Genomic DNA, 144,179 nt, shown 5'->3' with positions numbered 1-144,179 from the left:
AGCACATGAATATTAGACAATGGTAAAATGTCCATTCAAAGCATCTGAAAACCAGAGAATTTTAGAAAACTTCATGCCCTCGGGAAGACTCAGAGTATCAATCTCTACTATTGTGCTGGTATTATTATTTTTAGTGATTTATGTTGTGATTCACAGACTTGTTGAGTGAGAAGGTACCTCTCAAGTCACCAATCAATTCCTCATTTGCTGAGGACACTAATGCAGAGAGAATTCAGTTGTTTCTTTGAGGACCCATTGGTTAGTCTCAGGCTCTTTCCCTGTCTCTTCTACCTCTGTCATCATTTTGCATGTATAGTTTATTCTGAATTCTTTTGGACAAATTCCTATCTCTAATCTTAGAATTGCTGTAACTAAAGACAGTTGTAGACTTTTGTGCAAATGTTACATTTCTCTCTGGGTGGAAAACAAAAACAGTCGGTGCACAAAAATACTTGTTGAATGAATGAATGAAAATTCTCAAATCTTTTGTTTCATATCATCTTACAATCTCTTTGTTGAATTCCTAACCATTTTATAAAGTAGGAGGAGGAAATGGAGACCCTGGTGTATGATCATTTCAGCCTACATATAGTCCACATGGTTGAAACTACATGTAGTTCATGTATTGTGAAACCATGCAGTATTTCTACTTCCCAATGTTTAAAGATTATATTTAAATGAGTGTTGTTTGATTTCAAAAGAGCTGACAAAGATGTATCCAAAGCCACATGATGCTGTGACTCCTGAAGACAAGAATAAGGGCGGTCTTGTGAACTTGTGGGCTAAGCTGAGCCTGCATTCCTCTACTTAACATAATGTACCCTTAACTGTTCAAAATTACCAAAAAATCATTATTCTCATCTAATCTGGAGGAAATGGCCTTTTAACTCTCTTCATCAGCCAAGGACAAACTCATTTTTCAAAATATATCTTTTATGGCATAAGTTTCCAATCCCAAAAAACAATCAGCAAGATATCTCTTGCAGATTTGTAAAATACTTTAAAATTGGTAATTCCCTCCCATAGCACTGTCAGCTTATTTGATAGTAAAGGTGCCAAAGAAAGGTAGAGGCATATCATGGGATTTTAGGTAACTCACATTCTATTTGCTTGTCAAGTCCAGTGAGCCGTGCTGTGTCCCTAATGTACAAGTAGATGTCCGAATCTTTCTTTGGGCCAAAATAAACCAATGAATTGCATCTACAATAGCTGTTTTGTTAAAAATCAGAGTCATTTGTAAACAGAATGGTTATTTCCTTATGGCAGAGGAACAAAACCCCTTCCTAACCTATGCTCACATCTGATGTTCAGCTCTATGGGCCCAAATGCAATTCTGGAACATAAGCCATGTCAGCATTAAGTGCTGAATACAGGTTAATATATTGGGTCTTTATAACTGGACTATTAAGTCCATTAACATTTAATGAAACAATTTTAACTTTACCCACAAGAACACTCACAATGAATTTCCATCAACTCCCTAAAGGCAAAACAATGTAAGTTTGAAAGAAAAATAACTGTGGGGCTTTGCTAAGCACAGATGATTTCCATTGGACAGGTTAAGTCCTGGACTTCTGTTTCAGTGCAGTCCACATTTGATTTTTACTGCAAAGATAAACCCAAACTGGCAATTACCCTTGGGTTACCCTACCAAATAATCTCAGCATGAAAACTCTGATGTTTTTCTTACTACAATGTCACATATAGCGAATCAACTAATGTAATTTCACTAAAAGTCTTAGTAATCCATTTCAAAATTGTGCTGTGAAACATTATCTTTTAAAATATCATGTTAATTCCTTTCCCTTCATAACCATCTCCAAAATTACATTCACTTTGGTTTGAATGATTAATATCTAGAAACCAAAGTCCTTTATAGAGATCCAACTGTCACGCTGCCACAGAGAGATATATATGGAACACAAATAAAGTATTCAGTTGTGCTTTAGCCTGCTACCTACAATGCATGTATACACTAAACTTAGGTTCATTCTGAGCCTCTACTCTGAACCTTTTTATAAATATATTTTTTTCCCAAGGCCTATTTGGAAACTTCTAAGGTAGACAGAAGTGAATTTAGTCCTTTTATCAGGCTCTTTAAAAAAATAATAAACTAATCTAGTCTTCTTTTCCTAGGGTGATGCTACTACCTGGACTGTTCTATAGATTTAACAATCCGATATCCATGCTTGCCAAACTTGATCCCTTTGAAAACAGCTCTCCATCAATTAAAAAGAAAGAAAAAGCTGCAAACACCCATGACTTGTAGTCATGTTTTTGGCAAACTTATTTAATAATCTAGTGATTAAAAAATAATTCACTTTTTTAAAAACATCTGTCTTGAAAAACCTCACATGGCAGCTTCAGTGATTTGAATACCTTTGAGAAACCTGAACATCTGAAGGAGTTAGTGGAACTGACGTGGTCGAGGCACTGAACATTTGATGAGGCAATTGTAGAGGTTGTAAATGCACTGCAGTAGGAAGCAGCTTTCCCTGGACTTCAAAGCAAAAGGCAGTTAATTATCTAGCTTTCAGGAGCAGCCTGGACCTACCGTGACAGCTGTTAGGCGAGGATACACGGGCATCTCTACCACCGAACATCAGCTCGTGTCATTGTTCAGCTTGGATCTCATTGGGAAGAAATGCTTAAGGTCTCAGCTTGGCTCAATTCAAATTAGTTGAAGAGTTTTCCCAGATGGTTTCTCAGTACAAGCTTATTTCTCAGCCCAGAGCCTATGCTTCACCATCATCTCAGAGCTGCCATCGACTTGCTATTTGCATATGCTTAAGCTTCATTTTTAATGCCATACATGGGATACAACTATTTGAACTTTCTCCACCCCATCATTATTGTGAATTCAACCTGGAGGTCTTAAAACTTTGGTTAAAGAAAAAAATACTGCTTCTTTTTAATCTCTCTCTCTCTCTTTTCCATTCCTTCCCACACACTCCCCTCATTTTTTAACTGACAGACACGATTGACTGTTTCTGCTTGGTGCCTAACAGGTGGGGTGCCTTGGGGTGTTCTCCATGGCTGGCCAAGTATAGTGGATCCAACCATTATTTGCCTTGCAGGACTCCTGATGGTCTGGCTTGGCCATGCATTCCCAAAATATCCACTTCTATCTACAGCTACATCAGGCTCCAGGTCAACCATGAGAAATGCTCACAGCCACTGAGTTCACTCTTGGCCTTTCCTAATGCCACCTCCCAATCAGGGGTTGTGGTCACAGTTGTGTACTTTGCTGCATCTGGCATCTTTTTTAGATCCCAAACTCACCCTTCTTCAATAATATCAAGTGGTCCATTAGCAGAAGGGATCTACCCTCAAAGAGAGAAAACAAAAAGGAAGTAAAGAATATATTCCTTTGATTAGATCCTCTCAGAGATAGGAGGGCACAGAATTTAAAGGTGGAGGTGGGGAATGAGAGGCAGAGTTATGAGGATCAAACAGCTAATTACGAGAGTCGAAAGAAGGAAAGCTTTTCCTAAAAAAAAAAAAAGAAAAAAATGAGGAAAGTTGAAGTTCCAAACTGTTCAATATGACCTAACCTTATTATTTCATTCCTTATAGAAAAGGTCTGTATTTAATCATTCTAAGTTAGGGAAGTCTTGCTTTTAAACTTGAAAAAAAAAAAACCTTGAACAAAAATCCTTCAGCAACTGCTGACATCACATTGGCATTTGCTTCAGTTGGCCCCATACTCTTTCTTGACACGTCCAAAATCCCAATGAGGCCTCGCTGATTTCCCACAATTGGTAGCTATGTGAGTATACGCTGAATCATCTGGAGACTTCAGAAACCCAGGACTCTTCTTCCACCTCCAGGAAATAAATATCGAATGCTTTCATCTTTCTAGTGTGCAAAATGTTTTCAAGCTGCCTGTAAGATGTGTAGTACAAGTGAGTCAACAAAACTATGATACAAACATATTATCTTTAAACATGTTTCTTTGCAGTTTTCAGTTCATCTTACAGGAAGTGCTGAGCAGAAATTGGCTTTGTGTCTTAACAGCCAAATTACACAAGAGGCATGAATCTTTAATGTTCTTGGTTTCCTTTCATGACTTTGCTTTCTTCATAAAACGGTTGAAATACCTCTGAAAAGCATGCTGGATAAATTCCCAAAGTGCCAGGCTGCTGGCCAAAAATACTCAAAGGTGAGAGGCCACAGCTGCTTCTTCCTTTCTAGGGGAAAGGATACAAAGGTGCAGGTCACTGGATACTGGACAAATACATGCTTACCAAGTGTTCTGGCTTTGTCTTCTGAGGAGATTCTGGGTAGACTATGTTTCAAGCAAACTGCTTTATATGGAGAATGCAGAGTTAGCCTGACCTAGGTTTTCTAGGCTAGGTAGAAAGTGAAGTGGCTCAGCCGTGTCCAACTCTTTGCGACCCCATGGACTGTAGCCTACCAGGCTCCTCCATCCATGGGGTTTTCCAGGCAAGAGTACTGGAGTGGGTTGCCATTTCCTTCATCAATAAAGTATAAAAGCTGAGAATGGAAATATACTTTAAAAGTCATATGGTCCACAGATTTGATCCAAGAATATCTGATATAAAATTCTTATCAAGGGATCTTATATTTGAACACCATTGGAGCAGAGTATCTACTCTTTGTTAAAATAGTCTGTACACATATATACACTCAATGGAAATTCATATCAGATAAATGGATAATCTTCATAATATGTAAAAAGCTACTATACCTCACAAGAAAAATACCGATAGTCCAATAGAAAAATGGGCAGAGGATGTAGAAAGAAAAAGAAACATAAATGACTCAAATATAGAGAAGATATACTCAACCTTGCTCATAGTAAGAAAAATACAAATAAAAAATAAACTGAGATACAGCTTTTCAAGTATTTCATATATGTTATGAGTATAAATTGGTACAATTGCCTTGTGAAATACATTGTCAAGAGAATGGAAACTTAGGCCACAGACTGGGAGTATGAGTATAAATTGGTCGAATCCCAGTAGAGGGTAATTTAGTAATTAAAATAACAAATACATATATATGATTTTACTCACTATTTCAACACTATTTCAACTTTTCATTCTTCACAGTTGCAGAATGATCTCTGTGTCTGGTTAGTCGCTACAACATTTTATATACATATATATATATCGGAGAAGGCAATGGCAACCCACTCTAGTACTCTTGCCTGGAAAATCCCATGGACAGAGGAGCCTGATAGGCTGCAGTCCATGGGGTCGCGAAGAGTTGAAGATGACTGAGCGACTTCACTTTTACTTTCCACTTTCATGCATTGGAGAAGGAAATGGCAACCCACTCCAGTGTTCTTGCTTGGAGAACCCCAGGGACAGGGGAGCCTGGTGGGCTGCCGTCTATGGGGTCGCACAGAGTCAGACACGACTAAAGTGACTTAGCATATATATATATATATATATATATATATATATGAAAAATTAAGCTGCTGATCTCTTAAGTTTAAGCCCATTTTAACAACCCTGTATGTTTTCTGCTTGCCCCCTACCAACATTTTCTTGTTTGGACATATTTTATATAATTTTGTTTTGTGTACCCCTTAACTACTTATTGTGGATATAAATGATTGTACTACTTTTGTCTTTTAAGCTTTCTACCAGCTTTATATATGGTTGACATACTACTTTTACTGTACATTTGCTTTTTCCTTTTGTAATTCTCATCTTTCTAGTTGTAGCCTTTTCCTTTTTGCTTAGAGAAGACCCTTTAACATTCCTTGTAAAGCTAGTTTGGTGTGCTGAACTCTTTTAGCTTTTGTTTCTTTATGAAGCTTTTGATCTCTCCATCAACTCTGAATGAAAGCTTAAATCAGGGGTCCCCAACTCCCAGACTATGGAGTACCAGTCTGTGACCTGTTAGAAACTGGGCTGCACAGCAGGAGGTGAATGGTGGGGAAGCAAGTGAAGCTTCGTCTGTGTTTTCAGTCACTCCCCATCACTCACATTACTGTCTGAGCTCTGCCCCCAGTCAGATAAGTGAAGGCATTAGATTCTCATAGGAGCATGAACCCTACTGTGCCTGAGTCATCCTGAAACCGTTCCCCCGTTATATGTGGAAAAATTATCTTCCACGAAACCAGACCCTGGTACCCAAAAGGTTGGGGACCACTGGCTTAATGTATTCTTAGTTGTAGGATTTCCCCTTTTTTCACTTTAAATATACTATACCAGTTGCTTGGGACCTGCAGAATTTCTGCTGAAAAGTCAGCTCACAGACTTATGGGAGCTTCCTTGTATGTAATTTGTTACTTCTTCCTTGCTGCTTTTGATATTCTCTCTTTATCCTTTAATTGGGCTTCCAGGGTAGCTCAGTTGGTAAAGAATCTACCTGCAATGCAGGAGACTGGTTCAATTCCTGGGTCAGGAAGATCCGCTGGAAAAGGGATAGGCTACCCACTCCAGTATTCTTGGGCTTCCCTTGTGGCTCAACTGGTAAGGAATCTGCCTGCAATGTGGGAGACTTGGGTTCGATCCCTGGGTTGGGAAGATCCCCTGGAGAAGGGAAAATACCCACTCTAGTAATCTAGCCTGCAGAGTTCCATGGACTGTATAGGCCATGGGGTCGCAAAGAGTCTGACAAGACTGAATGACTTTCACGTTCACTTTCATCCTTTAACTGGGCTTCCCTCGTAGCTCAGTCGGTAGATAATCTGCCCGCAGTGCAGCAAACCTGGGTTCGATTCCTGAGTTGCCACTCCAGGCAACCCACTCCAGTATTCTTGCCTGGAGAATCCCATGGGTAGAGGAGCCTGGCAGTCTACAGTCTGCAGTGTTGCAAGAGTCAGACACAGTCCAGCAACTAAATCACCACCATCCTTTAGTTACAATGTATCTTGGTGCAGTTCTCTTTGGGTTGATCTTGCTTGAGACTTCCTGTGCTTCCTGGACTTGGATGTCCATGTCCTTTGCCAGGTTAGGAAACTTTTCAGCTATTATGTCTTCAAATATGTTCTCTGGCCCTTTCTCTCTCTCTTCTCTTTCAGAGATCCCTATGGTGTGAATGTTAGTGTGCTTGATATAGTCCCAGAGATCTCCTAATGTGTCCTCATTTCTCTTTACTCTTTTTCTCTTGTCGGTTCAGTTTCAGTAATTTCCACTACTCTGTCTTCCAGCTCACTGATCTGTTATTCTGTATCATCTATCCTACCATTGATTGCTTCTAGTGTATTTTTATATCAATTATTGTATTATTCAGTTCTGTTTGATACTTCTTTTACCTCTATTAAACTTTTCCCTGTGTTCATCCATTCTTTTCCTGAGTTCTTTGAGCATCTTTACAATCATTTCCTTGAACTCTTTATCAGGTAAGTTGCCTATCTCCACTTAGTTCTTCTTCTGGGGTTTTTATCTTGTTTGTTCATTTGGAATATATTCTTCTGTCACCTCATTTTGCCTAATTTGCTGTTTTTATTTCTATATATTCAGCAGGTTGGATACATTTCCCAACCTTGGAGAAGCTGCCTTTTTTAGAAGTCATCCTATGCATCCCAGAAGCACACTCCCCTCTATCACTAGACTTTAGGCGTGTCCCTTATTTAGGCTGTGAGGGTTCTTCTGTTGTGGCAAGCTGACGACTATGGGCAGTCTGGAAGTTGTGGCAGGCCCTCAGTTCAGTTGGTTGCTAAGCCCCACCCTGTATGAAGGCTGGTGGGTGTGGCTGAATCCTGAGACAAATGTAAGCCCACTGGAGAGTGGAGCTAGGTCCAGGGTCTCTGACTGCAGGGCCGTGGGGTAGGTTTTGGCCCACTGGTGGGTGGGGCTGGGGCCCAGGTGGGACTAGAACTGGTGACTACCCCCTTGTGGGTAGAGCTGAGTCCCAGGCCTTCTGACTTCAAGGTCCTAGGGGTCAGGGACTACTGCCATGTAAGACTGCAGATCAGGTGCTGGGCCCTCTGGTGGACAGGGCTGGGTCCCAGGGCAGCTGTAGGCTCAGGGGTCTTAGAGTGGCAGGCCTCGTGGTGGATGTGGGTGGGTGGTTCCTCAGCTTTACTAGTTGCCTGGTCTAAAGTGTCCCAGCACTGGTGCTGACAAGCTGGTGGGTGGGGCTGGGTCCCAGTGCTACGAAACTAGAGAGAAGATTCCAAGATGATGCTTGCCAGCACCAGTGTCCTCATGGTATAACATGCTCCCCAAAATGGCTGCCTCCACCATCTATATCCCCAGGATGAGCCCCAGCTTTTTGGTGCCTCTCCAAGAGGCTGTCCAATTTCAGCACAAGGGTCTGACCAGGCTCTTTTTATTTTTTTTTTAAATTTTATTTTTACTTTATTTTATTTTACAATACTGTATTGGTTTTGCCATACATTGACATGAATCCACCACAGGTGTATACAAGCTCCCAATCCTGAATCCCCCTCCCAACTCCCACCCCATATCATCTCTCTGGATCATCCCCATGCACCAGCCCCAAGCATCCTGTATCCTGTATCAAACATAGACTGGCACTTCATTTCTTACATGATAGTATACATGTTTCAATGCCATTCTCCCGAATCATCCCACCCTCTCCCTCTCCCTCAGAGTCCAAAAGTCTGTTCTATACATCTGTGTCTCTTTTGCTGTCTCGCATCCAGGGTCATCATTACCATCTTTCTAAATTCCATATATATGTGTCAGTATACTGTATTGGTGTTTTTCTTTCTGGCTTACTTCACTCTGTATAATCAGCTCCAGTTTCATCCATCTCATTAGAACTGATTCAAATGTATTCTTTTTAATGACTAAGTAATACTCCATTGTGTATATGTACCACAGCTTTCTTATCCATTCATCTGCTGATGGACATCTAGGTTGTTTCCATGTCCTGGCTATTATAAACAGTGCTGCGATGAAGGCTCTTTTTAAATTGCTTATTTCTACCTGGGTCCAAGTGTGACATGTGCACCCTTTAAGTGTGCAATCTATTTCCCACAGCCCTCTGGTTCTCCTGAAAATAAGTCTTGCTGGCCTTCAAAGTCAAACATTCTGGGGGCTTGTCTTTCTGGTGCGGGACCCCCAGGCTATAGGACCCAATGTGGGGCTCAGACCACTTCATCTTTGGGGAGAAACTTTGCAATTTTAATTATCCTCCCATTTGTAGGTTACCTACCAGTGGTATGGGTCTTGACAGAATCATGGCTCCACCGTCTCCTACCTATCTCATTGAGGTTCCTTCTTTATATTTTTTTTTCAACTGAGACAATTACCCAGTGGTGTATTTATTTTTAGGGCTTCCCAGGTGCCATAGTAGTAAAGAATCTACTTGCCAATGAAGGAGACTCAAGACACTCAGGTTCTAGCCCTGGGTTGGGAAGATCTCCTAGAGTAGGAAATGACAACCCACTCTGGTATTGTTGCCTGGAAAATTCCATGGACAGAGGAGCCTGGTGGGCTACAGTCCATGGAGTAGCAAAGAGATACAACTGAGCACACACACACACACACACACACACACACACACACACACACACAATTTATGTTAACCTTGAAAGCATGGACTCAATTTTCAATCTTCTTGAAACCAACAAAAGTATAAAGAAAATCCTATAAAGTCTCCATAAGAGAAAAATCAAATCTTTAATCAATGGGGATTCCTGTATTAACCTCTGCCTTCCATTTTTTCCTTATGTAAACTTCACCTTTAACATCAGCCATGTCCTGATTACTTGTCTTCCATTTAAGCCCTTAAACTTTTAAGCCTCCAGTCCAAAAGACTCTGTGAGCAGGGAATACATGGTGCTGTGTCCCAAGTATGTCAGAAACACCCAGCTGTCCTTATCAGCTGAGCATATTTCTTGGAAACTGCAGGGCCTTCTGTGCAGTGAAACATTTTTCTCCTGACCTCAAAAAGTATCTAAACACTTTTTCTAGGTAAATACTATTTCTTTCAAAACCTATTTGTCTAGGTCTGTTGGCCAAATTTTGAGAACCGGTATCTTTGGTGAAAGCCATTCTTCTGCTTGCCCCTGGGGTGGGTATTGCCTTTCTCACAGACATCCCCTTGTGAGTTTCACTTAACAGTGGTCACACACTTTTTTCATGAATTTGATTCTAGCCTAACACACCAGAATCCTAAGCAGTATCACTTCAGGGCAGGTGGCTGGGCATCTTTTGCCTCATCTCCCTTTGGGAGAACCCACTGGCTTCCAGAAAGGGCTGCCCTCAGTTGACACCAACTGAACATGCCAAACAGCTCACATGCTGATTTTCTGATATGCCTGGGGAGGTTAGATACTGTCACCCCTCCTAAACTTTGGGCCAGGCCAGAAGCCGGGTGAGTCCTAATGATGTACCATGGCAGAACAGTTTTTGGCTGTGGGATCCTGTTTGGCAAGGAGAGGTGTAGTATCAAATTTTGACACCAGCCTTTGGCTTGGTAACAGTCAAGGAAGATCCTGGGCTGCGGGAGGGATTTTCCTGATGCAAACTGGCCGCGAAAAATCTTCAGTTCAAGGTCAGTCTGTGCTGCATGGAGCCAGTTCACCCACACACCCTACAATGACTGATTGCAAGTCTTTCTGAAATACAGATGTTAGGAGACTGTGAGTCCTAAATCCTTCCCAATGAAGGTTAACATTTACTTGAGTAAATTTTTACAGCTGTTTAATTCCAAATCAAAAATTATCTTAATCATCGAACAGAACAAAATCTGAAATGTTTGGGGAAATGTTTATCTGGTCACAAAGAACTTGAAAGTCCATCAGAAGCAAAAGTGAAACCAGCCAGCTGTATAACTTTAAGAGCCATGGCATACAAACCACTACAGTATTGTAAAGTAATTAGCCTCCAGTTAAATTAATTAATTTTTTTAAAATAGGGGTATTTTCTAGCTCAAAGACCTTATTTTTCTGTACAAAATAATAGTAAGTCACTTTTTCTTGCCTTACTGGGAAAAAATTGTTTAAAATACATATTTTGGGGAAAAAACACCTTAAATAGTCCTTAAAAAGTTTTAGTATCAGGACTGAGAAAATGTCTGCTTCTACATAACTGCTACTGCTGCTAGTCCCTTCAGTCGTGTCCGACTCTGTGCGACCCCATAGACGGCAGCCATCACGCTCCCGTCCCTGGGATTCTCCAGGCAAGAACACTGGGGTGGGTTGCCATCTCCTTCTCCAATGCATGAAAGTGAAAAGTGAAAGGTGAAGTCGCTCAGTCGTGTCTGACTCTTAGCGACCCCATGGACTGCAGCCTACCAGGCTCCTCCATCCATGGGATTTTCCAGGCTTCTACATAAACACCTTTTCAATTTACAAATGACAACAATAGCACTAGGTATTCATGTTTCCAAGAATCATATGTTACTATCATTGCTCTATGTGCAAAATAGTGATACCTCAATCAATGCATCCTCTGAAAACGTGTTGCTTTTGTTTTAAAAAATCTTCAACAGTCATTTCAAGCCAAACCAAATGTACTCATATATGACAAAAATACCTCTGGACACAGAGTCTTCTTTACTGGCTCACAAAAGGCATAGACACACATTGAAAGTTAATAGTCTCTTAACCTCTCGGTTTCAACATTTTTGTTTACTAAATGGAGCTACTAGTCTTTTGCACAGGCTGCTAAAAAATTAAATGAGATCATATATGTAGGACTTCTTCTTTACTGTGCCTGATATTTATTAGCACTCAAAATAAGTGCCTTTCCTCCCTCAATCAGAATTTACTTTGCTCTCTAACTATAGGTGACATATCTGTCATCAAAAAGAATTTCAGACTCGTGGAGGTATTTCAGGATTTTAGGACTCCCCAAGAAATCATTAAGCCTTCATTCAAATGACCCTTCCCTGGAACCAGAAATATGCAACAGGATCTATTCTAGGAGCTGCCTGGGAATCATAAGGAGGGAAATCATGTATGCCCTTTAACACCTGCTTTCCCAGCCCCTTGGAGCTTCCTTTACTCTCACACCCACCCCTTCTCCTTCTCTGCCTGCCCATGGGCTGGGAGCCTCCCTCAGGCTCTTTCTTGCATCCATCCATCTTCTTTTACTTTCTACCTTTATTTTTATTCTTAGAGATCTTAGACAGCTTCTTCAAAAATCCAGTGCCCATTCATTCCTCCACTTCCTTTACATCAAAAGCACTAGCCGATGGTGCGGCGCTGTTGACGTATTGATTGTCTCCATTGGAAATGAGTATCTCTGAGGTCCTAAATTCTGAGGAATGCTTTGCTTCTGACTTACATGGCAGTGAAGCAGCACAGCTTAAGGAGACCCAGGTTTGCTACTCTCTACTAAAGTGACCCTGAACAATTTCTTCTCTTCTCCACGTCTCTGTTATGTCACTGGTCATATACATTCTGCATGAGCTAAAGAAAGTCATTTTCCTGATGGAAAAGAAAAAGACAAGACAAAAACCAGAAAATGAAACTTTTTGTTTTCAAACATTGTGCTCGATAATACATCCCTCACCCTCATCCTCACCTTAGAGGTTCAAGGTTGAGACTGAATCAGAGATACAATGAGTCTGAGGGATGAGGTATAGTTCAGTGATGTGAAGATGGCTCTGAGTTAGGTGGGGGTACTTGTTACAGCCTTTAATATTTTTAAAACTGGAAGCTTAGTGTTTTAAAAAAGAAGAATAAAACTGTTCTAGATTCCCAGAGTGGCCTTGTGAAAATGGCATGTATCCCGCTGGATTAACGATTGGCTATTTTGAGGATCAAAAGACACAATCCATGGGAGAAAACTTTCTATAATATATATTGTGACCTTGAGGTTTGGTAATGTTTTCTCTCTCCATGTTTTCTGCTCTTTGGGCAAAATCCCTGCAGTTGATAGAGCACTAAGACTTTGGATTGTAATGAACCTTGGGGTCATCTTTTCCAGTCCTTTTCAAATGAGGCCCCATGTGTACACATGCTGGACAAGTAGAAGTGAATGGTACTGCCATGCTTATAAAAAAGAAATTCTCCAGTGATACACATGGGGATTTGTGTCCCCTTTTCTCTCAGTGAACTATGAATGGACATATGATCATCTTAAGACATAACTGATTTGTATAAAAACAATAACTTCTGTTCTTCATGATAGTAGTATTTAAATTTGGCAATGACCTTTGAAAGTTAACTGCCATTCCTATAAAGTTACATGTTTCTTTATAAAATTAAATATACCATACTATACAACCCAGTAATCCCACTCCTTTGAATATTCCTGGCAGCTTTATTCATAAAACCCAAGTAGAAATAGCTCCAATGTCCACCGGCTGAATAATTACATTGTGGTATATGCACGCCAAAGAATCCTACTCAGCAATAGCAAGGAATGAATCACTGATATTCAACCACATGAATAAATCTCAAAAGCATCATGCTAAGTAAAAGAAGCCAGACACAAGAGCCTACATACTGTATGATTGCATTTCTATGAAATTCTAGAAAAAGTAAATCTATACAGACGGAAATCAGAGCTGTGTTTGGCAGGGGAGGAGAATGGAATTGACCACAAGATACAATGAGAAAGTTTTGGAGACAATTGTGGTGATAGTTATATGATCATATATTTGTTAAAACTCATTGAATTCCATCTTTTTTAAAAGTGAAACAACTGTATGTAAATTATGCCATCATAAAGCATTTTAAAGAAAAGGTAACCGCCAAAGAGATTCTCCTAATTTCAGCCTGATAATTAGCTAATTTAAATGACAATCCATCAACTAAAAGATCATAAATATGATAACTAGAAGTTGAAAGGTGAAAAATATTTGAAATATATTTGAGAAACTGGACAACCTTATCCCTCCCTTTTGACCATTATCATGTTGTTATTATATTACTGGTTAGAATAGATAATAAAACTAAGGCTGACAAATCAAGCCATTACTGTGTCTTTTTAAGATTTTAAACTAATTACAGGTTATTCCCATGTCTGGATCAGTTAAGTCTGTGTATGAAATTTTCATTTTACTGACAGATCACTGCAAAAAACTCCAGTCACCCAAACTGAGCTGAAATGTCCTCTTCCCTTCTCTACTCCCACTAGAAAACTCTGATCACTTTATTCACTAATTAATTCCACATTCTTTCCCCACTTCCAAAGGATCTCAGCAACTTCAGAAATAAATCAGGCTGGGTAATAATGGAGAAAAAAGGTTAAAGCATAAATAAATGCAGGGTGAAGAGCCAAGTAACTAATGGAAAGTTACAAATTTTGCTCTAAGCCTTTTGCTGCTGCTGCTGCCAAGTCACTTCACTCGTGTCCGACTCTGCAACCCCATAGACGGCAGCCCACCAGGCTCCTCCGTCCCTGGGATTCTCCAGGCAAGAACACTGGAGTGGGTTGCCATTTCCATCTCCAATGCATGAAAGTGAAAAATGAAAGTGAAGTCGCTCAGTTGTGTTTGACTCCTAGCGACCCCATGGACTGCAGCCAGTGGCCTAAAAAAAGAAAAAAAGAATTAATATAACTCAAAATGTCTATTAATGAAATAATAATAATGAAAAAAACTAAGTATTAAGGCATACAACACTCTTTCTGATATGAAGATCAAGGTAAAAATTTTCCCATGGAGCCTCTGAAAGGAAATTCTGTGACACCAAGAAACATCTACAAGAGCCCATAGGAGGGACCTATTAATACTGGTGGTCCAGTGGTTAATATTAATAATCTGCCTTCCAAAGCAGGGGTCGCAGGTTTGATCCCTGGTCTGGGAACTAAGATCCTACATGCCTCAGGACATCAAAGCCCACATGCAGCAACTATTGAGCACGTGTGCCCTAGGGCCCATGATTAGAAACCAGATGAAGTCACAGCAGTGAGAGGCCTGCGCACTGCAACTAGAGAAAGCCCATGTGTAGCATCAAAAATAAATAAAATTTTAAAAAAATAGAATCCATAGAATTGATGCTTTCGAACTGTGGTGTTGGAGAAGATTTTTGAGAGTCCCTTGAACAGCAAGGAGCTCAAACCAGTCAATCCTATGGGAAATCAACCCTGAATATTCATCGGAAGGACTGATGCTGAAGCTGAAGCTCCAATACTTTGGCCACCTGATGTGAAGAGTCAACTCACTGGAAAAGACCCTGAGCTGGGAAAGATTGAGGAAAGGAAGAATAGGGGACAACAGAGGATGAGATATTTGGATGGGATCATTGACTTAACGGACATGAGTTTGAGCAAGCTCCAGGAGATGGTGAACGTCAGGGAAATGTGCTGCAGTCCACAGGGTTGCAAAGAGTCAGACGTGACTAAGCAACTGAACAACAACATAGGAAAAGTCACAACAGTGAGTTTTTTTGTGACATCCTTAAAACTATGGGGAAAGTTGAGAAGATAATGCCATTCTAGGAGGGGAACATGGTAGCTGGGGCAGGGGGAAGGTAGCAGGCAAGACTTACTTTTCACCGTACACATATGTTTTTCAGTAGCACACACCTACACACATTGCCAGACAGAGATTAGTACACAGACTGGAGAGGCAAGCCACCTGGTTCAAATCCTAGCTGTACGAATTACTAGCTGCAAAATGTTGGGCAAGCTCTGTGCCTCACCTCTAAAGTAGGGAGTAGAGACTACCTCATCAGATTGCTGGGAAGATTAAATGATTTAATATGTATAAAAAGCTTAGCATCAAGTATGTGTCAGTCATTACTAACAATAAAGCCAAAGTGAAGTTTTGTCAAGGTTGTCCTGTGATGGGCCAAGATATTAGGGCATGTATGAAGTTAAATAATAATCAGATTTTAGCCAGGAATATCAATTTAGAGTATCTAGCAGATATGAAAATCAGCTGCCATGACTGTGGGATTTATATAGCTAATGAGCCTGAACTATTTGAGTTTTGTTATATGTTTTAAAAGGCAATAGAATAGTAAGCATTGCTGAAAGAAATTAAAGATTTAAGTAAATGAAAAGACATCCTACGTTCATAGATCAGAAGGCTTAATTGTTGTCAATACTCCCCAAATTGAGCCACAAATTCAATGCAAGCTTATCAATATTCCAGCTTCCTTTACTGTAGAAATTAATAAATTGATCCTAAAATTTATATGAAAATGCAAAGATTTCAGAACAACCAAAACAATCTGAAAACAGAATAAAAACAGAGAACTCACCCTTCCCAATTCTAAATGTACTACAAAGCTGCAGAAATCAAGAAACCATGGAACTAGCATTAGGATAGACATATATGTCAATGGAACTGAACTGAGTCCAGAAATAGAACTCTCACACTTACAGTCAAATCATGGCATCCGGTCCCATCACTTCATGGGAAATAGATGGGGAAACAGTGGAAACAGTGTCAGACGTTATTTTTGGGGGCTCCAAAATCACTACAGATGGTGACTGCAGCCATGAAATTAAACGACACTTACTCCTTGGAAGGAAAGTTATGACCAACCTAGATAGCATATTCAAAAGCAGAGACATTACTTGCCAACAAAGTCCATCTAATCAAGGCTATGGTTTTTCCAGTGGTCACGTATGGATGTGAGAGTTGGACTGTGAAGAAGGCTGAGCACCGAAGAATTTATGCTTTCGAACTGTGGTGTTGAAGAAGACGCTTGAGAGTCCCTTGGACTGCAAGGAGATCTAACCAGTCCATTCTAAAGGAGATCAGCCCTGGGTGTTCTTTGGGAGGAATGATGCTAAAGCTGAAATTCCAGTACTTTGGCCACCTCATGCAAAGAGTTGACTCATTGGAAAAGATTCTGATGCTGGGAGGGATTGGGGGCAGAAGGAGAAGGGGACAACAGAGGATGAGATGGCTGGATGGCATCACCAACTCGATGGACATGAGTTTGAGTGAACTCCGGGAGTTGGTACGGACAAGGAGGCCTGGCATGCTACAATTCATGGGGTCGCAAAGAGTTGGACATGACTGAGCGACTGAGCTAAACTAAACTGATTTTCAAAAGGTGCTGAGACAACTCAAAAGAGAAACAATAGTATTTTCCACAGATGGTGCTGGGCCAACTCAATGTTCATACACAGAAGAAAGAAGTTGGACCTCTACTTAAGATCACACACAAAAAATAACTCAGAATGGATTACAGACCTAAGAATTAAAACTATAAAACTCTTAAAAGAAAACTTAGGGGTAAATCTTCATGACTTTGGATTAGGCAATGGTTTCTTAGATATGACACCAACAGCAAAAACAAAAAAGAAAAATAAATAAATTTGATTATGTAGAAATGTAAAACTATTTGCTACAAAATATACTAGCAAGAAAAGTCAACCCATAGAATGGGAGGATATATTTGCAAATTATATACATGTAATATATATCTGAAAAGGACTTATATCTAGTAAAGACCTCTTTTTTCCCAGATTTTTTAATTGAAATATAATTAGTTTACAATACTGTTAGTTTCCAGTGTAGAGCAAAGTGATCCAGTTATATATATATATATCTATATATATATATATAGTATACATGTATATACATATGTGTGATTCAGTTTCCTTTTCAGATTCTTTTCCACTATAGATAATTGTAAACCATTCAGTATAGTTCCCTGTGCTATACGCTCCTGTTGTTTACCTATTTTATATACAGTAGTATGTATAAGTTGGGCTTCCCTGGTAGCTCAGCTGGTAAAGAATCCTCCTGCAAGTGGGAGACCTGCATTTGATCCCTGTGTTGGGAAGATCCCCTGGAGAAGGGAAAGGCTACCCACACCAGTATTCTGGCCTGGAGAATTCCATGGACTGTACAGTGCATGGGGTTGCAGAGTCGGACACGACTGAGTGACTTTCACAGTAGGTATAAGTTAATCCCAAACTCCTATCTTACAAAGAGCTCTTACAACTCAAAAGGGTTTCCCTGGTGGCTAAGTAGTAAAGAATCTGCCTGCGAATTCAGGAGGCTCAGGTTCGATCCCTGGGTCCGGAAGATCCCCTGGAGAAGTAAACAGCAACTGACTCCAGTATTCTTGCCTGGGAAAACCCTTGGACAGAGGAGCCTGGGGGGCTACAGTCCACAGGGTCAAAAAAGAGTTAGATGTGATTTAGTAACTAAACAAAAACAGTAACTTACAACTCAAAAATAAAAAAAACCAACTCCATTAAAGGATGGGTAAAGGGTTTGAATGGACATTTCTCCAAAGAAGATACTCAAATGGACAATACCACTCCAAACCCATCAGAATAGCCATAATAAAAAAATAAATAACAAGTATTGGCTGAAAAGTAAAGAAATTAGAACTCTCCTACTAGTGGGAAGGCAAAATGATACCTACCTATACTTTGGAAAAGTCTAGCAGTTCTTGAAATGTTAAACACAGAGTTACTAACTGATCTAGCAATTCTACTCTTGGTATATATCCAGGAGAAAGAAAAACATATATTCACACAAAAGCTGGGAAATAAATGTTCATAGGAGCATTACCCATATAGCTAAAAAACAGAAATTACTGAAATGCCCATCAACATGTTTATCCATTATATGAATAACTAAAACTGGTATATCCATATAATGAAATATTATTTGGCAATGAAAAGGAATGAAGTATTAATAATGCATGCCATAAGACTGAAGAATCACAAAAACATTTTGCTAAGTGAAGAAGCCAGTTATAAAAGACTACACATAGGCAAATCTCTGACTTCCCTGGTGGCTCAGACGGTAAAGCGTCTGCCTACAATGCGGGAGACCCAGGTTCAATCCCTGGGTCGGGAAGATCTTCTGGAGAAGGAAATGGCAACCCACTCTAGTATTCTTGCCTGCAGAATCCCATGGATGGAAAGGCCTGGTAGGCTACAGTCCATGGGGTCGCAAAGAGCTGGACACAACTGAGTGACTTCACTTCACCTCAGGCAAATCTCTACAGACAAGTCTATAGAGACAGAAGGTAGATTAGTAGTAGTTGACTGAGTGCTGAGGAAAGGGAAAAGAAAGAGGAATGATTGCAAGTGGTTATAGGTTTCTTTGGGGTGATGAAAATATTCTGTACTTAAATTGTGGTGATGTTTATACAACTCTGTGACTATACTAAAAACTAATTGTGTGCTTTTTTTGGGGGGGGGTCACACCTCATGGCACATGGGATCTTAGTTCCCAACCAGGGATGTAACCCATGCCGCCTACAGAGTCATAACCACCAAATGCCAGGGAAGCCCCTAATTGTTTACTTTAAATAGCTAGATTTCACAGTATCTGAATTATATCTCCATAAAGATATAATTATACTACTTTAATGGCAAAAGCAAAGAGGAACTAAAGAGCCTCTTGATGAGGGTAAGAGAGGAGAGTGAAAAAATCAGCTTAAAACTCAATATTTTTAAGGGGAAATGGTGGAAGTAGTGACAGATTTCCTTTCCTAGGGCTCCAAAATCACTGTGGGGTGACTGCAGCCATGAAATCAGAAGACAATTGCTTCTTGGCAGGAAAGCTATGACAAACCTAGAAAGTGTGCTAAAAAGTGAAGACATCACTTTGCTGACAAAAGTCCATATAATCAAAGCTATGGTCTTTCCAGTAGTCATGTACAGATGTAAGAGCTGGACCAAAAAGAAGGCTGAGAACCAAGAATTGATGCTTTTGAACTGTGGTCCTGGAGAAGACTGAGTCCCTTGGATAGCAAGGAGATCAAACCAATCAATCTTAAAGGAAATTGACCCTGAATATTCAACGGAAGGACTGATTGTGAAGCTCTAATATTTTGGCCACCTGATGTGAACAGCTCACTCATTAGAAAAGAACTTGATGCTGGAAAAGATTGAAGGAAGAGGGTGACAGAGGATGAGATGGTTGGATGACATCACTGATTCAATGGACAGAAAATTTGGGCAAACTATAGGAGATGGTGAAGGACAGGGAAGCCTGGTATGCTGCAATCCATGGGGTCACAGAGTCGGACATGACTTGGCAATTGAACAACGTCATGTAGCTGGTCACCAAGCTCTTGCAACTTGTGGAGTTGGAACTCCAACTCTTGAGTAAAGAAGGGACTCCTTTGGGCCTCCAAGAATAATATATGTTGAAACTAATCTTCCAGTTAGATATGAACAGTGTTGTGGTCACTGGCAACAATTCCAGGTATGGATTTTATGTATTATCAATTAAGGGAAAACTTTTAGGCTGTCAGTTACCTAGTTAGTTCCTGTGTTTGGCCAGATGCAGTATATCTATTCCATGGACTGTCTGTGGGAACTTTTTGTGTCTTAGGACAGCACATTGCCCTTTGCTCTTGATTATATTTCCAGGTCAGTTGTTCCCACCATCAATTAGCATGTGTGCTCAAGGGAATGCAAACTGATTTTGGCATTATCTTAAACAAAACATAATCAGGAAGGTAAGTATCCTGCCAAAAAAAATTACATAATGCATTCCAAGGCCAACTAAAAATTAATTTGGACCAACCATACTGAGTATATGGATTTAGCAAAAGTTTAAATGGTTAATAGTTCTGGGTACTCTTGCAGAATATAGATTTTTTTTTTAACCTTAAATCTTTTTTTAGGAATCAGAAATTCTACAAGTTTAAATTTCACAGAAAAACAATAAACAAATGAAAGTCTCAAACATCTGTCTCGGTACATGTATTAAGGTAGTATTTGCAGGTAATATCTATCTACTACCTGCAAAGTCTTATAAACCAGAATGTTTGAATACCTACTTGGTCCACAGCCTGGGACATCACCTGAGAGATCCACCCCAAACCACTGAGTCAGAATCTGCATTCAACAAAACCCCCAGGCAATTTGTGGTCACATTAAAATTTGAGACACTTTGATCTCATAATTCATGAAGCTCAATGTGGAATAGCCTCAGGAAAACTGGTCAGTGGGTCACTATTAGTAATCTCAATTAAGAGAACATGCAAAAATAGATTGTAGCAACCTCAAAACGCCCCTATTTGACTCAATGTGGTAAAAGCTGCAAAGCCTCTGTTTCTGTGACTCTGTTTCATGTAAATGTTTTTCTCATATGAAACACAGGAAAGGAGGCTATGGTGACTGCTTTTACTGAAACACCGAGGGTTGGTGGGGGTGGGGGGGGAGTGTGGAGCAGAGAGGAGCTGTTCCTAAAGAAAGCCTGCCAGTTCTAGTTGTCCACAGCTCTTCCTCTAGGCTTTGCCCTCCTGGCCCTAAAACCACAACATGTGGGAGCCCAGTATGAATACTTAGACTTCAAGCAGCAGGTGGTTGAGTGTCGTAAGGGTAGGAGGGTTCCTGGGTGAAAGAGGAAAACCTCACTCTCTCGACTCCACCTATCAGTATGGAAAAGAGCAATTCAAACCTGAAAGCACCACTCTGTTTTCCCTTTCCCGGTGCATATGTGTGCTGTTATTTCAGTCGTGTCCAACTCTTGGCAACACCGTGGACTGTAGGGTGCGAGGCTCCTCTGTCCATGGGCTATTCCAAGCAAGAATACTGGAGCGGGTTGCCAATTCCTCCTTCAAGGGATCTTCCTGGCCCAGGGATTGAACCTGAGTCTCTTAATGTCCTGCTTGGCTGGCAGGTTCTTTACCACTAGCGCCCCTTTCCTCTCTTCAGGTAGGTGCAACTCAGCTATAGCCTTTTATCTTCCTTGCGTGCTTGCTAAGTTGCTTCAGTTATGTCCAAGTCTTTGGGATCCTATGGACAGTAGCCCACCAGGCTCCTCTGCCCATGGGATTCTCCAGGTAAGAATACTGGAATGGATTGCCATTTCCTCCTCTAGGGGATCTTCCTGACCCAAGGATTGAATCCTCGTCTCTTTTATCTCCTGCATTGGCAGGAGGGTTCTTTACAACTAGCACCACCTGGGAAGTCTTATCGTCCTTAAAGAGCTCCAACTCTTCTAAACTTGTAGGCTTTGAGTAAGTGGTAACCCACTTACTGCACCTTCTCCCCTCATTTCCACTTCCTTCAAAGAAAGTTTAGAATGCCAAGTAATCAGGCGGTTTTCCGAAGTGAATGAGTGGTGTCAATTGCTATGGTCAGGATAGGGGAAAGGATTCAAGAGTCTCCCAGAGATGACATTTAAAATGCTGATTCCTGGGTTCTATTATTAAGATTCTGAATCAGGGGTCTGGGCTTAGAACCAAAAATCTGCCTTTTTAACAAGTGTCCCCAAGTGATTCTGATGTAGGTCCAGGCCTACACTTGAATAAACAGTGATATAATTAGTTTGGGCTTCCCAGGTGGTACTAATGGTAAAGGATCTGCCAATGCAGGAGACACCAGAGACTGGGGTTCGAATACTGTGTCAGGGAGATTCCCCCGGTGTAGGAAATGGCAACCTGCTCCAGTATTCTTGCTTGGAAAATTCCATGGTCAGAGAAGCCTGGTGGGCTACAGCCTACAGGGCTGCAGAGAGTTGGTTTGAGAATAGCAATACCACCTTTACAAATAAATCACCTATTCTAAAGCATCTGTTTGGTTGTCTCAACTGATGTTGTCAACTTCCCGTTTGGTTTCCATTTAGCAGATACTGAGCAACTATTGTTTGCAGCAGAGAAGGCAATGGCACCCCCACTCCACCAGTACTCTTGCCTGGAAAATCCCATGGATGGAGGAGCCTGGTAGGCTGCAGTCCATGGGGTTGCTAAGAGTCAGACACGACTGAGCAACTTCACTTTCACTTTTCACTTTCATGCATTGGAGAAGGAAATGGCAACCCGCTCCACTGTTCTTGCCTGGAGAATCCCAGGGACAGGGGAGCCTGGTGGGCTGCCGTCAATGGGGTCGCACAGAGTCGGACACGACTGAAGCGACTTAGCAGCAGCAGCATTGTTTGCAGAGAATTGTATCAATACTAGCTGCTGCTTTCCTGTGTGACTGGATGGAAGAGATGGGGAGAGAAGGGTATGATCACATTAGAGAACTATTTCTCAACTTCCCAGAAAAATGACAAACTCATCTTTTCATGATTTGTAAAACAGATTATCCTAAAAGACTGTATTACCCAACCACAGTTAGCATAGTTTACTAACCTTTTGGGCACCAGTGTACCAGAGGTGTCACGGTCTTGCTTGCAAGGTCAGTTCAGTAACAAAACTGCCATGGTTCAAACCCTGCTTTCTCCATTTACATGATACGACCATAGACAAGTGGCTTTTCTGTGACTCAGCTTCTTCATCTGTAAAGATTATAGAACCTACTGCATTGAGTTAACGTTTGACAATTCAATGAAACACTGAAATATCTAATTGGTTCAGAGGACTTCGAGAATCTAACGTACTGAAAATTTATTGGTTTTAGGTTAAGGCCACAAAACCGCTGTGAGAACACTGAGAAATGCTTCCGGAGGGTGATTTGGAATTCCAGGTGAAGAAAGTGCAGTTAAACTTTGTTTCACACAAGCAATTCAGATGAATTATTCTAACTGGAGTGATCTGGGGTTTTTGTTTTGTAAAGTTCCCCAATCCTTGGCTTCTTTGGGAGTTTGTCCCTGGGATGCCACACTCTGCCGCTAAAGTCCCCCTCCAAATCCCCAGCTCACGGTCTCAGGCAGGTGCCCCGCGGGAGCCGGACCAGGACTAGAGACGCCGCGGGAGGCGGACGCGGAGCCCAGCCCCTCCGCGGAAAGGCTGGGTGAGGACCGGGGTCCCGCAGTCCCGGGGCCGCCTCCCCGCGAGGATGCCGGCGGGCGCGGGGAGCGTGCGCGGCCACGTGACGGGCGCTATAAGAGCGCTCCGGGAGGACGCTCGTCTCCCGCCGCGCCTCCTCGCCGGCCGCGCTCGCTCCCCGCGCCCGGCGTCTCCGAGTCACGAACTTGCGGCTGCGGCGGCCGCCCGCGCCCCCGGCTGCACCATGACAGGTACGCGCCGCTCGCCGCTGCCGCAGCGCTTCTCCCCCCACACCCGGCCCTCCGCCCCGGGGGAGCTCCCGGCAGGACGAAGACCGCCGCGAAGTTGCAGGCTGGCCGCAGCCGGGCGTGCCGCTTCCTGCGTCAGCCGCTGCCCCGCCGCCCCGGGGGCCCGAGCGGCCGTCCCGACCCGGAGCGCAGCCGAGGGGCCCCCGCCGGGCAGCGCCTGGGCCCTCCGCCGAAGCCCCCATTCCTGCTTCCGTCTCCTTGCCCTTCCTCCTGCGCGCACCGTGAAGGGCGGGCGGAGCAGCTGCGGCGGGCTGCGTAGGGGCGGGGAGCCGGCTCCTCGGGGGCGCCCGGCCCGAAGCCCGGAGCGCGGCGGGGTCGCGGGGCGCCGCCCCTACAGCCCGCCGGCTGGAGCCTCTGGAAAGGGGCGGCTGCGAGGCGGGCACGCCGGCGGCCCCGGCCCGGCTCCTCGGCCGTCAGTCCCGGCGCTGGCCGCCTCGCCGAGCCTATTTTTAGGCCTTTGGGGCTGGGTTGCGGTAGGCACGAGCCCGGCGAGCGCCCCCGGGAAGCGGGACCCGCGTGGTGGAAAGGCGCCGGCCCACTTGTTGCAGGGTGTCCGGGCCACTCGGCGAGTCTGCCCCCGAGGACCGCAGACCGTGCTGTTGAGTCTAATAGTGGGGTTAGTACAGCCACTGAACTGCGGAAAGATTGCAGAAGTCACCCGGAGCTCGGCCATCTCTGGGAGGGTTTAGCCTCCTCCCCAGCTGTCATTGGTCTTTCCTCTGCTAGGTTTGCCTTGCAAACCTCAGTTCCTAAGGTTGTCCTGCCTCCCTCTTCCTTTGGGAAATCATCCATATCCTTGCTTCCTGAAAGCCTTGAATCCTACTTGCCTGTAAACTTCCTTGATCTCCTGGTGTGTGTATGTGTGTTAAGTGGCTTCAAGCATGTCCTACTCTTTGGGACCCCATAGACTGTAGTCCCTCTTGTCCAGGGGTTCTCCAGGCAAGAATACTGGGGTGGGTTGCCATACCTTCCTCCATGGTCCTGGAATCAGGACCATCTTTGAGTTGAAACATCATTCATCATGCCTCAGGTTAAGCGCCCTTGCGGTGGGCTGATTAAAATATTGCTATCTTATGACGGGTTGAAGAAAGGAGAACAGGCAGAGGTTGATGGATATGTCAAAGGATGGGGGCCCTGTTCCGAGCTTTCCTAGAGTGACTGAGAAGCAGATGACCCTGGGGGAGGGCGGGGTGCAGGTAGAAACTCTAGACCTTCTACTGCTTAACAGAGAATCCAAGGCTATATGTGAAGGTTGCCCTCAAATCTGCCGCTGGGGAGTGTGCTGGCCCACTGGACAGCCTACAATTTCCTCTTCTCACTGGAATTTGCCCTCAGGCACCACTGGAAAATGGGCAAAGTGAAGAAGAGGAAACCTAAGACAGAATCAGAGTGACTTTGTTACAGTGTCCCAGCTGCCTACTTGGGCAACAGTGACCCACGTGAACCCCAGCAGCACTGGATCCTTTGTGTTTGGATGCCCACCAACCTGTTTTAACGTTAAAACCCCTTTCGAGAGGGAATGTGTCCCAGAATCATCCTGGGAAGGACTAAAGAAACCCTAAAGGCTTGGCTGGTGGCCTTGGGAGGGTTGGGCTTGTTCAGGAGGAAGAATAATTCATATATTTGTAACTAAGTGATTATTGGAGATTGACTTTTGAATGTGCGGGTGTGTGTGTGAGAGAGGGGATTCCCTGGTGGCCAGGTGGTAAAGAATCCACCTGCCAAGCAGGAGATGTGAGTTTGATCCCTGGGTCGGGACAGTCCCTGGAGGAGAAAACGGCAACCCACTCCAGTGTTCTTGCCTAAAAAATTATGTGAACAGAGGAGTCTGGTGGGCTACAGTCCAGGGGGTCACAAAGAGTCAGATGGGACTGAGCGACAGAACAAGCATGAGTGTGAAAGAGAGGGTTGGGGGGCCCCAGGGTACTGGGTAGGATGTAGTGCTTGCTTCTCCAAGGAAAAGGAGGCAGGTTTGCTAGAGCTTGTGAGGTGGTCCCTAAATCCATTCAACACTGATGGGCCACTATTCGGATGGAAGCGTCAAGGAGGGAAGGCTTCTTGGGGGAAGTGATGTTTAAGAGAGACTCAGAGCGACTCTGGAGAGGTGGTTGGGTGACTGTGGAGTCTTTGCTCCAGGTTGAGGCAAGAGTTGAAAAAGCCTGAGGCTTGGCACATGTGAGCACCAGGATGAAGAATATGGCTTCTGCTTCAGATGCTCTCCGTTGAGGTTGTTGGCTGGATTTGTTCTTGACTGAGAATACTGTCTATGATAGGTTGTAGGACAAACAGAAAATGCACTTCTTGATCTCTTCTCTGCTACCTGGTAATTGCCCTCTGGGTGTTAAGCTACTGTGTAGTCTGAGAATTTAGCATGTCTGGACTTTAAATTAGATTTAATTTGTATAGCCTCTTGAAGGTTGCCAGTGATCTCCTGCTAAAGAATGGTACTGAGACACTCTTAAAGTGGTCACTGGGTTCTCTCTTCCATCCCCCATCCCCCCAAGAGGCTGTTCCTTTATTAATCGAGCAGGTTGATCACAGAGGAGTTGATTTTGCCCACGTATTGGTTGACCAGGGTCCTGGGGTCATGTTTTCTAGTTAGACTGATGTAATGAATACCTTCTGTTTTCCTTGTTTTAAGATCAGGCCTTTGTGACACTGACCACAAACGATTCCTATGCCAAAGGAGCCCTGGTCCTGGGCTTGTCTCTGAAACAGCACAGGACCACGAGGAAGCTGGTCGTGCTCGTCACCCCACAGGTCTCGGACTCCATGAGGTGAGGACCTTGCTGCCGGGCTGTTGGCTGGGCTCTGACATCCCCTCCCCTGTTTCTGGCATCAGTGGACCTTAAGGCCAGACCCTTTCCAGAGGTTGAGTGCTGGTGGAGAACGATGAGAGCTGCTGAGTGAAGGATTCCTGGGTCTGAAACCTCGTCCTGGCTCTTGGGAGATGTTCCAACCATGCTCCATCTGGGAGGTGGAGTTCTGGCCCTTGTGCTTACTGATCCCAACCAGGAGTTGGGCTCTCTCGTAGGCAGGTCCTCTCCGGGTGATCCAAGTGAGTGACTCAGTCCAGCCGTTCGCTCTGTGTCCTCCTGCTTCACCGGCATATCTTTCCGCCAAAGGGAGCAGGGGCTATTGTTCCTGTTTCCAACCAAGCAAACCTCCCTTGCCTTTGAAAGAAAGTAGCAGTTTTCTCCCGGAGAAGGCAGTGGCACCCAACTCCAGTACTCTTGCCTGGAAAATCACATGGATGGAGGAGCCTGGTGGGCTGTAGTCCATGGGGTCGCTAAGAGTCGGACACGGCTGAGCGACTTCACTTTCACTTTTCACTTTCTTGCATTGGAGAAGGAAATGGCAACCCACTCCAGTGTTCTTGCCTGGAGAATCCCAGGGACGGGGGAGCCTGGTAGGCTGCCGTCTATGGGGTCGCACAGAGTCGGACACGACTGAAGGGACTTAGCAGTAGCAGCAGTTTTCTCCACCACATCTGACATTAGTAACCTAATGATCTTTACTTAAAATTCAGTAGACTAGATATTTTCCAAAGGTCTTTCTGAATTAGGGGTTCTGCTAGGAGAGACCCTGAAGGGTACACACTGCTTGTTAATTGGGTTAGTTCATGTTACTTTTTTGGAATTAAATTTTGAAGTGTCTGAATCAACTGCCTTGATCCTCATGCTAACTTATTTAAGAGTATCTTGCCACACTAGCACCTCTGTATTGCGTTTATTTTTGCGTTCTTTTATCCCTTTTAGAAGTTGAAAATGCCCCTTTTGTGACTCTTTTCAAAAAATGTAAGCACATGCCAAGGACCCCTGAAAAAGAGGCATTATGTATGCATACATATATCTCACACACTAACAGTCTTGTTCCTAAAGGGTAATTTAGGAAAACCAAATTACCCCCAAACTGTCTCCTATGTGTATGTCCTAATCTGTAATCACTTTAGTGAGGATACTGTAAGAAAGTGGATGTAGTCTTGGAAACCAAGAAACCAAGACCCCTTTCCTGTGGTAAGTGGTACACCAACCATTTCTTTCAAAGAAATCAAGTTTACAGTGTGAACTGGAACATATTTTTGTACAGCTTTGGAGATTACTAGTACAATATCAGTTTTGTTCTCCATGCTTAATATTGTCATAAACTTTCAGTGATGATCTGTCTTTATCCTGTGTTTTTTCTTGTGCTGAATTTAGTGTCTCACCTAAGAAGTACACCCCCACTTCTCTCACCTCTGGCTTGCTTTCTAAAGTAAGTCTTTAGTTAATTTCGGGCAGAGAGAAGTGTTGTACCTCACAAATAAAAGTGAGTCTCTCATGCCAGGGGTGCTAAGCATATAATAAATGCTGGTTATATTCGATGCAAAAGAATGGAAACCGAGTAATTGAGTCACTCAGCTTCTTTTATGACACAGCTTCAGGCAGTTGTCAACTGCGTTAGCAAAAATTTTTAATTAATTGTAGGCTTCAGTGCAGATATTGTATGCCTTAACTCAGCATCACTTGGAAATGTATTCAGTGGTCAGCAAGAATCAGTTCTAATAAAATATTATCATTAAAGACACCGGCTGTTGAAAAGATGTCTGACCAAACATTAGCTACATTTTTACAGGCTGTTTCACAATTTGCCTGGTAGTCAGTGGTACAATAAAACATACAGAACTTCTTCTATGATAGTGTTTAAGACAAGTAGTTCATCCTCACCATAAGTCTCAGCATTTTAGTGAAGTTACCTGCACATGCAAATTAGAAGTTTGTGGTGAAGTCAATTAGGACATACTTAAGAGACTGTAACATACCAAAGTAATAGATTGCTGTAGTTGTCGATAAGCTAATAAGAATGCAGTCTTACGTTATATGGGTCACTTGTTCTGAAGAGATGCTAAGAGCTGTTTTCTGGATTTTATTTTGACAGGAAAACTTTAGAGACAGTCTTTGATGAAGTCATTGTGGTAGATGTCCTGGACAGTGGTGATTCTGCACATCTAACCTTAATGAAGAGGCCTGAGTTGGGTATCACGTTGACTAAACTCCACTGCTGGTCACTTACACAGTATTCAAAATGTGTATTCATGGATGCAGATACTCTGGTGAGTGTGACTTTGATGGCTGGAGAGATGGATATAGTAACTGAAACCAGTTAGGCATGTGAAGAATGCCGTCAGGACTTGACAGTAAAGTTCAGATAAAACCGCTGTTGTGAAAAGTGGTAGGTGTTGAAGGAGAGTAGGACCAGGCTGCCTCACAGGTGTCATCTGAAGAGTTAAAGACCAGCAACAGATTGCGTCTTGTTTGTTGGATAACTTAAGGAGAACTTAGGAAGGGTTATGCTATAGAAGAACAGTTCTGAAATGCTTTCCCTTCTCCCCAACCCCTTACCCTTGAATCAGGTCCTAGCCAATATTGACGATCTTTTTGAGAGAGAAGAATTGTCGGCGGCACCAGACCCAGGGTGGCCTGACTGCTTCAATTCTGGAGTCTTTGTTTATCAGCCTTCAGTTGAAACATACAATCAGCTGTTGCATCTTGCTTCCGAGCAAGGTAGCTTTGATGGTACGTATCTGTTTTCCTTGTATTAGATAAGCTGTGAATAACTTCTAGGGGCTGCTCTTCTCAGGGAGTTGCTACGTTTCCTTGTGTCTATACATGGGATATGACAAGCATTTTAAGTCGTGGTGTTCTGGGAAATAGTGCGTTTTGTGTGTGTGTGTATGCATCTTTTTCCTATAGGTACCTAGGCTGTTTTACAGACTTGCCATTCATTAATCTTCCTGTGTCTAAATTGGAGTATGGTTAAAGCAACCATGATTATTCAGGAATTCAAAAGACTACTAAACAAATGAAAGAGTTTAACAGCTGTCTTAAGCCTGAGTAAACTGAAGTGCAAGAACAGGAGGACCCAGAATTGTCTCTGTGGAAATCTGAGGGATAAATTTAGGCTCTCATTCTCAGAACATAGGCTCTGTGAGTAATCTTTGTCTCCAAATTTTCACTGCCTCTAAGGCAGTGCATCGGATAGAGTGGTATCTGCAAAGCTAAAGCATAGAACCTTGGCAGTCACCATCCATTTTCCATAAGGCGTATGTGTATCTATCTATAGTTGTCAATATATGTTTATATAGAAAGGTTATGACTGTGATTTAGAGCCTCAGATCCTTTTGGTTAAATTAATTAGTTAGGTATACTTCTATTTTAGGCCAGTCTCTAAAATAATAAATAATAACTCACTTTTGTTTTTAACCACACAAACCACAAAACTGGGAGTTAGTATGCAAAAGCGGCTTTTTTGAAAATAAATGTTGATGGATCCTTTGAATTAAGAAACGACCCAGTTGTATCTAGGAAGAAGGATATGTACAAGGAGACCCCCTCTCAGCAGTGACTCTCTGTCAGATTCTTAACACTGTGGCAGAAGCTAGGGCCAGGAACATGGGGATAGGCCAGAGCCCTGAGCAGACCCCAGGCCCTACTTTCCACTCCAGGAGCAGGTATGAGATTTGCAGTGAGTAGATAACACCAGCAGGAATGACCGTCCTCAACTGACATAAAGTTCAGCCCTGGATGCAGATATGGGGGTTCATCTCCATTAACTAGTTGTAAAGTTAAAAATCACAATTTCAAGTTTAAAGTTTTTGAATTAAAAGTACATCTAGAAGTTCATGGGATTGCTGAATATAAGAGATTGGAATTTAAAACATTTTTGTGTGTGTTAGTCACTCAGTCATGTCCAACTCTTTGTGACCCGAGGAACCTTAGCCTGCCAGGCTTCTCTGTCCATGGAATTCTCTAAGCAAGAACACTGGAGTGGGTAGCCATTCCTTTTTCCAGAGGATCTTCCTGATCCAGGGATTGAACCCAGGTCTCCTGCATTGCAGACAGATTCTTTACCTTCCCTGCCAGGGAAGCCCAAAACATTTTTAGTTACATATAAAATTGAAATTGGGTTTTTGTTGTTGCTGTTCACAGAAATTGAATTGTTTAGTCGTTTGAGGATTTGGAACAGCAGCTATTTGAAATGTCACTGAAAAGGAAGGAGAAATTTAAATCTCAGTCTTGTTTCACTATTTGACTAGTTTATATTCTATACCAGTAATGCTAAACCTGGGATGATTTGGCCCCACCCCCTGGGGACTTTTGGCAATGGAGACATTTTTAGTTGTCACAGTGAATGGGGAGACAGGACTGTCATCTAGTGAGTAGAAGCCAGGGATGCGGCTAAACATCCTCCAATGCACGCCCCCACACCAAAGAATCATCCTGCTCAAGAGGTCAGTAGTGCCAAGGCTGAGAAATTCTGCTCAATGCCAAGTCATTATGTGCCCTTAAAACAGTGAGCAAAAGTATCTGAGCCGTAATAAGTGGCAGCCTCCGACAGGAAGTGCATTCTTACTTAAGCAACCTTAAGTGAGAAGTAATGCGTTGAGTGCTCACTGTGGTTATGGCCAAATGTAACTTCTTCACTTCACTGACTTATTTTGTAGCTCCTGCTATTTTCCTTTCATATAAGGAATGAAAGTTATATTGGCATTTGAGTTCAAAACATGTATTTCTCTTGCACACACAAAAATAGTTACCTTTGCACAGAAGGAAGATAGAGTATTTTTAGCCAAAGTCCACTGTTTGTCTTAACCTTTGCATCAGATTGTGGCTTTCTTCACCTCCTCTCATTAAGTTTAAAGGAAGTAGCATAATCCTGCCAGAAATTTCATATAAATTCTCAGATCTAGTAAGTGAGTCGCATGCTACAGTAGATCTAGCTGCCTAAAATGCACGTGATTATAATTGCATAAAGAGAATCCACTTTATAATTCTGAAGAGTACTAGATTCTGTTGTTGCAAGATGAAAGTTTGGATGCTAAACAGTGTGCTGTGATAAACTACTGGGTTACAATTTCAGAATATAAAATGGTTTCATTAGCTGGTAGAAACCAACCTGGATCATGTATTTTTTCTGGAACCAAGAGGTACTGAAGGAATTGATGGTCCGTTGTTAAGAAGCAAGAACGTGTAAAGAGGGCTCAACTAGAAAGCACTTTCTGCTTTTTCAGCTAGAATCTGAAACCGCAGGAGATTCTCTCTGTGCCTGGGAGCACATTCATTATTCAGCAGCAGGGTTTCCAGGAGCTGGCCTTTCTGGAGGGTGCTCCATTTACTGGCTCGTTGGTGGCAAAGGATTGGAATTTTTTCTGTGGCTCGTAGAAATACCTAGTTGAAAGAGTTGAAAATTCAACTATGTAGATAGGAGCTTGTGGTTATTCTTTTTTTTAAATGTCATTTATTTATTTATATTTTTGACTGTGTTAGGCCTTCACTGCTGCGTGGGCTTCTCTCTAGTTGTGAAGAGAGGGGCCTGCTCTCTGGTTGTGGTGAGAAGATGTCTCATTGCAGTGGATTGCAGTGGCTTTTCCTATTACCGAGCACAGGCTTCAGTAGTTGTGGTTCCTGGGCTCTAGAGCACAGGCTCAGCAGTTGTGGTTCCTGGGCTTAGTTGAACCGAGGAACTGATGTCAAGCTCTCAATGCAGGCCCTGTCTTGTTTAGATGTCATGCCTCAGGCTCTGAGACGAGCACTTTCAGGCATTTCCTCTCACCTTACCATACATTTTCTAATACCCACAGATATCTCCCCCCACCCCCAGCCCCCAGGTATACTGAACAGGGGTCTTCAGTCCCAGCGTTTTTAGACTGATGCTAAAGAAAACCTGTTTGCAGATAACTATATCTCTGTCTGAATGTCTTGCAAGTTCTGCTTAATCTCCTCATACGTTCAACAAAAATTGATGGGGCCTGTTGTCCACTGACAAGCCACGTGGGCTGCTGATGGCTGAGTATTTGCAGCTGCTTCTGCAGCCCTTCTAACGGGAAAGAATGTGGCTGTCAAGGCTTCTAATCACCAGTCCTCTAATCACACTGCACCCTTGCCTCTGACCGCGAGGATATTCCTAATATGGCAAATCATGCTAGGGGCCTTGACATCTCTTTTCTTCCCCAATGTCTATAGAGTGTTGGAAATTTCAAACTAGTGACTTCACACTTAATTCATGGCTGGCGTTTAATTTCCCACAATTAAGTGTCTAACTTCCTATGTTGTTAATATTTGTGGACTGTCCTGCACTTACTTCATAACCAACATTACATGTTTTCTGAAGAGTTGTACCATAACTGTTGCAAAACACATACACAGTAACATTTTATAGACTCTGACAAGATAAGGTCAACTTCAGGACTTAACAGTGAAAAGGAAGAGAGGTGATGATTTCGTAGATACTAGTCAGCAGTTTTATCTCCACACATGAGAGTACAATAAGGCTGATTCACTTGACTCTTCATTTGATTAAATTAATCTGGATGCAAGTTGAGATTTTTATTTCCTTTCCTCCCATGACTCCAGAGTATCCTAAATTAAGGATGCCTATACAGTTGAAATGGTTGGATGGCATCACTGACGCTATGGACATTAGTTTGAGTAAGCTCCGGGAGTTGGTGATAGACAGGGAATCCTGGCGTGCTGCAGTCCATGGGGTCGCAAAGAGTTGGACACAACTGAGCAACTGAACTGAACTGATACAGTTGAAATGTTCAGTGCTTGACAGTTGCTATATATTCAATTTTGTTTCCATGTATTACCTTCAAAAACCTAAGTGAAAAATTAGAATTCATATTTTCCAATTTCAAGTATCCATCTTTTAAAAAAATGAAATTCATTAGTGTAATCTAAATACCCTAAACTTTTTTTGAAGTCATGAAATTTTGGTCTGTTGTTGAATTTTCAAAAAAAAAATAGAACAGAGTAAATTGGTGTAGAATGTTAGGTATGGTTTTCCTTCAGCAGAATCTAAAATCTGCTGTGAGTTCATTAAACTATGTGTTCCCTATGCTGATTTTAAGGGGCCACTGAGACCCTTAAACTGAAATTTTTTTCTGTGCTTGGAAATGTAAACTGGGAGACTACAACAAAGTTTTTAAATAATTTTAAAAGAATTGGTTCTAAATTCTAAATTTTAAAGTGTAAAATTGACCCCAGTGCTACCTTCTCTAACCTTTGCGATTAGTTTGGATTCAAGCTGTCCAAAACAGGAGTGAAGGAGAGAGGTATTCCCAAGTAGTACTTGTCTTCTTCAAACCAGAGATGCTCAGAAGTTCAGATGTGCCTCACCTGGTCCCCTGATGTGAAAGGTTCCACTTTGACAGGTGCTCATGGTAGGCTTTCCCCAGTTGCCCACAGACTAGGCTACTTGTGGCTATATAGGCCTTAAGCTGTGTTGTCAGTTGCTTTGAAAATTACTCTTGTTCTCTTGTGTTTATATCATTCAGTAATTAAACTTTAATTGATAGTTTGGGTACTATCTTGAATAAAGATGAAAAGCAAAAGTCATATCATGTAGCAAAATAAATGAGTACACACAATTTCTAAGAGCTATTTTTATCGCACTGTACCTACCCATGAGTATTTTTTTTTTAACTTAGCCATCTGTTTCTAGCCTTGTAACCAGCAGAGATCATGAACTCTTGAGAAATAGAGACGGAAGGAAGAACTAAAGTGTTCATGTGTACAGGCTCTTAGGGGGGTCATTTTACTTCTTCTTATTCCTTAACAGTTTTGTGAAGTAGTCATTTATTTATTCATTAATATATTAGTTCAGTAGATACTTATTGAAGGCCTGCTATATGGCTGTGCTGGGCACCAGCATGGATCCAGTTTGGACAGCTGCTTGCCAGACAGTCTGGCAAGGTCTGAAGCAGACAGTCTTTCTTGACGCTGTGGCTGGGTTGTATGAGTGTAGTTTTATGTCTTCTCTTCCAGTGGATCATCACATGCTGCAACATTCGTGAAAATATATCCTGGGAATGGTACAGGATAGAGGAAAATATTACACTGACTCTATTACAGATTAATTACTTAAAATTCATTGCCCTGACTAGAGAAAGCAGTTGATATATTCCTCATTTTAGAAATGAGGACACTTAAGTCTTCTCTCTCTGCAGCTACTGTTTTTCCCCTCTAAACCATAATGTCTAGAAATATTTTGTCTTTTGATTGATAAAATAGTGGATGTGTTTTATTAATGAGATATGGTTGATTTATAATATATGTAAGTTTCGGGTGTACAACATAGTGATTCACCATTTTTAAAGGTTACACTCCTCTCATAGTTATTACTAAATATTGGCCATCATTCCTTGTGCTGGACAGTCTATCCATGTAGCTTGTTTTATACATAGTAGTCGGTACCTCTTAACCCCCTGACCCCTATCTTGTCTCCACTTCCCTTTCCCCACTGGCAACCGTTAGTTTGTTTTCTGTGTCTATAAGTTACTTTGTCTTTTTTAATCAGCAGCACAGTTGATAGTCTCGAATTGGGTTTAGAAGTATTTTTGCAAATGATTAATTTTGTCTTCGTTTCTGTAATCCATTCTTATAGTATTGAAAAAAAATCATTTGAGCTCCTCATCTGGGGAAGATACTAAGTTCAAGGGCTAGGAATAGATAAGTAAATAATACAGTTTTTTTTTTTAACCCTACCTGTATAAAGCTTGTACACTGTATATTTTATGAGACCTTACATTTAACACCTAATTACAAATTAATTATGTAATCATGAATCTGATAAATTCAGAGTGCTAAAAGAATCTAGACTTAGGAGGAGCTGCCTTAAATTGAGAAAGTGAAATTTAAACCCCAAATAAGTGTTCCTTTGCACGTATGTAATTATTTAATAGCTTGATTATTTAAAATATTTTTTAAAGTGAGAAAAGCTGAACACGAAATGGTAAAATAAATCAATCGTTCTTGGTTTAAATGGATTGAGGCCAGCGAGATGCAGTGATGCTGAGACCAAGGCTCAAAGTACCTGGATTCCCATGAGCCACCTGAGTTAATCCGATGATCCTTAGTAAACCTGATGGAAATATCCCCAAGAGCTGGAATACTCACAAACAGTAACTTAGTATCTTTGGCATGCTCTCTGTAGACAAGAGTGATAACACCTGCTGAGCATGTTATAGGAATTCAGTGTTAAGGACTGAGTCACATTTTCATTTCAGCATTTGTCTCTCTCTCGCTTATGTTGTTCAGTCACTAAGTCGTGTCCAACTCTTTGCGACCCCGTGGACTGTTGCCTGCCAGGCTCCTCTGTCCATGAGATTTTCCAGGCAAGAATACCGGAGTGGGTTGCCATTTCCTTCTCCAGGGAATCTTCCTGACCCAGGGATCAAACCTGCATCTCGTGTGGATTCTTAACCACTGAGCCACCTGGGGAGCCCATCCCTCTCCTATAATATTAACCATATTTTGCTTTAAGTTGTTTGCTTGGTTTATGCTCTTCTATTCCCTGATTAGGCTGAAAACCATTTGAAAGCTGGAGCCGATTTTAGTCATCATTCTAGAGTACCTATATGTAATTTATATAACCTCAGACATTTTCTATAGAAATGACATTTCTGAGAGTGACATTCTCTAATATAATAAAATTTAAAAAGGGTCATTCTCTAAAAGACCCTGCTGCTGCTGCTGCTAAGTTGCTTCAGTCGTGTCCAACTCTGTGTGACCCCAGAGATGGCAGCCCACCAGGCTCCCCGGTCCCTGGATTCTCCAGGCAAGAACACTGGAGTGGGTTGCCATTTCCTTCTCCAATGCAGGAAAGTGAAAAGTGAAAGTGAAGTTGCTCAGTCGTGTCCGACTCTTCGAAACCCCATGAACTGCAGCCTACCAGGCTCCTCCATCCATGTGCTTTTCCAGGCAAGAGTACTGGAGTGGGCTAAAAGACCCTAGACCAGTGCTTCTCAGATTTTAATATGCAAACAAAGCATCTAAGGATTCAAATGAGCATTCTGATTCTGTGGGATTGGGGACTTACTATTCCACAGTTCTGTCAAACTCTCAGGTGGTGCCCCTACTTCTGGATCCTTGTGTTGAGCAACATGGTTCTAGGGTAACATTTCCTTGGGGCTGAGAAATTCAGGTTCATGTTTAAACCAAAATTCATTCTACTCTGCCCTGCTATTCTTAGTAGGCAAGCCAGCTGCCAACAAACTATGGGAAAGCACACACAATACTTAAGCACTGAATAGTGCGCACATTAGAAAACATAACAGCATGCAATTCCATTTCTGTCTCATAAAATAATGGACACAGTTTCTGATAAGTGCTGTGATATGCTCATGTTTATCAGGTTCCTGACTCTGGTCAAAAGACCTGGAAATACTGAGTGGTTGTAACGTTATCACTAGCACTTGGCCAGCCTGGGGGAAGGAAGATACAGAATTCTGATGTTTGCTTTTGTTGCAGAACAGGTGCCATGCGTCTCTTGTTCCATTTCCTTTCTGTCTGTCTCTCACCTGTGTCACCACACCCACGCTTGCTGGATCACAGCTGCTGGCATGTCTGCTAATCATGCTTGTTGGTGCTGAGCTGATTGAGATGAACAGTGTCTTAACCTGTCAAAAGAAATAAAGTTGCCTCTGGAAGCCTGACTAGAATGTACTGGACAAAAGTCCTGAGGTTTTCGTTGGGAAAATTCAGCAGCCTTCATTACATCCTTGTATGTCTTGTAGCACAGACCTGCTTAGATTTGCATTCTGCTTTAAAGTGTGCTCGAGTTTAGGGACTTCCAATGAAAGGATATTGATAGCACCAAACACAGATTTTTCTGGTGAAACTAAAACATAGTTTTGCATGATCTTGAGATGTACAATTGTATATTTGGGAGAAGATGGTTTTTGTTGTGTTGTGTTAGTCGCTCAGTCGTGCCCAACTCTTCGCGACCTCATGGACTGCAGCCCTCCAGGCCCCTCTGTCCATGAGATTTTCCAGGCAAGGATACTGGAGTGGGTTGCCAGATGACTGAATTAAAAAATTATATAAGAAGCCATAGACTTATAGGTGGTATTTAATTCTATTTTTAATCCACCACTTTTGACTAAAGGGTCACCCTTCATAGTACATAATGAAGTCAGTGGCCATGGAAGTTTCATGGTCTGTATGTTCTGTGCCCTGAGAGGTAGGGTGCTTGTTGAGGGTGTAAGGACTAACCAGTTGAATGAGTACCATTGATTCACACGTCTGCTGCCCTGCCTCTTCCACTTCTTGCTTGTTTCCTGTTCTAGCAGTGCTGCTCAGCCCTGCCATGGCACACAGCTGAGGGACTGATGGTGTTTGGAGGGTACCTGAGAGTGAGCGGAAGTGGCCTTTTGTGGCTGGAGGCAGCTGGCCAGGGGCTCTGAGGAATCAACAGAACTCTCGACTCCTGTTTCCCAGGCTCACCCTGTCAGACTGGGGAGTCCTGCTTTCTGCTTAACTCTTCTGACCTTCGTGGAATCGGATTTCTTGTCTGCATTACAGTGTCATCAGTAGTCATTTTAAGTGGAATTGCTTAATTTTAAAAGAAAAGTCTGTAAATGTGGCCGGAAAAAGCAAGTAGTAGAAAAAGATACGTAGTATGATGCCTAGTTTTATCAAGTTCAAAAACAAGTGAAAATACATGTATTGTCTGGAGATAACACACATGTGCTAAAGGAAATCAAGATAATTACAAATTTCATAATAAATAGTTCCTTCTGAAGCTGGGGGCACTGAAATTGGGTAAGGGAACCCCCCACAGATAATTTAAACAGTGTTGATAATGTATGAGTTTTTCAGTTGGATATTGGGTATATTTAGTGTTGTTGTATGCTTTATAACATACACATGTATTTTTCTTTTGATAATATATTTCATACTGAAAATAAATAAGTGAAAAATGGAAAGAAAAGGTCTTGGCACAGTTCTCATTCTTTCCCAAATTGTATTATATTAATATGCTAGAATTACCAAAATAATGTAACAATATTAAGGAAAAGTTGGAGTGAGGGAACATCGGTAACACCAATCCCCTCACACTACTACTGTTGTTGAATTTATTATCTTCTGGTAGCAATGTGTATGTTCTTGGGGCTTCCTCAGTGGTAAAGAATCTGCCTGCCAATACAGGAGACCCAGGAGATGAGGGTTCGATCCCCGGGTTGGGAAAATCCCCCAGAAAAGGAAATGGCAACCCACTCCAGTATTCTTGCCTGGAGAATTCCATGGACAGAGGAGCCTGACAGGCTACAGTCCACGGGGTCACAGAGAGTCGTACACAACTGAGCACACACACATGTGTTCTTAGTTACAATGTGTCATTGTATATTTTTATATTACACAGTATATTGATAGTCTTTATAACCACTGGTTTTAATGGCTGAATAATGTTCAGGGAGTGGTTAGTATCACAGTATACGAACCACTCTTCTATGGCAGAATATTCAAGTTGTTTGAGCTTTTCTGCCATTAATGTCCTTCTTCATGGTTCTTTTGTTCATTCTACAAATAACTTACCCATGTGTAAGGCATTCTGCTAGCTGCTAGAATTACAGTGATAAGCAGAAAGAGCCATAATCTCTGTCCTTGTGGAATCTAGAACCTAGTGACTAACAGTTCAAATGCATTTTGCATTTTAGCCACATTAATCTTTGAACTTTAAAAAAACTTTTTTGAGTGAATTGTAGATTTACATGCAGCTTAAAAAAATGTATAGAGAGACCCCATATACACTTCATTCACGCTGTTTCCCCCAATGGTAACATCTTATGTAATTCTGCAACAGGAATTGATGCATTGACACAGTCCACCAACCTTGATTCTCTGTTGAGCTACTTGTCCCTTAAGTAATGGGGGCCTGTCAGAACTTTCTGATACAGAGAGATTGCTCCATGTGAGGTCACTCCAGACAGTTGCTCAATGATGCCTTTGATCCATAGAGTTGATCGAAGGCATTTGGAAAGGATGGGACACACAGAGGATAGGTAAGGTACATTTGGACTTTAAGCCTAATGCCCTGATCTTACTACTGAGCTCTGAATATTAAATACATCTCCAGATCTTTAAAGTCTTTTTCAGAACCAAGAAAAATCAAATAATAATGACAGCCAACTTGGGTATGTTTAGAAAGGAAACTAGGTCTCAGTGCCAAGTGAACCAGGGAGGGAAGTAACTGTGCGGTTTACCAGCCTTGCACTTTGAAAGAGCAGGATTCTCCTGCCTGTCACCCTCCCTCCCTCCTAAGCACGGATACACACACCTGTGAACACCTGCACACCTGAGCTGCTGTTCTGATTCATGGGAGACTCTGGTTCTGGGTGTTTCTTAGGCTCATGAGCCTAAGGTGAGACGCACATGGGCTATGTGGTTGAATGTGTTTTGAAGTGGCTTAGTGACTGGCTACTTGTGTGTTTATGATTTAGGTCTTGTTCTTAGCTGTTGAGATTTTTATTGTTTTCTTTTAAATGAGTGGCATGGTCCTCACTATCTAAGAAAAGTGTGAGGTCCAGGAACCCCCAGGGTCTGAGCAATCATTGTGCTAAGTGTTTGTGACTGCTGTTGACATTAGCCCAGTGAGAACTGACCTGCCTGGAGGTGTGGTTGGTGGCAGAAGGGTGCACCAGGGTGACATGGCCTGCTGTCCATCACCCTTCCATCAATGCTGGGGGCTTCAGAAGCAATTCTGCTATCCCAGTTTGCTCTTTTTTGCTTTTGACTTTTTCTGTACCATTTCTCTTTCTTTAAAAAAAATTTTGCTATCTGACCTTTAAAAATATTGTTATTTATTTGTTCATTTGTTTATTTTTGGCTGTGCTGCGTCCTTTTGCTGTGTGGGCTACTCTCCAGTTGTGATGTGTGGGCTGCTCATTGTGGTGGCTTCTCTTGTTGCAGGGCGTGGGCTCTGGGGTGTTCAGACTTCAGTAGTCGTGGCTCCCAGATTCTAGAGCACAGGCTTAGTAGTTGCACAAGCTTAGTTACTCCCCAGCATATGGGATCTTCCTGGATCAGGGTTGGAACCCGTGTCCCCAGCATTGGCAGGTGGATTTTTTTTTTTTAATCACTGAGCCACCAGGGAAACCCTGTCCCATTGCTCTTTAACCTAAAGTCTGAAATCTTTAACCGAGAACAGTCTAAAGTCCAAGCCTGGGGTGGTCTAGTTGTTGCCTACCTCTTGGAGACCCACCTGGTGCCAGGTGGCCCCGCCCTCCTCTGCAGTCCACTTAGCCAGGCTGCCTTCCAGGTCTTCTTCCCATAGCTGCACGTTTTGCCCTCCTCGGGTCTGTGGTGCTGTGTGTTCTGCCCACCTTCTCTCCAGCAGCAGTTGTCAGCCCACCTGTGCATCCCTCGTACACCTGTGTATGTAGGCAGTTCTGGCCTGCATACAGCCTCCGCCTGGAGGCCTTCCGCAGCCTGTCAGCCCAAGTCTCAAGCCACTGCCACTTGCCTCATAGCACTCAGAACTTTCCTCACTGCCCTCATCCCCATTTGTGATGGTGTGGATTCTTGATTTGCTGATAGTGGTGCTTCCCACCCTACCCAGACTGTCCTAGAGATGATGGCCCTGTCTCTGCTTACAGTTGATTCTCTATTGCCTGGACTGGTGTCTGGCACATAGTAGCTTCTCAGTCAATATTTGCTCAATTAATGAATTAGCTCAGGGAGATGACTACCCTCTAAAATGTACTTCAGGAGCCTGACATAGAATTTATTATTTTAAAAATGGAATTAGTGGGAATTTCCTGGCAGTCCAGGGGGTTAGGACTCTGGGCTCTCACTTCTGAGGGCGTGGGTTCAATCCCTGGTCGGGGAACTAAAATCCCACCAGCCTTGAGGCACAGCCAGGAAAAAAAAAAAAACAGAATTAGTACCTATTTGTAAAGGTCCAATTATATATTCCTGTAAAATTATTGACCTGTCCTTGAAGTCCGTGACTGTAATTTGTTTGTTTCTTTCAGGCGGGGACCAGGGTTTACTGAACACGTTTTTTAGCAGCTGGGCAACAACAGATATCAGAAAACACCTGCCATTTATTTATAACCTAAGCAGCATTTCTATATACTCCTACCTCCCAGCATTTAAAGCGTAAGTGCAAAGGGTTTAACTGTGGTGTGGGATGGTGAGGGCACGGGGTGCGGTTCACATTTGGGGTGGGGGGTGCCTCAGTGTCATTCTTGGGGCAAAAACAGGTGGAGACTTTGAGGAAAGTCCTTTCTCTCATAAGAAACTTGGCTGTGATGGGGAGGGGCCTTGCTGGTATTCATCACTTTACGTTTGGAGGAACCCAGAGGGCACTTTGCTGTCTGTGGGAAAAGGTTCCCATTGGTTCCTGGGATGCCAGGGCCTCTGATGAATCATCTCTCTGTCATGATCCAGAACACTTGCCTTGTACAAGCTGTTGAGCCTCAGCTCTCTAAAATGAGTGTGTGAACAGCTCCCGTGGTTGTGGTGGGGATGACATAAGGTGTGTGGTGTCCTGGTCAAGGGCAGGGCCTGTGGGGCTGGCCTCCCTCTCTTCCCATCCTGGAGAAGCCACTTCCTGGATGGTTACTAGTTACTGAACTCACAGCCTAGTAGGAGTTGGGCTTGTTACTGAACACTCATCCTCGGTGTCCTCCAAAGGTTATTGTGAGCACTAAGGGAGGTGGCTCGGTCAGTCAAGAGTCTGCCTGCAATGCAGGAGACCAGGGTTTGATCCCTGGGCTGGGAGGATTCCCTGGAGAAGGAAATGGCAACCAACTACAGTATTCTTTGCCTGGGAAATCCCTTGGACAGAGGAGCATGGAAGGCTGCACAGCCCATGGGGTCACAAAGAGTCAGACATGGCTGAGCCACTAAACCTGCCTAAGGGAGGCAGTCATGTGAAGAGCTAAGGGAGGCTGGCCTCCCTTTGTTGCTGTGGTTCAGTCACCAAGTCGTGTCTGACTCTTTGTGACCTCATGGACTGCAGCACACCAGAGTTCCCTATCCCTCATCAACGCCAAGAGTTTTCCCAAGTTCATGTCCAGTGAATCAGTGATACCATCTAACCATCTCATCCTCTGTCGACCCTTCTCCTCCTGCCCTCAATCTTTCCCAGCGCCAGGGTCTTTTCCAATGAGTCAGTTCTTCACATCAGGTGGCCAAGGTACTGGAGTTTCAGCTTCAGCATCAGTCCTTCCAATGAATATTCAGGACTGATCTCCTTTAGGATGGACTAGTTGGATCTCCTTGCAGTCCAAGGGACCCCTCAAGAGTCTTCTCTAACACCACAGTTCAAAAGCATCGGTTCTTCGGCCTCCCATAGCATTTAGTAATAGCGGGTGATTTGTCCTCTATCTGGGAGGTGGTCTGGCAATGCAGGCGATCTCTCAGCCTGAGGAGCAGCATGCGTGTTCTCTTTCTGCCATTTCCCTGCAGTGTGGGGAAGGCTCTTGGCTTCAGTCCACCATATGTAAAAGGAGGAGGGAAGTAATAACCTCCCTGGTCAGGCTGTTGGGATAAAGCAGTTCATATACATAAAGTGCTCGGTGGACATTTGCTGTTTTTGCAATGTGCTCATTTCACCCTATTCCCTGTGTGTTTCTAATTCAGCAGCTAATACAGCCCAGTTAACAGTGCTTGTCTCCGAGTGAGGGCCCGGGGCCTGTCCTTTAGCCTCTGACTCATTCGTGTGCAACCAAGATGATGATTCAGGCTTCTTGAGCAGAGGCCAAGCTGTCAGGTTGATCCTGAGACAGAGCCGTGAGCAGCGACACTCTCTGCAGAGTTGGGCTACGCTCATGATCTCTATATCTCGCATGGGCATTCCTGAGTGAGCAGAAAACAAAGGGTCTTTCACTCCTTGTGATTCATTATCCAAAGTCCCCTCTAGATATCTCACCCCTAGGTATTGAGCATGCCTAGCTTTTTGAGGCAGAAATGTTTCCTTTTGTGTTCTTTTCTGGGTAAACTCTGTCAGTGTTACCAGCTAAAGATTACAAGTATTTTGTGTTCTTTCCTCCCTAACTGTTCTCTTGGAGTGTGTGTCTCTGACATATTGCAGCCTCTTCCTTCCTAGAACAAAACAGACAGCCTCTCAAACATACCAACTGTGGTCTGAGTAAAGCAAACAGAACACAATTCACTGTCAAGGGATGAAAAATAGCAGATGCATTATCTTTGCCTCTAGTCCTTGGCCTTGAGACGTGCAAGCCTGTCTTGCTTGGAAGTGTGGACTTGATTTTCTCTAGTTTTGCGTTTAGTTTCAGATATACAGCAAAGTGATTATTTTTTTCAGATTATATTCCAATAAAGGTTATTACAAGATATTGAGTATAATTCCCTGTGCTTTCCACTATATCCTTGTTGATCTTTTTGATGTATAACAGTTTGTATCTGTTCATCGTAAATTCCTAACTTGCTCCTTCCCCTCCCTTTTCCCCTTTGGTAACCATAAATTTGTTTACTATGTCTGTGAGTCTGCTTCTGTTTTGGATATAAATTCATTTGTATAATTTTTAGATTCTATGTATGAGTGATAACATAGAATATCTGTTTTTGTCTGACTTACTTCACTAAGTATAATATTTTCTCTGTGCCTGATTCTTTGTAACCCTTACTGCCTCATAACTAAAAGTGTTCCTACAAACCATGGGCACTTTGTGGTGGTTCACTCAGTCATGTCTGACTCTGCAACCCCAAGGACTGTGGCACATTGGGCTTCCCTATCCTTCACTGTCTCTCAGAGTTTGCTAAAATGCATGTCCACTGAGTCAATAATGCCATCCAACCATCTCATCCTCTGTCATCCCCTTCTCCTCTTGCCTTCTGTCTTTCCCAGCATCAGGGTCTTTTCCAGTGAGCCGGCTCTTCGAATCAGGTGGCCAAAGTATTAGAGCTTCAGCATCAGCATCAGTCCTTCCAATGAGTATTCAGGGTTGCTTTTCTTTAGGAGTGACTGGTTTGATCTTGCTCTCCAAGGGGCTCTCAAGAGTCTTCTTCAGCACTACAGTTTGAAAGCCCTCTAGAACTGAATTGCTCTATAAGAGGGCAGTTGCTTAATTTAATTGACTAGCTTCAGCTGAGCAAGCAAAGGTGAGCGTGCAAAAGAGAATCATTAGTGGTGTGAGCAGTTCTGCGCCCCTTTCCACTCAAGTCTGCTCGTCGAGCTTGTATCCTGAGATGACTGTACTGGGGAAACATGAATTTGACATCCTCCCAATTGGACTCGGTTCCCATATCATGTTGATGCAGAGTTTAAAGATTCATACTTTTCATGTAACATGGCCTTATTTCCACTATGGTTCATTCAGAGAGTCCCTCTGATTTTCATTTTCCTACCAATGTTGAACTTACTGTCCCTTTAGTGATAAGCCTGGTTTGCACAGACACTGCTTGCATTCATTTTATTTTGACAAAGAACAAGAAGCAGGTAGAGCTGAGTTAAGTTATTTGGGGAGAAAATAGACTTACTTGCTGGAATTTTGGCTGCCTCTCTCAGAATCCCAGTGGTTTTTATATCTTCTAAATGAATTTCCCAGCACAACAGTTTGGGATCTAAATTACCAAAATGGTTAGGATGGTTTCTTCTTCCTTACTCTAGAAATGAGTGCTAATTTTGGACATCTGCTTGGTGTATTGCCATAACCGTAGTGTAGATGACGCACTGGGAGGTTAGGAGCAGCCCCATCACTAGCTCACCGTCAGCTGGCGTGTGACCTGATGGGAGTTAACACTGCCTCCATGCTGCTCTCCCTGGGGGGTGTCGGCTCCACAGTTTGGTAACGAGGCTTCTCAGAGAGATGCCTTGCCTTTCCCCATTGCTAGTTATTTAGGGATGTGGAAACCAGATCACAGAACTCATTTTCCCTTCCCTTTGCCAGAAAATTCTTTAGTTTTGTTTTGCAGATATCCGTCTCCAGAGACATTTTTCCTTACGTTTTTGTTACAACTGGGAAGGGCTAAAAAGGCAGGCAGTTACATTTTCTCTTTTGTTTTAAGTTAATATAAAATTGTGGCCCAAATCTTTGAAGCTTCCCTGGTAGCTCAGTGGTAAAGAATCCGTCTGCCAATCCAGGAGATGTGGGTTTGATCCCTGGAGAAGGAAATGGCAACCTACTCTAGTATTCTTGCCTGGAAAATCCCATGGAGCCTGGTGGGCTGTGAGTCCATGGGATTGCAAAGAGTCTGATACAACTTAGCAACTAAACAACAACACAGACAGTCCTGAACTCTTGGGCTGCCATCTCTACCGGACCAAGAACCCTGTGCACAGCTGGGAACTCAGAGTGAATTCAAAGCCCCACCGCTGGGCTGAGGATGACCTTGCTGGCCTCCAGGACTGAGTGGCTCTGTGGTGTGCTGGCCTTCCCCAGGACAGCACAGGTGGTGGCAGGTGGAATGAAACTAAGGAATGGTTTAGAGGCTTCATGGAAGAAGTCAAGAATTTGGCTCACCACTCCTAGCAACTGTGTGCCTTGAGAATGCCAAGACAGTATTTAGATGCCCCAGAATCTCACCACCTTGGATATCTTACAGCAATGTAGCCTTTGCTCTTACATGAAGTTTCTGCAAAAGGACGACCTGACATGAATCAAAATTAACATGAATTTGAGCCACAGGGGTAGCATATCTAAAGCCTTTCTCTGCAAACTGTTTGGACAGAACAAAGCACAAAGGAAGCAGATGTACTAGTTTTACCACTTTGAATGGATTCTCAAACGTAGCTTCTGAAAAACCAAATTAATAGTATTTTCTGTAACAGAAGATCCTGTTTAATACCGCATAACTTGAGAACCAAAATGCTTGGCTTAGAATTTTTCAATTAATTTGTAATATATGTGTTGAAAAACAAGCTCATAAATGTATTTCTTAATGAAATAATATTTCTGAAAGTGCCTCACATAATGTTTGGGAAATAGCAGGCTCCTAGTTAATATTCGTTTCTTTATGTTTTCTCCATCTGGAGGGCCTGTTTTATCCATATAGCATAGATTTTGGCTTGTACATAATACTGGGCGAAATCTCGTTAGTCTTTTTAAAATCAGCCATTTAGTTCCATTTTTACTTTCTATTAAATCCACTGACTAAAAGCTGTTAATGTTATATTATGCTATATAAAATTGGCCTAAAGCAAAGATAAAGAACCCTATGGTATTGCTTCAAACTGCCATACATATTAATTGATCGAATTGATTGACTAAAAAACTCGATTTGTCAAATAATTTCCAATTTAACTTACCCTTTTACTTGAGTTTAAATATGATCTAAGACCTGGCCTAGTGATCTAATCTCAGAAACTAGATCTACAGACCCAAAATATTTCTTTCCATTAGTTTGCTGCTTTAGATGTTTCAGAGGATGTTCATATCCATTATTTCTTTCCCAGAAATGTAGCTTATTCAGTAAAACCTCTTCAAGCCTCTTTAGAGTCAGTATTTTCTGAAAGTGAAATTGAACCTTTGGTGTCCTCATTTCGGTTGTGTACGCTTATTTCTGATGTGGTGGTTTTTCCTTGATCCCTAAGAGACCCCTGGTTCCAGTTCTGCCTGGGACTGTTGTCATTGAAGATATAGACCATCTGTGTTCATTTCTTTCCACACTCCTCCATCTTCACCTAAAACCCTGAGGAGCTGTAGTTGGTATGGCTCTTATATTTTCATCCATTTGTTGTCTTCTTCCTGATTATCCAGCATGGAGCATATGGAGGGTGCCTGCCTTCTGCTCACAGAGGACCGGAAGAATGAATGAGGGCACCGTAATCTAATCAACCTGGCAAATGCTTAAGCATGCAGAGATTCCTGTACATCCCATGGTACAGTCCAGCATGGTTTGAGTGTTTGGGAGTCAAGTCTGTGGTTCCACGGACATCTTCTTTCTCCTTTCTGGATGTCGGGGTGCCTGCTGGGCCCCAGGTGCCCTGTGTCTCAGCACAGCCATCGGGTCGTTCTGACTTCACCTCTGAGTGCCTGTCAGATGGTCTGTCCTCAGATCTTATTGCTGCGGCCCATTCTGCTACCCGGGTCCTCATCACAAAGCGGGAAGCTTCCAGGATGGTCCCATTGCAGCCTTCAGAGACTGCTCTGACAATAGGCACAAAAGGGTCTGAGGAATAACGTCTCATGGGCCGGACTCTGGCTGAGAAATGCCATCTCACAGGAGAGGGAGCTCGTGGGAGGGGAAGAACATGGGGATTGAGTGGAAGATTCAGGCTTCTCAGCGGTCTCAAGCTGGTGGGCTATAGACTGTATTTGTCCCACGGATATGTTTTGTCTTTCTAACATAATTTTATTTTTAAAAATTCTCTCAGTTATTAATGCTTAAAATTAGGGAATTTCACATGAATTGCAAATTTCTAAGTCCTTAAAAAAAAGTCAGATCTTTAGCAGGATGTGGAAGAAGAATGTCAAAGATATTGTTACCAGCGTGGGACCTAAGCAGCTGGAACAGAGGAGCTGCCATTTCCCAAGATGGGAAAGACTGTGAGCAAAGTCGGTTATTCGGAGCAGGGACTGACCAGAGATGTATCCGGTGTGTTAAGTTTTGAGGCAAATATTAAACATCCTAGTGAAAATGTGGAAGAGGTGAGTAGGTACAGGAGTTGGGAGTTCAGGAGAGAGGTCGGGTAAGACATTGCCGCAGGAGTGTCAGCATATAAGTGATATTTATAGCTGGGAGACAAGATGATATCAGCAAGAGAGTAGTTATGATACAGAAGAGTCCTTGATACCGAGCTCCAAGACGGGAAAATGTGGAGCAACAGGAACAAGAGACCGAGACCAGCAAGGCAGGAGAAAACCCTGCAAAGTGAGGTTTTGCACAAGCCAAACAAAGAAAACATTTCAGGAGAGGGGCAGTGATCCATCCATGTCAGGTGCTGTTGGTAAGCAAGGTCAGAGGACCGCTGAGAAGTGATCCTGGACCTAGAATGTGGGGTCACTGGTGACTTTGGCAGGAACACGCCTGGTGGAGGGTGGAGGAGAAAACCTTATCACAGCAGAGCCAAGGGAAGGGAGAATTGGAACCCTTCTGAAGCATTTAATTAAAAGAGAGAAGAGAAAGGGACTCCTAATTGGATGGGAATGTTGGACCAAGAGACAGTGGTGGTGGTGGTTTTTTAAGATGGAAGCAGTTACAGCATGTTTGTGTGTTGATGGAAATGATCCAGGAGGGAGAGAGAGCACTGAAAAACCTGGAGGGAGACTTGCTGAGTGATGCCCTTGAGTAGGTGAAAAGGAATGTATCTGAGAGCACCAGTGGAGAGGTTGGCTTCAGACAAGGGGAGGACAGTTGCGTGGGCACGGATGCAGGTGGGTGGCTGTGTTTTTTTGATCGAGTGAATGAATGAGCAGTCAGCCAAAAGAGGCTGAGAGTGACACGCTACCCCCAGGAGTCTCCTAGTGACCTTACCTCATGGGGCTCTCCCTGCTGCTTTCTGAAGAGCAGCCAACCAGGTAGGTGGCGGAGTTGACAAGGTCCAAGTTGAGGTTTTTTTTTTTAAATATTTGTTTGTTTATGGCTGCACTGGGTCTTCATTGCTGCGTGAGGTCTTGCTCTAGATTCAGTGAGTGGGAGCTATTCTTCACTGTGGCGTGTGGGCTTCTCGTTGCAGCGGCTTCTCTTGTGGAGCACAGGCTCTAGGGTGCAGTGGGCTCAGTAGCTACAGTGCTTGGGCTCAGTTGCTCCGCAGCATGTGGGGTCTTCAGGTATGGAACCTGTGTCCCCTTCATTGGCAGGTAGGTTCTTAGCCCCTAAACCACCAGGGAAGTCCCAAGTTGAGCTTATTAAAGTCTGGGTTTGAGTACTGATGTTGTTGGCATTTCCAGGGCACAATTGGGAGGGTTATTTAATTTAGCTTGAAAGGCAAACAAAGATTGGGTGGGTCCCTGGAGGCTGCAGTTGTTTGTTGCTGGGTAGCATCTGTCTTCTGGTGATGGGAAAAGCACTCACCCCATGACCCCCCCTAACCAGCTCCACTCTCTGCATGACCAGCCCACCCCATGGGCACTTGGCTCTGTAACTCTTGATCTAGATTGTGAGTGGGTAAGAGGAGGAAATTTTTGGTGAGAGGAGAGGTGGCTGATCGACTATGGGAATCAGTTTGGGTTTGTGTGTGAGAGGGAACCCAGGAAGATACGAGAGTAAGTAGCCACAGACCAGAGAGCATGAGTCACTGAAATGGTCCGAGGATGACTGGCACAGCGGCCACGTTTCCTAGGGAAGGATTGGGCTGGCAGTGCTGCGTGTCTCTTCTTGGAACCTGCGTGAACACTGCAGGCAAAGAGCTTCGTGAGAATTGAAATTGCTCTTGTGTGCACCCGTCATGGGTTAGTTCCCATTCTGCTCTGACCAGTCCTGTCGTCTCATCCACACCTTACCGGCTGCATTTCTCAACTGCTAAACTGGTCGTGAAAATTCTATCTGATCTTTTGGTAACACCAGGTCACAGGGATTATTTTAACGGCTAACCTAAGCAGTATTATTGCTGGCTTGGGTTCAAACTATGTCTTGTGATCTGGACGTCACTTTTGAGATTCTATCAAGTTAAAATTAGAACACTTATTTTAAGAGATGTGTGCAAGCTGAGACAAATCCCCAGTAGTGGGTCAGAATGAATGGCTCTCAGTAATTTAGAGACAATTGTGATATGTACCCAATTTTTTTTTTTTCCTGGCGGGTAAAATTTGGTGGATAAATCAGGCAGTGAGTCAGTGATTCTTCTGGTTATCCTCGCACTGAATCGAGGTCAGTTGAACTTGATCTTCTGATACCAGCATTTCCCCTTCTTGTTCACTGCCTACTTTGCTTTTGACTAAAAAGCGACCTAAATTCTGACTGTCGTACCTGTTTAGCCTTTGGTAAGGGAGAGAGATACCACTAGAAAAATACTCTGGGTTTCTCTTCTCTAAGAAACACCCCTCCTCCAAATTTGCATTTAAGCTAAATTGTTCTTTTAAGCAGAAGTGATTTTCCCTTTCCTTATGACCTGTGCACACTCTTATTTCATTTCACATGGTTATTTTGGACTTTTTATAAATGGCTGAAAAGTAAGTTGGTTAAAATGATAGAAAATAATTTTTAAAAACATTCCTCAGGGAACATGATTGTGACAAACATAATTACATGAAATCCATATCTAGATGAATGGAAATTCCAGATTCAAAAACTGAGAACTTTTGCTCATCTCTTTTGCAAACAGACTGTTTTATCATGAAAGTTAATAGAGCAGGCCGTTCAGGCTACTGTGTTTTGTAATTAAATACCATTCTGTTTGTGCAGTGAGACCATAGTTACATAAACTGTGTAACTGACAAACCTCCATACGTGGTGGTCAGGGTTAGGCCTAATGAGGCTGCCCCTTTCGTGGAGCCCAGGGCAGCCTCAGGTCATCTCCAGGAACATCCTTTGGGTGACTACGTTTTGCATAACTGCTGAGTCTGTCTTCACTTCCTCCCACCTTTTTGTCTGAGCCCCATGATTCCCACTCAGCAGCTGCATCTCTCCCCACCCTCAAAGGCCCAGGGCAAAACCTTAAGTGACTCACCAGGCCTGTTCTTCTCATAAAGCATCCTTGCTCTGAAACTTGTTTTTCTCCCATCCCTGTTCATTCCCACAGATCTGTCAGGTGGCACTGAAGTTAAAGTAATACCTCAGCACCTAAAAAACAAGTTCTGATTCCTGACTGTGCAGAAATAAGGCTGACAGTAGTATGAACCTGTGACATTGGAAGCCTCCACACCATGGGCTATAAGCCCAGCATCTTCCTCTCTCACGTATCTCTCTGCTGTCACCTTCTGAATCTTCGTGAACTCTTCCCAGTCTGCCCCCCAGTACCCTGGACCCAGTCTTTTTTTTTTTTTTCCAAGAAACACCTCATATTGGGCATTTTGTGACTTGTTTTGTTGCTGGAATTTGAGTCGCTGTTGGGGGAGTATGTCACACTGGGCAGCCTTCCACAGTTCTGCTCACCTCTTGACCCAGCCCACCCTCCCCCCCGCTTACCAGCACCCCAGGGATTCCTCACCTTTGAGCAGAAAGAGCAGTTCACCCCACATTTAGGACCCTTTAAGATCTCAGTTTCTACCTCTAACAGACTTATCAGGAACTCTTAAAACCAGCACCACTCTGTCTAGGAAAGGACCCTCTAGTGAATAGAATTTTTCACATTGTTAGGGTGGAATGTGAAGTCTTTGAGAAAAGAAGTCCTTCTCCTGGCCACAGAAGGCAATGGTGACTTAGCATTAAAGAAACACTCAGGCACCATGGATTCATGAAGGAAGAGCCCAGGCCTGAACCACAGTGAAATGCAGCGTATGGACCATCCCCAGTGGCATTCCTATTGACTAGGAGAAGGCCAAGGGCCACGTGGGCAGGAATCCAACAGGCATGAGCCGGGTATCCAGGGAGATGGCAGAGGCCTCTGAGCCACCTCGGGGCACAGGCAGAGCCAATGTATGCTTCTGCCTGCCACAGACAGTGGGCAGTCCTGTGGGTAGGTGGGTTTGCTGCTTTGCTGTGGCATTCTGCTATAGGTTAGACCATTGTGCCTTCCTCTGCATGTGCTCTGATGGCCCAGTTCATGCAGTGAGGTGCTGGGAAGGCCCCTAGACACTGTCAAGCAGAGTCCACTTGAGAGTCCCTAAGAAGCACCAACCATTTCTTGCTCTTTTTTGCCCTTTCCCCCTAAACTTTGTGCAGACTGCACCCTTCTGAGAACAGTTTTCAGACAGTGCTAAGTTGCTTGCTCTCTAGCTTTCTTTCCTGTTAATTGCTTCCTGCTGCTATGTCCTTGACTATATTGGGGATATTTCCAGGGTTCATTTCCAGCGTTGATATTGACTGTCTCTTGTATTAGTTGCTCAGTCATGTCTGACTCTTTGCAATCCCATGGACTGTAGCCCGCCAGGCTTCTCTGTCCACGGAATTCTCCAGGCAAGAATACTTGAGTGGGTACGCATTCCCTTCTCTAGGGGACCTTCCTGAGCTTGGGATCAGTCGTGGGTCTTGTGCATTGCCGGCAGATCCTTTACCATCTGCGCCACCAGGGAAGCCCGACTGTCTGTAGGCAAGGGGTACTGTGCAGTGATACTCTGAGATTATGTCCTTATTAATTCTGGGACTGTCTTACAGCCTGGCTGTGGTGGAAAACCTTGGCTCTGGAGCCAGACTGCTTTGCTGAAATCCTAGTCCTGTTATTCACCAGCCGCATGATTCTAGACAAGTTCGTTCATTTCTTCCTACCATGGTTTCCTCACAAAGTTGTTTTGGAAATTAACTGAGGTAAACCAGGCAGCTGTTAACAGTGCTTGGCGCATGTGAGTACTCAGTGTGCACACTCAGTCGCTTAGGTGTGTCCAACTCTTTGCGACCCCATGGACTGTAGCCTGCCAGGCTCCTCTGCCCGTGGAATTTTCCAGGTAATACTCAAGGGAGTTGCCATTTCCTCCTCCAGGGGATCTTCCTGACCCAGGGATTGAACCTGCATCTCCTGAATTGGCAGGTGGATTCTTTACCACTGAGCCATCTAGGAAGCCCTGATAGAGGTTAGCTATTCTGATTACTATCGCTTAAGCATGCGTGAACTATGAGGAGAGTGTGCTGGAAAGGAATAAAGTTCATGCTGTATTCACGTTTTAATATTATTTTTCTTAGTGTTGCTGTCTCTCATGTAATGACTGTACATGACATTGAAATTAGGCTCAGCAGGTCATGGGTTGAGATATTGGTTGGTTAATAAAGGAGAAGCCGATAAGCGCTATTGCTTCAGGCAGGGAAGTCGGGGCAAGAGGGGTGGATATCAGAGGAGGTGGGAGGGGCCCCCCTCCCACGTGTGCTCTATTCTGGTTTAGGCTTAAGTGTACCGCTAGGCTGAGGCAGTGCCTGTTGTCCCTGCCTGGCCCCCGCTGCCCCAGAACACAAGTATCAGGTCTCTGGGATGGGTTGCCCCCTCATCATTAGAACATTTGTTGAAGGCACTTCTCTTAATCCTGCTCATCTTTCTCAGGCCTTGACTGAGCCTCTTCCGAAAATCCCCACCTGCAGTAATTGCTTTGGAATGTCCATAGCACTTAATGTCAGCACTGCCCTGCTGGCTCTGCTATGTTGCCTGCTTGTGCTATTGTTTCTTATTTTTATGTGGATGACTCATCTCCATGTTTGGATAAAGGCTCTTGAGGCTGCACACTGACCATAGTAATGGTGCCTTACATGGAACTGTTGGTTATTTAATTGATCACCCTGGTGGTGGTTTAGTTGCTAAGTCATATCTGACTCTTGTGACCCCATGGACTGTAGCCTGCCAGGTTCCTCTGTCCATAGGATTCTCCAGGCAAGAATACTAGAGTGAGTTTCCATTTTCTTCTCCAGGGGATCTTCCAACACAGGGATCAAACCCAGGTCTCTTGCATTGAAGGCAGATTCATTACCTGCTGAGCTATGAGGGAAGCCTGTCTATGCACAAATTTGAGCATTATGATTTATCCCTTCGAGAATAACATTGAGAGTTCTGGTGTGTGATGTGCCCAAGTATGTGCATGCATGTAAAATATACCACATGTATAAAATAAAGAGTATGCTTGGGAATATCAAGGATCCATCATCAGAAGAAATGCCTTGAGGGGAGACAGTTATCCTTAGGAGGAATTAGACAGTAGGCTCTCTTGTTGTGCTTGGTTTTGGAGTAGCAGCATGATAGGATGGTAAGAACTTAGGCTTAAGAGAGGGACAAGACCCCATCGCTGCCACTAAATAGCCGTATGACTCTAGACAACTCAGCTCTACGACCCTCCATTTAACACATTAGTAAAAATCTACCTGGCAGGACTATTATTATTCCCAAATGTGTCCTGAAAGAATTTGGAACCCAAACATGTTAAAATGTCAGATGTTGTTCAGTTGCTCAGTCGTGTCCAAGTCTTTGTGACCCCATGGACTGCAGCACCCTAGGCTTCCCTGTCCTTCACCATCTCCTGGAATTTGCTTGATGCCATCCAGCCATCTCATCGTCTGTCATCCCCTTCTCCTCCTGCCTTCAATCTTTCCCAGCATCAAGGTCTTTTCAAATGAGTCAGGTGTTCGCATCAGGTGGTCAAAGTATTGGAGCTCCAGCATCAGTCCTTATAATGAATATTCAGGACTGTTTTCCTTTAGGATTGACTGGCTGAATCTCCTTGCAATTCAAGGGACTCTCAAGAGTCTCCAATACTACAGCTCAGAAGCATCAATTCTTTGGTGCTCAGCCTTCTTTATGCTCCAACTCTCACATCATTACATGACTACTGGAAAAACAATAGCTTTGACTAGATGGACCTTTGTCAGCAAAATGTCAGATAATGAAAGCTATATAACAGGTCTCTGACATTAAAAACAAAACAAAAAACCTTTAGGAGATGAGAAAGGTTACATGAATAGAGTTTGCATTGTTTTGATCTGCCCATCATGCTCAAGTACTTCGGCTGCCTGTAGGATAACTCCACTAAAATCTGACACTTGAACCCAACACCCAAGGATCTGTCCCATGTTACCTTTCCCTATCAGAGCTTCCTGAAAGTGAAAGTCACTCAGTCATGTCAAACTCTTTGCGACCCCATGGACTATGCAATCCATGGAATTCTCCAGGCCAGAATACTGGCGTGAGTAGCCTTTCCCTTCTCCAGGGCATCTTCCCAACCCAGGAATCTAACCCAGGTCTCCCACATTGCAGGTGGATTCTTTACCAACAGAGCCACCAGGGAAGCCCTCAGAATTTCCTCACTTCAGTTCAGTCCAGTTGCTCAGTCGTGTCTGACTCTCTGCGACCCCATGAATCGCAGCACGCCAGGCCTCCCTGTCCATCACCAACTCCCAGAGTTCACTCAGACTCAACATCCGTCGAGTCAGTGATGCCATCCAGCCATCTCATCCTCTGTCGTCCCCTTCTCCTCCTGCCCCCAGTTCCTCCCGGCATCAGAGTCTTTTCCAATGAGTCAACTCTTCACATGAGGTGGCCAAAGTACTGGAGTTTCAGCTTTAGCATCATTCCTTCCGAAGAAATCCCAGGGCTGATCTCCTTCAGAATGGACTGGCTGGATCTCCTTGCAGTCCAAGGGACACTCGAGAGTCTTCTCCAACACCACAGTTCAAAAGCATCAATTCTTCGGTGCTCAGCTTTCTTGACAGTCCAACTCTCACATCCATACATGACCACTGGAAAAACCATAGCCTTGACTAGACAGACCTTCGTCGGCAAAGTAATGTCTCTGCTTTTGAATGTGCTATCTAGGTTGGTCATAACTTTCCTTCCAGGGAGTAAGCGTCTTTTAATTTCATGGCTGCAGTCACCATCTGCAGTGATTTTGGAGCCCCCCAAAATAAAGTCTGACACTGTTTCCACTGTTTCCCCATCTATTTCCCATGAAGTGATGGGACCAGATGCCATGATCTTCGTTTTCTGAATGTTGAGCTTTAAGCCAACTTTTTCACTCTCCTCTTTTACTTTCATCAAGAGGCTTTTTAGTTCCTCTTCACTTTCTGCCATAAGGGTGGTGTCATCTGCATATCTGAGGTTATTGATATTTCTCCCGGCAATTTTGATTCCAGCTTGTGCTTCTTCCAGCCCAGCGTTTCTCATGATGTACTCTGCATATAAGTTAAATAAGCAGGGTGACAATATACAGCCTTGATGTACTGCTTTTCCTATTTGGAACCAGTCTGTTGTTCCATGTCCAGTTCTGACTGTTGCTTCCTGACCTGCATACTGGTTTCCTGCTTGTCTCTAATTGGAGGACACTCAGTCTGGCATACACATGCTATGCGGCCCCTGCCTAGAAGACCTGTATTAGCACCTGCTACCCAATGCCTGTCTGCTGTACAGGTTTTTAAGTCATCCTCTATCTCATCATCACCTGCCTCACTGACCTTAGCTGTCAGTGACCTCTTTGCCTCTGAACTCCTAGGGTACTTGCTGTTCCCATCTTCCTTTTGGCACTTGTATTCACCTTTATCATTATTTTGTTTTACATATATATAGATTATATACATAGGACAGACAGAATAGGACCATTCTTAACTCTTACTTTTCTTATATTATGATATATAGTGTGTGTGTATTGTGAAATATAGTATATACACAAGAGGATATACAGAAATGTTCAGTTTTAAGAGACATCCACCACCCAAGTTCAGAAGTGGACTATAACCAGCATCTTAGAAGCCCCTTTTTGTCTCTTTCCTAACACGGTTTCCCCTCTCTTCTCAAGATAACCAGTATCATGAAATTTATATTGATTACGGTTTTCTGCTCTTTAAACAGTACTTTTTTTTGTTTGTCCTTACGTAAGTAGATTCATATGTATGTGTCCATATTTACATACATATGAATACCTACATGTATTCATATTTCTATTTGAATTTGTATAGTTTGTTCATATTTTTAAAAATCAGTCATCTATTGGCTACAGGATGTGTATAGCTACAGTTCATTTGTTTTGGTTGCTGTATTGTATTCTATGATGTCAGTATACCAGAAGTTGTCCTTAAAAAAAAACTGAAGGATAAGTAACCGTCAAATTTCAGTGACATTCAACAGTCAGCAATGTATTTCTTGCTCATATAGTGACTAGATTGAGACAGCTCTGATTGTCTCAGCTGAGTTAGGAGCCAGGCCTCAGGTTTGAGCCACATCTGTTGCGATCGTCTCATTCTTCTGGAACATTCTTCTGCTGGCAGAAGTTGTAGCTTCTCAGGGAGGCTGAACAGAAACAAGCAGTGCTTCTAGAAGGCACACTGTCCCTTGTGCCCACATTTCATCAGTGAAAGTAAATCATGCAAACACACCAATATCAGGGAGGCAGGAAAGAGACTGGGCAAAAAAGTGAACATCTGCAGAACAGTAAACTAACCTGATGTGTGGCCATTCTGGTTGTTTCCAGTTAATGGCTATTTCAGACAGTGCTGTGGCTGTGAACATTTTGATTATGTCTCCTGTTGTGCACATGTAGGCGTTTCTCTAGGGTTCATGCCTAGGAGGTGAGCTTCCTTCTGGGTTGTAAAGTGTGAGCATTTTCCGCTTTACCAGGTAATATCAAATGGTCTTCCAAGTGCTTGTACCTTTTCTATCCTTGCATGTGTGCTTAGCCGTTTCAGTTGTGCTGACTCTGTGCAACCCCATGGACTGTAGCCCACCAGGCTCCTCTGTTCATGGGATTCTCCAGGCAAGAATACTGGAGTGGGTTGCCACGCCTTCCTCCAGGGGATTTTCCCAACCCAGGTATTGAACCCACATCTCCTGCGTCTCCTGCATTGCAGGCAGATTCTTTACCACTGAGCCACCGCCTCTATCCTTGGTGGATCGGTATTTGGTTGTTACACTGATCCACTGTTACTTAGGGGTTTTTGTGTATATTTAACATACAATTGAGGACTTACCCGGTGGCTCAGTGGTAGAGAATCTACCTAGAGTAAGCGCTGCAGGAGACTGGGTTCAATCGCTGGGTCAGGAAGATCCCCTGGAGGAGGGCTTGGCAACCCACTCCAGTATTCCTGCCTGGAGAATCCCATGAGCAGAGGAGCCTGGCCGGCTCCAGTCTGTAGGGTTGCAAAGAGTTGGACAAGACTGAAGCAACTTCGCACTCAGGCACAATGTACAGTTGAATAATTTTAGAAGTAAGTCTTAAGTTTTTTCAGTGAGCTCAACTTTTCTTTTCCAACCACGACTAAAGGATGGAAGGTGCACTGTCAGTGCTCAGAATTCACTGTTTCATCTTGTGTTCACTTGGCAGATTTGGTGCAAATGCCAAAGTTGTGCATTTCCTAGGACGAACCAAACCATGGAATTATACTTATGATCCTCAAACAAAAAGTATTCAGAGTGAGTCCCACGATCCCAATATGACTCACCCAGAGTTTCTCAGCCTGTGGTGGAACATCTTCACTACCAGCGTGTTACCTGTGCTTCAGCAGTTTGGCCTTGTCAAAGACACCCGCTCATATATACATGTGGTAGGTTCTCTTTTTTTCCTTCAGGTAATTTGGTGTTTTGTTTTTAAAAACCTGGTATACTAGTAGAGACAGACTTTTTAGTGGTATTTTGAACAGAGAGATAAGTAAGCCTTTGCGGAAAGAAAACAGTGTTCATCTTAGAGGGGAGAAATATTACCAGCAAAGATTAAAGCCGAAGTAGATTTTGTGGCAGATTTCATTAGACTTGGGAGCACAAGAAAGGTTTTTAGAGGTTTAGACTGATAGATGTATCTGTATATATATCCATATGTTATAACTATAAAATTCTTAGTCCATTGTCCTAAGACTGTAAGATTATTCCTAAAGTAGTGGTTTACAAAAACAAAAAATGCTCCAGTTCATGTTTTAGAAGCTGCAGAAATTTTAAATATACCTATTTTAGTTTTGCCATTTGTGTAGAAGAATATTTTTCAAGTGAAAATTACAAGAACAGGAACATACAATAAATACTTTTCTGGGATTATTTTGAGTTGCTGTGTTTTATTCCTCTGGTTATATAGGATTTTAGAAAACCTCTTTATGAGAAGAAGATTACTTAGTAACATTTACAGTTACCTCCTGCTTAGCATCTTTTCTGACTTTAAAAGTCTTCTCTGAGGTTTGTTCTTTTGGAAGAGTTGGAGGAGGATGGGAAAATAAACTTTTATGTTATATTAAGATATAAAGAATAAAACTAAATCAGTGAATTATAGTCAAGTCTAAAAGATCAGTTAATTACCTTGAGACTATAAAGTTAGATTTTAGTCATTTCACTTATGAGCACTGGTGCTGAAATATAAAAAGGAGAAAGTGAAAAACAACACATCTTACACTATTTGCTTTGTATGGACCATGAAATAATATTTATACAGTACTTAGAATATTGCCTTGTACGTAGGAAGTGCTTACAAAAAGTTACCTATTCTTCTTTAACCCTTAAAACCACTCTGGCAAGTAAGTAGTATTTTTGTTACTATCCCCTTCTTATATATTAAAATTAACTGAGACTTAAAGAAGTCACACAACCTCTCTTAGTTATGTAACAGACCAGGCAGTGGCAGAACTGGGACTCACATCCAGGTCTGAGAGACTGTTGTCCTTGTGAAGAGCATTGTGAGAGGGGGACTCTGCGAGAGGCTGCCTGTGTCATTCCTGTGGCAGGTGGAAGGCAGAGGCAGGACTAATCCAGGGGAAGGACAGGTGTTGCCACAGCTATAATAGAATCCCATGGAATCTACCCAAATACCTTGGAATTCTAGAATATTTAAATTCATACATATATACTCATACTTACACATATAGCAGCAGAAATAGGTAATCACATGTTATGTTCTCCCATTTTCTCTGTTAAAAGCTATACCTGTATGTATTCATTTGCCTTCCTTTTTCTCTACTAATGGTTGTAGTCCTGTCGCACCTGAGAGCTTTATGAAGGACAGCCTTAAATGTTCTCTTATGCTACCACTGAAGTTAATTGCCCATGTGGTGTGTGCTCAGTGGTGTCCAACTCTTTGTGACCCTATGGACTGTAGCCCACCAGGCTCCTCTGCCTTTGGAATTTTCCAGGCAAGAATACTGGAGTGGGGTGCCATTTCCTATCCCAGGGGATATTCCTGACCCAGGGATTGAACCTGCATCTCTTGTGTCTGCTTAATTGGCAGGCGGATTCTTTACCACTAGTCCACCTGGAAAGCCTGAAGTTAATTCCCCACCTGTATGTAATGAGAATTGAGCTTAATGCAGAGGAGGCTTGCTCCATTCCCACACAGTTACCTTGTTCCTTCCACACAAGCCAGGGACTGAGGGTTATGAACCAAGGGAAGTAAAGATGGGAAATGAAGATTCATTCAAAACTAAGCAGATTAACAGAAGCTACAGGAATAGATGCGACTTGGCAATAAACTTGAACAGGAAGATAAGTTTGGTGTAGAGTCTCAAACCATTTAGCTCACTTTTATAACGTGACGGCTGTCTATGTGGTGCGGCTCTCTGCTTAGGTTCTTAGCTTCTGACGTACCATTTTGTTTAAGTTCTCAACCTTTCTGAGCCCACACAGATCAGGAACTTATCATGAGACTTCTGTTCCCTTGTCCATCCATCTTACGCTTTCTAATGAACTGTTGCAGCTTTCAGACTTGGTCTATACACTGGCTTTCTCTTGTGGCTTCTGTAGAAAGGTATGCAGAACTTAAACATTAACCCTACCCAGTTAATTTGTTCCCCCAATGTTTTCACCAAGTCAAGAAGTCTTCATTTTGTTAGGAAAAAAAAAAAATCATATGATCCTTGTATTTCTGTGTCTTTGTTTGTTTTGTTTCACGTAATACTTTTTGGTTTTTGCTACTTTGCATGATGATTCATCTTGGTTTTACTCACCTTCCTCAATTTATTGCATTCTTACAATGGTCCAACTTTAAGCTCTAAAGGAGCCTCTGCTTATTCTCTCCTTTCTAGGAAAATGTCTCAGGAGCTGTATCACAGCTGTCCCTTGGGGAGATCCCAGCTCCAGCACAGCCTTTTGTATCCTCAGAAGAACGGAAGGAGCGGTGGGAACAAGGCCAGGCTGACTACATGGGAGCAGATTCCTTTGACAACATCAAGAGGAAACTTGACACTTACCTCCAGTAGAAACACTGCCGTTTTCCGTGGACACCTCCACTTCAGAGGCACTTGTTTCTGATACTTGGTACCTAGAGCTGGGTTAAGAAAGGTCTGTTACAGTTGCTAGAGGCTTTCACTAAAATTCATCAGATGTGGGGTTTTTTGCAAGACAACTGGTGAGAACTGGGCAAAAGTTGTTTAAGTAGCAATTCTGTTATGTGAACAACAGTTCTGCTTTTTAACCCTGAGCTTATATTTCACAAATTCTCAATTAAGCTGATTGCCAATGTATATGGTAGGGGAAACTCAATCTGCAGTTGTTGAGATAGCTGTATCAACTCTTAAAATGTGCCAAGCCGGGCTTCAAATCAGTCTCCTTTCAGAATGGGACACGCACGGTTCATGTCTCTTGCTTGCTTGCTGAGCCCCTCACTAGACCTACATTCTAGAGTCACCCAGAGGCTGCCAGAGTGATTGTAATTCTGCTTTCAGATTAAGCCAGCCTGTGATAGCACTGCTGAGTGATTCATAAGCATATCAACAAATGGTGTGAACCCATTTCCTAGTCTTAGTGTCTGAAGACGTTCACCAGTTTTCTGTGTACAGTAAGGTGGCATGCTAAAATGGTTTGTTCCGTCCTGTATATCTGAAAACAGCAGTGTGATGGTTCCCTGCAATGGCACCCTGTATGAAAAATAAAGACTTATTGCCATATCTTGGTTGTTTCATTAAGGACGCCCACTCCTCATGGGGAAAAAAAAGTATCGGGATTTTTCATAATTTGTAGAATTTGTATTTTAAAAACCAGTGTAAAACTTGACACTGAAATAAATGCTTTAGAAGTTGTTTTCTAGATACCTAGGGAAATCTACATCTAATGTTCTCCTGTGATGGTGATGTATCTGATATGATAGATAGAGGATAGGAAGATCAAGTTTCTCTCTTCTGTCACTCACATTTCACCTCTATATTAAGTGGGTACTCAAATTTTAGAATATTGTAACCTTAATGAACCTAGGTTCATTGTCAGTCTCTAAATATACTCAATAATCTTTCAGGACTATTAGAATCAGTATCAGACCCAGTGTCTTCTAGCATTTTTATCTGTGGCTTAAAATGATAGAAGTACCAATATAAAACATACTTATTAAATGTGCAGGTGATTCCAGGTTGCACGGATGGCAAGCTAGTGAAGGGCATGATTTAAATGACCTTTTAAATGTGAAGTGAGTAATCACAAATTATTCTGTTGAAGAAAACAAGAGAGAAGACCGTGACAAGACGAAACTTTAGAGGTTTAATTGGCCAGAAGCTGCAGTGGCTTTTAACCTTCAAGGTCAGGAATAAAGATTCCTCTATTTCCACAGTAAGGATGTGAATAAATGTTGGAATATGGAAACCTGGAGGCAAGACTGGATTGGGGGACCACCTTGGATGCTGGCTACCAGAAGAGCTTAAGAAGAGCCTGAGGATTTACCTCAAAGTGTAAACTGTTAAATAACAAATGATTTCTGAAGGTAAAATAAGCTAGTTAGTTGGACTGGTGGAAAGTGAGTTGCTGTGATCTTCAAATACGTGAAGCACTACCAAAAGATTTAAGTGCTTCCGCGTGTCAGATGCAGCCATGCAAAGACCCCGCAAGATCCTCCCAGTCCAAAAATCTCTGCATTGAGGGGTATGAGAATCTCTTCCAATGAGAATCCACTACATAGAAAAGTCTGGCAAAACTGAAATTAAATTCATTACAGTGCAATTTACAAGTCATACAAACAAGTATTTCTGGACAATCTATTTGTATCTAATATTAAAAACTTTGAGTTGAAGGATAATTGCTTTACAATATTATGTTGGTTTCTGCCATACATCAACATGAATCAGCCATAGGTATACATATGTCCCTTTCCTCTTGAATGTCCCTCCCCAACCCCCTCCCCCATCCCACCCCTCTAGGTTGTTACCGAGCCCGTTTGAGTCACATAGCAAAGTCCCACTGGCTATCTATTTCACATATGGTAGTGTGTGTTTCCATGCTAGTCCCTCCGTTCATCCCACCCTCTCCCTTCCTGCCCCTGCCGTCCCCTGTCCATAAGTCTGTTCCTTATGTCTGCATCTCCGTTGCTGTCCTGTAAGTAGGTTCATCAGTAGCATCTTTTTAGATTCCATATATATATGTTAATATACGACATTTGTTTTTCTGACTTACTTGTCTGTATAAGACTCTAGGTTCATCCACCTCATTAGAATTGAGTCAAATGTGTTCCTTTTTATGGCTAAGTAACCCATGTACCACTGCTTCTTTATTTATTAATATGTTGATGGACATCTAGGTTGCTTCCATGTCCTAGCTATTGTAAATAGTGCTGCAGTGGACATTGGGGTACATGTGTCTTTTTCAGTTATGGTTTCCTCAGGGTAATGCCCAGTAGAGGGTTGCTGGGTCATATGGTAGTTTTATTTCTATTTTTTAAAGGAATTTGTGCCTAATGTTAAAGTTGGTCTCAGCCCTACATTGCTTTCACAGTCTCAGTGGTTATAAAAAGGTCTAATTTCAAGGAAATACTTGAGTTTATTCCAGAAATTACATCTACCAAAGGATTTATTCAGTCATCTTATTTTCACATCAAACACAATTTGGGTTGGCATATACATTTATACAACACAACTCTGAATAATTCATTCAATAAGCACTTACTAAGTACTGACCATATCACCCATGTAATGGACAGTAGATACATAGGAATGTATAAGACAAACATATTTCCTTATATTCTAGTAGCAAGCAGACTGAAAGAAACTAACATATATACTTGCAAATTATGTTAAATAAAATACACTGACAAATACACTTACCCCTGAGCAAGTCCAGCCCTAAGGTCTTCAGGAAAAACCTCCTATAAGATGCTGATTAAGCCAGAAAGAGAGGCTCTCCAGAAGCCAAAAGGGAGTGAGGAGAAGAAGACTGTTCCGTTCAGAGGAAATTCTGGAAATGGTAGAACTGCGTGGAAATAAAGGCTTTCAAGACAGGATGGAGAGGAACGTATTGGCTTCATAGATGAACGTTTGGGCTTTGGATTTTAAATTCAATAATGTAATTTATTACATTACTAATTATGTGATTTATTAATAAATGTAATTAATGTAATTTATATGTAATGTTTTATTAATGGGAACTTACATATCAAGGTTCCCTGATGGCTCAGACAGTAAAGCGTCTGCCCGCAATGCAGGAGACCCAGGTTCAATCCCTGGGTCAGGAAGATCCCATGGAGAAGGAAATGGCAACCCACTCCAGTACTCTTGCCTGGAAAATTCCATGGACTAGGGAGCCTGATAGGCTACAGTCCATGGGGTCGCAAAGAGTTGGACATGACTGAGCGACTTCACTTTCACTTTCACATACCAAGGTAAGCAGAATAGTATAAATAATTCCCATCACCTACTTTCAACAGTTCTTTCATCTATGTCCCTATATCCCCATGAACTCTTCCCCTACCAAACTATTTGGAAGCAAATCCTAGATTAAAAAATTTCACATGAAATATACCTGCTATCTTTAAAACATAAGGACTTCATAAAATGCTCACACCAAGAAACTTAATTCCAAATTTCCTCCATTATTTTGTGTTTTATTTCCACTTGATCTTATCAGGATCTAAGTGATAGCTTAAGGTGAAGGATGTCAGACTCTTGATCTCCGAAGAAGACTTGAGTTTCAGGACCAGGGGACCAGATTTGATCACTCAAGAGATTTTGTGTAGCAGAGTTTTATTAGCATATAAAAAGGGACAGAGGAAGCTTCTGACATAGACATCAGAAGGGGGACAGAGAGCCCCCCACTCACTAGTCTTATCAAGGCCTTATATACTTTTACCAGACCCATTCCCACAACATGCATCTTAAATTAACAAGATTAGAACTAGCAATAGAAAGGTCTCACCAGACCCACTCCCACAATATACCTAAGATAACAAGATTAGTGAGAAAGGTCTCCTTAAGGAGAAACGTCCTTCAGTTCAGTCGCTCAGTCATGTCCAACTCTTTGGGACCCCATGAATTGCAGCACGCCAGGCCTCCCTGTCCATCACTAACTCCCAGAGTCCACCCAGACCCATGTCTATTGAGTCAGTGATGCCATCCAACCATCTCATCCTCTGTCGTCCCCTTCTCCTCCTGCCCACAATCCCTCCCAGCATCAAAGTCTTTTCCAATGAATCAACTCTTCGCATGAGGTGGCCAAAGTACTGGAGTTTCAGCTTTAGCATCATTCCTTCCAAAGAAATCCCAGGGTTGATCCTCAGAATGGACTGGTTGGATCTCCTTGCAGTCCAAGGGACTCTCAAGAGTCTTCTCCAACACCACAGTTCAAAAGCATCAATGCTTTGGCGCTCAGCCTTCTTCACAGTCCAACTCTCACATCCATACATGACTACTGAAAAAACCATAGCCGTGACTAGACGGACCTTAGTCGGCAAAGTAGTCTCTGCTTTTGAATATGCTATCTAGGTTGGTCATCACTTTTCTTCCAAGGAGTAAGCGTCTTTTAATTTCATGGCTGCATTCACCATTTGCAGTGATTTTGGAGCCCCAAAAATTAAAGTCTGACACTGTTTCCACTGTTTTCCCATCTATTTCCCATGAAGTGATCAGACCAGATGCTATGATCTTCGTTTTCTGAATGTTGAGCTTCAAGCCAACTTTTTCACTCTCCTCTTTCACTTTTATCAAGAGGCTTTTTAGTTCCTCTTCACTTTGTGCCATAAGGGTGGTGTCATCTGCATATCTGACGTTATTGATATTTCTCCCAGCAATCTTGATTCCAGCTTCTGTTTCTTCCAGTCCAGCGTTTCTCATGCTGTACTCTGCATATAAGTTAAATAAGCAGGGTGACAATATACAGCCTTGATGTACTCCTTTTCCTATTTGGAACCAGTCTGTTGTTCCATGTCCAGTTCTAACTGTTGCTTCCTGACCTGCATACAGATTTCTCAAGAGGCAGGTTAGGTGGTCTGGTATTCCCATCTCTCTCAGAATTTTCCATAGTTTACTGTGATCCACACAAAGGCTTTGGCATAGTCAATAAAGCAGAAATAGATGTTTTTCTGAAACTCTCTTGCTTTTTCCATGATCCAGCAGATGTTGGCAATTTGATCTCTGGTTCCTCTGCCTTTTCTAAAACGAGCTTGAACATCAGGAAGTTCACGGTTCACGTATTGCTGAAGCCTGGCTTGGAGAATTTTGAGCATTACTTTACTAGCATGTGAGATGAGTGCAAACGTCCTTACATTGTTTATATTGACTAAGACAAAGCAATGTAGAAAAAAAGTTTGTCCTTTTCTCCTCCTTGAGAACTCCAGACCCCTATCTCCTCCTCCAGAGCCCCAGACCCCTTTCTCCTCCTCGGGGACCCCAGACTTCCTATCAACCTGCCTTGGAATTGACTCTATCACAAGTAAGGCCCTTATAGTGCACCTGGTTGATATCTCTGATTCAACTGTGTTTCCTTACACTCCCTTCTTGTTTTGTTGTTGCCTTGCAATCTACTGAAGAAACCAGATTATTTGTCCTTTAGTCTCACCCATGTTCTACACTTTACTGATGGCAGTTTGTTTCCTTGTATTCTGTATTTCTTATAAACTGATTCAGAGGACCAGTCAGATTAAGGTGTGATTTAATCTCATTATGATATTAACTGCCATTAATAATCATTGCCTAGATACATTATCTCACTGGGGTTACAAAATGGTAATACTCTCACTTACTAGCTGAAATATTTCTATATGCTTCCATTCATCAACAATCTGGTTATCCTGAGTTTTTCCTATTAAAGAGGCAGGATAAATGCTTGATTCCTTCCCTTTACTCACTAGTCAGTATATAAAATATGCAACTGGTTTCATAGCATCCTCCAAAATGGTTTTGAGGGGGTTGGTTCTAGTATCATTATGAATTAATTAATTTTAATATAGTTTGTTTCAGTACAATGCCAGTCATCTTAAAGAAGGTCTAATTGTCTTACCTTTGTGATTTACATGTTAAGAACACTACTTCTGAGGCTGGTGGAAAACAGCTTAAATGAGAACAAGAGTTGATTAGAAGGCTAATTAGTTTACTATGGTGGTCCTGGAGAGAGACAGTGGTATTCCAACACACCTTCCACCAGGCTGAAGGCATAAAGCTGCTGACGGATTGGATATGAACAGAGAGGAAGGAGTAAATAAAAACTAGAGGCTTAAGCCTACAGTGCAGGAGACCTGAGTTTGATCCCTGGGTTGGGAAGATCACCTGGAGAAGGAAATGGCAGCCCACTCCAGTATCCTTGCCTGGAAAATCTCATGGACAGAGGAGCCTGGTGGGCTGCAGTCCATGGGGTCACAAGGAGTCAGGCACGACTGAGCAACTAACACACACTTACTTACAGGCTTAAGCAACCGAGTCTCCAACCTGGCTGCTCCTGAAAGACACTGGAGTTGTAAGTACAGTCTCTTGGGCTTATCACTATAGATTATGATTCAGTAGAGCTTGGTTGAGGTTGAGGCCATAATATTTCTATTCTAAGTCCTATCAAGCAGTGACCATGACCCAAGGGACCTTTGAGAACCTTTTGATACATTAAGAAGGTATTTACACTAAATAGAATAGGGAGTCAGAGTTTTCAGAAGAGGCATAGTGCAATGTTGTTACATAGCAGGGGATTCAACTTCTATTTAGTAAAGGCTTTCCAGAAGACAAACTTGGCCCCTTGAGTGAAATAGGCAATATTATCATAAATAACATATATAAATGAATTGTATAATGTTTACCTCTCTAATGCCACTGAAATGTAGGGAATTAAGCTAAGGAATACTTGGTTTCCCCTTAAATAAAAGTCTGCGATAGTCTGCTTTTTTTCAATTACAAATGGATTATTAACATTTTTACACTTGGGTATGTTATGTGATGGGCTTCCCTGCTGGCTCAGCCTTTGATAATTTATTTCTCTGAGTTTCTGATGCTGAAATTTAATCTTCTTTAAGTGAAAACAATCTGTAAGAAAGCAATGAGGAAAGACGGTATTTACTAGGTACTTATAGCTCAATTCTCATATCAGCCCTATAATGTATATATAGATTTCTCATTTCTCTGGTAATCAGAGAATAAGAAAGGTTAAAGATTTTGATTCAGATCTGTGTATGTTCTAAATCTAAAGCTATGCTCTGCATTAAACAAATGATCAATACAGACAATGAGATCAGGGAAATGGACCAAGAGATCAAGAGTATTCTCTGTATATACCCAGAAATACAAATGCCAGAAACAAATAATGGAAAAGCTTTCATTTTGCTTTCTATGAAAATAAGGACAATGGCCTTGAAATAGGACTTGGAAAATACTTTTTACAAAAAGGCATTCCTAAATAGGCTGCCTGAAATTGTAATATAAAAATGAATGGGTAAGAAAATTCAAGGATAGAGTTAAGTCATGAATTTTGGCTTGGACACAATTCAGCTTCACAATGTATAGACTTTGTATCTTAAAAGCCTATATAGAATTATCCTGTTTTCACAGTTGTTTTATTGGCCCAGAAGAGGGAAAACTTCTATGATAGGACTATATGATACTGTGGTGTATTCAGGGTCAGCATCCTTTTAGAGATAAGGGCTTCACAGAAGGAACCCTGGGGCCCAGTGTCACCCCCTTACAACCCCCCTGGAAGGAACCCCAAACACTAGACCATCCAACACTTGCTAAAAGGTCATCCTTGTGTCTCCTTTACCTCCTCCAAGGTAATTCCCAGCCATCCCCACCCTTTCCCATTCACAACATGGATGCTCAGCCCCATCTAGGTGCAGGGAGTCAGTTACTGCCCTCAGGCTTATCTTTTCTCTGTCTCCTGCCCACCTACCCTCAACGCTTATCCTCAGCATTCCTTTCAGGGCAGTTGGTTCCTTTTGTCCGTACCCCCCACCTAGGCTCCCTTTCAGACTGTCCTCTACCTCAGCTCCCACCCCACCATCAGTCATGCAGGTCTGTCTGCCAGAAATAGGAAGATCTGTAATCCATTGCTCAAAGAGATGGGACTTCCTAGCCATCCCCTCCCAGTGCGCTGGACCCTCCCAGCCCAAGTGGTTGTGGGTCTTTCCTGTGCTGCAGAAACCCCTCCTTTACCCACCTCTGTTCATCCACAGCAGGACATTACACCTGGAGTTGAGCTTTTCCTGGTGCTTATGAGACTGAATCAAGATCCAGAGAAGGCAGGGGACCTTGATCTTGAGAGTTATGAAGAATGAAGACATGCAGGTTTTTTTTTTTTCTTCCTCCAAGTAGTTCAGATGTTCTTTTTTTCTTCAGATTTATTGGGATATGATTGACATGTAGCACTGGGTAAGCTTAAGGCATATAGCATAGTGATTTGATTGAACATACCTCATAAATTGATTAGTAAGTGTAGTGAACATTATCTCCTACAGATACAAAACTGAAGAAATAGAAAAAAGATACATCCTGTTTTCCTTGTGATGAGAACTCTTACAATTTACTCTTGTAACAGCTTTCATACACAACATATGGTGTTATTAATTAGGCTTGTTGTATACTGCATCCCTAATACAGGCTACTCTTGCATACAGGAAGTCCTTCTTGGGATCTGACCACATTCCCTTAAGAGTACTTTATCCACTCTGCCAGTATTTGAGCTCTTGTCCTATAGGGGCTATGTTTTTTACTGAGGCAACAGAGTAATGGTTAAGAGCACAGACTCTGGAGCCAAGTTGTTGGATTCAACCCCTGACTACACCCCACTTAACTAGCTTACTGGCAATTTCCCTTCCAAGTGTCTTGCTTTCCATTAATAGTTCCAGAATCAAATATGGAGTTGAGTTAATAGAAACCTGCTGATGGCCAATGTATGTGGCCATCGACAGTACCTATCTCTTAATATTGTTTTGAGGATTAAATGAATTAATCAGGTCAGGTGCCCTTGGACTAGTGCCTGGCACAGAGTAAGGTGTTACATAAGGGATTCATTGTTACTATTAAGGTGGATATGTTTTATCTCCAGTGCCCAGCAGTAGTGCTTCTAAAGGTCTAAGTAAGGACTGACTTCCAATCCTCAGTGTTGAGTACTAGCAGGTGGGATTAGGGGAGGCCACTGGACAGGCTGCTGACAATGAAGGGGCAAAGTCATCCCCGTTTTCTCTCTAGATTATAACTGGTGGACTAGATGCAGTATTTTTATTTAAATAAACTTTTTATTTTGGAATAATTGTAGATTGACCACAAAGCTGCAAAGACACTACAGAGAGTTCCCGAGGAACCCCTCAGTCTCCACGCTCCCTGTGGGCATCTTGTGTTATAAAGGTATTTGTCACAACTCGGGAAGCAATATCAGTCTGTTTCTGTGACCTGCCCCCTCGCCCACCCTATCTTCTGATTTCACCTGTTCCCTAACCCCTTCCTTTGTTTCAGGATCCCCCCCAGGATGCCGAGTCACACTTAGTTTTCACATCTCCTCAGCAACCTCTGGTCTGTGGAGGCTTTTCAGACTTTTCTAATCTCCTGTGACTTTGATGATTTTGAAGAGTGCAGGTTGGGTATTCTGTGAACGGTTTCTGTTTGGTTTTGTCTCATAGACTGGAACTTGGAGAAGGAAATGGCAACCCACGCCAGTATTCTTGCCTAGAGAATCCTGTGGATGGAGGAGCTTGGTGGGCTGCTGTCCATAGGGTCGCACAGAGTCGGACACGACTGAAGCGACTTAGCATGCATAGCACTTAGCATACACCTATACTAAGCCACTCAACTCTTGTGATTTACTTATTCTGTGTTCACTTTTAAGTTTCCTCCTATAATGTCCAGTCTACCAGCTACCACTTCTCACTACTGTTTGCCCAGAACAAAAATAGGAAAAGAGTTAAATGTGCAATAATAGGGCTTTTGAACACTAGGTCCTTTTCTATTAAGTATATGGATTTATTGAACTCTGTTATTTTAGGTGGTTAGAAGCCTTTTTTGGTTTCTCTGCTCCTAGTTGGGAGGAACAGAAACCTAGCCTTCAGATAACTAATACTGCCTTATTATTGTGACCATGTAATATGCAATCCAAATAATTTGGAACTCTCCACCTGTATCACGAGATCACAAGACTCAAATCCTTTTTTTTAAATAAAATTGAGAATATCAAAGCATCTTAACTAGGGAGTGAGAAGAATTAAACATATCATCTAGTATAAACTTTTTGAGTTTACTTATTCCCTTTGGTTCCCTATTTTTTTACACTGCATAAGAGAAAAGCTCTAAACTGAAAAGGCTTACATAATTTATTTTTGGTTGTGCTGGGTCTTTGTTGCTGCACATGGGCTTTCTCTAGTTGCAGAAAGTGGGGGCTACTCTCTAGTTGTGATGCGCAGGCTTCTCACTGCAATGGTTTTAAAAATCCTATGATGTACTATTAGGAAATAGCCCTTCCCTACCCTAACAAAAAGGTAAATTAGTTTAAACATTCAGGAAACTGTATCCTAGTTAATTTTATCTGCCTTTCTAAGACACCATTGACAGAATGCTGAAAAGATGGCAAACGTACTGAAAACATCTCAAAACATTAGTCCTATCTCTGCTTTAGCAAATGGCCCACATATTTTAACAACATACAGTCTCTCTGATGACCTTTAATATCACATCTATCACATTAAATACCCTCTTGGAATACTAGACTGGGTTTCAACTATGCAAAGACATGCCCTAGAATTTATCTACCAATTTAAGAAATCATTTTGACATTTGCTGTTCTTCTAAGTGAAGTCCCAGTATAGCCTGGTATTATATCTTGGTTCAGATTAATAGAGGTGTCCTGTTCCATACACATTTGAATCATATACATTAAAATCATATTTTCATGTAAAAATTAATTTTCATATTTAAAGGTAGAAGCAGGTTTAAATCTGTCAGAAAATTCTTGATCAAGAAGGTTGAACAGGGAGCTGGAAAAGATTTTTTAAAAATCCCATCTTAATCTTTGGAAGATCTGACTGGGAATAAGAAATCATCTGCCCTTTCAAAAGCAGCATATTATTACGGCTTCATCTAGAAGACTGTTCTCCCTTATTCAGTTCAGTTCAGTCGCTCAGTCATGTCCGACTCTTCGCGACCCTATGAACTGCAGCATGCCAGGCCTCCCTGTCCATCACCAACTCCTGGAGTTCACTCAGACTCACATCCATCGAGTCAGTGATGCCATCCAGCCATCTCATCCTCCGTCGTCCCCTTCTCCTCCTGCCCCCAATCCCTCCCAGTATCAGTCTTTTCCAATGAGTCAACTCTTCACGTGAGGTGGCCAAAGTACTGGAATTTCAGCTTTAGCATCATTCCTTCCAAAGAAATCCCAGGGCTGATCTCCTTCAGAATGGACTGGTTGGATCTCCTTGCAGTCCAAAGGACTCTCAAGAGTCTTCTCCAACGCCACAGTTCAAAAGCATCAATTCTTCGGCGCTCAGCTTTCTTCACAGTCCAACTCTCACATCCATACATTACCACACAGTAAGCATAAATATATTAACATGGAAGAAAACATTATGTCTGCTAACAGGGTTTCTAATCAACAGAGTTTCTCCCTCTGAAGTAGACATTACTGCAGGGAAGCCTCCCAACCATTATTCACAGCTATCAGTATCTTGGGATCTTTTTATTTAGAAGTACCATAAAAATGAGGTACTGAATTCCAGAATGTAGAACTTGTAAGGAAGGTTATACATACTTATTGGTGAATCAAATGAAGGGAAAGCTGTTAGTATTTCGCCTTTTGCAAATATTTTCAAGTTTAATATGCTGCTGCTGCTGCTAAGTCACTTCAGTCGTGTCTGACTCTGTGTGACCCCATGGACTGCAGCCTACCAGGCTCCTCTGCCCATGGGATTTTCCAAGAGTACTGGAGTGGGTTGCCATTGCTGTCTCCATAAGTTTAATATAGTTGAAAACCTAAGGTTAGGCATTTGAATTCTTATTAATAAGCCAAACATATCATTGTCCTCATGTTTTTGATGAATCTTCTTTCCAAATACTAATGAACAGACCTTTGTTAAGTACTATACAGAAAAGGAATAAAAAACACACCAGTGAGTGGGAATGCAAACTACTACAGCCACCATGGAGAACAGTATTTCCATAAGGAGATGCCTTAAAAAACTGGAAAAAGAACTGCCATACAACCCAGCAATCCCACTGCTGGGAATAAACACCAAGGAAACCAGAATTTAAAGAGACACGTGTACCCCAATGTTCATCAAAGCACTGTTTACAATAAGCCAGGGCCTGGAAGCAACCCAGACATCCATCGGCAGACGAATGGATAAGAAAGCTGTGGTAAACATATACACAATGAATTACTCAGCTATTAAAAGGAATGCATTTGAATCAGTTCTAATGAGGTGGATGAAAGTGGAACCTATTATACAGAGTAAAGTAAGTCAGAAAGAAAAACACCAACGCATATTAATTAATGTATATATATGGAATTTAGAAAGATGGTAACGAAGACCCTATATGCGAGACAGCAAAGAGACACAGATGTAAAGAACAAACTTTTGGACTCTGTGGGAGAAGGCGAGAGGGCGGGATGATTTAAGAGATTAGCGCTGAAACATGTATATTACCATATGTAAAATACATCACCAGTCCAGGTTTGATGCATGAGACAGGGTGTTCAGGGCCAGTGCACTGGGATGACCCTGAGGGATAGGATGGGAGGGTAGTGGGGGCGGGGGGGTTCAGGATGAGGAACATATGTACACCCATGGCTGATTCATGTCAATGTATGACAAAAACCACTACAATATTGTAATTAGCCTCCAATTAAAATTAATTAATTTAAAAAAATACACCAGTGAATGCCTTTTGATATCCCCCAAAAGAAAATATGCATTACCTGAGTATAATTTTATTGGTACTTAACTGGTTTTAAACATAAGATGATTATTTTCTTGATATTCCCAATCCTGGAGCTATAATAAGGGCAAAGTCTATAATCCATAGTGGTATCTAGTATAACACTATACATAGCTGTTATCACAGCTCCTTTTTTTCTGCCTGATGGGAAAATAAAAATAATTGAAACCAATGTTTTAGATCAAGACACTTAAAATTTTAAAATATATACAATGAGTTCTAAACAAGAAAGTCAGTTAAATTGAAATTTAGTAAAATTAAAGAAGGGTAGGAATATGAGTCCATTTTTCTCAGCTACTTACAGTACTTTTTATGTACTGTCAATAAAAAATAATTATATAAAATAGACATCTTAACAGAAATATGAGATTTATAAAGATTAAATATTCTTTAAAGAAAAAGTACTCATTAAAATATGACACTGAGAAAGTAATAATTTTTGAAACTTTTATTAATTTTGAATTTAAAACAAAATCCAGTTTGAACCACAAGTGGAAACACAGTATTTTCAAGATATTTCTAAAGCTATTACTCTACATAATAATGAAACAGAGTTAACAGCATAAACATAATGTGAATTTTTCATTCCAGTAGTTTATATATTTTCATAGGATGAATTTGTTTTTTATTTAACACCACTTAACAGAACTGTACAAAACCAAAAAGGTATTTTTTAAATGACTTGTCACATGAATGTGTTTAAAAACAGAAGTCTGTAAATGTTTGGGTAAAGAAGCAGTCTTCACTTTACAATGAGTTTGTAAGGTTTTGCCTTTGTAAGCAAGGAGAGTAGAGTTGTGTTTTTTGCTGCAAACTCTTTTTATACTTAATCTTACAGGAGTATTGGTATACTGAGAACCCATATACCTATCATGTTTTATGAGATCCTGATCAACTTGATTTTTTTGTGCTAGTTCTTCTCTATCACTTCTTATGCTAGTGGACCAACCTCAAATTATAATTCCATTCTCATCGTTGCAGCAAGGTCTATTGGTCCTTTTCATCACCTGCTGCTGGAGAGAAAAAGGCCTGGGAAGATTCTTGCTGTCTAATCCACTGTTCCCTTAGAGCAAAGAATAGGGCTCAGAGAAGGGAAGGATTTAGCTGGTGATAAAATATGTGTTAAATCTAAGATATGTGCCCTAGAATACAACCCTGCCTCCAATCTCCTCTTATCTTTCAGTCAAGTTACTTCCAACACTGTAAGTAAAATATAAGGTGTTCTTAAATTTGTGTCATCAAACATGAAGCTTCTCCTGTTATAGTGATCAATTTCTTCCTTCTTTGGATTAAAAATAAAGTTTCCCTTAAGGAAAAAACACCACTTATTACCTCGTGTTCTTAAATTTGTGTCATCAAACATGAAGCTTCTCCTGTTATAGTGATCAATTTCTTCCTTCTTTGCCTTAAAAATAAAGTTTCCCTTAAGGAAAAAACACCACTTACTACCTAACCTGATTGATAAAGTTATAGTTTTAAATCTGACTAAAAGAGTTATCAAGAATTCTGTGGCAGCTACTGTTTGATTATTAACAAAAAAGTAGGAAAATGATGACTGATTCTGTAGGTAGGTGTAAGGGTGAATTACTCAAGTTCCAAAATCAAACTCTGATTCTAAACATAATATCAAAGAAAATTCTCCATTTAGGGATTAAGATGTCTTTAAAAGTTGAAAGAATTTTGGAGGTCATCCAGCCCAACTTCCATCCAGATATCATGCCTCTCACATATAGTAGTCTTCTGAATTATAAAAATTTATAAAGTTTTTTTTAAAAGCACATAAATAATATTATCTATATATAGAAATATCTATTCAGCAATTCCATAATTTAAACAGTCAAATCAAATTGGGCAAAACTGGTTCCTTCTCATCCCCACAGACTGTATTTACACACTAACACATCAAGTTACATTTAAATAAAAAGAATAATACCACCTGACTAAATGGAGAAATTGTGCTCTAACACAAACCCTAATTTTTTTCATGAACATAGACTTGTAAGTCACTTATCTGAATTTTATCTCAATGATACTGTGAAAAGAAAAATAAACAAAGAAACCAAAACACACACACATATATGAACAAAACCAAACAAAAACCAGGTAACCTGCTAACCTGGACTTTGGTCTCTCATTTAATGTTCTGGAATGCATATGTGGTTTTCAAAGGTCCAATAAAATCAATCTCTTGTATAGTCTGTGTACATATTAATCGTTTACAAGGACTGTGAATCCATAGCATCACAAACAGGAGGCTTTGGTGACTAACCAAATGTGTCAACATAGAAAATAACTCTCTATTTGGTCAAAAGTATAAAAGGTTTGACTTTTTTGGAAATATGAAAAAGCTGAGTACTTGGGAGAGACATGAAAATACTCAGCATAGATAATATGAAAAGTTGAATAAAAGTAACTTTTTCTCCCCAAAAAATTATTTTAGGCCACGGCATATAACAGAACTTATTGCTATTTGAAGTATCATTAAAAATAGGTTCATATATAGAAGGCGATTAGTAATACCTCTTCACTAATATAAAATATGCCCCTTTTAGAAGACATACTCTAGATATCATTTCTAGAACTGCACTTTTTTCATTTCTAAAACTTGTGTATGTATCTGATTAAACTGAGCTTACCAAATCCCACAAATTTATAAATCAATTAAAGTTCTGATTTCGTTGATTTTAGCTTGTTTCATTTCACTCGCATTTGTTTTCTTAGTTCCAAAGGCTCCAGCTGCAAGTTCTCTCTTCGTGTTTTGTATTTTCAGCATGTTTTCTTCAACAGAATCCTTCACAATGAACTGTAAAAAGAAAAACAAAGGTAAATTGGTTAGGTACTTTATAGGTCACAATACTTAAACTCTTTAATTTAAAAAATGAGACCTAATGAAAATAATGCTCTACTCTAAAGGAATCTGCTTCCTTATAGTATTATGTAGCTGTCAAAAATGATCAATAATAATCTATTAGAAACTGTTTCACTATCCCTCTTTTTCTCAATATACAATAGTAATATTAGAATATGGTATGATAGCTAGAGATGAATGCCATTTTTCCTTATCACTCAGTATATTTCTCCTGTATAAAGAATATAGCTGTAAGGACATGTTATAACTCTATCATCAGATAAGAGCAACATATAAAAAAGCAAACTTTATGGACAATGCTGTAGCTGGAATATTAGCAGAATAAATTCAGCATATTTAAAAAGCCAAGTAAGATTTTCCCAGAAAGAATACACCTTCATCTGGTGTAATTCAGAAAATTGAAAGAAAAAATGTGATCATCTCAATAAATATCAAAGAAGAATGTGATAAAGTTCAACATTGATTCCTCATTAAAAACTTTAATTTTAAAAAGAATCCTCATTAACCTAGAAATAAATGTCCTCAATCTTATTAAGGACATCTACTAGAAACTTACCAAGAACACCATACTTAATGTAAAACAATAAAACTATTTCCAACAAAGTTAGGAACAAGTCAAGAATGATTACTATCATTACTACTATTTAACACTGTATAAGAGGTCCCAATTACTGTAATAACAAATTGTGTTATAAAATGTTACTAAGTTCTTATATGGGAACACTCCTTATTTATAAAGAATACAGTTTTCAAATTAATCATAAATTCAGTAAATCCCAAACAAGATTTCTTAAATGGGATTTGGTAATCTAAATCCAAAGTTCAATTCATGACTAAATAATAAAAACCAACACAATTTTCAAAAAGAAGGGCAGTGAGAACACTATGCTCTATTAGATATCAAGGCATACTTTATAAAACCATAGAAATTATTAATGTAACACTGTCCTGGGAATAGGAAAAGAGATCAATGAAATGGAACAGAGCCCAGAAAGAGACCCATGTAATATATATGAATTTATGAAGAAGTGACATTTCAAATTGGTAGGAAAAAAAAGATGGACTTAAAAATGGTAATGTAACAAACAATTCTTCATTTGAAAACAATAAAGTTCGATCCATATCATGAATCATAAACAAAAAGTAAAATATTTCAAAAGAATCAGAACTACGGGAGACTTTTGGGGGTAACATTTTCCAAATTTTGAATATGACCATTTTTATTGATATTTTTATAAAACACTACTTCCAGTGGTGGATCAGACCGTAAAGAATCCACCTGCAATGCAGGAGACCTGGGTTCGATCCCGGGGTTGGGAAGATCCCCTGTAGGAGGGCATGGCAACCCACTCCAGTATTCTTGCCTGGAATATCCCCATGGACAGAGTAGCCTGGTTGACTACAGTCCATGAGGTTGCCAAGAGTCAGACACAACTGAGAGACCAAGCACAGCACCCCTCCAGTTTACAAAACTTACAGAAGATTCATTTTTTAAATTTGAAGATAAAAGTCTTCTGTTCTAAGCAAGACCTCAAAAATCCAGGAGATATCAAGAAAATGACTGACATATTTTAAATCATAAAAATTTCTAAACTTTCATGATGAAAAAACACAAAGTTCAAAGATAAACAAGAGCCTGGGATAAAAATTTTCAATACATATAACAAAACATTTAAAATCAGAATTTATAAAATCCTTTATACTATAAAACTATATTTGTTCTTTATGAAAACTTGGCAAAAGATATAAGCAAGCAATTCACATAAAAAAATTAACAAGACCAGAATAAAGATGACCCTCATAGTTTGCTCTGCATAATTCTATTTCAATCTTTTATAACAACAAAGTCACGCACTATTTATGTAGTTTTTAAAATCCTACAACCTAATTTCAAAATAGGTATCTTAAAAACTCACTTTTGTGATAATAACTTCTTGCTTCTGGCCAAGTCTATGGCATCTGTCAAAGCACTGATCTTCAGCAGCTGGATTCCAGGCCTAGTAAGAACATGAATTGCATCACTACCACCCTAATCTGTATGTGTTCTATACAAGTCCTTTTGTTACAGTACTATTCATTCACCTTTTACCAACTCAAATCTTTCTGAATGAATTCAGATAATGACATATTAATAAATGTTCTAGGGACGAAACAATCCACACACACCCCTGACTGCCTTCCCCAATCACTACTATGATAGGCAGGTGTTCTCTCCCCTGTCATTTTACTCCACTGCCTCCAGTATCTAATTGAGGGTCTGAAAAATAGAAATCACACAGTATAAATGATTGTTGAGTAGTCAAATAGTATCTTTCCAGTTTCTTCTCAACCCACTTTCAAGTCAAAGTATATCTGCTTAACAGAGGAAGGTTATACACTCTCCAAAATAATTTACATCAGAAAAGATAGGTGAGCCCATTTAATGAAAAAGTTTTCTCCCTTTTTGCTGGTCTTTGGTTCTTTTTCTTTCATTTTCCTCCACTCATTATATAAAAGTACAAAAAAAGATTTCAGGAGTAGTCAAAAGTCCTAAAAATTATTTAAGACTTTGAAACATAATTTTCAGTATATATACTTGAAATCAGTTTGACTTCAAAACTGATCTAAGAAAGTAACGTTAGCTAATTAACATAAGCATTATCATAGGGACTCTCTCATGGTAAAGAATAAAACAATGAAGCACTCAAAAGGGAAGACTAAGCAAGAAGGATATAGAGCTTTTCAGTCTAGAAGATAGGAGTCAAGTAGTTTTGAAATAATATCATGAATTGTCAGGGTGGGATCATTAAATTTTAAACTAAACTATGGAATGATTCTTGAAGCTGAAAATAGGGTTTTTGGAGAAAAGGAAAATTTATACAACAAAGTACCAATGGAAAACAGAAACAAAATCATAAATGAGTAAGTAATGGCAAGTTCACAGTACAATTTATACTTAAGAAGTTATTTTCTTCTTTTCAACGTTCCCTTGAGATCTAGAGAAGAGGAGATTTTTTAAACTATTAACTTGCTATTAACTTGATTTTGGGATTGTTTTTTGGTATAGAAGTTAGATTTAAAGGACTTATGTAGCTTATGATTTTCTAAAACTGAGAGTCATATTCTGTGAATATTTTGTAGTTTGCAAGTGGATACACTTTAAAAGCATTATACTAAGAGGCCAGATAAAATGTTCCTTTCTGCTATCTGTATTTTGTCAGGAACCTCACGGTGAGATGGCAGTATATATCAAGTATGACTAAGATGTATAATAAAATTTATTTCATGGTAATAGAAAACCAATAGCTCCCATTCTCATAGGCAGTGATGAAGGAAGCAATTAACTTTATCAAAAGCTCATAATGAAATATCATAATTTATCTTATCTTTTATATAATACTCCATAAAGAGGTAAAAGATTTTCATGAGCAATTTTTTTTTCCACTGAATCTTATTTTTTGGGGACCTGGCTTTTGTCTTAGTTAGAAACAATATCTGAAAACTTAAAATGTTCAATGAAAAACAATCAACCTGAAACTACTAACATTCTGTAAGCTTTCTAAAAGTATAACTGTTCAACTGGTCAACTTTATAATAATAATTAAATTACTGTATTTGGTATTAACAACCTCTTTCTTATCAAGTACTAAGATTATAACAACAAAAAAAAAAAATTTGGGAATCTGTTCCAAAAATCAGCTTCTTGAATTATTATCTATAGTTACAATGCATAGTTTTTATAATAACCATAATACCAGAACTTCAGCAGATATTTAAAACTTCATCCACAGAACTAAGGCAAGAAAATACAATAGACACTGCCATCCCCATGGTATTAACATGAAATCCATGAATGCCTGAGTATGGCTTATGGCTGTGATATTACTGGAAAGGTTACCCTCAGGTGAGGAAAAAAAAAACCTTGGTAACAGGTATATGCTTCAACTAGATTGTCTATCCAGAATAATTCAAAATTTGTATCTTAGTAAAATTTCTTTATGTTATGAATTTTCTGAGTTTCAGGCAGTAAGCTAAAACTACAAACCTTAATTAAGTCTGTGGTTACACAGAAATAGAACAGGGTTTCCTCTAGGTAAAATAGAACGCAATACAAATTAGAAACTGAATTAGTTCAGAGGGTTTCCAGTCCAAAAAAGCCCTTTGTACCATCAAGAAAAAGTGCTCCTGTGGGGATGCAACTCTAAGTCACACAGTTTGATGAGTCAAGTTCAGAGTGAATTTTAGCTCCCACTCTATCCCTAGGCCTGTTTCACACACAGTGACTGCACTGTATCAGACATTAAAATTTACCTAAAACATCCCATTAATGTTATCTGTTTCTAAATTGTGATGCTGGACCACCTGCACCTTTATAAAAATGCAGTTTCCTGGATCTCATCTAGGAACTCCTAAATTTGAGGACAGAGGTCAAGTTGTATTTCTTAATTCTTATGCACATGAAAGCTTGAGACTATTAGTACCATGATGGTGGCTACTTTGTCTATTCTGTTTATAGCCAGATTCCACATCTGGAAGATTCCCTGATACAAAATAGGATCTCATTATTCATGGGCCAAATCAATGAAAACACTTCCCTAAAGCATTAGAAATAACAGAAATAGATTCTGCATATAGAAGAACAGTAGAAAAGCACAGCACAATACTTATGAACATGGACTCAGATCCTGATTTGTGTATTACTAGCTGTGTGACAGGGCAAGTTATTTCACATCTCGGTTTCAGTTTCCTCACCTGTAAAATAGGGATAAGTAACAAGATCTACTCACAGAGATGTGAGAATTTCAGTTGATATATGTAAAGCACTTAAAGAGAAAGCCCTCAAAACACATTTCCTAAATTGTTATCTATTTCTAAAGTTTGCCTAAGAATTTTCACAATCAGTTACAACTATAAAGGTCTTTTAAAAAAATAAACAAAAAACTATTTGGTAAAGAGGTAGTAACAGATCAAAAAGTCTATAAAATTACTTACTGGATCCATTAAAAAAACTCGAGAAGCTGCAGAAAGATTCAAACCAACTCCACCTGCTTTTAAGGATAGAAGCATTATAGTTGGAGACCCTGCTTCAGTGTTTTGAAAACACTGAATTGATTCAACTCTTTTTTTCTGGGCCATGGAACCATCCAAACGAGTAAATACAAATCCAGAGGCTCTAATGGAGGGGACAAAAGAAAGTAAGTTACTACACTATAAAAACATGTTAAGTAATTGTAATCTTTTCATTAAACCAATTTTTTCACTCATTTCTTCTGACAAATATATACCAATCATCTACTAGTAAGTCAGGCTCTACAGTCAACGTTTTTTCCTATAAATTCAGGACTTAAACTTAAAAATTCTAAGTTCTCAGGAATATTCTTTATTGTTACAGTTATTTTGTGTGTTGTGTTAGTCGCTCAGTCGTGCCTGACTCTTTGCGACCACATGGACTGCAATCCACCAGGTTCCTCCGTCCATGAGATTTTCCAGGCAAGGATACTGGAGTGGGTTGCCATTTCCTTCTCCAGGGGATCTTCCCAACCCAGGGATGGAACACGGGTCTCCTGCACTGCAGGCAAATTCTTTACTGACTGAGCTACAAGGGAAGCCCTGTTATTTTAGATAGATGAAATAAATAAAACTGCTGAAACAGAAATAATGTCATTTTTTTGCTATTCAAATTAAAACATTTATATAAAATCCTTTTGCTCAAAGTGAAAACACTGTTTAACTTACCTGAGGGGAGTTTCTATTAAAGACAGAAATGTTGTAAACTGAGAAACAACTAAACTTTTTATGTTGGGGTTCTTCTTTCTTAAATCAATCAATGCATGCATTAGAGCATTAATCTGAAAAAAATTAGGACACCCATTAGGTTCCATTTTGAATGAGAAGAGAAAGGTTCTGACATATTACCTCCCCAAAATGCAAATGTAAAAGACCACTAATTTTTTTAAAAAATTGAGACTATCATATTTTTCGTAATTTGAACCCTTTCTCTCTCCCCTTAAATTCACCATTAGATATAAACAAAAAGCCAGTAACCACCAACAAAGTATAATACTCATGACAAGATTAAAAGCAGAATTATTATTTTAAAATATGATTATTTATATAAACATAAATATTCAAATATTTGCACATGTATATTTACCTTCGAACTGGATGTCCATTCCATATTAGATTTTTTCTCAGTGTTGCATGCCAATTCTTCTGGAGGACATTCTATTAAACTGTCTCCATGTATATCATTTCTGCACAAAGGGCACTTAGCATGAGGCTATATAAGAAAGAACAAAGTACGAGTGACACTTAACAAAAGGAACAGAAATATAAATTTGCCTAAAATGTTTAAAAGGCAAGGTAAATTCCATATCCCTAATAGCATTTTATTAAACCTTTTATTAGATTCATCCACTTGAGATAAATCTGTACATGCTGAACTTCAGGCAGATATAATGTTCTAATGCAGAAGTGGGATTGGTAAGAGAGCAAAAGTAGGTAATCCTGACTAGCAGCAAGAGCTTGAAACAATAAATATTATTTTCAGCCACATAAAGAAACTAGGAATAACAGTTTCTTGAGCTAATTAAAATTCAGCATATCAATTGAAACTACTCTTTAGAAGAAAACCAATTCCTTCTTAATAGCTTATAAAGTAGTTCAGATGTGTTAAGTCCTAGCAGGTTCATTCAAAGCAGTTGTCTGTTGTGTCTATTTTGTACCAAGGCATACCAATAAGACTATCTCTAAAATAACTACATACCAAATACCATTATAATAAAAAAGATTCTCAAACTATGTACAATCAAGATGTGCATTTTCCCCTATATGTATATTACCTCTCCACAAAAATGTTTAAAAAAATTGTACCTTAAAAGGACTGCTTAAAGGATTATTCCACTTCACACAAATTTAGACCTACCTAGCCATAACAGTCCAATAGCCATGGCATGGCAACTAAGCTGTTGAAATATGGCAAAGACAAACTGAGATGTGCTTTAAGTGTACAATACCACTGAATCTTGAACTTCTAAGTTTAAAAAAAATCATGTAAGGCATCTCATTAATAATTTTTATATTTTAGATATACTGGATAAATAAAAATGCATTATAAAAATTGATCTGTTTTACTAGAAAATTTTAAATTACCTTTGTGTCTCACATTATAAGTCTATTTCTTAGAAATGATCTGAAGAGTCAGTAGAATTAAAACACTGACTATGAAATATACCTCCAAAGCTATGTCTTTTTATATGACAAAAGCTTAGTTACATGAAATATAAACAGTGATAAAATTAACTATAAAATGTGCACTAGCAAACCCAAGTGAAAAACTCCTTATAGTCTTTGTTGGGCTTGGGTTTTCATTATACTCAATACTGGAACTCCACACCATCAAACACTGAATTTGTACTAGGCATAAAACTCACCTGCTCATTCTGAATGACTTGACAAATACAAGGTTTACAGAAGACATGTGCACAATGTGTTATGACAGGAGCCATTAAAGAGTCCAAGCAAATTGCACATTCTTCATCAGAACCTGAGCTCAGAATTAACTTCATCTTCTTTATTAACTTCTTCCGTAGTTCTTCAGGTGTATCATTCCCTAGAGAAAAGGCTGAATAATTAATTTCAGAGGAAGACTTGTAATAAGACTAGACAATCTTAATCTTCCTTATATAGGGAAAAGTTTTGCTTGGGTAGTTCTTAGTCTTTTATTTTTTTATCATAGGTAAAAAGCATGATTTAAATTTGAAATTTTAAGAAAAATTCAGAAGTTCCACATATCATACCTTACACAGAAACAATATTATAACACAATCTGCAGGTACTGCCATAGAATAAAAGGCTGATGTGATTTGATCCTTTCTTCTAAGACTATCATTGGAAATCCTGGAAAACCTCATTAAAATTCCACTTCATTGTTACAGAGATTTTTGAGTATATTTCTAGTTGAGTCCTATACTAAAAATCAATGTTCATTTGACAAACCAAATTTAGGCCACATGAATAATTTCTTATTTTGACTTAAATATCTCTAACAAATACAATGTGTAAACCAATCACATTTACCTACCTGAGGGACCACTGGAAGACACTGCATTTGCAAGAAGGTGTGTATGACAACAAATCTGCCGCAATCTAAGCAGAAGACCCAGGACATCTGCATAGTGTGCAAGGACAGTCCCTTCATTAAAATACCTAGAGGTAAAAATGTTAAATACTATGAAGGCCTCTAAACAATAGTATTTCCTATTCTAAAACAGCACACACACAGACAAAAAATAACACTGTTCTCTTCTTCCCTAGAAATCACTTCAAAACAAGAATGGAAAACAGAAAAGTAAACTCTTACCTTTAATGAAACCACGAGAGATTTACACCAATAAAGCAAAGTATATGAGAAATGGCTGCAAACTACAAGTAATGTCAAACAGGAAAATAATGAGAGATATGACTGCAGATCTCAAGCAGACCTGCCAGAGCACAACTCTTCAAAATAGACAGCACGCCCTAAGGAGAAAGCCACCATCTCTCACATGCAGAAACAAAAACAGGGTGTGTGGCTCATGGCTTGAACATCCCAGGACAAGTTTATACCAGGAAAAAGGGGAGACAAACTGAATAAGGAAACACACTGACCTACTGTGTTTTTTCTTTTAGAAAATACTACAAGCACAGCATTCCATATCATAGGGAACCCTAAAGCTTCCAATCTCTGTTGAAAGAACTCACATGTAACACCCTGATATATTTCCTACCAGTCAAGCATACAGCTATGATTCCTGTCCCTTTGTATGATAAATCTCTTGCAAACAGCTAGTCCAGAAAGAACTCAATACATTCATATAAGAGTAATAATCAGCACAGATCAAGGAAGAAAACAAATAGCATCAAAAGAAAACTCACCAGAAAAAAGTTTCCACAGAACAAATTAAAAATTATGACCAAGAATTCTGCCATAATACCACTCAATAAAACAGTTAGTTCCTCCTAAAAAAAACACCAATAGCTTAAGGCAGAGACAAAACTTTGAAAAGGTATGGCAAAACAAAACAGAGATCAAAAATGGGCTGGTACAGCTAAAGAGTGAGAAAGAGAAAAGTGAACTATCAGAGAAAGCCACAGGAAACCCAGCATAAAAGAGACTGTGTGGGTGTCTGCTCAGTCGCTTCAGTTACGTCTGACTCTTCGCAACCATATGGACTATAGCCCACCAGGCTCCTCTTCCATGGGATTCTCCAGGCAAGAATACTGGAGTGGGTTACCATGTCCTTCTCCAGGGATTCTTCCCCATATAGGTATCAAACCCCTGTCTCCTGCATTGCAGGTGGATTCTTTACCACTGAGCCACTGGACTAGCCACTGATAAAAACACAGGAAAGAATGTGGGAAACAGGATTGAGAAAAGCAAAATTAAACAGAAAAATATAAAAGATTAGAGTAAAATGATACCTATGAAAAAACAAAGACTATCCAACCTACACAGAGAAATAAAACAATGGAGCAGAAAGCAATATTTAAGAAAACTTTCCTGAAGTGGGGTACAGGGGAATCCTGGAGTCTACAGATTTAAATGGTACCACCTGTTCCAGGAAAAAAATAATCAACAGAGAGAGGTCCTGGTAAAATTGCTTGACTTTAAAGAAAAGAATAAAAATAAAATCAAGGTTTTCAAGGGAAAGATTCAATATAAAATACAGAAAAAAAGACAATAAAGTTTCTGAAGGAAGAATGAGTGATCCAAAAATTATATACCAAGGCAATCTGATATTTTAGTATTAAAGCAATAGAAGAAATATAGCCTAATGGTTAAGAGGACAGACTCCAGAGCTAAACTATCTGAATTCAAAACCTGACTCTGTCAGTTTAACTGTGAAACCTTGGGCAGGTTTCTCAACCTGTGCCTTGAGCTTCCTCAGTTGTAACAGTGGCATAATATATACCTAATAGGATTGCTATATTAAAAAAGTTACCATATGCAAAGCATTTACAACAGTGCTGAACTACAATGAATGATATATATGTGCTAATATTGTTAGTAAGGGTAGTAGTATGGCAACAAATGCTTCTCAGTACTCAAGAATGCAGGCTTCCCAGGTGGCACAGTAGTAAAGAATTCACCCACCAACGCAGGAAATGGATACCCACTCCAGTATTCTTGCCTGGGCAGTCTACACAGTCCATAGAGTCACAAAGAGTCAAATGCAAATGAGCACGCACATAACAATAACATTCAAAAATGCAAGGAACAGGCAATATAAAGATTAAACTTACAAATTCTAGAATCAAACTGCCTGAGTTTAAGCACCAGCTCTGTCATTAGCTGTGTGACACAAGGTAAGTCAACTAACTGCCTCTGTGCCTCAGATTCTTCCTCAGTAAAATGTAGGTAATCTTTGTACTGAATTAACAGAACTGCTGTGAATTAATACACATAAAGCACTCTCAGATGATTGCATTAACACCTAGTAACTGCTCAATGTTTGTAAATGTATTACCTAGTAAGATATTTTTAAAATACTTATTTAAGAACAGTTTCAATAAAGATTTTTTTTCAACCTTTCAAATACAATAACATTTACCAATAGTCTAACTACTTCTTGGCATCACTTCTTACACTGAAAATCATTATTTCAGTTTAAGAAATTCCTTTTGAGTGCCAGATACTGAAGTAGAAGCCTCCTCCTACCGCACCAGCTACTTCTGTCTTGTTAGAACTCTTCTCTAACTTCACTCACTCTCTTGGTGACCTTATCCAGTCCCCTGGTTTTAATTATCATTTACACACAGGTGACTTTCAAATTTGTATCAAACCAAGATAATTCCTATGAACTCTAACCTCATATCCAACCGAGTATGTGACATCTCCAGTTGGAAAACACACAGGGATCACAGAATCAATGTGTCCAAAGTGCAGTTTCTTATTTTCCCTGAAAAAATTCTACTCCTCCCATAGACATATTCTGCAAATGGCAATTTCATCCTTCTAGTCACTCACGTGAAAAACCTTGCAGTAATCTTCCACTTCTCTCACACCGCACACTATATAAAATCAGCAAGTTCTGTTGGCTCTCCCTTCAAATGTAACAAAATCTAGGCATTTCTCACCCTCCTCATCACTATTACTGCAGTAAGAAAATACCCTCATCTCTTACTTTGATTACTGCCACTGTTCTCCCTGCGCTAACTCGCTTCAGTCATGTCCGACTCTTTGCAACCCCATGGATGGTAGCCCACCAGGCTCCTCTGTTCATGGGGATTCTTCAGGCAAGAAGACTGGAGTGAGTTGCCGTGCCCTCCCCCAGGGGATCTTCCCAACCCAGGGATCGAACCTGTGGTTCTTATGTCTCCTGCACTGGCCGGCAGTTGCTTTACCACTAGTGCCACCTGAGAAGTCCCAACTGTTCTCCCTATTTATGCCTTATTACTAAATAACACAACAGCCAGTGATACTTTTAAATAAAAATAAAATTAAGTCACTCCTGCGGTTCAAGACACTTCAGAGGTTCCTAAATCTCATAAACAGTAAAAGCCAAAGTTCCTAAAATATGCCACAATGCCTTACATAATTGTCACCCGCCTCTACTCCAACAGCTCTCTACCATCATTACTATTTTCCACCTTGCTCATATTATCCAGCCACAATTGCCTCTTTGTTGCTCAAGTTCCTCAGGTTTACTCCCAACTCAGGACCTTTACACTTGCTGTTCCCCTCTGCCAGAAATGTCCCTTAGCCCCAATCTTCTTTAAATCCTTTCCCATGTATTACCTTCTTGGTGAAATAATCTTCCCTGAACGCTATAAAAATTTCAAGTTTTAGTCTTTAATAGGTTTCTTTTCCCTATGTATACTTCTTTCAACGCTTTTAATCTTCTCCCATGTCACAAAAACGGCAACAGAAGCAAGCAAGGTCTTCTGACTAAGCAATTCAAAACTTGCCATTTCACATAAACTTTTTTCCCTAACTGTAGGAGTTACTTACGTGGTGAATTATAATACTATTTCACACCAATTATTAATTTATAAAAAAGTAGTTTGAATACTTAAAAACAAATTATACTTCAGTGTACTGAAGGCTTTTATAACTTACATTTCTAAAAAGGCTCTTCAATTAAAGTTAACAAAGAAAAAAACTGATTTCTAAAATGACTTTCTTTCTCCATACCTTCCAATAGTAGCTTTGCCTTCATTTTTCACGGACTGGTAAATCTTTCTCTCTTCATCTGAAAGTGTAATGTGCTGAATAAATACTTTACGTTCTGGTAACTCCAAAACAGGTTTTCCTTTAATTTTGCTTGTCTTTGTTCTTCTAAGTGTAATATTTTTAATTAGGGACTGCAAACGCCTAGTCAAAATAAAACAAATAATTACGTAACTTTTCATTCCTATATAAGTTGATTCTATGAGAACAAAAATAAATATATTAATCTGTTAGTTTTATAAACTTGGTAAAGATTTGAAAAAAAATGTTTAGGGATTTTTATCCAATCTGATAATGACAGACATTTTCCACAGAGAAAATCGGAGCAACAAAATGCATCTAAATTTGCTCTCAATTCAGTACCTGTCACAGTTTAATCTTTTATTCTGTCCTTATTTTTCTTACACTCATCTCCCCATTTTTCTAATCACTAACCATTTTTCTCAATTCTGTCAACTATATCACCCAATGTTTGACACTCAAATTCGTAAGCACCTATTAAGCACAAGGCATTATACTAAGTATCATAAGTTCATAAATATGAGTAAGATCTTATCTTCAAAAAGTTTCTCCAGTAATATGAAAATCAAGGTACATAAGTAAGTAATTTTTATAAAATAATGAATACCAAAAATAAAAACATGATGTGACAATTCAGAAGAGGGAATAGATTCTACAACCTTTACACTCTCTTTTCTCAGTATCAGGGAAAAAAAGAAAGCGTATCAACTCTTTAAAAAAAGATATTTTCCTAACACTGAAATATAAATACAATTTCTTAAATTAGAATTCAAATAGTTGACTCTAAGGAATCAAGTAGACAATACTGCAAGCTAGGTTAGTGGCTTTTGAACCTTTTTCACTATAACTCACAGTAAGAAGTCTATCCAACAAACATATACACAAACACACACAAGACAGAAATGAATATTTCACAAAATGATACTGTTTGTGATACACTTTGCTGTTTTATTAAATCTTCTACTCTATTTCATTTTATTTAATGAGCAGCTATAATGCTAGCTGTCATCTTGATGATTTTACAAACTGCTAATGAATCCTAAACCCTGTCTGAAACCCACCACTGTAGCAAAATATGTGTAGCAAAATACACGTTAGCCGAATACCTTGCTTTTAAAATGGCTATCACCAAGTTGACTTTTATGTTCTCAACTTTTATCTATCTCCACCAGAAACAACTTTCTCTCTTGTAGAAACTGTTGGTGATGCCACTGTATTATCACAACATTCAATTATCACTAAAACTATCTAATGCTTAAAACTTATCAGTTATGAAAATTTAGTGTATATTGGATTCTCTGAGCATATTTTTCCTATTACTGTTTATTAATGGTGGTTTTGAGGGTAAGAGCAACACACAAAGACCATATAGCTCTGCTCTTTCTTCACAGTTTTGACTAAAATCAGGGGAAAGTCTGATTAACTTTTTAGTGACAGTTAGAAATTTTCATCTCCATAAACAAGAATCATTAGATTTTGAGAGTCAAATGCATTAAGCTGTAAACATGTTTTGGAGAGGAAAGCCACAACAGTCAGGTTAAAGGGGTAATGAAAGTGGCAACTGGTTCAAGCTGCTAACAATTATTTATAACTATCAGTTGTGAAATTACTTACCTAAGTCCAGCTTCATCTCCCATTGTGACAGGACGCTGTATTGTTCTATGCCACCATTCTCTATCAACAAATGGTTTAAGTTTTAAAAAGGAAAGAAGAGACCACAAGTCCTTTAAAGAATTCTGAATTGGAGTGCCTAAAAAGAACATAAAACTCTTATAACTCTACAGCAAGAGTACACAATCAAAATATCCACCTGGCCCAATTAACTGAGACAACACTTGAAAATGGGCACTTAGTTCTAAGCATACCCACTATTAAGCTGTGACTATAATGCTTTGTTAAACACATACACAATCTCAAAATCCAGTCTGGCTCTAACTTTTAGCTCTCACTTGCCATACTAACAAAAAGAACACAGATCCTGTAAACTTAACTTTCCCCTTATCAAGAACATTTGCTTATCAGATTTTTAAATTAGTAGCACTAGCAAGAAGAAAAAAACTAATTTTTGAGTTTATATTCTTGTCCCCATCTTCCAGTATAGGTTCACATGTAGCAAACAAGCTCCAAGATGGGAAGCAGAGAAATCAAGATTCTGATTGGAGAATTAAAGTGTCAAATCCAATAAAAATTTTAAAAAATAATAAAGTGTCAAATCCAATGTTGAAAAATTATTCTGGTGACTGTTCTATAAATAAACTATAATTCAAATGTTGCTGTATCATGGGAAGTTAAGAAAAAAAGTCAGTTTTATTAAATGATTTCTATAATTAATTTTTGGAGACTTTATATCCACTTCAAATTTACAAGTTACCTCATAACTTACTTAACAACATGTATTTTGGAATTAACTTTGCTAAAGTATATGCTATCTCAAAATCCAGTGAGATAGTATATGTTATCTCAAAATCCATATCATTACCTGTCAAAACCCATCTTCTTTCTGCTTCTAAATCAAGCACAGCTTTTGTTTGCTGAGCATTTGGATTTCGTATGGCATGTCCTTCATCCAGGATCACTCTTAGCCACCTTATGCTATGTAATGGACTATCACCCTTAGTCTGAAATAAATATTTCATATGAATTAAAAACACAGGAAATTAAGATAATACTTTATGTAATTTGATAATAATATGAGTTCTTATTTTTTAATATCATCACTTACTATGTGGTAGGTACTTCTTTAAGCATTACATACATTAAATTATTGGATGTTCACCAACTTATAAAGTATTATTATTCCTATTTTACAAATGAGAAAATTGAAGCACCAAGGTATGGTATATGTTGCTCAAAGTACCACAGCTAGGAAGTGCTGAGCTAGCATTCAAATCCAGGTTGTCTAGCTTTCTGCTGAGATCATGGTTCAAAACACTAAGTTATCATGCCTCAGAGTCAAACATATGACATATGATGTCAGCTATAAGAATTACTTGAATATAACAGAATGACTTTTTAATGTAAAAATCAATATTCTTACCCGAAGACTAAAATGTTTATAATAAAGTATTTTGGAGAACATTTTCACTTAACAACTGGAATTAGACAATTGGAATCCTAAATGAATTGGGAAACTCCTGTTTCAGATATTAAAAAAGCTTATTTTTAAACAAACAATTATCAAATCATTGTGACAGAAAACAATATTTCAAGTTAGAAAAAGAATTCATTGACAAATTGCTGGATACACTTAAATTCAAATTTATAAATTCAAGTGGTCTAAATATAAAATATTCCTAAATTATTATCTAAAGGAAGTTGAACCTTCTTTTTTTCTGGCAAAATATTAAAAAACAATTTTCTCTTGTGGCGACTAGAGAGGCAGAAGCAGCATCACCCTCTAAGAGGTGACACCCAGGGCCTGCCCTCCACACCTGTACATGAGGGCCAGGCAGCCCCACACCCCAGAAGATCAGATGACGGGGTCCCCGCACTAGCTATGATCATAGCTGGAAGGACAGCTTGATGCTCAAGTTTCTCCATCTGTGCAGTGATGATGTGCCAAATTCCACATCTAAAGAAACCCATCAACTCCTGAAACAGAGATCCTTAATTTGGAGGTAGAGCCCACAGAAGGGATTCAGGGCACTCCCACCAGTTCCTGAAATTATATGCTGAGTTATGTGGATAGGTATGCATGTGAATGGTTCTGAAAAAAGGGTCTAGAGCAGCACTGTCCAACAGGAATGTTGTGCAAGCACATATGTCATATTCAATTTTCCAGCAGCCACACTTAAGTAACAAGATGTAGGTAAAATTTGTTTTAATAAAATATTTTACTTAAAAAATTTCCTATTTACTTCTTATATATTCAGAAAGAAAAAAAGTAAGAGTATAAAGCCTAAATTTTAGAACACTTTAGAAACCTGAAACAATTTCTTAAATTCAACTTCTGAAAATCTCTGAGTATCAACACACTTACACCATAGTCATGAGTTAAAATATTGTATGTAGTCAAAACAATATCCTGTTTTGAAAGCAAGGTTGGGTCTCTAACACGATCAGGACCATAATAAACATAAAAATTCAAGTGCACATCTGATTTTATGTGTTGTCCAAACTGGTCCTAAAAGAAAATTAGAAATATTTTAATAATGAGAAGATTAGTATCAGGTTTAACACGTACATAAAATATACTGTCTTGGCAGTTTGACGAGTCAAACTACTAAAATCCCATAAAAACAAGTTTCACGAAATCTAAACTAAAACAACAATAACAATACTAATATTTTATTGCCAGAGAAACTGACATATTTACAGTGATAATACATTATATAAATTTTGCCTGGCCCTACCAGTGAGCGGCTGCTTCATCTTTAGAAGTTAAAAGAAGGCAATGGCAACCCACTCCAGTACTCTTGCCGGGAAAATCCCATGGACGGCGGAGCCTGGTAGGCTGCAGTCCATGGGGTCGCTAAAAGTTGGACATGACTGAGTGACTTCACTTTCACTTTTCCCGTTCAATCGCAACCCACTCCAGTGTTCTTGCCTGGAGAATCCCAGGGACGGTGGGCTGCCATCTATGGGGTCGCACAGAGTCGGACACAACTGAAGCGACTTAGCAGCAACAGCAGCAGCAGCAAGCTCTTTTAAGACAGTAATTAGGTTTTCTTAAATTTAGTATTCTACAAAAAGGATCTTTAATGATTCCAGTTTAATCTTTAAAAATTAAACAATAAAAGAACAGTAAGGAATATTTTCATGAATGTAGGTAGAGTTTCAAGCACAGTATCCACTTTCATTCATTTATTATAAGACTACTATTTGTCAGGTATAAACTAGAAAGATGGTACAGCTAAAGAAAAAAATAAGACCAGGTTACTGCCCTCCTTAACAACACAATCAGTTTTTAAAACTTACAGAGTTTTTTGTTTGGGTTTTTTTAACTTATGAAAACAACAGAGCTGAGAGATTCTGAGCAGGAAAAAAAAAAAAAGATGAGAAAGAGAAGACACTAAGGAGACATAGCTGGGAAACTATTAGGTGAAAAATGATGAAAGATGAAGACCTAAACCAGAATGGCAAAAGCCCAGAATGGAAACAGCTGATATGTACATGGACTGATGGGGACTTGAGAACTAATACAGAACATGAAGAAAAGGGAGAAATCAAAAGAAGACTCTGAAACTTAAAAAACTACTAGAAGAACTGTGTGATAATGATACAAAGAAGTTTTAAAAAAAATTAAGGAAAAACAGGCATAAAGATGAGAAAGAGGTAATGAGTATTACTATTTTAGACATTTTAAAATTTTGGTCACCTTAAAATATCTAACTGGAGAAATACACCACAAAAATTTAAATATTGGCCTATAATGCAAATGTAGATATAGACTTCAAAGTTATCAGTATCAGGACATGAAATCACTGGAATAAATAAGATGCTCTAAGGAAAACAAATACAATGATAAAGGTATGTTTAGGGAAAGAGGCTAGAGAGAGCAATATTTAAAGGGCAAAGCTTATGCTTCTATTGGAGGATAGTCCCCATCAGTCCATGTACATATCAGCTGTTTCCATTCTGGGCTTTTGCCATTCTGGTTTAGGTCTTCATCTTTCATCATTTTTCACCTAATAGTTTCCCAGCTATGTCTCCTTAGTGTCTTCTCTTTCTCATCTTTTTTTTTTTTTTCCTGCTCAGAATCTCTCAGCTCTGTTGTTTTCATATCCTCTATTGGAGGATAAGACATGAGGTCTGAGGCACAATTTAAAATATTCCAGCAAAGAAAAATATAAAGCAAATGTGGCAAACTTTTGATTCTTAAATCTAGAGGACTAATATGAAAGAGGAGAATGAAAAAGTTGGCTTAAAGCTCAACATGCAGAAACTAAGATCATGGCATCCAGTCCCATCACTTCATGGCAAATAGATGGGGAAACAGTAGCAGACTTTATTTTTGGGGGCTCCAAAATCACTGCAGATGGTGACTGAAGCCATGAAATTAAAAGACGCTTACACCTGGGAAGGAAAGTTATGACCAACCTAGACAGCATATGAAAAAGCAGAGACATTCATTACTTTGCCAACAAAGATCCATCTAGTCAAGGCTATGGTTTTTCCAGTAGTCCTGTATGGATGTGAGAGTTGGACTAATAAAGAAAGCTGAGCACCAAAGAATTGATGCTTTTGAACTGTGGTGTTGGAGAAGACTCCTGAGAGTCCCTTGGACTGCAAAGGAGTCCAACCAGCGCATCCTAAAGGAGATCAGTCCTGGGCGTTCACTGGAAGGACTGACGTTGACGCTGACACTCCAATACTTCGGCCACCTGATGCGAAGAACTGACTCATTTGAAAAGACCCTGATGCTGGGAAAGACTGAAGGCGGGAAGAGAAGGGGACGACAGATGATGAAACGGTTGGATGGCATCACCGACTCAATGGACATGAGTTTGGGTAAACTCCAAGAGTTGGTGATGGACAGGGAGGCCTGGCGTGCTGCAGTCCATGGGGTCACAAAGAGTTGGACACGACTAAGCGACTGAACTGAACTGAACATGGATCTCATTACAAATTTTTATAATACTTAAAAAAAAAAAAGCTTAGGAGAAAAAAGGCAGACTACATATGATGTATGGAATGGAGAAAAACAATGGTCACTGGGGCAGCAAACAAAATCTTGAGTGAAGGACCAAAGAATATCTAAGTTTTAAGAACAAATACAAGATTAATTTTTAAATTTGTAATTTATGCTCATTCCCTCTATTTACCAAAATGGTTAAAGATGATTTACAAAATAACACATAACAAAAAGTAATAAAAGGAAAACAAAAAAGAAAGTCAGTGCAGGGGAAAACATAAAGGGAATTCACTGGACACGGCAACAATGAAGTCTCTGACGAGACTAAGGAAGACAGGAGCAAAACCCAGACTTACTGTGAGCTAAAGAGAGAATGAAATCTGAAACAGCAAAGGCAAAAATATAAAGAAGATAAAACATGAAACATTAAAGGTGAAAATGCAGAAATTTTATTAAGAAATCTTTATCAATTATCAACAGAATTTTATCAAGAATTTCATCAAGTGGAAAAGGAAAGGAGAAAGAGAACAGTATGAGAAAAGTCAATCAATGTGTTAGCCTTTAAATGGAACAGATAATATTTGTGGAAAATTAGACTTGACATAAAAGAAAATTAACTCTTGGTGAAAGAGAACCTATAGTATTGAGTTTGTAGTCACTGTGGTAGGTTGTATGTGTGTGTCTGTCTGCGTGAATGAAATAGGAGTTACTACTTAATTTTCCACTGGGATGACAGGTAACCTAAATAGCCCCCAAAATTATGTGGTGTATTTGGGATTGGTATTTTACTCCTTTAACTGGATTCTTTCCCACATCTGAAGACAAAGAAAGGAAGGAAAGGTTACTTCTAGCCTGCTTATTACAGTACTGTACAGTTATGTCACTGGGGGGCTTGGAAACCAGCAACTTGCAGAGATTGCAAAATTCTAATTCTTATCCCTATATGCTCAACCATCACTCCTTTAAAATGAGACATAATCATTAAATATGAGACATACTCAAGAGAAAGCATTTGAAAATCAAAAGGATCTGAGTATGTTTCATGAAAGAGCCAGTGGAGAGAGACTGGATAACCAGACAAGAGGAAGAATAACAGACAAAATGCAAAAGCAGAAAGAGATGAAATCTAATGTACAGACTCATGTTCTGATCTTTATAAAGAGTAGGAACTCTTCCACGTCTGAGATAAAAGGAGGCAAGTCGAGGACAGATGCAGATAACCTTGCAGGTGGCAAGAATGGAAGTTCAAATCCAGTGGTCTTTATGTTCACAATGCTTTCAACAGTCATTATTTCATTAAAACATGCAGCTTGAAGGTCAAACTAGAAAGGAAATAGAACCAAGCTGCTCCTACACAAAAAAAGGCTCCATTCCAATGTAATGTTTTACAACAGAAAAGCAATCTCGAAGGAAAAAAAAAAGACTATATTTTCTGGCGAGTAGCTTAAAAGTATAGGCTCTAGAGTCAGAATGTTGGACACTATCTCCTTGCTCCATCATTTATTGGCTGGACGACCTTAGGCAAGTTATTTAATTTCTCTGTGTTTTAATCCAGTCACTTGGAAAATGAGAATACTAGTTATGAGGATTCATTGAGAAAATCTATGGGAAGAGTTTAGGAAAAACTGAGCATATAAGAGCTCATTAAATGTAATACGCTGTTAAACAAGTTATCATTAGTGGTGCGCTTCAGAAAGAGATTTCAACAGTTCATAAATATGGTGTGGTCTTAAACTATACACCTTTCCTACTTCAGGAGACAGAAAGGAAAGAGGCAGAAGTATAAGTCAAATCTTACAATAGCAACTGAAAATGTTTCTTTCTCTACTATACATTTTCAGAGAAAAACTACTTCAATTCAGTAAAAATAACCCCAAGTCAACTAACAATTATTTGAATTTAACTATAAAGTGCTAACCAACCGTATTTCTCCCAATGAATGACTGTCTTATAGTGTAAGACAAATATAAATTATATTTTTAAAGGGCTGTAAAGACTTACCATCCAGTTGCTTAACACAGAAAGTGGACAGATGATCAGTGTTGTTCTTGGTTTATCTTCAACATCAGTTTTCTTTGAACTCTCCACTGCAGATGCTCCTAAAAGAATGAATCAGCGACACATCCTTCAGCAGGTTTTTCTCAAACATACATGAAGTCAATAAAGATACGTCAAAAATGTGCCTCTATGAAGAGAAATTAGGAGTAATTAAAAAGAAACAAAAAAACTTCTGTTTCTAACCATAATGAAGTAACAGGAACTAGATTTTACCTTGCCACTTTATACAACTAAAAATCTGAATAGTGATTGTTTATGGGGAATGTAGAGAATGATAACTGAGAAAGGGCATAGGGAAGAAGTCTGGACTATCTCCTAATACTTGTTAGGTTATTCATAGTTATTAAAATTTGTTTTATGCAGTTTTCTGAATTTGTACTATAGTTAATGTGGTATCAGACTCCAAGATGGGCCCAAATGGTATCTATTTCCCCAAAGTCACAATCTTGTATAGCCCTCTTCCACATTGAACTAGACTTGGTGTATATGATCCCCTGGAGAAGGAAATGCCAACCCACTCCAGTATTCTTGCCTGGAAAATCCCATGGACAGAGGAGCCTGATGCGCTACAGTCCATGAGGTTGTGAAGAGTCAGACACAACTTAGCAACTAAACAACAACAATATGACCAACAGGATATGGTAGAAATGATAGTGTATCACTTCTGAGATTGTTGTAAAAGACACAACTGACTCAGATGGCCGCTCTGTCTAGTCAGCTTCTCTCTCTGATCACTCTCTAGTATCTCTGGGTTCACTGTATGGCTTACTTGTTCTCCAAGGTAATTTACAGTTCTGTACACTGTGTGTTCCTGTTCCTTGCCTATAAACTGAGATTTTTTTGGGGGGGGCGGGGGGTGGGGGATGGCGGGACAGGCTGTGCCCCACAGCTTCTGAGATCTTGGTTTCCTGACCAGGGATCTAATCCTTGCTACCTGCATTAGAAGCACAGAGTTTTAACCACTGAACTGCCAGAGAAGTCCCACATTTCTTAAAATTTCTACAGTTAGGGTCAAGAGTAATCTAAAAAGAATTTTCTATTTTTAATTTTCTGATTTTAGACAAAACTTAACTCTTTCTCATCATTCTTTGCTAGTTCAAATATCACCTTCTTAAATAGGTTGTTGTTGTTTAGTTGCTCAATTGTGTCTGACTCTTTGTGACTCTATGGACTACAGCACACCAGGCTTCCCTGCCCTTTACCATCTCCCAGAGTTTGCTCAAATTCATGTCCTTTGAGTCAGTGATACCATCCAACCATCTTGTCCTCGCTCATCCCCTTTCCCTCCTGCCTTCAGTCTTTCCCAGCATCAGAGTCTTTTCCAGTAAGTCAGCTATTCCCATCAGGTGGCCAAAGTCCTGGAGTTTCAACTTCAGCATCAGTCCTTCCAATGAATATTCAGGACTGATTTCCTTTAGGATTAACTGGTTGGATCTCCTTGCAGTCCAAGGGACTCTCAAGAGTCTTCTCTAACACAGCAGTTTGAAAGCATCAGTTCTTCAGTGCTCCACATCCAAGGAGCAAGTGTCTTTTAATTTCATGGCTGCAGTCGCCATGCACAGTAATTTTGGAGCCAAGAAAATAATCTGTCACTGTTTCCACTGTTTGCTGACCTATTTTCCATGAAGTGATGGGACCAGATGCCATGATCTTTGTTTTCTGAATGCTGAGTTTTAAGCCAGCTTTTTCACCCTCCTCTTTCATCTTCATCAAAAGAGTCTTTAGTTCCTCTTTGCTTTCTGCCATAAGGGTGGTGTCATCTGCACATCTGAGCTTATTGACACTTCTCCAGAAATCTTGATTCCAGTTTGTGCTTCATCCAGCCTGGCATTTCGCAGGATGTAATCTGCATATAAGTTAAATAAGCAGGGTGATAATATACAGCCTTGATGTACTCCTTTCGTAATTTTTAACCAGGAACCTAAGCTCAGTATTTATTTCACTATTTTCCTTTATTTTCTTCATGTTTGCTGCTCGCTAAGTCACTTCAGTTGTATCTGACTCTTTGCTACCCTATGGACTGTAGTTCACCAGGTTCCTCTGTCCATGGGGGGATCTTCCTGACCAAGGGATCAAACCAGAGTCTCTTGTGTCTCTTACACTGTAGGCGGATTCTTTACCAACTGAGCTACCAGGGAAGCTCCATTTTCAAAGTCCTTATTGAATTTGTTAAAATAATGATTATGCTTTACATTTTGGGTTTTTTGGCCCCCAAATATGTCGGATCTTAGCTCCCTGACTAGGGATTGACCTGAACCCCCTGAATTGGAAGGCAAAGTCTTAACCACTGCCCATAAGGAAAGTCTCATTCTATGTCTTTTGACTGGAACATCTGGTCCATAATTATTGATATATGTCTATCTTCTTATTGCCATTTTGGTAGTTATTTTGGATTTCCTTTTGTAGGTCTTTTTTCCCCTTCTTTTGTTCTCTTATTATTTGATGACTATCTTTAGTGTTATACTTGCACTTCTTTTTCTTTTTTGTATGTATATTTTTTATAGATTTTGGTTTGCAATTACCATGAGGTTTTGTAAATCCTAAAGGAAGTCAGTCCTGAATATTCTTTGGAAGGACTGATGCTGAAGCTGAAGCCCCAATACTCTGGCCACCTGATGCAAAGGACTGATGCACTGGAAAAGACCCTGACGCTGGGAAAGATTGAAGGCAGGAGGAGAAAGGGACAACAGAGGATGAGATGGCATCACCATCATTGGATGGCATCACTGACTCATTGCACATGAGTTTGAGTAAGCTCTGGGAGTTGGTGATGGACAGGGAAGCCTGGCATGCTGCAGTCCATGGGTCACAAAGAGTTGGACACGAATGAATGACTGAACTGAACTAATAAGGTTTTTGTACATAATTATTTTAAGTTGCTAATCTCTTAATTTCAAATGCATTTTAAAACTCCCTTATGATTACTATTTTTGAGATATTTTACATCTAATTGTTTTGTGTATTCCTTAACTGCTTCATAGATGATTTTACTACTTTGTCTTTCAACCTCCGTAACTAGCTTTGTATGAGGATGATTTTCTACTTTAACTGTACATTTGCCCTTTACTGGTGAGTTTTTTCTTTCCGTAATTTTGTTCCTAGTTGTGGACTTTCCTTTTTTGCTTAGAGAAGTTCCTTTAACAATTGTTGTAAACCTGGTTTTGTAGTGCTGAACTCTTTCATCTTTTGCTTGTCTGTAAAGCTTTTGATTTCTCCATCAAATCTTTAGGAGACTCTTTCTGGGTAGAGTATTCTTGGCTGTAGGTTGTTCTCTTTCATTACTTTAAATTTATCAAGCCACTCCCTTCTGGCCTGCAGAGTTTCTGCTGAAAAATCAACTGATATCCTTAAGGGAGTTCCTTTGTATGTTTATTTGCTGCTTTTTCCTTGCTGCATTAAATATTTACCCTTTAATTTTTGCCATTTTAATTACAATGTCTTAGCATGTTCCTCCCTGGATTCATCCTGTATGGAACTCAGTTGTTCCTCAATTTGGGTGACTGTTTCCCAGGTTAGTGAAGTTTTTAGCTATTACGTCTCAGGCTTTTTCTTTTCCTCTTCTCCTTCTGGGAGTACTATAATGCTATATTATAGTACTATAATTAGTGAGCTTGGTGCTTTCCCAGAAGTCTCTTAAAGTGTCCTCATTTCTTTTTATTCATTTTTTCTTTTTCTTTTAATTATTTTTAATTAGAGCATAACTGCTTTACAATAGTATGCTGGTTTCTGCCATGGATCAACATGAACCAACCATAGGTATACATATGTCCCCTCCCTCTTGAATCTCCCTCCTACCCCACCCCCCACCCCCCCAGATTGTTACAGCACACCAGAATTGAGCTCCCTGTGTCATACAGCAAACTCCTACTGGCTATGTAATTTTACATAAGGTAATATATATGTTTCAATGCTACTCTCTCAATTTGCCCCATCCTCTCCTCCTCGCACTGTGTCCACAAATCTGGTTTCTATGTCTGCGTCTACACTGCTGTCCTGTAAATAAGTTCATTTTTTTTTCCTTTTTCTGTTTAGTAGCAGTGATTTTTACAGAGCTGGAGGAATCATGCTCTCTGACTTCAAACTATACTATAAAGCTACAGTAATCAAAACAGTATGGCTGCAGCACACAGATCAATGGAACAGTACAGAGAGCTCAGAAATAAACCTACATACTTATCAATTACCTACAACAAAAAAGACAAGAATATACAATGGAAAACAGCCTCTTCAATAAGCGGTGATGGGAAATCTGGACAGCTACATGTAAAAAAATGAAAGTAGAATATTCACTAACACCACATATGAAAATAAACTCAAAATAGACTAAAGACCTAAAGGTAAAACCAGATACTATAAAACTCCTACAGGAAAACAGAACACTCTTTGATATGAATCACTGCAATATTTTTTGGATCCATCTCCTAAAGAAAATAAAAACAAAGATAAACAAACGGGACCTGATTAAACTTAAAAGCTTTTGCACAGCAAAGGAAACCATTGACAAAACAAATAAGCTAAATGGGAGGCCTACTAAATGGGAGGATATATTTGCAAATGATTTGACTAATAAGGGATTAATATCCAACATATAAAACCAGCTCATATAACTCAACATCAAAAACACAAACAACCCAATTAAAAAATGGGCAGAAGACCTGAACAGACATTGTTTCAAAGAGGAAATGTAGATGGCCAACACACACATGAAAATATACTCAACATCACTAACCATCAGGGAAATGCAAATCAAAACTACAATGAGGTATCAAATACCTCATACCTGTCAGAATGGCTATCATCTAAAAGAATGCAAATAATAAATGTTAGCGAAGCTGTAGAGAAAATGGAACCCTCATATACTATTAGTGGAAATAAAAATTGGTACAGCAACTGAAAAACAGTAAGGTAGTTTCTCAAAGAACCATATGACCCAGCAATTCTACACTTGGGTATATACAAAAAGATAAAAACACTTAACTCTAAAAAAACACACTCACCCCAAAGTTCACAACAGCGTTATTTATAACTGCCAAAATACAGAGCAACCTAAGTGTCCATCAATAGATGAATGGAAAAAAAAAGATGTCACACACACACACACACACACACACACACACACAATGGAATATTACTCAGCCATTAAAAAAGAATGAAATTTGGGGAATTCACTGGTGGTCTAGTGGTTAGAACTCAGCACTTTCACTGCTAAGGCCCATGTTCAATCTCTGGTCTGGAAACTTAGATTTCACAAGCCATGTGGTACAGCCAAAAGAAAAAGTTAAAAACAAATAATGGCAGAAAGTGAAGAGGAACTAAAGAGCCTCTTGATAAAGGTGAAAGAGAAGAGTGAAAAAGTTGGCTTAAAAACTCAACAATCAAAAAACGAAGATCATGGTATCCGGTCCCATCACTTCATGGCAAAGATAGGGAAACAACAGAAATAGTGACAGACCATTTTCTTGGGCTCCAAAATCATTGCAGATGGTGACCGCAGCCAAAAAATTAAAAGACTCCTGCTCCTTGGAAGAAAACCTATGAAAAACCTAGATAGGGTAGTAAAAAGCAAAGACATTACTTTGCTGACAAAGGTCCATCTAGTCAAAGCTATGGTTTTTCCAGTAGTCACAGATGTCTGTGAGAGTTGGACCATGAAGAGGTCCAACACTGTGGTGTTGAAGAAGACTCTTGAGAGTTCCTTGGACAGGAAGGAGATCAAACTAGTTAATCCTAAAGGAAATTAACTCTGACTATTCATTGGAAGGACAGATGCTGAAGTTCCAATACTTTGGCCACTTGATGCGAAAAGCCGACTCATTGGAAAAGACCCTGATCCTGGGAAAGACTGAGGGCATGAGAAGAAGGGAACAACAGACGATGAGATGGTTGGATTGTATCACCAATTCAATGGACATGAGTTTGAGCAAACTCCAGGAGATAGTGAAGGACAGGGAAGCCTGGCATCCTGTGGTCCATGGGGTCTCAAAGACACTGAGTGACTGAACAACAACAAAAATAAATAAAACAATATTATTTTCAAAAAGAAAAATAAAATTTTACTATTTGAAACAACATGACTGGACTTGAAGAGCATTATGCTAAATGAAATAAGTCAGACAGAGAAGACAAATATTGTATGGTATCACTTATAAGAATCATCTAACAAATACAACAAACTAGTGAATATAACAAAAAAGTAGACTCACAGATACAGAGAACTAGTGGTCACCAGTGGGGAGAAGGAATAGGGGAGGGGCAGAGGAGAGACAGGGGAGTAAGTACAAAACATTAGGTATGAGATACAAGGATATATTGTACAACATGGGGAATATAGCCAATATTTTATAATAACTATAAGTGGAGTAGTACCTTTAAAAACTGTATACCTGTAACATATAATACTGTAAAGCAACCACACTTAAGTAAAAAATAAATTAAAAACATTTTAAATTATGTTTACATGTTTATGTTTCCACCTCATCAATAGACATAAGCCCCATGAAAATAGACTTGTCTGCTGCATCTTCAATATGTAAAACAGAAGTTACTAAGGTACAGAGATAAAATAATTTGCTAGATCTCTTTAACCGCAGTCCAATCTCTTTCCATTTCAAATATTTAGACTCTTAAGCAGTGTCACTTTCTTACGAATTACAAATTATAAAGTAATAATAAATATCACTCACATTTTTAATTGAAAAACAAATTCTCATACCAATAATAAATATTTACAATTCTAATTAATCCAAATTAAATTAAGTTTTAAAACAGCCATAAATTGCTCTGTGCCTTTACTAGAAACAATATCTCTGCTACTCAAATGAGTAAGAGACCTCTGTCCATCATATTTTTGACCTAACTAAAACAAATAGAACAGGAAAATACAAGTACAATAAACTGTACTTTAAAAAATGAGACTATTTTTTCTCTACTTTCTTCTAGTAATATGATTTTATACTTTTGCCATTTAAAATTTTATTTGAGAAACAGAAAAAATAAACCAAACAAAAGCAGATTTACTTACCCTTTTTCAACATTTTCTTTTTTGCTGCAGGGGTAGATGAAGTAAGTGCACATTCAAACTCTGCATCCTCTTGAACCTTAGAAGATCCTGCTGAAGTACAAACCACAGAATCATTAAGAAATTTGAAAACTAATTCTCTCCTGTACTTAAGTACAGATAACTTTCTAAGGATAGGAAACAATACCACTTACAAACTTTAAGAGTTTGTATTATTAAATAAATATAAAATTATTTCTAGTAACCAAAACTGCCTCTTTTGACACTAAGCATCTTTCTAGCTCAGAGAAGAAACAGTCATTCATGATAAACTGAAGCTTCTCCAAAGGAAGAAATATGAAAGTAGAAGCAGTCAAATGCAAAGTGATTCAGCTCCTAGGTGGAAGGAGAATATTTTCAATGAAACAGGTGTTTAACTTTTAATGAAGATGCTGCCAAATTTTCAGATCAGTCAAATGGTGATAAGTTATCTTCCAAATGCAACACAATTTCTTAGCCTAGGAATATGATACAACCAGATTAGGAGATAAAGTAAAGATGTTTTAAAGACAAAGGAAAAAGTAAAGATACTCAACATTTGTAAATTTCTATAATGCTAAATATAATAGCTGAGCTATATTGACAAAAAGGCAGTCTCACCACACTTCTGTAACTACAATTTATACATATACAAAACAGGTTTTATTGAAGTCATTTCATAAGCAGTAGAAAGATTTTTGTTTTGTCTAAAGTCAGTTTAAATATTTTCTCTTAGACTTTAATTTGAAACTATTCTTTCAATTTGCTTCATTCATTTAATACCCTTGGTAAACTCCACAAATAGTTTAAATGTAAAAAGTAGTCAACTTTAAGATCTATTACTAAAGAATTCCAAGCTAGACAGATACAAATCAATGATTACTTTAATAATCTTTAAGTGTAGATAGGGGATATTGAGATGTACACACATACCTTTTACTCTGATTTTAGTCTCTGATTGTGTTCTTTTCAGTTTGCCTAAAAACAAAACCAAATATAATGTGGTCACACTAGGAAATTAAAATACAGGACACATTATCAAATCAAACTCATTTCATATTACCTTTCATTTTCTGTGGCAATTCACTTGGTTCAACTTCCTCTGAATCACTACTTTCAGTGTACTGTACAGCAGCAGATTTTCTCCTAAAATTAAGTATACACAATTTTTTTATCAACCCAAAATAAAATGGGATATAAAATCTATGTTTATTAAATGTAATACAAATGCTTTTGTCTTACCCTGGTTTATTTTTTGAGAAAATTTCAAGGGAAAAAAAATTTTATTTGACAAATAAAAGCCAAATTTGCTAAAAGCATTTTGCTTTCACAGCCAGATGCATTTAACTGTACATAATACAGTATTATGATTATTAAAATAAATTTGAGAAAGTAAACCTTCTAGAATAGTAATCTCTTCAACACTTTATTCAGTATTTGGTAATTCAATTAAAATACTTGTACAAAACTAGAACAAAAAAGAAGTGATTTTGATTATCAAAGAAAACCCTCCAATATAAAGTAAACAGCTAAGAGGCAAAAATGTAATTATTTCATAATAGAAACTTTTATAAATTCCGTGTAGAAGTAGTACAGTACTATGTTTAAGTGCCTAGAAACAATGGACTGTGGAATGAGACTGCCTAGATTCAAATCTCCATTCCACCATTTATTTGCTATGTGACTTTTGGCAAATTACCTAATATTCTTCTAAGTTTCAGTTTCCTCACTTGGAAAATAGGAATAAAGATACAATTCAGTCTGTACAATAAAATGTGTTACCACATGTAAAGCCTCTAAAATAGTCCCGGCTATACAGTAAGTATATCTCTATGTTTTAATTAATAGTTTAATTAATAGTTTGTGTGTTGGTTGTTGTTTTTCCCATGTCATCATTATTTCCACACCCTTGGACCTAATCCTGTCCAGCTGATAGTACTCTGTTACCCAGACTCATGTTCAGTTCAGAGTTATATAAGATTTGAGATCTAGATAAAAGGGAAACTGATGAGTCCTGGTTTTATACTCAGTTCAGACAGGTATTAAAGACAGAACAATTAACAAAGCCCCAGATTTGAAATCTCTATTTCAAATAGAATAGCTAAGAGGGACTCAGATTTGGGGTCATACCTGCAGGTATTGATAGTGAACAAAAAAACACAAAAGCCAAGTATTTAGATCTACCTCAGAAATAAATAAAATTTATAAACTTAACAATTCAAGTGGAAATCAGAGGGGCATTATGGGTTTTATTCAAATTCTCCTTCCAGTCTACATGAATATAATACTGTCCATAAACAACTTTATCATATTTTATTTCTGCTGCTGCTGCTAAGTCACTTCAGTCGTGTCTGACTCTGTGCGACCCCACAGACGGCAGCCCACTAGGCTCCTCTGTCCCTGGGATTCTCCAGGCAATAATACTGGAGTGGGTTGCCATTTCCTTCTCCAGTGCATGAAAGTGAAAACTGAAAGTGAAGTCACTCAGTCGTGCCCCACTCTCAGCGACCCAATGGACTGCAGCCTACCAGGCTCCTCCGTCCATGGGATTTTCCAGGCAGGAGTACTGGAGTGGCTTGCCATTGCCTTCTTCGTTTTTATTTCTACTAAAGGTGAATTGAGAAACAACTCAAATGAGCAAACAATGCTTTTGTCAAGTTGTCCAATAAATATACATCAGTTCTCAACTCCTTAAATTCACAAAGAAAACTCTTCTTAAGTCTCAATGAAAACAAAAAACCCAAGAGTGAGATCTCAGTTCCTATGTGAAAGAAACAGGAAAATGATAGAAAGATAGTGATTATTAAAAATTATCGATTACTTTTTAACCTACAAAATGAGAACAGTCTACCTCCCTAAGTCACAATGATTTTAGCAGTTTCAAATTAAAGAATGTATTTGAAAGAACTATGTTGTGGAGATAATGGTCATATCTTTCTTGCATACGTAAGAAAATAGAGAAAGAGTTTAAACATATTACATAAAATCAAACCATAATAGAGTTTACCTTTTGGGGCGGGAGCTAGAGAATTCTGATTTGGGATATTTATTCTTTCCCTTGACATCCGAAATACTGGGTTCTCCACTACATCTAGATCCTTTCATTTCAAAGAAAAGGATAAAGAGTATTAGTAAACTATCTCAGACAAGAAGCATCTTTCTTAAAACGTTGGTTTTCTAACTCAATAGCTAGTTTCCTAATCTAGTATTTTCTCACAAAAGTAATTTCAACTTTTTTGTAACCTAGTTGTTTCCCCTGTAGTCATCCAGTCAGTCCCCACACTGACTGTATTTCCTGCTATACCAAGGCAGCTGAGAGCTGCTGCAGAAAAAAATGAACAATAAACAAGTGGTATAATAAATGTACACTTCCCAATCTCAGTTGTCAACCTTGTATCACTTAGCAACTCTTCTACCTATCACAGCACCTCCCTACCCACTCACCTGGAACAGCTATACTATCATACACTGGATCCTCCGCCCAGATTTTAAACTCCTTTTACTCTCAGCAGATGACCTACTTCACTTTATAAAGAAAATCAGATGTCATCTTCTATAAATTAACCAATTTTCCTTTTTTAAAATTTTTTAATTCTTTCAAATATTATATTTTTCCTCAGCATTATTTCCTTTCCTTCTCATGCTAACTCATCTACCTATTTCCTTGATCACATTTCCTCCCAAAGGCCAACAAATTATTCTTTCCATTACATGCAAAATTTTTTCCTAAACCCTGCCCCCACCTCGAAGCCCTCAATTCTGCCTCTCTCTCCATCTATTTTGCCCGTCTCAAACATAGCAAAATCAGTAACAGAACACAGATGTTATTTCTATTTCTTCATCTACTAGTCTTATTTTAAAATATCTTCAGTCTTGCTCTACTCTAACCAATCTTCAGAAATTAATTTTACAAAAGTCACTAACTGCTAAATGCAACCATATAACTGCATCCCTTTTCATTTCTCCTCTAATTTGGCTCTAACCTATCTAAATCTGCTGCTATTCAAGCCTACCTATTCATATTCAGTTATTTCTTTACATTATAAATACCACAAACTATTCTGAGGTCCCAGAGCAAGATACTCTGTTTTGTTTTGTTTTTACCTGCTCTTTCCTGGGGCTTTTTTTCTCAACCAAAAATGTTCTTCCTCAGATTCTTTAATGTGCTACCACCCAATTTCATCATCGCCTCCTTCATGAAATTTTTCTTGACTACCAGTTTTCATGAGATTCTTTAGAAAAAAATAATCTGAAATTTTTGTACAGTACTAAAGCCAGAGGTGGAATTACATCATTAAATCGGAAAAATCTATGAGGTCATGTTCAAAATGAAGGTTTACCTTTGATTAGTCCAGCTGCCTTTTCACTGGTATTGTTTCCTCCAAGTTCCATAGATTCATCATAAACATTACATTCCTAGATGAAAAGGCATATTTCTTACATAGTACTGCTGTCAGTTTTAAGTAAACTTAAAAATATATCCTATTTTATACTGCTTTACTTTATACAATAAAGACTACTTAAATGGCTACCCTATTCTGGAGCAATGCAAGGAGGTACATTAAGAGGAAAAATGTACAAATTGAAAAAAAATTTCAACAGGTATCTAAAAAAAGAAAACTAGTCTGTCTCGACCTTTTCAAAAGAAATACAAAAAAGCAAACTTCAATTATAAATGGCATATTACTGTGAGAAACAGTCATGAATGAGATTTACTTCAAAATTAAAAGGAATTCTAACACTAGAAACTTTCAAACCTAGAGTCCCTTCTCAATAGATAACAGATCTATAGTGAAGCTAAGCTGCCATTGATATCCTTTTTTTCTCTGTAATTCTTAGAGTGGGTAGATCCAATAGTCAGATATCAGAGTGCCTGCTCCCCTGCTCTATCAGGGATTTTCCTGCCAATTCTTTGTTCTTTTCCCTTCCTGTTTCTTTGTTTCAAAAATGCATCTATGTGAGCACAAGAATTTCTATAAAAGCAAACTTTTATACTTCTCTGTGAAAATATTTTCAACTGAGTCTACTAGGGCAGGGTTCCTAGACTTAATTCTAGACTTGATTCTGTATGAAGGAATGACAAATAAAATTGGGTTTAATTAAATTAATTCTTTCAGTTTAAAAAGAAAGGTAGGTATATTGTGAAAGGAAGATCATTATTTTGAACCTCAGAGTGGGTTCAAAACCTCAGAGTGGGTTCAAGATTGGATAGCAGGAGTACAATGTAATTTTTACCTAGAATTAAGGCCAATAAAAGATATTTTATTTTATTTTTTAAAAGATAATTTTAAACATTTTAAAAAATCCCACTAGAGTTTACATTTCTCTAAAAATGTGGTTAAAAAGAAAATCTATCCCCTTTCAACAGTATGAGTCTAAATAAATTAAAAATCCAAGATATACCATATTTAGAAATATGTGACTAGAAATTAGATAATTAATTTTTAAAAGCATTAGCTCCAAGAAGCAGATGTTAAAAATGCCTTCAGTCAAGACATCTTACCCAGTCTTCCTCAGTAATCAGCATAATCACTCATATTAAACAGCATGGAGAAATAATTTAAAATTTTATCTACAAAACAAAGGATGTCCTTTACATTATTCTTTTCACATTCAATGACTTGGCTCAGCAAACCTTTTCTTCATGAAGGTCAAAAAGAATGTACATATAAAGCCTAAACTATCAAATACTATGCTCCCATCTCATGGAATTTAATTTTTACTCTGTAAGTTTGCAATATCCAAATCTATTTAACACAATGAAATTTCTATTGCAGTAAATGCCTGGCTGGAAATCACATTTTCAGTCTCAATTTCAACTAATGTAGCAAACAAAATATCATAAAGCCTTTCTACTACATAACACGTTAAATGCATGGCTGATCTTAAGGGGAAAAAAGAATGCCTTACTGTTAAACAGGTAATTAACAATGAATTTTACATAGTCTTAGGAACTATTTTTCAGTTTTAATAACTAAAATGTAGGGAGAAAAAAAAAGGTAAAAAACACTGGAATATTCAGGGTAGGGGACTGAATCTTACATGTTAATACCACAGTTAAACTTCCAATAAAAGTACAAAGAAGGAAATGCAACTAAGCTTAGAAATTAAGAAAATGGAAAATAATAAACAGCGGTATGAAACCAATATGCAGCATCTTTGAAAATGAAGAAATCAGAAGAACAGTAGCAGAGAAAAGTCCAAAAGAAAAAAATATTTTGCATATACCTTGTACTTAAATTATTTCCCATTATAAGTTCTTTGGACTTTCAGTTGAGAATGAAGAACAACCATTTCATTCTAATAGCACTTATTTGCCTTATAAAACTAATTCTTTATTAATTCTTCGGTTTGGTTCACTCAGTCATGTCCGACTCTTTGCGACCCCATAAACCACAGCACACCAGGCCTTCCTGTCCATCACCAACTACCAGAGTTTACCCAAACTCATGTCCATTGAGTTGGTGATGCCATCCAACCATGTCATCCTCTGTTGTCCCCTTCTCCTCCTGCCCTCAATCTTTCCCAGCCTCGGGGTCTTTTCCAATGAGTCAGCTCTTTGCATCAGGTGGCCAAAGTGCTGGAGTTTCAGCTTCAACATCAGTCCTTCCAATGAACACCCAGGACTGATCTCCTTTAGTAAGGACTGGTTGGATCTTCTTGCAGTCCAAGGGACTCTCAAGGGTCTTCTCCAACACCACAGTTCAAAAGCATCAATTCTTCTGCACTCAGCTCTCTTTATAGTCCAACTCTCATATCTATACATGACTACTGGAAAAACCATAGCCTTGACTAGATGGAACTTTGTTGACAAAGTAATGCTCTGCTTTTTAATATGCTATCTAGGTTGACCATAATTTTCTTTCCAAAGAGTTAAGCGTCTTTTAATTTCATGGCTGCAATCACCATCTGCAGTGATTTTGGAGCCAAAGAAAATAAAGTCAGCCACTGTTTCCACTGTTTCCCCATCGATCTGCCATGAAGTGAGGGGACTGGATGCCATGATCTTAGTTTTCTGAATGTTGAGCTTTAAGCCAACTTTTTCACTCTCCTCTTTTACTTTCATCAAGAGGCTCTTTAGTTCTTCACTTTCTGCCAAAAGGGTGGTGTCATCTGCATATCTGAGGCTATTGATATTTCTCCCGGCAATCTTGATTCCAGCTTGTGCTTCATCCAGCCCAGTGTTTCTCATGACGTACTCTGCATAGAAGTTAAATAAGCAGGGTGACAATATACAGACTTGATGTACTCCTTTTCCTATTTGGAACCAGTCTGTTGATCCATGTCCAGTTCTAACTTGCTTCCTGACCTGCATACAGGTTTCTCAAGAGGCAGGTCAGGTGGTCAGGTATTCCCAGATCTTTCAGAATTTTCCAGTTTATTGTGATCCACACAGTCAAAGGCTTTGGCATAGTCAATACAGCAGAAATAGATGTTTTTCTGGAACTCTCTTGCTTTTTCCATGATCCAGCAGATGTTGGCAATTCGATCTCTGGTTCCTCTGCCTTTTCTAAAATCAGCTTGAACACCTGGAAGTTCACGGTTCACGTATTGCTGAAGCCTGGCTTGCAGAATTTTGAGCATTACTTGTGAGATGAGTGCAATTGTGCAGCAGTTTGAGCATTCTTTGGCATTGCCTTTCTTTGGGATTGGAATGAAAACTGACCTTTTCCAGTCCTGTGGCCACTGCTGAGTTTTCCAAATTTGCTGGCATATTGAGTGCAGCACTTTCACAGCATCATCTTTCAGGATTTGAAATAGCTAAACTGGAATTTCATCACCTCCACTAGCTTTGTTTGTAGTGATGCTTCCTAAGGCCCACTTGACTTCACATTCCAGGATGTCTGGCTCTAGGTCAGTGATCACACCATTGTGATTATCTGGGTCATGAAGATCTTTTTGGTACAGTTCTTGCCACCTCTTCTTAACACCTTCTGCTTCTGTTAGGTCCAGACCATTTCTGCTCTTTATTGAGCCCATTTTTGCATGAAATGTTCCCTTGGTATCTCTAATTTTCTTGAAGTGATCTCTAGTCCTTCCCATTCTATTGTTTTCCTCTATTTCTTTGCAGAGGAAGGCTTTCTTATCTCTCCTTGCTATTCTTTGGAACTCTGCATTCAAATGGGTATATCTTTCCTTTTTTCCTTTGCTTTTCGCTTCTCTTCGTTTCACAGCTACGTGTAAGGCCTCCTCAGACAGCCATTTTGCTTTTTTGCATTTCTTTTCCATGGGGATGGTCTTGCTCCCTGTCTCCTATACAATGTCACGAACCTCCATCCATAGTTCATCAGGCACTCTATCAGACCTACTCCCTTAAATCTATTTCTCACTTGCACTGTACAATCATACGGGATTTGATTTAGGTCATATCTGAATGGTCTAGTGGTCTTCCCCACTGTCTTCAATTTCAGTCTGAATTTGGCAATAAGGAGTTCATGATCTGAGCCACAGTCAGCTCCTGGTCTTGTTTTTGTTGACTGTATAGAGTTTCTCCATCTTTGGCTGCAAAGAATAGAATCAATCTGATATTGGTGTCAACCATCTGGTGATGTCCATGTGAAGAGTCTTCTCTTGTGTTGTTGGAAGAGGGTGTTTGCTATGACCAGTGCATCCTCTTGGCAGAATCTATTAGCCTTTGCCCTGCTTCATTCTGTACTCCAAGGCCAAATTTGCCTGTTACTCCAGGTGTTTCTTGACTTCCTACTTTTGCATTCCAGTCCCCTATAATGAAAAGGACATCTTTTGGGGGGTTAGTTCTAAAAGGTCTTATAGGTCTTCATAGAACTGTTCAGCTTCAGCTTTTTCAGTGTTACTGGTCTGGGTACAGACTTGGATTACTGTGATATTGAATGGTTTGCCTTGGAAACGACAGAGATTATTCTGTCATTTTTGAGATTGCATCCCAGTACTGCATTTCGGACTCTTCTGTTGACTCTGATGGCTACTGCATTTCTTCTAAGGGATTCCTGCCCGCAGTGGTAGATATAATGGTCATCTGAGTTAAATTCACCCATTCCAGTCCATTTTAGTTTGCTGATTCCTAGAATGTCAACGTTCACTCTTGCCATCTCCTGTTTGACCACTTCCAATTTGCCTTGATTCACGGACCTAACATTCCAGGTTCCTATGCAATATTGCTCTTTACAGCATTGGACCTTGCTTTTATCACCAGTCACATCTTCAGCTGGGTATTGTTTTTTGCTTTGGCTCCATCCCTTCATTCTTTCTGGAGTTATTTCTCCACTGATCTCCAGTAGCATACTGGGCACCTACCGTCCTGGGGAGTTCATCTTTCAGTGTCCTATCTTTTTGGCTTTTCATACTGTTCATGGGGTTCTCAAGGCAAGAATACTGAAGTGGTTCTGAATATAAATATATTATATGTATATTTACTATATATAAAAACATACATAAGTATCAAGAATAGTCACCCATACACTCATCAATAAGACAGAATTATCACTATTAACATTTTGGCACATACAGTACGTGTGACTACACTATACAAATATGTATTTACAAATGAAGATTCAAATTCTATAGAAGATGTACCTGGCCTCATTTTTTTAACTTAAAAAGATCATGAAAGTATTCTTCAAAAAATAGGATTTTATAGTTTGACAATAAGTTAATTATCATCTTATTAAAAGGTATTGCTTTTCTGCCTTTAAAATAATGCTAGGGTAATAAAGCTGTATTTTTCTCATTGGAATAAATATATTTCTGACAACTTCTTCAGACAATTTTTTTAAACGGCATTATTGAGTCAAAGATTATAAATGCTTTTAATGCTTCTGATACATATTACCAAACTGACTTCAAAATGTAGTATCAACTTTTACTCTCATCAGCAATATACAAGGCCATTCATCATACCTCTAAAAACTGGGTATTATCAACTTTTTGCCAATAATTTTTTAATGACAAAATAAGTTTTACAATAAACCAGAGAGCTTAGGAAAAGAACACTAATACTTTACCTTCTTCAGTTGATTTTTCTTAATTCTTTCAACAGGAAGAGACTTGCCATCATGGAAGTTGGTAAGAATCACTGCAATGGCTGTCAGAGTTTTGCCCTATAAAATGTTTTACAAAGAAAAACGATCAGATTCTGAAACCCAGAATACCAGGTAACATTTCAAAACCAATTTTTCAAATATAGTAAAAAAAAAATATCAAATAGCATTCAGGGCCACAGAAGTGTCCTGATTATTATGCTAAATAATATATATATTAATGAAGTTATTTCACTGATTATATTAGGAAATGTCTTACCATTCTGTATTACTGGGAGTTATTAAGTAATTTACTCTAAAATACTATAAGCATCTTTGAGAAATGTTATTTTATTGAACAACTGCCATTTAAAATTTCACATTTAACCCTGAACTAATAACTTTATCATGAAACCACAACTATTTGCTTGCCATATAATTCAAAGCTAACTTAAAATGATTAGTAATTCCAGTATGAACATGAGTCATTATTTTATTAAACTTAATTTCAAAACTTAAAGGCTATTCCTTATCAATACAGCATAAAGGACAAGATACTTCTTTTGTATTTTTTAAAAGCAGAAATATAAAAATTTTCATTATTTTCCACTATTTAGCTGAATTTATAGTGAGCAACACAGAAATAAATCTCTTTCAAGTTGGAAGCAGTGTAAAGCAGCCATTTTCAAAGTCTGGTCCACAGCTCCTAGAAGTTCCCCCTAGGGCCCTTTTAGGAGTGTGTACAGTCAAAAATATTTTGATATTACTCAAACTTTGTGTTGGATATTTGTAGTAATTCCACAAAATTGCAATGGTGGGCAAAGCTGCTGCTGCTGCCTTAGCATGAAACAAAGCAGTTGGCACTGTACTATACCAGGAGTCATCGTATTTCTAACTAACACATACAGTAAAAAGAAAAAAAAAATGTTTACTTTAAGAATACTCTTGATAAAGCAGTACACATTCATTTTACCAAATCTCACCTCTTTTAAGTATGGATCTTTTATTGTAGTAAGATGGGAAGAACACAAAATACTTCTTTTGCATACCAAAACATGAACATTATCTAGAGAAAAATCACTTGAGACTGAACTGCAGCTCAACTAACTACCACACATTATCATTTTCAAGTATCACCATTTTAACTTGAAAGAATGACTGACAGCTAGTTATTTATGATTGAGCAGCAGACATTTTCTTGAAAAATGAATAAAGTGAGCCTATGAACAAAGTGAGCCCATCAATTCCAAAGGAAAAAACTGACAATGTTTGTGGTTAATGATAAAATTTGAGCTTTTAAGCAAAATTTATATTAGAAAACTTGTATCAACACCATAAGCACAGAAGCTTCCCAAATGTAAATGTCTTTCTTAGTAAGATCAGAAGTAATACCAATGAATGTAAAATTTTTTATATTATATAATGAAATGCATCAACATTTGGCAGATCTGTGTAACTCAGTGAACCAATTTATTCCAAATGAGCAATACCTAATGCTACAAAATCATGCATGGATAAAATATCCATGCAATGTGCAGCTACACCAATGAATTTTAACAGAACAGAGTACAAAAAGTTCACTGACATGATACTTAATTTTTACATTATCGGAATTTCCCTGGCAGTCTAGGGGTTAAGACTCTGCACTCCCAGTGTAGAGAGCACAGGTTCAATCCCTGGTTGGGGAACTAAGATCCTACATGCCACATGGCACAGCTAAAAAGAAAAGTTCCAGATTATAACTATTAACCTTTAATAGGGATTTCACTGGTGGTCTGGCAGTTAAGAATCCACTTTCCAATGCAGTGGATGTGGATTCGAGCCCTGGCTAAGGAACTAAGATCCCAAATGCTCAGGGGGATCTAGGCCCATGCCCCACAACTACAGAGCCCACATGTTCTGGAGCCCATGCCACAACTACCACTACTAGACAGAAGCCCGCAAGCTGTAACACAGGAGTGGGTAGCCTATCCCTTCTCCAGTGGATCTTCTCGACCCAAGAATCGAACTGGAGTCTCCTGCAAGGCAAGCGGATTCTTCACCAACTGAGCTATCAGGGAGACCCTTTAATAAACTAACACTTACTTAATTTTGATCTTCTAGCAAAGAAGATCTAGTTATCAAAAAAAACTGCTAAAGTACACCTCTTTCAAATACATATTTGTGTGAGGACTAATCTTCTCTGTATATCTCAATGAAAACAACAGAATGAATGAAAAAACAGGTATAACAAATCAGCTATCAAGTATTAAGCTACACAATAAAGAGACTTGCAAAAATGTAAAACAATGCCAGTTTTCTCATCAAAACTGTTTTTGTTTTGGAGTGCACTTTTCACTGAAAAATATGCTAGTTCTGTTAGCAAGTAATGAGTTAAAATGAAAAATTCATTTTATTATCAAAACCAAAAAGTATAAAAAATGCTAATGTAACAAACCATATTTTTCCTTTAATAAAACCTATAAAAGATAAGCAATCTTAAATTTCAAAAGAAATTGAGAAACATGTTTATATCATTACTGCCAATTATTTTAATTGTACCTTGGGCAAACAAGCCAAAAGAAAGCAAAAGAAGAAAAATTTGGCATTATTTTAAGTGAAAACCATAGGAAAAACTACATTCTACACTAATAGTGATATCTATTCCAATACCGGCATCAATATATTCCCATCTCTATCTACTTTAAGATTACTTCATATAAATCTTAAGTTACTGAACTTCCCTGGTGCCCAAAGGAGAAGAGCCTGCCTGGAAATGAAGGGGACACAGGTTCAATCCCTGGACTAGAAAGAGAGCACATGCGACAGGGCAGCTAACCCTGTTCTTCATAACTACTAAGTCTGTGCTCTGAAGTCCACAAGCTGCAACTACTTAGCCTGTGTGCCACAATTACTGAAGCCTGTGAGCTCTGGAGCCTGTGCTCCACTACAAGAGAAGCCACTGCAATGAGAAGCCTGCTCACTTCAACTGGAGAGTGGCCCTTGCTTGCCACAAGAGAAAGCCTGTGTGCAGCAATAAAGACCCAATGAAGTCAAATAAATAAAGTTAAAAAAAAAACTTAGTTAAAAAATAAAATGTTATGAACTTAATAAAAAATATAATTACCAAACCCATATCATCAGCTAAAATTCCTCCATGAACATTTTCTGGTCGGTCCTTTTCAGAAAAATTTGTTATTGTGTTATAGTATAAGTCACTTCGCTGTTCCCAGAATGGTGGAAGTTCTTCACTGTTTTCCCGTGAAACCATCCAAGCTAGAGCTTGTTTTTGATGTGGAAGCAATGGTGTTTCAATAGCCTGTAAGAAATGTCATAAACAGAAATACAGTAAGTCCTTTCTCATAATAAACCCCACAAAGAATCTGGAAAACAGTTGATCTTCTGAACAAAAAAAAATGTATATAGTAACACTACATTTTAAAATTTCGAATAGTTTTGGATAGAAAATACTGGCTCAGTACCTCAGCTGGTTCCATTTCCTGAGTTTTATCATCTTCTTTTAAATCTTCAAACAATTTGTCAAACTCAGTCTTAAGCTACCATAAAGAGCAACAAGAAACAGTGAAACAAACCAATTAATAATTGCACTTAATTCAGAGACTTAAGTCATTTAACTCAAAGAGTTGCATACCAAAAGGTACATAAAATATATTAATTCTTTGAGATACTACACTGCTCTGTTACAGTTGAAAAAATATAGGATGTAGTTTGAAGTCCTGGGTTTCAGTCACAGCTCTGTCACAAACAAACCTTTATATAACTTTGGGCAAGACATTTAATTTATATGGCCCTGTATCTTATTACTGCAAAACAAACAGAATGAACTAGATTTACAGTGTATCCAAGGTTCCTTCTGCCACTGAAATTCTATGATTCTACTAGCTGTATTCAAACCATTTTAGCAGATCCTATCAGGTATATTTGACTTCTTCAAGTAAATGACATTACATTGATTAATACTAAAATCAGAAACTTGCTATATGCAACAAAATATTACAATAATTTGAATCTTAATGCTAATTTAGTTGGTTCTTTAAACTGATCTTGTCCAATTTTATAGTAACATATGTGTTATAATTATTTTTGTAAATTACCAAATAAATACAGAACATCAGTCCAGAAGAAACCATGCCAAGTCTAAAAGTGAAGAAAGGTAATCTGGGGTTTACCCACCAGACACAGGCTCATGCCCTTCTAATAATGAACAGAGAAAACACACTAACTACCTTAGAATATAAAAAGGCTAACACTACTGCTGCTGCTGCTGCTGCTGCTGCTGCTAAGTCACTTCAGTCATGTTCGACTCTGTATGACCCCACAGACGGCAGCCCACCAGGCTCCCGTGTCCCTGGGATTCTCCAGGCAAGAACACTGGAGTGGGTTGCCATTTCCTTCTCCAATGCATGAAAAGGAAAAGTGAAAGGGAAGTCGCTTAGTCGTGTCCGACTCTTCACGACCCCATGGACTGCAGCCTACCAGGCTCCTCCGTCCATGGGATTTTCCACGCAAGAGTACTGGAGTGGGGTGCCATCCCCTTCTCCAACACTGATGAGTAGAGACCAAAAAAAAAGCTTTAATGTTTTTTAATGTAATTGTGTAATTGGAAGATTGATTTCACTATTTTATATCCATTTTCCCCCAAACTAACCCAATGTAATTCCCTGGTGGCTCAGACGGTAAAGCATCTGCCTGCAATGTGGGAGATCCAGGTTCAATCCCTGGGTTAGGAAGATCCCCTGGAGAAGGAAATGGCAACCCACTCCAGTACTCTTGCCTAGAAAATTCCATGGATGGAGGAGCTTGGTGGTCTACGGTCCATGGGGTCACAAAGAGTCAGACATGACTGAGCCACTTCACATAACCTAATGTAATAGTATCCTGGATCACAAAGTAGATAGAAGTAAGAAAAAGACTAAGACCAAAGATTTGGAACTAGTTTTCTTTAGCACTGAATTTGAATCTTACTGAAGGAATAAGTTTCAAGCTTCAATTTTTTAAAAATTATGAACACTTAAAAATTTTCAAATAATACGAAACATCAAAACACAATAAAATATTCCAGGTATATATAGCAATGTATGTCTCAATGTATGCCTGAATATACATATATAGATATATTCTTTATCACTGCTTTCTTTATACATAAATATTTACAATATATTTTATTGATTCTACACTTCATAACAATATAAAATCACTAACACTAGCACATGCATACTTATCTCATTTTTAAACATCAATCTTCAACATTTAAAATTCACTTTCAGGTTACAAAATTTTAAAAAAGCACACCTGCTCTGTTGTCATCTGTACTACAGCATGAACTGGCATACTGTAGCTTGGTCCAGCTCTTCCAGTGCCCCAACCACTTTCCAAACTGAACCCTAAAGCTATAATTTACAAAATGAAAGAATACAAAATTATCTTTTAGTAAATTGTTTTTAAAGCTTGTCTAATAAGCTAAATTAAAACTTTCCTTAATATATGTTTTAAACATTTTAAAGGTAAATTTCTAAGGTCATTCAAAAAATACATTAAAAGAATTTCACATGATTTGAACTTTTGAAACACAAGTAATACTTTTTCATTCTCTATTAGGAAATTCTTTTTATCTATTACTTATTAAAAAGAATGTTTAAAATCAGGGATTTCCAGGTATTATCACTGGGGGAAATCTGGGGAGGGCCCTCCCTGTACATTTTTCTGTGTGTGTGTGCAACCTCCTATGAATCTATTGTTACTTCAAAACAAAGAAAAAAAAATTCAGGGATCTCCTTAAAAATAGTCCTAAAAAAGAACTTGGAGGCTTCAGTACTAATTAGTCAACCAAACTCAAAACTATTACTTAAGAGAATAAATGTTTTATAATTCTGGCATCTTACAGTGTCAAAATAATAGTATATTAAACCCTAAACTTACATTTTGGTGCAGGTCCCAATTTAAATCCACGTTTCTTTAACTCATCTAAAACTGCTTTTCTATTTTCTTCTTTTCCCCAAAATGTCATTTGCAGAGGCATGGTAAAAGTATTGTTTGCACCAAAAGGAACTACCCTATTATAATTAAGGCAAAAAAATGAGAAGTTAATAGAGTTATTTTTTTACATTTAATTTTAAGTCCCATTAAGAATCATGTTAAATAACTGTCACGTGCAAATTTTACTTGGAAGTAAAACAGAAAGAGATTGTGGAGGACCGAGAAGCCTAGAGTGCTACAGTCCACGGGGTTGCAAAGAGTCGGACATGAATGAGCAACTGAACAACAACAAAAAGTATCTAACTGGGCAGACTAGCAAGAAAAAGAACATGGAGGAGGACCAATAATGAGAAGGTAAGGGCAGTTTTTAGGATCAGAATGCCAGAAGAAACTGAGATAGAAGTGTTTAAATACATAAGATAACCTATTACCAAGGTTGTAAGATAAGTAAAATAGTAAGTTTACTTGAGAAGGTAGAGCTTTCACTAACAGAACCACTGAGTGTAGCAACCCAATCTGAGAAAATGGGGAATGATTTCAAAGAATTATTTCTGATTCAGGATTTATTGAAAGTTTACTCTCAACATCTGAAAAGCCTGAGAAAGGAAATGAACTGAAAAAGGAGAAACAAGTAAATAAGTGAGAAGACCCTGCTAAGTATTTATCTTCCAAACTCACCTTTAAATATTCTAAACAATCTACACTAAAATTTAGATCACAAACATAAACGCATACAAAACATAACCAAGGAGACTGAGTTTTAAAAAAGGAACAGGTGGTAAAACTAAGAAGGGATATGCCTAATTAATGCAACAGCTGCTACCTAGCTCCAGTCAAATGATGTCAAGTGGAAATCAGTATCCTGCATTACCAGATCTTCCATTTATCAAGAGAAAACTTTGTAAATAATGTTTTATAATTAGGGAAAAAATAATATGCATAAAATGCAGAACATCCACATATTTTAATACTGGAAATAACCGAAAAAATTTAAACACTGCAGGCAAAATCAAACTCATCTGGAACTGATCACAGACTATCAGCTTACAACCAGATTTAAACAAACATTCCCAAACTTCTAAAATCAATACACTAAAAGGCCTTTTTTTCTCCTCAAAAAAATTAGAGATACCAAGGGAACATTTCATGCAAAGATGGGCACAATAAAGAACAGAATTGGTATGGACCTAACAGAAGCAGAAGATATTAAGAAGAGGTGGCAAGAATACACAAAAGACTATACAAAGAAGATAACCACCAAAGATAACAAAGAAGATAAACCCAGACAACCACGATGGTGCGATCACTCACCTAGAGCAAGACATTGTGGCCAGTCAGGTGGGCCTTAGGAAGCATCACTACGAACCAAGCCAGTAGAAATGATAGAATTCCAACTGAGCTATTTCAAAGACTAAAAGATGATGCTGTGAAAGTGCTGCACTCAATATGCCAGCAAATTTGGAAAACTCAGCAGTGGCCACAGGACTGGAAAAGGTCAGTTTTCATTCCAATCCCAAAAATAGGCAATGCCAAATAATGTTCAAACTACTGCACAATTAAACCCATTTCACACACTAGCAAGGTCATGCTCAAAATGCTCCAAGCTAAGCTTCAATAGTACGTGAACCGAAAACTTCTGGATGTACAAGCTCGATTTAGAAAAGGCAGAGGAACCAGAGATCAAATTGCCAACATCCACTGGATCATAGAAAAAGCAAGAGAATTCCAGAAAAACATCTGCTTCATTGACTATGCTAAAGCCTGTGTGGATCACAGCAAACTGGAAAATTCTTTAAGAGATGGGAATACCAGACCACCTTACCTGCCTCCTAAGAAATACGTACACAAGGTCAAGAACCAACACTCAGAATCGGACATGAAACCACCGACTGGTTCCAAACTGGGAAAGGAGTACGTCAAGGCTGTTTATTGTCACCCTGCTTATTTAACTTATATGCAGAGTACATCATGCAAAATGCCAGGCTGGATGAAGCACAAGCTGGAATCAAGACTGCTAGGGGAACTATGAATAACCTTACACATGCAGATGATACCATCCTTATGGCAGAAAGCAAAGAGAAACAAAAGAGCCTCTTGATGAAAGTGAAAGAGAGTGAAAAAGCTAGCTTAAAACTCAACATTCAAAAAACTAAAATCATGGTGGACAAAGGTCCATCTAGTTAAAGCTATGGGTTTTTCCAATAGTCACATATAGATGTGAAAGTTGGACCAAAAAGAAGGCTGAGTGCTGAAGAACTGATGCTTTTGCACTGTGGTGTTGGAGAAGATACTATAGAGTCCCTTGGAGAGCAAGAAGATCAAACCAGTCAATCGTAAAGAAAATCAACCCTGAATATTCACACTGGATGAACTCATGCCAAAGCTGAAGCTCCAATACTTTGGCCAACTGATGCGAAGAGCCCACTCATTGGAAAAGATCCCGATGCTGGGAAAGATAGAAGCCAGGAGGAAAAGGGAACAACAGAGGATGAGATGGTTGGATGGCATCACCAACTCAATGGACATGAGTTTGAGCAAGCACTGGGAGGTGGTAAAGGACAGGGAAGGCTGGCGTGCTGCAGTCCATGGGGTCGCAAAAAGTCAGACATGACTGAGTGACTGAACAACAACAAAAAGGCTTTTTTTCCTAAAAGATTGTGTGGACTTTCTAATATTTGAACCAAAGTCTCTTTTTCTCCATGGTAATAATTTACCAGGAAAGTGAGGGAATAGCTATCTGATGGTTAGGGTAGTGCAGGCAGATGATAAAATTAAAACATTTACTGAACATATACTAAAGGTATAGTCACAGAAGTTGTCAGAGCAACTATACATATCCTTAAATTCAAGATCACCACAATTCACAATTATTAAAACTAAACTCCAAAAGTGCATTACCCTTCAATTTGTGCCAATTTGTTGTCCATGATATAGGCCAAGGCAGCTGCAAGATCTTTCTTTATATGACCAACCTGATTTCCATTCACATTGTTTACTTTAATTGCATTCTTATCATAGGGGTTATTCGGCTCTCGTTGTAATGCAACCATTTCATTATTATTAACCTAATAAAAATAAACAGATATGTTATAAATAATAAATATATGATAGATTTCACTGTACTTTATCTGGGATTTCCATTCATTTTTTTAATGCTTGCTGAATAACACCACACATAAGAAATGTACATTTTCTTAGACTCATATTTCTACAGAAATATTAGAGAATATATTTTAAAATAATTCTTTTGCAGTATTTTCCTAATTTATATTAATTGGAAAGTTAAAAAAATCCTTGATATATAAAAGGTATAATCAAAACTAACAGATACACATTATATAAAATTCCCAACATAACTTCAAAAACAGATAATCTCCTGAATGCTTATTACATACCAAACATTGTTCTAAGTACCTTATACAGACTGACTTTCAAAACTGTCACAACCCTACTGGTAGGTCTTATCATTATCTCCATTTTGCAGATGAAGACACTAAAGCACAGGAAAGTTAAGTAACTTGTCCAAGGTCATAAAGTTAATAAGTAGCAGAGCTTAGAATTTGAATCCAGGCAGGCTGGTTCCTAAGCCTAAGTTCTCCAGAATCTGAAAGGGGAAAAAGGTATTAATTTAAAGTCAGAATGGAAGTGGATCAAGAAAACACATCCAGCCTTCAACTCCTGCCATTATCTGATTCCACTTAATTAAAAACTGCCAATTTTCTAATTGAAAATGAAAGAGTAAAGATTTCCAAAAATTGTCTCTTCCATAAAAGCAATAAAAAATCTGGCAAAAACTGAAGCAACTTTTTCAGAACTCTGGAAACTAACCTAAGTGTCACAGAAACCTGGGGAGTCTTAATTCAATAAAACAGCTGAGTATCAATGCCCTAGTCTCATCTCCAGCTCTCAGTTCATGATAGCCTTTTGAAATAGAACAACCTGCTGGAATTTTCAGTACAGCCTGGTAGTTACCAGAGTAAGCATACTGAAGTAGAATCTTCCAAAGATTCATTTCTATAGAATTGTCATTTGACTGGTATGGTGGTTCCCTAGAAGACTCCCACTTACAAAGCTGTTTCTGCTTGACCTCTGAACTAACCCAGTACATAAAACCTTCTCCCTTCGGTGGGTGTTTATAAAACACAATTTTACAGGGACCTCCCTGGTGGTCCAGTGGTCGAGACTCCACATTCCCAACACAGGGGCCCAAGTTCAATCCCTCGTTAGGGAACTACATCCAACATGCCACAACTAAAAACTAGTACAGCCAAGTAAATAAATAAAAATATTTTTTTTTTAATTTACAAGCAATGACCAATAGCTGAGGCAAACAAAACAATAACCAAAGAGTTTAAAAGGAAAAAGCGGAAAATAAGATATCCATAGGGGCTTTGAAAAGCTCCAGCATATTCCTGGGAATCTAGAAGGGCAAAAGCAAGCACATGGCTATTTGCATGCTCAGCATTGTGCACATGTTCAACAAAGACCTGAGAGGCCCTAAACTCTTACCTCTGGCTAAACTTGAAGATCTGAACAGGCAGAAGATAAAGGCTAAGTCACAGTTGTCGACTGTCAGTCTGAGTGTTGAAGGAGTGCCCCAAATGCACACAGGTCCTCTCAGTAAAGACTGGGAAATTTACTGGTTCTAGTTCAATCATTAGCTGACCACTAGTTTGGCCACCTCATGAGAAGAGTTGACTCACTGGAAAAGACTCTGATGCTGGGAGGGATTGGGGGGCAGGAGGAGAAGGGGATGACAGAGGATGAGATGACTGGACGGCATCACTGACTCGATGGACGTGAGTCTGAGTGAACTCCAGGAGTTGGTGATGGACAGGGAGGCCTGGCGTGCTGCAATTCATGGGGTCGCAAAGAGTCGGACACAACTGAGCGATTGAACTGAACTGAACTGAAGCTAACGAAATACAGCTATCAGTCGCCATAGACAGCAAAAACTTTTACAAGGTTAATTTAGAAAAGTTACTAAACAAACAATAATTACTAAAATCAATAACAACCAGCAACTATGGGGAGAAGGAAGAATATGATTTTGAGAGTTTCCACATTATTTTGTTGTTGTTGTTCACATTCTTTATCTCACGTAGATTATTCTTTTAATTGTAGTTGATTTACACTGCTGTGCTAGTTTCACGTGTACAACAGTGATTTAGTTATACATATATATGTATATATATATACATACACACATATTTATATGTATAAAATCTGTATTATTTTTCATATTCTTTTCACTTAAAAGTCATTACAAAATATCGTGTACAGGTCCCTGTGCTATATGGTAGATGCTTATTGGTTCTACAGTAGTGTGTACATTTAATCCCAAACTCCTAATTTATCTCTCCCCCACTTCCCTTTTGGTAACTATGTCTTTGGACCTATTTCTGTTTCGTAAATAAGTTCATTTTTATCTTTTTTTTAGATTCCATGTATAAGTGATGTCATATAATACTTGTCTATCTCTGTCAGGTTTACTTCACTTAGTATGATAATCTTTAGGTCCATCCATGTTGCTGCAAATGGCATTATTTCATTCTTTCTTATGGCTGCATAATATTTCATTGTACAGATATACTATATTTTCTTTATCCATCCATCTGCTGATTGACATTTAGGTTGCTTCCATGTCCTGGCTATTGAAAATACTGCTGCGATGAACATTAGGCTGCACAAATCTTTTCAAATTATAGTTTTCCTCAGATATATGCCCAGGAATGGGACTGCAGGATGATTTAGAGTTGTCACATTATGCAAAGTGTCTAATTTTCAACAACAAAAAAAACATGAGACATGCAAAGAAATGAGAAAGTATATCCACACATAGGAAAAATGCTATCAATTACCTATCCCTCAGGGAGCACAGATAACAACTAGAAAAAACTTAAAGTTTTAATTTAAATATGTTCAAAGACCTAAAGCAAACCATTTCTAAAGAACTAAAGAAAAGCATGGGAACTATGTCTTGACATACAGAAATCTGGAGTCAAAAAAGTACATAGTTACCTAAAGTTTAAAATTCACTAGAGAGGACCAAACAGCAGATATGAGCAGGCAGAAGAAAGAATCAATGAAGCTGATGATAGGTCAACTGAGACTATGTCTGAGGAAAAGTCAGAGGAACAGAAAAAAAAAAAAAAAAGAATGAAGAAATATGAACAGATCCTATGGGACAATAGCAGCATACCAACACACACAGAGTCTCAGAAGGAGGGAAGAAAAAACGGTAGAGAATACATGTGAAAAAGTCAAAGCCAAAAACTTCCCAAATTTGATGAGAAAAACATTAATCTACATATTCAAGAAACTGAACAAATTCCAAGTAAAAAACACTTAGACTTCAAACCCAGACACATCATAATCAAACTGTGGAAAGAACACTGAAAACAACAGAAAGAAGCACCTCATCACATACAGGGGCTCCTCAAGAAGATTAACAACCGATTTCTCACCAGAAACCATGGAGCCCAGAATACAGTGGGATAACTTCTCAAAGTGCTAAAAGGAAAAAATTCAACCAAGAATTATTTATCTGGCAAAATTATCCTTCAAAAATGAAGAAGAAATTAAGACTTCCCAGACAAAAACTGAGAGAATCTATCACTTGCCGACTGCTCCACAAGAAATATTAAGACCTTCAGGCTGAAATCAAAGCCACTAGACAGTAACATTTGTGAATATATGAAGAAATTTAAAGTACAAGCAAAGGTAAATGTAAATACAGGTAAATGTAAAAGACAGTGTGAAATTTCTGGTTGTAACTTTTTTCTCCTCACTAATTTAAAATGACATATAACAATCATTTTAAACCTGTATTAATGAATTTATAATGTATATAAAGATTTAATTCGTATGATAACAGCACAGAAGAGTGGGGAAGAAGACAATGGAACTATTTTAAAGCAAAGTTTTTATAAACAATTAAAAGTAACTTGGCACAAATCCAAACTTATGAATTAAGATAACTGCAATTCCCATAGGCATTAGTAGTTAGTAGTAGTTTCTTAGTAGTAGAAAACAACTCAAAATATAGAACAAAAGAAACAAGAAGGGAACTATTGTATATTTAACACAAAAGAAGACAGTAATGGAGGCCAGACCCAAGGGTTATGTATTATATGATTCTTTTTATATGAAATGTCTAAAGTAAGTAAATCCACAGAAACAGAACATAAATTAATGGATGCCATGGGCTAAGTAAGAGAAGAGAGAAATAAGGGTGATTACTTATAATAGTAATAGTATACTATAAAAGTAATAGTATAAGGTTTTTTGGAATGATGAAAATATTCTGGAATCAGACAGTGGGAATCATTGTACAACCTTGTGAATATCTAAAAACCACTGAATTGTACACTTAAAAATGATAAATTTTATGGTATGTGAATTACCTCAATTTTTTAAATTGCCTGAAAAATATGCAGGAAAGCTGCTTAAATCTCCCAGTATCTGTCTACTGACTTAAGAGACTACAGTCTGACTAACCAGATTATCAGACAAATATTACTCCTTCAAGATATTCTGTGAGGCATAATTCTGTTTTCTATCAGCCCACCTTCCCCATGCCACTCTTAAAGCATGATCTTCTTTAAACCATATTAACGCAAATTACAAGAAATAAATAACCAAAAAGTAGGGCAAAATGTGGAGACTATAAAAACAAAGAAAATATGATCCAAGCACAAGACAAAAAAGGATATATTAAAACAAGATTAAGACAACAAAAGGAATCAGGACTAATTATAACAGTATTTTTAGACAAGAAATAATCTACTTTATTATAAAGGCTTTGAAGGGTCAAGAAATAAAAAATATAAACATAAGCAAATGAAAAACATTTTTAAAAAGTTAAAAATGTATAATGCCAATATTAAATAACAAAACCTAGGAGATACAGCCAACGCGGTACTTTGAAGAACATTTAAAAGATTAAAAGCTTTTATTATTAAGATTAAAATTAAGCATTCAAATGAAGAATCCAAAACTAAAATAAAATGAACCTCAGGAAAATAGGATAACAGAATATATAAATCAATGAACAAAGAAAGATGATAATCATTAAAAAAAAAATTCAAGAAAGATTACATGAAAAGATGAAACAGATAAATCTCTATTGAGGCTAATCAATAAAAAACAAGAATAGACACAAATACATAACACAAACAATGAAAACAGGAATACAACCATAAACATAGTCAAAATATTTTAAAGTATAAATGACTATTATGCAAATTTTGTGGCAATAAATTTGAAAATATAAATGGACGCTTTTCGATAAAAACATAAATTGCAAAAACTGACTCAAGAAGTATCTTAATTATGCTGAGTTTGAATGAAACCAGACTTAAAAAGTACATATTGTATGATTCAATACATATGAAGCTCTTGAGAATTCCCTGGCAGTCTAGTGGTTAGGACCCCATGCTTCCACTGCAGGGGTCACAGGTTTGATCCCCGGGCATGGAACTAAGACCCGCATGACTCAGGGAACATCAAAAAAACAAAAAATAAAACAATTTATATGAAGTTCTACAACAGGCTAAACTATTTACAGTTACAGAAATCAGACTGATGGTTCTTAGTGCAAAGGCAGGGATGAATGACTACAACAGAATACAAGGGAACTTTCAGGGGTAATGGAAATGATCTATATGTTGATGGGGTAATGATTATTAGGTATATATATATATTTGTTAAAACTCAGAATCATGTATTTACAATGTTTGCATTTAAAAATATATATATAAATCACATCTCAATAAAGCATAAAAAAGTTGAAAATAATAAAAAGTATACAAAGATAAATACCTCAATTTTTATTTCAATATTTTTATCAGTGATCAACTCCAAAATGTCCATCAAGAAAATAAAAGGTACAATAAATATTTGTACTGAAAAGACATTATTCCTAATATTTTACTTTAAAAAAGGTGATAATAAAAAATAAAATTAAATTAAAAAGGTGATAACATATATAATACGATCCTCATTTTTGTTAATATATAATAAGATTGCAATTCATATGCACGTGCTCTCAAAGTAAAGTGTGGAAGACATAACAAAGTAAGTTGTGGTTCTGGACTGAGGGAGACTTACTACTTTTTCTTTTAGCCATTTAAAAATAATAAATGTGTAGTACTTATAAAATAATACACTTTATAAAATTAAAAAATTAAGCAATAATAAATTTTAGTCAGCCCAGATCAGCCCATCACATTTTTAATAGCTTACCAGTGTCACAGAAATTATTCTAAGATCAACAAATAGTGATTGTTCTATAATAAAAAACAACCATGATTTAATGGTTGTTTAAATTTAAAATAATTTTAAAACAATATTTAGCTTGGAAAAATTTCACAAATCTAAAATAGGAAAGTCCTGAAATGAGTATGAGAGCTGGAGAACAGATGGGATACATGAACTGAGAACTGATAGACTTCAGGAAAAAAACAGAAAAGAAAAACTACTTCAGAACTAAAGAATAAGGACTTCCCTGGTAGTCCAATGGTTATGACTCTGTGCTTCCACTGAAGGAGCACAAGTTCAAAGCCTGGTTGGGGAACTAAGATTCTGCCTGTCACACAGTGCAGTCAAAAAAAAAAAAAAAAACACGGTAAGGGAAATAAATGATGAAAAGAGAAAAGTGAAAAAACATGATAAAAATGATCTCAGAGGAAGTAATTGGCACATGTATATGCACAGAAGATCTAATACAGAAAGAGCAGAATGGAGTACTCTGAAGAAAAAACCAAGCTTTGAAACAAAAACCATTTAAAACTATAATTAGGACTTCCCTAGCGGTCCAGTGGTTAAGAATCTGCCAATACAGGGAACACAAGTTTGATTTCTGGTCTGGGAAGCTTCCACTCATTGAGGGGCAACTAAGCCTGTATGCCTTCTTGCCTGGAGAATCCCAGGGACAGGGGAGCCTGGTGGGCTGCCGACTATGGGGTCGCACAGAGTCAGACAACGAGTGAAGCGACGCAGCAGCAGCAGCAGCAAACCTGTATGCCACAACTACTGAGACTGCCCTCTAGAGACTGTGCTCCGAAACAAGAAAAGACACCGCAATGAAAAGCTCAGGTAGCACAACTACATAAAGTCCATGCACAGCAACGAAGATCCAGGGCAGCCAAAAAAAAAAAAAAAACAAACCTATAATTAAAGTTTTCTGAAATGGAAGAAAACAAAGTTATAGAACAATCAACACTAAGACATTCCCTAATGAAAATTACGGGACTTCTAATTCACTTATATAGGAGAGAGATTATATTGGCATTTCACAAACAATATCTTATACAACATCAAGATATCATGGGCTTCCCTGGTGGCTCAGTAGTGAAGAGTCCACCTCCAATGCAAGAGACACAAGTTTGATCCTTGATATCACCAGGAGGATCCCACATGCCATGCAGCAGCTAAGCCCATTCGCCACAACCGCTAAGCCTGTGTGCTAGAGCCCAGGAACCAAAACTACTGAGCCCACTTGCCCCAGCAATTGAAGCCCATGCATCACATGCTCTACAACAAGAGAAGCCACCACAATGAGAAACTTGCACATCACAACTAAAGTGTTGCCCCCACTCTCTGCAACTAGAGAAAAGTCCATGCAGCAACAAAGACCCTTCACAGGCAAAAATAAATAAAATTTTTTTTTTAAAGATATCATGGAGAGAAAATAAGTCAAGGATTTTATATTCAACCAAACTGTCCTTGAAGTGTATCACAATTACAAATATACAAAATCTCAGGAAATATTGTTGCTTCTTAAGGAATCTCCTAGACAACACACTTCAACACATTTCAGACAACCACAAAATGATTTGAGAAGCTCTAATATTATAAAGAAAATATGAGAGGACAAAACACTAGACAAATGGAATTCTTCCCCAAGGAATCTCCTGCAAAACATACTTTACACAACCAAAAAATGATTTGAGAAGCTTCAACATAAGAAAAATATGGGAGAACGAAAGAACTGGTAAATCAAATTTCCACAGAACAATATAAGCAGCTTATGCAATAAATCAACGACATAAAACAAAGAGTAGGGAGGTGATTTACATAATAACCAAAGATACTATTATTAACTTGTTTTGATCCTAATTAAAAAAAATTAATTATAAAAGACATTTTAACCAATTAAGAAAACTGGTCATATACTAGCTCTAGGATATAAAAGGGAATTATTATTAATTTTGCTAAGTACAACAATGATGTAAGAAAATGTCTGACATTTTTTAGAGATACACACACACTTAAATGTGTAAAGTGATACAGTTGGAATTTTTAGTACCAAAGGAAAAAATTGATGAAGCAAATGTGCAAAAAAATTGTTAACTACTGAATCTGGATCATGGATATATGGATGTTTACTGTATTATTCTACTTTTATGCATGTCTGAAATTTTTCAAAATTAAAAAAACTAGAGATATACCATCCAGATAACACAGAGGCATACTAGGCAACCATAACAAAGACAACTGCTTTTTCTGTCTTTGTCTCTGTTCTCTCTCACACACACACACACACACACAAAGCAGAGAATAGAGACACAAAAAGAGAAACAGAGGAAGAAAGAAAAGGACCTAAAAAAGACAAGTCCCTTATCTAGCATCTTCCTAACTTAAAAAAAAAGCATAGAAATGGGCTCAGGGACAGGAGAAGTGAAAGCAATTAACTGACTTAGAAGTCACTTTGCAAACAGTATCTGTGCTTTTCGGGGAAAGCGTTTAACCTCCCTGAGCTTTAGTTCTTCAGTTCCTGAAATGGGATAATAGGTGTTCCATCTACCACAGAGACAGTGTAGTGATCAAATGAGCCTACACAGGAAACAGTGCTTTGTATACTGTAACCTTGATATAAAAGTAAGAGAACATTAATAATTAACTATTTGTCATCTCTTGCCCAGATATATTTCAATTATTTAAATATCTACTGCACATATCACCTAATTCTTATTTTCTAGGTTAATAACATCACATCACATCAACTTAGTATCTAATGCTATACTCACTACTCCTGTGTAATAACGTAGTCCAACGACATGGCCTCTCAAAGTTCCAAATAAAACTGAATCTAACTCTTCATCACTTGTTAGGAAGTCATCTGGAGGAATAATATCTTGAAATTCAAAACGAGGAAAGAAAGTTGGATATGAGAGACGTGGAAAATTTCCATGGACTCCATACTGGACAGTCTGCAAGTACTTCCAAACAGGATCTCTATTTAAAAAAAAAAAAAAAGGCACAAAAATACAATATTTAACCAAACAGTCCTCAAAGACCATACCATATTTAAAGGCCAATTGCTTTCTCACACTTTATTTCAACAAAATAAATCTAATATGGGAAGTGCTGTATAGAGATTAATCTCCTTCCTCTGGCTAAAGCAAGGATTGGAGTGACTGGGGGAGGTTACTAGAAACCTTACCTGTTCAATAATGCGTCCTCTACCCACAGGTATTCAAAGTGAAAACACCAATAAGGGTTCACAAACCTTGCTTAGTCACAATCGCTTACTTAAACTGAAAAATAATGTGATGTCTGTAATTAATTTTACACCAAAATTTCAATATTGAGCTAGAAGAAACTCGAAAATATAGAACCATTTTTTACGAGGCCACTTACAGCTTTACAAATAATACATTCAGCATCCATTACTCGAATTATTCCCTTCGAAGAGAACCCTTCTTTTATTCAGGAATCTAAACCGTGCCATCATGGGAAGCTTACCCCAAGCCTCCCACTCCCGTTGGTTAAAGGGTAACCTCAACCCCTAGATGGAAAACTGTTTCCGGAACGAATATGTAAACCGAATCGGACAATGAAAAGTAACAGGCAGTTGGCTGGGGCCTTCCAGAAAGCTTCCACTTTTCTGGACCGGATAGAAGCTATTTCCCCTGCGTTTTCCTCGAACCTCGCGCACACCGCTTTTGGCTCCTCTGCAGATAGATATTTGCACGTCTGTGCATACACATCAACTGCGAGGTGCTTGGGGAGAAGCTGTCTTACCCAGCCCTTTCTGCCGAGCACAATGCCCAGCGCACAGTGGGTATCTGATAGGTGTTTCGTGGAATAAAGTACAGGTTGAGACACCGGGTAAGGAGTGAGCTTAGAGCCCCAGGTTCCCCAAATCCCTTGACAAACATTTCCCCAAGGCTCTAGCAGGAGACTCGCCCGAGGATCCTCCCCTCTGCATTTATTTCTCCCGCGGCTATATGAGCCGCCAGCAGGACGAACAGCAGTTGCACAGCTCGCACCCCGAAGGAGAAGGAAACGCTGGGAAGGTCAGGTTCATTTCAGGACTCTTCTAGACGGTTACCGCCGGCGCCCCACCCCCCTCCGCCCCCTTCACCTCTTGAACATCCAGGACATGGCGCTGAGTGCGTGACGAGCGGAACACTCAGACGCCCAGGATCGTTCTCAAGCCGCCTAAATAAGCCTCCTTCCAGGCCTCGCGGCCGAAAAGCCGGCGACAAGTTCCGAGTGCCGGAGCGACAGCCCACTCCACGAGAGTAAAACGCCCCGAAATCTAGTCAGACGTCTACAGTACCGTCTGCTTCCAGCAACAATTTGAGTGACTAGCGACGCTTTGTGACTGGCATCCGGAAAGTCCAATCCCAAGGAGGGACCTACGGAGGCAAACCAATCAAAGCAAAGGAGGGAGGGTAACTCCGCCCCGCGCAGCGATTCAAAGACTGGGGGGTGGTCCCAGCTGCAGGGGTGGTTCCATCCGGGTTCTTCCCCGCCCCCAAAACAGGGCGCGGGAAAGCCACGCGGCCCCATTAGCACGACTGTGGTGTTCAAAGCATCCGCGGTTCCTCTGATTACCCACCTCAAACAGAGGGCAACAACTCCCCTTTCCGCTGTTTTCCTCAAGCCGTAAGCCTCGGCCCCATTTTTCAGGCCTTACCTCATCGTCATCCTAATTTTCTCTTCATCTAATGGCATCACTGACTCGATGGACGTGAGTTTGAGTGAACTCCGAGAGTTGGTGAAGGCCAGCGAGGCCTGGCGTGCTGCAATTCATGGGGTCGCAAAGAGTCGGACACGACTGAGCGACTGAACTGAACTGAACGTGACATGTAGTAGGGACTTCCAGTCAATAAGCTCCGCACTTTACGAACCCTATCAGCCAGATACTTCACTTCGTTTTCTGTGGTGAATCCGGGTAGTTGCCCTCAAAATATGCCTTTTAAGCCCCACGAATGAATCAATGAGACACACCGGGTTCAGAGAGTTTAATTTCAATTTAGATTTATGGAGTTTTCGTTTCTCTTTCGCTATCGAATTTTTTTTTTTTTTTCCTTTTAGGGAAAATTTTCACTTCTACTAGAGGAAAATCGTAGAACGCGATGAGAGCAAAAGAAGCTCGTGGGTGACTGCTGGAAGTGTCCCGGCTTCCCTTGAAGGCACGTGACTATCCCTGCAGTAAGGGAAGAAGCTGATTTTCCTCAGGGAACTGTAGGAAGAGCTCCCGCGTGCCCAATAGCCAGTTTTTGAGAGTCTGAGGAGACTCGGTAGAATTCAGCTTTGAGTAGGTGGGCGAGTGGGCCGGTGCAGCCCAGGTACTGGCCAGAATGGTCTCTGCGCCTTGTCAGCCTTTTAACTGGTGCAGCAGCAGCACCAGGCTAAGAAGCTGACCTGACCTGCCCTTCGGATTAGGTGTAAATGTCAAGACAAGTGCAGGATCAAAGAGGAAAGGTATTTGAGAAAGTGATTAGTATTGACCCTCACCCTTCAAAGAATGGTCCATTTTACACTTCCATCAGCAGAGGATTTGGAGAAGGATATGGCAACCCACTCCAGTGTTCTTGCCTGGAGAATCCCATGGACAGAGGAGCCTGGGGGGTCTTCAGTCCATGGGGTGGCAAAGAGTCTGACATGACTGAAATGACTTTGCATGCACAGCAGAGTATTAGAGGTGGTCAGTGAAACAGGTTTTTAGGAGGCATTTGTTCATTATCTTAAACTATCACAATATGTAAATATGAACCCAGTGTAGAATGAGAAGTAGAATTTGCAGCAACTCAATACTTCATTTTACTGAACATGCAGGGCATGTGAGCTTCCCTGGTAGCTCAGTGGTAAAGAATCCACCTGGCAGTTCGGGGATGTGGGTTCAACCCCTGTGTCAGGAAGATCCCTTGGACGAGGACGTGGCAACCCACTCCAGTATTCTTGCCTGGAAAATACCAAGGACAGAGGAGCCTGGAGGACTACAGTCCATGGGATTGCAGAGAGCTGGACACGACTGAGCATGACTGAGCATGCACACACACACACACACACACACACACGCACACGTGCACACAAGGCATGTGGGATCTTACTTCCCCCACCAGGGATCCAAACTGTGTTCCTGCAGTGGAAGCACAGTCTTAACAATGGATGGCCAAGGAAGTCCCTCAAATTATTTCCGTTATTTACTTTCTTCTAGAAGTCTTAGGAGGCAAATGACAGTATAGTTCAATTTGGGGTGTGCCAGATCTAAGTTCTTGGAAAATATGCCCCAAAATGCCCAAATTGAAGATGTTTTGTGTATAAAGTTAATTAGGAAGTTATGCTCATCAGATTGCAGGATAAAATTTCAAATGTCACAATACAGGTAAACCTGATCCTCTCAATACTTGAAACCTGTGAGCAGTGACCATACCATGGTTAAAGAATGGATTGAATGAAGTAAAAATTTGCTAAAGTCAACATTTTTCTCCATATTGTCACTATTTTACATCTCAGATCTCACAGTTGAACTTCAACTTGAGCACTCTTTCACTTAATCATTATTATTTTAGTGTTTAAAAAGTGCAATGTGTACTAGTTTGATTAAAATGTTACTACACTTATAAATTCATAACTATCACATAAGATATTTTCTGAAAAATGAACTTGTAGCTAAAAAATAGAATGGCAGCTGTACAATGGCTTGCGTGTTGGACTGATGTGTAAGGAGGAGAGTGTCACAAAGAGGATAACGAGCCAGATGATATAAAAATTTAAGGTCTATGGTAGAATTTATATTTTATTTTAAATGTAATAGCCATTAAATATTTCATGCAGGAGAATGACAATCTAAATTAGGCTTAAAAAAATTCACTCTGGCAGCTCTGTGGAGAATGGATTATAGGGGAAAAGAACAGAAATGGAGAGACTGGTTAGTTAACCAGGAAATGATTGTGTCTAGGTAAGAGATGATAATACCTTAGAGTGGAGAAGTGATGAAGACAAGGAAAGTTTGCTAATAAATTTGGATGTGGGTGCTGAGGGAGGAGAAGGAATAAAAAATTCCTCTAACCATCTGCCTCCTAGTTACAAACATGCCTGCTCATCCTTTCCCCCTCTATGCAAATTAAACACGTCACTTCCCTGTTTGATGCTATTGGCATGAAATCAAAGAATGGCATGTGTGACTTTTTATAATCTGTCCCCTACTTCCCACTCCTATCACTTCCCAACCCACGCTCCCTATAATGACCTTCGCATACATAACCGCAAGACCATTCTCACACTCAACAAAATTAATAAATCAATTCTTGGTGTCTTCTAATAACTAGTTCATAATCCAATTTTCACAATTGCGATTCTCCTGCATAAAACATTTAATGCCGTTTCCTTCTCCAGGGGATCTTCCCAACCTAGGGATCAAACCCAGGTCTCCCGCATTGCAGGTGGATTCTTTATTGTCTGAGCCACCAGGGAAGCATCTACAACATAAATAATGTGGCTTTGCAATATACATATTAGAGCCTTTCAGAGATTGCCAGAAATAAGGGTTTTCTCTACACCTCAAACAAGAAAGTAAGCTAAAAATGTTCCTTCACAGGTTCTTAACAAAATAGAATTTTGAAGCCCCTGGCAAAGAAGAGTCTGACTTTTCAAAAGCCTGGCTTCAATACAAAAACTTCTAAGTTTATGTCATTAACTTATGGATTCCAGAAGAATATGCTATGCTGGGACTTCCCTGGTGTTCCAGTGGTTAAGGCTCTGTGCTTCTAATGCAGAAGGCACGGAAACTAAGATCCTGCCACGCAGTGTGACCAAAAGAATATGTGATGGTGTAAAAACTTGTTTTTTCAATTCATTCATCCAAAAGAAGATAAAGACAAAAATTCAGTATAACAGAATTTTCAGGAATGATGTAGAAGAGTTCACAGAGCAAATCTCTGAGTAGCTCTTAGGATCCAGCACCACAGAGGGCTTTCCAGGTGGTGTAGTGGTAAAGAATCTGCCTGCCAATGCAGGAGATTCCAGACAGCGGATTCCGTCCCTGAGTTGGGAAGATCCCCTGGAGGAGGAAATGGCAAGTCCCGCCAGTATTCTTGCTTGGAAAATTCCATGGACAGATGGGCCTGGCAAGCTACAGTCCATGCGGTCACAAAGCACCACAGAAGGAGGGATGAAAAACAGCTTAGCCAAGTTCCTGAAAATATAAGAAAGGGAAACTCTGCCTTGTTTTCCAGAGTAGCCTCAAGATTTTGCAGATCTTAGAGCGAGCCTCAGAGGCCCGAAACGTGCCATGGCAGTAAAGGAGTAATTGCTAATGCTAATGAGGTGGCTCAGCTAAGGGGCCCAAAGGCAGTCCTGGAAATCCTACAGGGGTCTCTTATGAGTCTCCAGGATCATGGTTCTAGCAAGCAGAACAGCAGACTGGTGCCTAAAGATGAGGTGAGATAATTTATACCAGCAGTGAGTGGCTGCAGAAGACGAATGAATGAAGCCCCAAAATTAAGTCCCCTAAAGGGTAAAAGAAATAAAACTGAATTTTGAAACTTGAATTTAATTGGTATTAAGGATTCCCTGGTGGCTCAGAGGTAAAGAATCTGCCTGCAACACAGGAGACGTGTGTTCTATCCCTGGGTTGAGAAGATACCCTGGAGAAGGAAATGGCAACCCACTTCAGTATTCTTGCCTGGAAAATCCCATGGACAAAAAAGCCTGGCAGGCTACAGTCCACGGGGTCACAAAAGAGTTAGACATGACTTAGTGACTAAGCAACAACAAAGTCTTAAAATGACTGAAGTACCTGGAAGTGACTAAATCAGTAGCTTCCATTAGGCAAACTGATGGGTAAGACAAATTAAGCTCAATAAAACTTATAGTTTTGTCTTTGTGAACAGTCAGTAATTGAAATTACTACATGCTATACATCCATATACGCACACATCTCAATGAATTTATATCTAGGTATTTTTAGCAGATACTTCTACTTGATTGAATTAGGGGATTTACATTTTCTTCTTTTTGCCTATATGCATATAAATTATTCTCTATATTGAATATGTATTGCTTTTTTATTAAGAAAATAATAAAAGTTATAAACTAAATTCTTGTAAAGAAATCAAAAATTTTAACTTGCTATTTTAACAATTTTAGACTTATAGAAAAGTTGTGAAATTAGCACAAAAAGTTACCTCATATCTCTTACCCCATTTACTTTTACAACATACATATAATCATAGTACAATTATCAAAATCAGGAAATCAACATTTGTACAATAGTATTTCTGAACCATTTTTTCAAATAAGGCAGAGGAAATGATAGAAAATAGTGTTTTGTAACTTATTTACCACCAAATTTTTTTACACTTATTTGAGACCCCTATAGATTTTGGGGCAGATATGTGAGTACAACAGGAACTGATAGGGTAGAGGAAGTAAGGTAAAATGAATGCCAAATAAAATTCTTTTAAATTAAATACTGCAATGAATATCAAGTGCCTGGCAATGGCACCCCACTCCAGTACTCTTGCCTGGAAAATCCCATGGATGGCGGAGCCTGGTAGACTGCAGTCCATGGGGTCGCTAAGAGTCGGACACGACTGAGTGACTTGACTTTCACTTTCACTTTTCACTGTTCACTTTCATGCATTGGAGAAGGAAATGGCAACCCATTCCAGTGTTCTTGCCTGGAGAATCCCAGGGACGAGGGAGCCTGGTTGGCTTCCGTCTGTGGGGTCGCACAGAGTCGGACACGACTGAAGCAATTTAGCAGTAGCAGCAGCAGCAGCCACCTAGAAGTAAGCACTCAATAATTGCTCTTAAAAGCCCATTCTTATTACCATTATTGTTGTAATAGAGTTATTATCTAATGAGTCTTCTAGCACTTAACAAGGAGTATAGTTGATTGAGGGTGATTTCCTGATGCTCGTCAGCAAGTTGTTCCTAAATAACAGAATAATACTGTTTCCAGAAGCCAGTGATTTTTCCCAGGTGCAAGTCCTTGAAACAGACTGAAAAGTTTCATCAAGAACCGGGAGACACTCTTTTCTCAACTCCCACTCTGAGAAATCTGTTGTGTTCCAGATTACAGAGGCCTTTCCCAGGAGATAATTGTTTCCTCCTCCTTTAGGCCTTGGCTCAGTTTGTGCTCCTAAGTGCTGAAGACCAGAGTGGCTAAAGCATTAGGCCTGCCCTGTGATCTGTCTCCGCCTTTGCCTCCTGCCCAGGATCCTCATCTCAGGTTCAGGAAAGCCTTTCTTTGGTGTGTGAAAAAGAAAACCATAGTCCCCAAATGGTGTCATTCATGCTAAAAAAAACCTATGATACCAAACCTAGTTTTAATACCTGATTTAACTGCAGTTTTAACCTCTCCCAGAATGTAATCTTAATCAACCAGTCTGGAAATTTCTGCTCAAGCACCAGTAATCTGTCACCCTGGCCCTCTCAATCCTCCGGAGAAACAGGCAATCTTCATGATAAAACCCTTGTGGTTCCCTACCCACTCCACCCAACCCCACACCCAAGAAAGATGGGCCTAAAAATAATCCTTTCTTTTCTTTTGCTAATAACTTCCTTGCTACCTCACCCTTCTTTCACCCCTCACATTAAACACCATGCAAACCAAAAAATAAAAGTCCACATCAGACTAAAAATCATTATACAACTGTATAGCTAGGATACTGTTATCCCAGTAGGATTATGGAGAAGGCAATGGCACCCCACTCCAGTAATCTTGCCTGGGAAATCCAATGGACAGAGGAGCCTGGTAGGCTACAGTCCATGGGGTCGCAAAGAGTCGGACACGACTGAGCGACTTCACTTTCACTTTTCACTTTCATGCATTGGAGATGGAAATGGCAACCTACTCCAGTGTTCTTGCCTGGAGAATCCCAGGGACGGGGGAGCCTGGTGGGCTGCCGTCTATGGGGTCGCACAGAGTCGGACACGACTGAAGCGACTTAGCAGCAGCAGCAGCAGCAGTAGGATTATATCATATACAAATAGCTACCTATTCACAAAATATTCCCCTTCAAAGAGGAAGGAAAGCATTACACATATTGTTGTTTCAGATTTCTATCCTTGAGGTGGTTGGAAGTCCCAAAACAAACACAAAAAAATTATACATTTTTCTTCATCATCACTGAGGATTTATTATCCCAAAAGACCAATGGTCTAAATCCTCATTTCCTGATTCCCAGTCCAGTGTAATGTTTTCCCCTAGATCATACAATTAAATCTAATAATTGAAAATATACACAGAGAGATAAAAAGTCACACAATAATCCAAAGTTTTAAAAAATGCCCCCAAAGGGGGTGGGGGGTGGATATATGGCATCACATTACAGAACTAAACTAAAAGACACATAACTGTTTTTCTTACTACCGGTATTTTAGAAAGTACTTGAAAAATGAACAGTTTATAAAAATGAGGTAAAAAATTTCAGGTGGGAGCAGAAAACTAAAACATGTCATACTTTGGCAAAGTCTTTAAAAATGTCACATCCTTAAAATGATGTTTTATGAGATTGTTCTGAGGCTGAATCATACATGAGAGAGTTTTCAAGCCATTTCACTTTGCTTTTTCCCTCATATTGGCTTCAAAGTTGTCCCTGTGTAACAAGAAGGAAAGAGAGGGGCAGGGCACAACCACATGGGTTCAAGTCCCAATCTGTGGTAAATCGGGTAAATCTGTTTCACCTGGGGGGCACAATTATTCCCAGTTAAGAATCCTTGTCACGAATATGCATGTGTGCTCAGTTGCTAAGTCTTGTCCTACTCTTTGTGACCCATAGACTAAGCCTGCCAGGTTTTCCAGGCAAGAATACTGGAGTGGGTTGTCATTTCCTTCTCCAGGGGATCTTCCTGACCCAGGGGTCAAACCTATGTCTCCTGAATTGCAGGCGAGTTCTTTACTGCTGAGCTACCTGAGAACTATCTGTATACTGATCACTCCCAAATGTGTATCTCTGACCCAACTTCTTCTCTGAGCTCCAGAATCATATGTAATGGACATCTTAAATTTACAAACCTGAAATAGGACTTCTTCTTTTTTTTTTTTTTTTTGGCTATGCCTCACAGCTTGTGGGATTTTAACTCCCCAACCAGGGATTGAATCCAGGCCCTCAGCAGTGAAAGCACAGAGTCCTAACCAGTGGTCAGCCAGCAAATTCCATGAAAAAGGACTCTTAATTCCACCTCTCCGCTTCCTCAACATGCTTATTCTTCTGGTCTCCCCCATTTCAGTAAAGAGCATGCCGAAAAAACTTGTCGATTCTTCTCTTGCTCTTACACCACACATTTTATCCCTCCTATTAGATCTACTTCCAATATAACACAAATTTGCCTAATTTTCTGCATCTTTATTATTATCACTGTGTCTAAGTCACTGTTCTCTCAGCTGAACTGTAATATTGCAATGGTCAGTCTGAACTCCTTCCTATTTTCTGTTTTCCTCATTTAACCCTACTCCTACGTGCATTCTCCATTCAGGAGCCAGAGAGATCTTTTTATACTATCAATTATATCCCATCATCCACCTGCTAAAAATATTCCAATAAATTATCTTTGCCTTAAAATGAAATCCAAATTCTCCCACAGTACATTATCTAGCCCTGCCTCTCTCTTTTTTATCTTATTTCATTCCACATTTTCCTGGGCTCCTGATGTTCTAGGAATATCGATCCTCTTTTCATTTATGGCATACATATTGTCAAGATTGTCCAGGCTTCCAGGCTTCTGAAATTCCTCTTTCCTTTGTGTGAACCCACAGACCTTTTCCTGCTGGGTTCTTATGTTTCAGGTCTCAGCTCAAAACCACCTCCTCAGAAAGGCCTTCCTTGACTTTCTGACCTAAAGTACTCATTGCTCAGTTACTCTCTCTCCCAAGAGTCAGCAAACTTTTTCTGTAAAGGGCTATAGAGTAAATATGTTCACCTTTGTCTACCTCACTTTGCCACAGTAAGAGAAACGCAACCATAGACAATACTTAAATGAGTGGGAATGGCTCTCTCTCAATAAAATGTTATTTACAAAAGAGGGGGACTTGATTTGCTTGTCCCTACTCAATCACACGCTAATAAAGTAATGCTCAAAATTCTCCAAGCCAGGCTTCAGCAATACGTGAACCGTGAACTTCCTGATGTTCAAGCTGGTTTTAGAAAAGGCAGAGGAACCAGAGATCAAATTGCCAACATCCGCTGGATTATGGAAAAAGCAAGAGAGTTCCAGAAAAACATCTATTTGTGCTTATTGACTATGCCAAAGCCTTTAACTGTGTGGATCACAATAAACTGTGGATAATTCTGAAAGAGATGGGAATACCAGACCACCTAACCTGCCTCTTGAGAAACCTATATGCAGGTCAGGAAGCAACAGTTAGAAATGGACATGCAACAACAGACTAGTTCCAAATAGGAAAAGGAGTACGTCAAGGCTGCATATCGTCACCCTGCTTATTTAACTTCTATGCAGAGTACATTATGAGAAACGCTGGGCTGGAGGAAACACAAACTGGAATCAAGATTGCTGGGAGAAATATCAATAACCTCAGATATGCAGATGACACCACCCTTATGGCAGAAAGTGAAGAGGAGCTAAAAAGTCTCTTGATGAAAGTGAAAGTGGAGAGTGAAAAAGTTGGCTTAAAGCTCAACATTCAGAAGATGAAGGTCATGGCATCTGGTCCTATCACTTCATGGGAAATAGATGGGGAGACAATGAAAACAGTGTCAGACTTTATTTTTTTGAGCTCTAAAATCACTGCAGAAATTAAATGAAATTAAAAGACACTTACTCCTTGCAAGAAAAGTTACGACCAACCTCGATAGCATATTGAAAAGCAGAGACATTACTGTGCCAATAAAGGTCTGTCTAGTCAAGGCTATGGTTTTTCCAGTAGTTATGTATAGATGTGAGAGTTGGACTGTGAAGAAAGCTGAGCACCGAAGAATTGATGCTTTTGAACTGTGGTGTTGGAGAAGATTCTTTAGAGTCCCTTGGACTGCAAGGAGATCCAACCAGTCCATTCTAAAGGAGATCAGCCCTGGGTGTTCTTTGGAAGGAATGATGCTAAAGCTGAAACTCCAGTACTTGGGTCACCTCATGCCAAGAGTTGACTCATTGGAAAAGACCCTGATGCTGGGAGGTATTGGGGGCAGGAGGAGAAGGGGACGACAGAGGATGAGA

General features: G+C 39.4%; 2 protein-coding genes across 4 annotated transcripts; one reads left to right on the top strand and one right to left on the bottom strand.

The window, feature by feature from the left end:
• The first annotated feature begins 23,214 nt into the window (after positions 1-23,214).
• GYG1 (glycogenin 1) lies at positions 23,215-61,838 on the top strand. The gene is made up of 7 exons (XM_069580766.1): positions 23,215-23,694; positions 26,393-26,528; positions 28,669-28,843; positions 29,144-29,306; positions 41,546-41,672; positions 58,304-58,523; positions 60,978-61,838. Exons 1-7 carry the CDS (start codon positions 23,514-23,516, stop codon positions 61,149-61,151), a joined length of 1,176 nt encoding a protein of 391 aa, XP_069436867.1. The 5' UTR covers positions 23,215-23,513; the 3' UTR covers positions 61,152-61,838.
• Positions 61,839-74,015: 12,177 nt separating this feature from the next.
• HLTF (helicase like transcription factor) lies at positions 74,016-134,397 on the bottom strand. Of its 3 annotated transcripts, XM_069563014.1 has the most exons (26): positions 134,131-134,397; positions 132,791-132,998; positions 123,657-123,823; positions 120,702-120,835; positions 120,075-120,172; positions 118,244-118,318; positions 117,889-118,080; positions 114,768-114,863; positions 109,128-109,203; positions 107,795-107,885; positions 105,851-105,933; positions 105,721-105,765; positions 104,773-104,862; positions 97,695-97,792; positions 93,099-93,242; positions 91,599-91,737; positions 90,734-90,869; positions 89,063-89,242; positions 84,971-85,095; positions 84,321-84,499; positions 83,042-83,167; positions 82,624-82,736; positions 81,880-82,060; positions 78,825-78,905; positions 76,676-76,842; positions 74,016-74,180 (listed from the first exon to the last, which is right to left on the bottom strand). In XM_069563014.1, the coding sequence occupies exons 1-25, from the start codon at positions 134,148-134,150 to the stop codon at positions 76,690-76,692; spliced, it is 3,030 nt and encodes a 1,009-aa protein (XP_069419115.1). In that variant the 5' UTR covers positions 134,151-134,397; the 3' UTR covers positions 74,016-74,180; positions 76,676-76,689. The 3 variants fall into 3 exon arrangements, with proteins under 3 accessions (XP_069419115.1, XP_069419104.1, XP_069419124.1); XM_069563003.1 differs by lacking the exon at positions 74,016-74,180 and having other exon boundaries at positions 74,473-76,842; XM_069563023.1 differs by lacking the exon at positions 74,016-74,180 and having other exon boundaries at positions 74,473-76,842; positions 104,773-104,859.
• Between the last annotated feature and the right edge of the window lie 9,782 nt (positions 134,398-144,179).

This window comes from Ovis canadensis, chromosome 1 (genome assembly GCF_042477335.2).
Source record: "Ovis canadensis isolate MfBH-ARS-UI-01 breed Bighorn chromosome 1, ARS-UI_OviCan_v2, whole genome shotgun sequence".
Lineage (NCBI taxonomy): Eukaryota > Metazoa > Chordata > Mammalia > Artiodactyla > Bovidae > Ovis > Ovis canadensis.
The sequence above is the reverse complement of the archived record's forward strand: the minus strand, read 5'-3'. Positions and strand labels throughout refer to the sequence as shown.

Bases quoted from the DNA above. Each gene is read 5' to 3' on its own strand.
- HLTF (XM_069563014.1), bottom strand. From the start codon at position 134,150: ATGTCCTGGATGTTCAAGAG. The intron at 120,836-123,656 runs GTAATGCACTTT...TAATTATAATAG, and splicing joins AAATTGGCACAAATTGAAGG to GGTAGTTCCTTTTGGTGCAA. The intron at 85,096-89,062 runs GTATGGAGAAAG...TTTTACCTCTAG, and splicing joins GGCAAAGCTACTATTGGAAG to GTATTTTAATGAAGGGACTG.
- GYG1 (XM_069580766.1), top strand. From the start codon at position 23,514: ATGCCGGCGGGCGCGGGGAGCGTGCGCGGCCACGTGACGGGCGCTATA. The intron at 23,695-26,392 runs GTACGCGCCGCT...CCTTGTTTTAAG, and splicing joins CCCCGGCTGCACCATGACAG to ATCAGGCCTTTGTGACACTG. The intron at 58,524-60,977 runs GTAGGTTCTCTT...TCTCCTTTCTAG, and splicing joins CCCGCTCATATATACATGTG to GAAAATGTCTCAGGAGCTGT.